General features: G+C 56.5%; 8 protein-coding genes across 20 annotated transcripts; 5 read left to right on the top strand and 3 right to left on the bottom strand.

The window, feature by feature from the left end:
* The first annotated feature begins 1,034 nt into the window (after positions 1-1,034).
* TNK2 (tyrosine kinase non receptor 2) lies at positions 1,035-20,590 on the top strand. Of its 7 annotated transcripts, none has more exons than XM_048954565.1 (17): positions 1,035-1,361; positions 3,604-3,766; positions 10,283-10,460; positions 10,610-10,680; positions 11,632-11,844; positions 11,960-12,112; positions 12,340-12,617; positions 12,699-12,825; positions 12,915-13,061; positions 13,169-13,263; positions 15,676-15,870; positions 17,084-17,175; positions 17,700-17,744; positions 18,205-19,556; positions 19,924-20,019; positions 20,104-20,231; positions 20,306-20,590. In XM_048954565.1, the coding sequence occupies exons 3-17, from the start codon at positions 10,298-10,300 to the stop codon at positions 20,310-20,312; spliced, it is 3,162 nt and encodes a 1,053-aa protein (XP_048810522.1). In that variant the 5' UTR covers positions 1,035-1,361; positions 3,604-3,766; positions 10,283-10,297; the 3' UTR covers positions 20,313-20,590. The 7 variants fall into 7 exon arrangements, with proteins under 7 accessions (XP_048810522.1, XP_048810523.1, XP_048810518.1 ...); XM_048954559.1 differs by lacking the exons at positions 1,035-1,361; positions 3,604-3,766 and adding exons at positions 5,718-6,485; positions 6,614-6,876; XM_048954566.1 differs by lacking the exons at positions 1,035-1,361; positions 3,604-3,766 and adding an exon at positions 3,787-4,910.
* A 1,372-nt stretch (positions 20,591-21,962) lies between these two features.
* On the top strand, positions 21,963-23,921 carry LOC125697715 (nascent polypeptide-associated complex subunit alpha, muscle-specific form-like). Its single transcript, XM_048955250.1, has 3 exons — positions 21,963-22,431; positions 22,544-23,814; positions 23,907-23,921. Exons 1-3 carry the CDS (start codon positions 22,008-22,010, stop codon positions 23,919-23,921), a joined length of 1,710 nt encoding a protein of 569 aa, XP_048811207.1. The 5' UTR covers positions 21,963-22,007.
* Positions 23,922-23,935: 14 nt separating this feature from the next.
* On the top strand, positions 23,936-42,866 carry MUC4 (mucin 4, cell surface associated). Its single transcript, XM_048955226.1, has 26 exons — positions 23,936-24,468; positions 25,645-34,330; positions 34,839-34,978; positions 35,152-35,316; positions 35,396-35,551; positions 35,629-35,772; positions 35,821-36,058; positions 36,196-36,561; positions 36,674-36,793; positions 36,977-37,179; positions 37,545-37,962; positions 38,093-38,194; positions 38,395-38,706; positions 38,753-39,074; positions 39,323-39,386; positions 39,474-39,633; positions 39,712-39,810; positions 39,920-40,102; positions 40,191-40,264; positions 40,462-40,526; positions 40,697-40,884; positions 41,047-41,215; positions 41,294-41,464; positions 42,130-42,167; positions 42,293-42,375; positions 42,545-42,866. The coding sequence occupies exons 1-26, from the start codon at positions 24,061-24,063 to the stop codon at positions 42,599-42,601; spliced, it is 13,131 nt and encodes a 4,376-aa protein (XP_048811183.1). The 5' UTR covers positions 23,936-24,060; the 3' UTR covers positions 42,602-42,866.
* A 107-nt stretch (positions 42,867-42,973) lies between these two features.
* On the bottom strand, positions 42,974-52,634 carry LOC125697405 (mucin-4-like). The gene is made up of 12 exons (XM_048954558.1): positions 52,484-52,634; positions 46,611-51,647; positions 45,904-46,043; positions 45,660-45,824; positions 45,153-45,308; positions 44,900-45,030; positions 44,733-44,821; positions 44,203-44,382; positions 43,949-44,101; positions 43,706-43,825; positions 43,423-43,461; positions 42,974-43,338 (listed from the first exon to the last, which is right to left on the bottom strand). The coding sequence occupies exons 1-12, from the start codon at positions 52,542-52,544 to the stop codon at positions 43,322-43,324; spliced, it is 6,288 nt and encodes a 2,095-aa protein (XP_048810515.1). The 5' UTR covers positions 52,545-52,634; the 3' UTR covers positions 42,974-43,321.
* Positions 52,635-54,703: 2,069 nt separating this feature from the next.
* LOC125697420 (mucin-5AC-like) lies at positions 54,704-60,638 on the bottom strand. Of its 2 annotated transcripts, XM_048954612.1 has the most exons (6): positions 60,538-60,638; positions 58,712-59,917; positions 56,674-57,042; positions 56,498-56,605; positions 56,190-56,275; positions 54,704-56,053 (listed from the first exon to the last, which is right to left on the bottom strand). In XM_048954612.1, the coding sequence occupies exons 1-6, from the start codon at positions 60,605-60,607 to the stop codon at positions 55,979-55,981; spliced, it is 1,914 nt and encodes a 637-aa protein (XP_048810569.1). In that variant the 5' UTR covers positions 60,608-60,638; the 3' UTR covers positions 54,704-55,978. The 2 variants fall into 2 exon arrangements, with proteins under 2 accessions (XP_048810569.1, XP_048810570.1); XM_048954613.1 differs by lacking the exon at positions 56,498-56,605 and having other exon boundaries at positions 54,705-56,053.
* LOC125697418 (deoxyribodipyrimidine photo-lyase-like) lies at positions 60,604-66,149 on the top strand. The gene is made up of 9 exons (XM_048954608.1): positions 60,604-61,434; positions 61,516-61,661; positions 61,736-61,918; positions 62,032-62,190; positions 62,479-62,677; positions 62,773-62,925; positions 63,189-63,310; positions 63,419-63,578; positions 63,937-66,149. The coding sequence occupies exons 1-9, from the start codon at positions 60,606-60,608 to the stop codon at positions 64,080-64,082; spliced, it is 2,097 nt and encodes a 698-aa protein (XP_048810565.1). The 5' UTR covers positions 60,604-60,605; the 3' UTR covers positions 64,083-66,149.
* A 1-nt stretch (position 66,150) lies between these two features.
* Positions 66,151-92,473, bottom strand: RUBCN (rubicon autophagy regulator). 6 transcript variants are annotated; one of them, XM_048954567.1, is made up of 23 exons: positions 92,109-92,473; positions 85,038-85,191; positions 83,129-83,212; positions 82,156-82,315; positions 81,045-81,151; positions 80,432-80,572; positions 80,072-80,228; positions 79,441-79,977; positions 78,810-78,854; positions 77,463-77,558; positions 76,431-76,546; positions 75,764-75,965; positions 75,372-75,473; positions 74,495-74,569; positions 71,789-71,849; positions 71,175-71,307; positions 69,522-69,667; positions 69,120-69,184; positions 68,391-68,629; positions 67,947-68,008; positions 67,698-67,851; positions 67,260-67,353; positions 66,151-66,817 (listed from the first exon to the last, which is right to left on the bottom strand). In XM_048954567.1, exons 1-23 carry the CDS (start codon positions 92,465-92,467, stop codon positions 66,651-66,653), a joined length of 3,456 nt encoding a protein of 1,151 aa, XP_048810524.1. In that variant the 5' UTR covers positions 92,468-92,473; the 3' UTR covers positions 66,151-66,650. The 6 variants fall into 6 exon arrangements, with proteins under 6 accessions (XP_048810524.1, XP_048810528.1, XP_048810529.1 ...); XM_048954571.1 differs by lacking the exon at positions 92,109-92,473 and adding an exon at positions 89,951-90,041; XM_048954572.1 differs by lacking the exon at positions 92,109-92,473 and adding an exon at positions 89,880-89,902.
* FYTTD1 (forty-two-three domain containing 1) lies at positions 92,466-102,860 on the top strand. The gene is made up of 7 exons (XM_048955225.1): positions 92,466-92,529; positions 94,889-95,020; positions 97,770-97,915; positions 100,960-101,021; positions 101,747-101,821; positions 102,575-102,701; positions 102,837-102,860. The coding sequence occupies exons 1-7, from the start codon at positions 92,466-92,468 to the stop codon at positions 102,858-102,860; spliced, it is 630 nt and encodes a 209-aa protein (XP_048811182.1).
* Positions 102,861-103,099: the final 239 nt, after the last annotated feature.

Here is a 103,099-nt window from a genome sequence, read left to right as displayed (position 1 = left end):
TCACTTAACCGTGTCTGTGAAGCAGGAAATACAATCACAGAACTGTTTGAGTTGGAAGGAACCCTTAAAGGCCATGTAGTCCAACTCCCCTGCACTGAACAGGGACACCTACAGCTCCATCGGGCGCTCAGAGCCCTGTCCAGCCTGACTAGAGAGGCAGTGCATCCTCCCATTAGCAGGCTCTGGGAGGAGGCAGCTCTGCAGGCACCCTGCCTGTTGTTTCCCCTATCAGCCTGGCAGCGCTCCTGTCCCTGCAGTGACTGCAGAGCCCCGGGGCCGCAGTGCTCGGGCTGCGCAGAGTGTGCCGCGGCAGGAGGGTGCGCCCCTCGACCCCCCCATCTGTCCGCGCCTGCACCTGTCCGTGCATCCATCCATCATTCCACCCTTCCACCCATCCGGCCGTGCCCATTCACCCTGTGCCTATTCCCGCCGCCCCGTGCACCCCCGCCTCCTCTCCCCCACCCTCCCCCCAGCCCCGCCGTTACGTAAGGCGGCGGCGCGGCGCCTTTAAGAGCGGGGCCGGGCGGACGGCGCGCCGCCCCGGGAGCTCCCGGCGGAGGGGAGGCCGGGACCGGGAGCGGGACCGGGAGCTGCCGAGCGGAGCCCCCAGCGCTGCGGGGCCGGCAGGGCACCATCCGGGGGCCGGGGGTAGCGGAGGGCGGGGGGCTGAGCCCAGGGGTGCAGGAAGGGGGCGGCGTGGCGCCGGGGGTGCAGGAAGCGGGGGGTTTGGCGGAGGGCGTGCAGGAAGCGGGGCTGGGAGCGCAGGGCCAGGAGCTGGTGGCCGGCGGGAGGGAGGCGGAGAGCGGCGGGGCCGGGGGCGGCGCGGGGCGGCCGGGGCAGTGGCAGCGGGTGGCGCTGGGGGTGCGGGTGGGGCTGCAGGAGCGGGGAGAGCGGGCGGCCCCCGCCGTGGGCGTTAAGGCGGCGCGGAGACCCCGCGAGCAGTGGGGGAACGGGGGGCGGAGGGCGGCGCGGGGCGCGGAAGGCGGCAGCCCCGGGGCGCGACGGGGGAGGGCGGGCGGGCGAGGGGTGCAGGAGCGCGGCCCCAAAGCGCGGCAGGAGCAGGGCCTGAGCCGCCGGGCGCAGCAGGAGCGCGGGCAGCGCGGGGAGGGGGGCAGCCCCCCGGGCAGAGCCCGCTGGTGGGCCAGGAGGGGGCGGCAGGAGGAGGGCGAGGCGCTGCGCGGGGTTCAGGAGGAGGGTGAGCGGTACCGCGGGGAGCAGGAGCAGCCCCCCGGCACGTGGCCGCCCCGGAGGCGCGAGGCCGGCGTGTGAGGGCGGAGACCCCCCCTCCGCCTCCCCTGCCGCCCGGCATGGTGCCTGCAGCTCCGGGACGCCGCGCGGGACCGGAGGCCGCGAGCCGAGAGGTGAGGGCGATGCGGGCCGGGGGCCGGGATGGCGCATAGAGATGTCGGGGTCGGGCACGGCACGTGGAGGCGGTGCTGCGGCGCTGGCACCGTGCCCTGCGGCACTGCGGGGATGCGGGCGCTCGGCCTCCTCCGGGGAGCTGTGCCCCGCGGAAGGTTGGCGTCGCGGGCGCAGCTCCGCTCCGCTCTCACTCCTCCCCGGCCCCTGGGAGCTGTGCGCGCTGAACAGAGGATCCTTGTGCTCGGGGCATGGCCCCCGGCTCGGGTGCGTCACGCGGCGCGGGGACCCTCCGTCCCCAGCACGGCCGCATCGGGGCAGGTTTGTCCCACTAAAGTGCTCGAGACGTGTTGGCTTGCTTTCAGCCTCTTTGTTTTTAAGTGCTGCAAAACTTAATCCCGACGGTGCCTCGCTGAGAGGACCCTGCCCGGCCTGCTGTCCCGAGGGGGCAGTCGGTTGCCCCACTCCCCTGGCCCAGACGCGGTGACCCCGGGCACGGGGTTCCCTGGGGCCGTGCAGCACCCAGGGCAGGCTGAGACACGGCCCGGCGCTGCGCTTCCCCACGCGCTCACCTTTGCGGAGCCGCCCCGGCGCAGCCCCTGTCCCTGCCTGCTGTCCGGGCACCGTGGGTCTCCTCCTGTGGGGTTCCCATAGGCGCACCCTTGCTGGGCTGGTTTAGTACGAAGCCAGTGGGAAACGGCATCCGCTTTGGTAAAACCCTGCTGAAGCTGCAGCCTGCATGAAGTGGCACCTTGGTGTGCAGGAGTGGGACTCTTTGTGGAGAGAGTCTGCGATGTAGCCCACCCCCCAGATGACACCGAGCAGCTGTGGCCCCACACGAACCCACCTCGGGGTGCACGCTGGGGGCTTGGGCTGCGCAGCCTGTTTGCAGCCCCTCGAGCAACCCGAGGCCTCGTTAGCTTGGTGTTCATTGGCCTGGTGCCGGTGGGACTGTATGGGAACAGCTTGGGGCCACTGGTGCCCCCGCTCCACTCCCTCTGCTGCCTGGAGCTGGGCATGGGGGTGGCGGCCGTGACTCAGTTTCCCCTGGGAGGCCCCTGGGGTATAGGCACGGTGGGAAGGAGTGGGCTCTCAGGTTCCCTGTGGCTGAGCTGTGTGGGGCTGATCCACCTGTGGAGCCTCACAGGGAGGGGGTCAGCTGGGTGCTTGTCCTTGGGGCATGAGGGTGGGGATGTCATGAACCCCATCCTGTCCAGGGCCACTGAGTTTGTCTCTGATTTGCAGGTGGATGTTCATGGAGAGCATCATCCGCTGATGTATTTCAGGGATGCTCTGAGAAACAGCACTCTCATTGCACTTTCCTCAAAGTGGAATGGGTTTGGGACTGGAGACGTCTTTGCCCCCAATGCACCCTCCCTCCCTAAAGCACAGGGAGGAGCTTTCCTTCTCTGCCTCCAGCCCCTGGCAGCACCCAGGCTGGAGCAGAGCCCTTACCCTGAGGCACTGGGATGGTGCAGCAGCTGCAGATGGAGGAGAGCTGGGGGGCAGCGGTGTTTGGGAGGCCATGCCTGCAGGGGATGGGGCTGTGCATGCAGGGGATGGGGCGGCTGCACCTCCTGCACCACCGGTTCCTGCAGGTGTGGTGCTGCTGGAGCGGGTGAGACCGTGCGGCTCCATCCCCTGCTGCAGCTGAGGGAAATGCTTCTTTGGAGTGGGGGCAGCCCTCGGTGTGGGTGTACAGGGTTTTGGGGCAGCGTGAAGGGCTGTCTCTGTCCCTCTGTCCCCAGTGTCCCTCTCAGTCCCAACCTAATGCAAGCAGAGGCTCCCCTAGGTGCCCTGTGCCCTGTGGGGTGCCCAGCCACCCCCCTCCAGCTGTACTCTGGGCTGACTGCGATCCCGCACTGACTGAGCAACACCAGGGGGCACTGCTCACTCTACTGCCTGGCCCATTAGGCTGCCGCCAATTAGTGCTAATGAGTAGCCAGCTGCTCCGTGGTCTGGCCAAGGTACCACTCTGCTTGGCACCGAGGCCCCTTCCCAGCTCTGGGCATGTGGGGGCAGATTTGGGGTTCCTGGACATGACTAGATGCTGTATTCATGCTGGGGATGGGAGGACCGTGGGTAGAGAACCCCTGTGCATGAGGTTGGTGCTCCATGGCCAATGTGCCCCCAAGTACAAGCACATCTCCGTGGCCAGCGTGCTGTGGGTGGGCATTTTGGTGCTGCCCCTGGGTTTGGTTCTGTGGGGTTGTCAGGGTCCCATCTTGACCTCTCCTTCCCCAGGGCACCCTATGGGCAGTGTGACCAGAGCTCTGCAACCCCCATGGCTGCGTGGGTGAAGCCGTGACACTGTGCCATCTCTGCATCAGTGCTGGGCTCGTGGGGACGCTGGGGCACAGAGTGGTGCTGCCAACGGACCTGAGCTGCACCGCCTGCCCCAGCACAGGTAAGAGGAGTGTGGGGGCTGCCAGGCACAGACTGGTGTTGCGTTGGGTTGCCCAATTGCAGGGGGGGTCTCTTGGTGGCTGAATCCCTGGGGCGGTGATGCTCAGTGATGCCAAGCCCAGTGCCATCATGTGGCAGTGCTGGATTGTGCCATGTGCTCTCTGACACTGCTCTGGACATGGGGCTCTGGATGGGTGCTGGAGGGCTGCTTTGCTGGAAGTGCCTACAGCTGATGCATGCGTCCTTGCCTCTTTGCCTGGCTGCTGTCCTGTGCCTCTCCTGCCTTTTTGTGCCAAAATGCAGCCAATTGGGCCCTGAAACCAACCAGAGGAAACAGAGCCAGGGATGAGATTGGGTCACAAATCCCCTTGTGCACCCAGTTCACCATATTCCCACCACCCTGGGGATGCATTCCAGACCGAGGCTGGGTCCTACTTGTGGGCGCAGAGATGGGGAACAGCTCCTGTGGGCGATGGGCTGCGACCTGACATACGGAGCGGATTTAGCAGTGGAAAGAGGCTTAGGGAGAGGATTGGGGTTGCACTGGGCTTTGTCGGGGCAGGGGGGGCACTGCTGGGCTGTGGACACGTCCACAGGCTGATGGCTGCGCAGAGAGCAGGAGATGCACTGGGGCAGAACCAAACCATGGTGCTGGGCTCCAGTGGCACCGAGCCCACAGCACGGGGGCACCCAGTGAGCCGGCCTCGCCGCCCACCCCCACCGCGGGTGTCAGCACTGCTCCGTGCCGGCCCTCCGAGATGTCCCAGCGAGCCATGCCAGCTGCCAGCAGCAAGGAAGGCAGAACACGCATCGGTATGGGGACACCGCGCTGGGATTCAGAGGGGGCAAGAGGCAGCACAACGGGGGAGTGGGACAACGACATCCTGCAGGTGTCCCTATGTGTGTGTGTATGCGTGCGTGGCTGCACTGGAGCAGCCAGCCTGCTGAGTGTTGTCACTGCCATTTGGGGCCACCCCTAGGGCCCCGCCAGGGCTGAGCAAACCAGCCTAGGGCACAGCCACTCGTGCCACTGCTGGAGTCGGTGACATCACTTCCAGGTGACACTGCTGTCAGGAAGGAGGCAGGCAGGGTGGTGAGCGTCAGCCCTGATGTGACAGTGAGCGGGGCAATGTGCTGCACTGGAGGTGAGTGGGGAACCCCTGCCTCAGAGCTCCATGGGGAGATGGAATGGGTGTGGGGGATGCTGCTGCCCTGCTCCTTGGGGACATCAAGAGGGATGTGGGGACAAGGATGATGCTGGCTTGCCTGGAGCAATGGGGAGGTCCGGTGTCCTGCGGTGGGGAGGATACTTTGTGGTCAGTGTGACTGTCACTGCCACAGTGGCCGTGGTTTTGGTGGGAACCCCCTGGGGTGATGCTGTGCACCTGCTCCAGACTGCTCTTGCTTTGGGGGTTTGGCTGAGCCGCAGGTCCATGGGTGCTGGGATTGGGTTTCGGTTCACAACCCACAAATGGGTTTAAGGCTTCGTGCCATGTGCATAGCTTGTCCTGGCTGTGTGGAGTGACCCTGGGACTCAGACCCTGCAGCACTGCTCCACTGGCACTGGGTGAAAGTTCTTTTGGGGGGGTTGTACGGGCAGTGTGGCCGGGGCCAGCAGGAAGGTGGCATAGCACGTGCATCAGTCACAGCGGTGACGCCGGCGGGGCTGCGCGCGGAGGTGGCTGTTGCTCCCACGCCCCGCGCCCGCGGGCTCAGCTTGATGCTGAGCTCACCTCTGTGGTATGGCAGGAGGGGCCGCCGAGAGGCCATTGCCCCGCTGGGTATGGGGTGTGCTGGGAGGTTGGGAGCAGGATGGGCTTGTGCCCCCTGCACTGGAACCGTGGGATCATCTTGCAGCTTCGCCGGAGTTGTGGGTGCAGGGGAGGGGAGGGGGCAAGGGGATGGGAAGGGAGAAGCTGTGGGGGGGTGTCGCTAGGGGCAGAGGTGGGGTGTATAGTGTTCCTAGGGGGCAGAATGGGATGTAGAATGGGGTGTCATACTCTGTGGCATTGGACCAGGAGATGGGGTGGGCGTCGTGCCGAGCAGTGGTGGCACCAGGACCCCTTTGGTCCTTGGGGCTGTATGATGCCTCCAAGCACAGGCAGGTGTAGCGGGGCCGCAGAGCTCTAGGCCCCGCCTCCTCCCCGTCTTGCGGCTCAGACTCAGCCCCCTGTAAGCCCCCCTGCACCTGGGGGCTCCGATGGGATAGTGACAGGTCCCCATCCGGGGGGGTGACACAGCGCCGCTGGCTCCTGCTGTGACTGCATGTGATGTTGGAGGGCTGCAGGCACGGGCAGCATCTCAGGACCACCCCCAGCTCTGTGCTAGAGGTGGGATATCACAGTGTGTCCTTGCCGCATGCTCCCCCATCACACCAGGGCCTGGCTACGCTCCCTGCCCTGCTGAGCTTTGCGCCAGTGCTGCGCAGCAGCCATCTTCCCCGCGCATCCCTGCCCCCTCCTCCCACACCAGGAGGGATGCTGGGGATGCTGCGGGCCCCCCCCTCCTCCGCGGCCCCTGGGATAGGCACGGGACCTCCATAGCCCCCACCCCGCCGGGTGGTGCTCCCCGCTGCTCCCCTCTGCCTGACGAGGGCTGCGCAATGCCAGCCGGGGGGAGACAGGCTGCGGTGATGCCACCGCCGATGCCCCCGCCTCCACGCTCGGGTACCGGGGGGGGCACGCAGGCTGCGGAGCTGGGAGGAGAACAGCAGTGCCACGGTGAGGATGGGTACCCGGGGGGCTCCTCGTTCTCTTTCCCCCTCCCCTACGCGTCCATCCTCCCCCCTCCCTCTTCCCCTCCATCACCGCGGTCACCTTCACCCTCTCGCTGTTTTCCGGAACTGCAGCAACTTTCTGCCATGTGATCCCGTGCCCGGCTCCAACCCTCGCCGCCCCCAGGCAGGCGCAGAGCCCCCCAACCGCCGCCGCTGCCATGGGCGAGAGATGTGACTACCAGCGCCTGAGCAGCGCCGAGGAGGAGGAGGAGATGCTGCCCGCCCTGCCCCACAGCCTGTCGGACAGCAGCGGGCTGCGAGCCCCACGGATGGGCAGCAGTCGCCCGGGGCTGCCTCCCCAGCAGGACGTCACTCTGGGCATGGCGTGCCGGCGGGTCAGTGCTGGGGGAGATGGGGGGAGCAGTGGCACGGCCCCCATGGCGTCCCCAGGGTGCTTGTGGATTTGAGGCTGGCATGGCGTAGGGAGCTCACGATGATGCTCCCTTGCATGGCATCTCCCCATAAATTGGCATGGGGACAGCAGCCGCCCTGCGTGGCTGCACTCCTTCCCTGATGCGTGGGGAAGCTGAGGCACAGGGCTTGTGAGTGGGGGAGGAATTGTGTTACTGAGGGACAGTGCTGGGATGTGGACCCAGGTGTTTTCACACAGGCGTGCACTGTCCCCTCTTGGTGGCACGGTGTGAGCCTTGCTCAGCTGGTGCTGGCACCGCGTTGGGCACAGAGGGGCTGCCGCAGGACGGGCACGGTGCCCAGCACAGGTGGCTGGCAGCCACGCAGATGGCCATCTGCAGCAGCATGGACCCGTGTCCCCTTTCTGGGGTCACCCTGTGCAAATCGGGTCTGTCCCTTCGCCCCTTCCCCCCCCTCAAGGAGTTGGCTGCATGTTGGTACCACTCGCGTAGCGCGCCTCAGTTTCCCCTTATGGGAGCGAGGGGTGCGGGGTGCAGGGACGCGGGGAAAGGGTCCGGAGGGGGGTCGGGATGTGTTTGTGCACCCCCGCTTGTCACCTCGGGAGGGCGCGCGTCACACCGGCGCTGCGTGTGCCGCCCGGGGCTGAGCCCGTGGGCAGAGTCGTGACGTTGCGCGGTGCCGTGGGTGTATGGCCGCGGTGCCCAGGAGCGGTGTGCGGGCGCACAGCCAGACGTGCGTCAGTCGGAGAGGGTGGTGGGCTGTTGGTGCTCGGGGTGTTGGTGCACGTGCGCCCGGGCACGGCGGTAGCTGCAGGGGAGTTGGGGAGGGGTGCGCGGAGGTGATGTGTTTGAACGCAAGGAAGGGGAGAAGGAGGTGTGGTTGCGGTCGTGCACGTGTCGGGGTGTGTGCGTGGTGCGTGTGGTTGCAAGATTGCGTGCGTGTGGTCCTGGGGCGCACGTGAGAGCCGTCACCGCCCGTGCAGGAGCGTGCGTGCACATAGGGTGCATCTCAGTGCTGCAGGTGTGTGCGTGGGTACCTGTGCCATCCATCCCCCTGTGCCGTGGTTCTTAGCTGTCTTCTTGTGTGGTGGGGGCTGTGGTTTGTGCCCCACAGTTTCTGGGGGCTTGCACCCTACTGGGGTGCTGGGGGCTCAGGTGGTGGTGTTGGCTCTTTGCTCTTAGACCTATTGCGAGGAGGGGAACTGAAGCAAGGTGTGCACAGCTGGAATACAGCTGTCCAGGGCTTGGAGGTACCAGAGGGTGCTGGGGGCTGCACAGTGGGACAGGGAACCCCCACACCCTCGGTGTCCCCAGGGCAGAGAGCTGGCGCGTGGCAGAGCTTGGTGCCGAGGGCACTGTGCCCGTCTGTCCCTCCTCAATGGGGCTGTTGTGCCGGGTGCCAGCCGGGATCCCAGCACTGGAAGCCACAGCGGAAGCTCTTTGGGCATGGCCACAATGCAGCAAGAGCTGCCTGTCCCGTGTCACCTTGGCACACCGATGGTTGTGGAGGGGTCCATCTCTATGTCCCCCAGCACCCCACAGGTTCTGGCAGCCGAGTAGGTTTATGGAGCTGGCAGCACACCCACTGTCCCTTGTGGCTTGTGGGGCAGCGGCACGGTGCCCGTCACTCTGGCCTCATGCCCACTGCCTCCCCTTTGGGAGCTCAGGGCCGGATGTCCCCCCTCCCGCCTTGCTTCCTGAGGGGGGAAACTGAGGCCTGGGAGCTTTTCCCAAGGCCGGAGCGAGTTTCCATGGCAATGGGAGCCGGGGTCCGCTCTCCCAGGCGGTGCAGCTGCCGAGCACCCGCCGAACAAGAGAGAAAGCAGCACATTGATCGGAGCCCGGCCCCCTGGGCGCACGGCCCAGAGCCGGGCCAACGCGCAGCTAAAATAAACCCTCCTGGGACAGGAGCTGGGCAGGGCGGCCGCTCAAAGCCCCAGGACCCACAGACAGCAACTGCCGGGGAGCGAACCCGTGGGCACCGATCGGGAAAGCGCCGACGCCGCAGCTCCAACCCCATTGCGTTTGGGAAGGGGAGGGCAGGACGGCCGGGAAGGAGGGCACGACGGAAGCAGGAGGAGGAGAAGCGCAGCGCTGCGTCCTGCTGCCGGCCCCTGTGCAGCAGGGATGCCCCGAGCCCTCTGCGCCTGCTGTGGGGTGTGTGGGGTGGCCGTACCCGGGTGGCATTCAGCAAGCCGTCGCCCAGCCGGGCTGACACCCCTGTAGGTCCCCTGGCTCTGCTGCGTTCGTCGTGCCCCAGGGACGCTGGCATCCGCAGGGGTACCCTGAGCACATTGGGCCGAGGCTGCAGCCAAACAGGATGCGACGCTTCGAGACTCTGCGCCGTTCCTTCCCCTTCCTCGCCCGCTTCCGCGTCTACCGAGTAAGTGGCCGTCACCCCCCCGGTGCCGCGGATGGCTCCGTGCTGTGAGCTGGCGGCTCCTTCGGCTGCAGTGCCCCCACGTGCCCCGTGCCCGCCGTATTTTTAGCCGAGGGCTGCGATGGCCGTGACGCAGCTGGGACACAGATGGTGAGGGGGCCGGGGGCCACGTCGTCTCCCCAGGGAAAGAGGAGGATGGACGGGGCTGCCCTGCTGTGGGGCCGGCATGGGGGCTTTCCCACGTCCCCTCTGGCTGCTGGAGGCAGGAAGCTGAGCTGGGTTTCTTCCTGGAAGGCTGCGGTTATGGTGGGGAGGGAGAGAGGGGACAGTGAGGTGCTGTGCGACAAGGGGGGTACTTGAGGGATGTGAGGATCCATGGTGTTGGGGATCCTGTGCCCCAGCACAGCTCCAGGGAGGTAATGATGACACCCTGGAGACCTTCATTCCCTGCACACTCGTGGCTCTGTGTCTCCATCTGTCTCCTCCTGTGCCACCGCCTTATGGCAGCAGGACAGCACTGAGGTGTCTGTCCCTGCAGGGGACAGCTGCCACCTCCGCCCTCAGCAGCTGGGTACAGGGAGCGTGCCCCATGTGCGTGTGTGGTGCCAGTTGCAACTGTCCCTTATGTCTGTAAGATGCCAGCATGCAGTGTGGAGGCAGTGTTATGGGCATCTGTGCCATGCCTTGGGGCTCTGCCTCTTCTCCATTCCTGGCACTGCTGTCTGGGTACATACAGCACAGGGTGTGTTTCATTAGGACTGTGGGCACTATGGGGTTCATGCCCTTCTCCATGGGTCCTGCTGATAGGGAAGAAAGCCCAGGATGGGCTCTGCAGGAGGTGAGTCCCATGAGTATCTCTAGCATCCCCACTGGGACAGGGAGCAGCCCCGGCTTCCAGCCCCTCTGGCACATGGGTGGGATAGTGCTGGGCTCCTGGGGACACTGGGGAGCAGTGCAGGGTCCCCACTAACCCAGCACCTTGTGTGGCAGAAGCTGAGCTGTAGCATGCAGGCGGAAGAGGGCACAGACTGGCTGCTGGAGCTGCTGACTGAGCTGCAGCTGCAACAATACTTCCTGCGCATCCGGGATGAACTCAACGTCACCCGCCTGTCCCACTTCGAGTACGTCAAAAATGAGGATCTGGAGAAGATTGGCATGGGGCGCCCCGGTGGGTACATCCTCCTCCCTCAACCTCCCCCTGTACCTCTCTGTGGCTGCTTCTTTTGAGGAGCCCGGAGGAACACGTGGTCCCAAGGGCTGAAGGGTGGTTCTTCTCAAGAAGGGCCCTGTGTCAGTGACAGTCCCTGTATCCCATAGGCCAGCGGCGGCTGTGGGAGGCAGTGAAGCGGAGGAAAGCCATGTGCAAGCGGAAATCTTGGATGAGCAAGGTATGGCTAACATGCCTCAGCCCTACGCAGCTCTTGGGTCACTTCTCAGCTGGGATCAGCACTCAGGAAATTCATTCCCCTCCTGTGATTTGCCTCTTTTTCCAAGAAACTTATTCACAGCTAATTAGTAGCAGAGCCTCAGCCAGCCCTGTGGGCTGCGCAGCCCTCTGCCTGCCTCGGCTCCCAGCAGCACTAGGGCGGGGGATCCAGGGACCCTTCCCTAATAACAGTGATGCTGCACCCCTGGGCACCTCACAGCCTCAGATGGCCTGTGTGCTCACCAGCTGGGCGCTGGGTCGTGGCCTCTCCCTTCTGTGACTCATCTGGGCTGAGCCAAGCTGTGCCTGGCTTTTAATAGAAGGCGACTCAGCCTTGTGCCGGGCAGAGAAATGCCACCTCCCACTGCAGCCACATGCCTGCCCCGGCCCCCGTGCGGGTGCCAGCTGCCCCAGCTGTGAGCCAGGACAGACCCCTTCCCGTGGGCGACGTGCCCAGTGCCAGCTGGTGGGGAGGAGAGCTGGTCCCCAACCCCTCTGGGCAGCTGGCAGCAGCAGCGCGTGTCGCAAGGCCCACGTTGCTGCAGGGATGTGTCACTGCGCTGGAGGTTTCTCTTGGAACGGTTCCCAGGCACATCGTGTGCCCACAGCCTGGCCGAGGAGAGCCCGGGACCTCTGGCTGCTGGAGGGCAGCCTCTTCCGTCCATCTAGAAGTGCTGCTCAGCACGCCGCCCGCTGGGGAAACACCGCGTGGGGTCATCAGTAGGTTTCAGAAGGAACGGCATGTGCAGAGCCAAAGAGGTGGACGGGGCGACCCATCTGCCTGGCACCAGCAAGGCACCAAGAGCTCTCACCGGTGGGAAGGGGAAACTGAGGCAGGCTCTGGCCACCACCGATGGGAGGGAGGACTTGTGGGTGTCTCCAAGCCCACATCTTGCCCTTCTGCACACTGCAGGTGTTCAGTGGGAAGCGCCCCGACTCGGAGCTGCCTCCTCAGCCCCACAGCACCTTCCGCAAGCCCCCAACGCCACCCCCCCCGGACACAGGGGGCCAGCACTCCCTCACCTGCCTCATCAGGGAGCGGGACCTCTCACTCTTCGAGAAGTTGGGTGATGGCTCCTTTGGTGTTGTGCGTCGTGGAGAGTGGTGCACGCCTGCTGGCAAGACGGTGAGGGGCACGAGCCTGTGCAAAACCTTAGGCCGGTGGTGGGGGTCTGGGCACAGGGACACCCCCAGAAAGGTGTTGTCCCCATTCCATGGCTCACCCCTTCTCTCGGCTGTAGCTCAACGTGGCTGTGAAGTGTCTGAAGACGGACGTGCTGAGCCAGCCGGAGGTGCTGGATGACTTCATCCGCGAGGTGAACGCCATGCACTCGCTGGACCACAAGAACCTCATCCGCCTCTACGGCGTGGTGCTCTCCCACCCCATGAAGATGGTGAGTCTCCAGCAGGACCAGCCTTGTCCTTTGGCTGCTGCTGTCAGCAAGCCCTGCAGGGCGGTGGTGCTGTGTGTGGGGCCAAGTGAGCCAGGTGGGCACGGGGTCCACCTCCAATGGACTCCACTGCAGTCTTTCCAGTGGTGCCAAGACTGGGGAACAGAAAGCAGCCCAAAATTGGGATGTTCTCAGTTTGACCACCTTGCTATCCCCTTCCTATTGCCCAGGTGACAGAACTGGCCCCTCTGGGCTCCCTCCTGGACCGTCTGCGGAAGAACCAGGGCCATTTTCTCATTTCCACGCTGTGCCAGTACGCCATCCAGGTGGCCAAGGGTATGGCCTACCTGGAGTCCAAGCGCTTCATCCACCGAGACCTGGCTGCCCGCAACATCCTGCTCGCCTCCAATGAGCAGGTCAAGATTGGGGACTTTGGGCTGATGAGGGCTCTGCCCAAAAACGATGACCACTACGTGATGCAGGAACATCGTAAGGTGCCCTTCGCCTGGTGAGCTTGGGCCGGGGGTCCATGTGGAGAGGGGGATCTGGGGGTCCACCCCTTGTGATGCTCACATCCTTCCCTATGCAGGTGTGCTCCTGAGAGCCTAAAGACACGCACTTTCTCCCACGCAAGTGATACTTGGATGTTTGGGGTGACACTATGGGAGATGTTCACCTATGGGCAGGAGCCATGGATTGGCCTCAATGGCAGCCAGGTGGGTGCAGCAAGCCCCTTATCTATGGCTCCCCACACCAAATGTCCCCAGCACACACTGTCCCGTGATGGCACTGCCTTGCCCCACAGATCCTACACAAGATTGACAAAGAGGGTGAGAGGCTGCCACGGCCCGAGGACTGTCCCCAGGATGTCTACAACGTCATGCTGCAGTGCTGGGCCCACAAGCCTGAGGACCGGCCCACTTTCGTGGCCCTGCGTGACTTCCTGGTGGAGGTAGGTGTGGGATGGAAGGTTTCAGGTGGTCCTCATTGCCCCTTTGCAGTGCAGAGTGAAGGGAGACATGGAGATGCTCCCATGCACTCACCCCACCATCCCTGCAGGCCCAGCCCACCGACATGAGGGCTCTGCAAGACTTTGAGGAACCCGACAAGCTGCACATCCAGATGAACGACATCATCACGGTCATCGAGGGCAGGTAGCGCATGGGGGGGGACCTCAAGTCAGTCCTGTAAAGCACAGCCCCTAAAAGCACAGCCCCCCTGGGTGAGGGCCGACAGCCAAGGATGGGGAGCGGTGGGCAGAGCAGTGGGGAGTTTGGGGCTCTGTGTCCCCATGACATGGGCAGCGTGGCTGCTCCACAGCGCCTGTCCCCGCTGACTCACCCCATGGCCTTGCCCTAGGACACAGCTGCCAGGCAGCCGCTCCCTGCTGATAGCAGCGGGGACGTGCCACTGTCACCAGGGCCTCAGTGCCACCTCTGCTTCTGCTCTGAGGCTTTGCTTAGTGGCTGCTCCATCCTGCCCCGCGCCCTCCTTCCCTACCCTGGAGGTCCCTGGCTCCAAGCTGGGAGGGTGGGTGACACCAGGTCCCTGGATGCCCATCCTCAGAGCATCCCCTCCAGGATCCCTATCCCCAAGGGACATGCTGGAGGCTCTCAGCGTCCCTTTCCCCGATGTTGCACAGGGTGCCAGCCCCCCTGCTGGCCCCACAGCAGGGTGGAGGCGAAGAGAAAGGCGCAGCCTCCCCTCTGCCCCCCTCCCCTGGGGCTGGCTCCCCGCATTCCGGCACGGTGAATCAGGCCGGATTTGTGTGGCTGCAGGGACCAGCTTTCTCCCCCGGCTGCTCCCCGATGACTCTTGCCCAGGGTCTGGCGGTGGTTTAATTGCAGGGAGGGGAGGGGAGGGGAAGGGAAGGGAAACGGCGTCGGCGGAGGGAGGGAAGGAGGGAAAGGAGCGGCGGAGGGCGGCGCGGCCGCGCCACTGCGCGCACATCGTCCCCGGTGCATCACGGGCGCACTGCGGGGCCGCTGCTGCCGCGCTCGCCCCGCTTGCCGGCCCCGGGTGAACTGCACAGCGGTGAGGGGCACGGGGGTGGGGGCAGGAGGGGGGGGATGCGGTCCTTCTGGGGGTGCCGTTGGGCTGGGGGGGCTGCGTGCAGCCTCTCATGCCTCAGTTTCCCCAGCAGGCGCGGCGTCGGGGTGGCTCTGCTGCTTTGGGGGTGTGGAGTAGGGCTGGTGGGGCTTCGCGGTGGTGCTGCTGTTGGGGGTGGGGGCACTCGCCCCGTGCCTCAGTTTCCCTTTGTGGAGTGCCAGGGCAGGGAGGAGGCGGGGGGCTCCTCCGGGGGCTGCATCCGGCCCCGTTGAGGCCGCCCTGGGGCACCGTCAACACCCCCCACCCCTTTTTCAAGCCCCTGCACGTCGTTTGAACCAGCGCCGGGTATGCGTACGTGTGTGTGGGCAGGGGAAGGGGCCCCCGGCTCCATGTGCACGGCGGCAGGACCTACCTGAAGGCCCGGGGAGGGGGCTTTCGGCAGGGATGCGGGGCACGGAGCAGGTTTGTACCGGGGGTTTGAGCGGTGGGGTTGGGGCAGCCTGGCCGCAGCATCGCTCGAGAAGCTGGGGAAGGAGCAGGAACCTCACGGGAGGGGACGCAGCAGCCCGCCCCGCTGCGCTGCGGGCGAGGGAGGGTGCCCGGTGCCCTCGCCAGGGGTCCCGGCGCTGAGTAATGCGGCTGGCTGGCGGCGAGCGGGGAAGGTAAACAGGAAAAGGGCTGAGCTAGTGGCCGCTGGTGACTCACAGGTGACTCCAGGAAACCGCGGGGCCCGTGCCAGCCTCGCCGGGTTGGCAGCGCCGGCAGCTGTGCCACCCCCTGCGCGGCTCCGCTGCCTGCCTGAGGAGAGCGGGGCTGCGGGCGTCCCCCAGTGCATGGGGTGCAGGAGGGGGTGTGTGTGCAGGATTGGGAAAGGCTGGGGGGTGCTGCTTGGGGGGGCCTCCCTGGAGTTTGCTTTCTGGGTTTGTCCCCACCTATGGCTGTGCCATCCCAGCGGTAGTTGTGTCCTGGGGCGGCGCTGGGCTCCACTGGGACCCCAGTATCCTCCAGATAGTCAGAGGGAGCTCACCCCTCATGGGGCTCCACTGATAGGGAGGAAGGAAGAAAGGGAGATCCTACAGCCTGATGTCCCCTCTTTGGTTTCCCACATGGGCAGTGGGATATCTGGGGATTCAGCATCAGCACCCAGACTCTTGGTCCCATGGCCATTGCTTCTTCCATCTTCAGTGACAGCCCCATGCCCAGGGCTCCTGAGCATCTCAGGGTGTGCATGGACGCACCCTACAAGGAGCTCTGCTCTTCACTCACCTCCATCCCCTATGTGCTGGTTTCTGCCCCCCTCTTGGCATTCTGGTGCCAGGGGGGGCCCAGGGCTCAAGATCAGGATCTGGGCACCCTCCCTAGCCGTGCCACTGCCTGCCTGCGTGTCACAGGCTGAGTCACTTTGCTCCTCCTGTGTCACTGGGGCAGGGCTCTGTCCCCCTCCCATCGCCACCCTCTGGGGTCTTGCCACCCTCCCCACGCCATCCTCAGTAACGAAGGTCCTTTTTATTCCTTAGGGCCGAGAATTACTGGTGGCGGGGTCAGAATAAGCGGACCCTAAAAGTGGGCCAGTTCCCCCGCAACACGGTGACCTCGGTGGCGGGGCTGTCGGCCCATGACATCAGCCAGCCGCTTAAAAACAGCTTCATCCACACAGGCCATGGAGACACCAACCCTCAGCAGTGCTGGGGGTTTCCCGATAAAATTGATGAGTAAGAAACTTTCTGTCTTCTCTGCAACCCCCTCACCCCCTGCCTCCCCCCTGCAAGGAGCGAGCTTGGCCTTCCTCCCTTACAACTCCTCTTCTTCCTTGCTGTGCTGGGGACAGCTCTGGGCAGGGTCCTCGCAGCTTGACTAACCCCCTCGCCTCTTCTCACTAATGGGGTCGGGTGCTGCATGGGATGGAGCGTGGGGACACGGGGCTGGACTGGGCATGGAGCCCTTCTCCCAGGCCCACAGACCCCTTGGTGTTTGGCAGCGCTGGGACAAGGGAAGTGTCACCCCAGAGGTGACAGTATCACAGCTGCTGGTACTTTATATAGACATAACTTATATTTTCTTCTCCCCGTGCTCTACCAAGAGTTGACCCTGTTTGGTTTGTAATGGGAGCAGGGCTGGAAGAGGACTGGGGCAGCGTTGAGGCTGGGCATGGTGCATTGGATCCTGAGGTGCAGCAGACCCCAGGAAGCTTTGGGCACGGTTATAGCTCTCTGTGGATTCTCCCCCAACTTCGGGGAGGGGGGGATGTGGGAGGGCTATTAGGGGAGGAACAAGATGCAGCTGCAAAGCCTGCACTGCTCCCACACCTCATGCAATGGTGGTACCCACGGCACCGCAGCTCCAATACAGCAGGGCTCCCAGCACCGGAGCTGTGCAGGCGGCCCCCGGAGTGCTTTGTCGAGGCGCCGGGCGCACGGACATGCCTCGTGCCCTGGCAGGCCTCCCCGCGCCCCGCTGCGTGGGCACGCGCCCTGGGTACGTGCCGTCCGGGCCGCAGAGAACGCACCGAGCTCGGCACACACCCAGGCCTTCGGGCTGCGCCGGCTCTCTGCCTCGCCATGCCTGGCTTGCGATGGCTCGCCCGGGCCTCCCGCCGTACTGCTCTGGGTTCGGTACCCCATGTGTGGGTGCCCTGTGCCGGAGGCAGAGAGGGGATGGGTGACACTGGGACGGCACCAGGGGCTGTGCTGTAGAGCCAGAAGCCTCATAAAATGCAGCATATGGGCACTTGGCATCACAGGGACGCAGCAGTTGGGATATAACCTCTCTCCATGGAGCTGTGGGGTCACCATCCTGCAGCAAGGGGCAGGGTGAGCCCCCTACTGTACGTTGCAGCGTACAGAATGTATAACCAGGCGTGTCCCGTGTGCCCAGAGAGGTGCAACATCCTGCTGATCCCCTGCTGCTCTCTTCTTTCTCCCCCAGGCTGTACCTGGGAAATCCCATGGACCCTCCTGATGTTTTAGGAGTGGACCTGAGCGCTGCCAGACCCACCCAGCTCCCAGGAAGGGCTAAAAGTAAGTGTCTTCACCCCTTCGCCCCCCACTTCTGACCTGTCAGCTGCACCAAGTCCCTTCTGAGCACCCTTTTGCCTGGGTGGCGGGCAGGGCTATCCCTCTGTCCCCTCTGCTCTGTCTCTCTGCTGCCGTTTGCTTGTTGCAGCCCTGGTGGTGGGGATCCAGCACACGCTGTCACCCTGCCCGGTGCCACTGCCAGCAGTGTGGGCGGCTCTGCCCGGCCCCTCTGGACTGGACTCTGCCCTGCTGGCCTTCGGCCGGGCCCCTCGTCCCCTCCCGGGGCAGGGCTCCCCATTACGGGGCAGAGCGGCTCACTGGTGCGGTTGCAGCCAACACAGTGCAAGTTCTGTACCCCCAACCCTGCGACCCACTGGGGCAGCCACCGGCACCTGCTGCTGTCCATAGCGGTGCAGGGGGACAAAGCATGCGCCATGCTCCTGCTAACAGCCGCCCCGGCTGCCGCCTGCTCCGCGCGCTCACCCTGCGTCCCGCCTGCTCTCGGGCTCTCTCTTCTCCTCCTGCAGGGCAGCCGCCTCCGCGCCCGCCTCAGCCTTCCATCCTGCTTACCAGTAAGTCGGGCTGTTCTGGGAGCCGCCAGTCCTGCTCCTGCCCCTTCTCTTCTCTCTTAGCTCCTTTCTTTCAAGGTACTCAGGGTGTGCTGTGTGCTCGGCTCCTGCTCTCACCGATGGTACATGTGGGTGCTGCTGGGCACCTGGGGGTGACAGCATGGCTCTGCTCCCTGTGGATTGTGTCCCCGGGCTCCAGAAATGGCATGCACTGGGGTGGCAGTGGAGCAGGGGGCGTCCTCACATCCTGGCTCACCATGGACCCTGCCCACAGAGCAGGGTGAGGGGTGGCTGAGGCTGCTGTGCCATGGGGCTGTGGGGAGCTTTCTGGAGTCATACTGTGGCTTTGGGAAGGAGTTGGGGTTTGGAGTCACCTCTAAGATTGGCAGCAGCTGGGGATGTGGGATGGGTATATTGGTGGGTAGCGCAGGGGATACTCACTGCTTTCTCCTTTGTTTCCTAGAGCCCTCCTACGACCCGGTCAGTGAGGAGGACGAGGGCCTGTCGGCAGGCCTCCGAAAGCTCTGCCTGAAGAAGCCAGGTCCAGGGAAGGGCCTGCGGCTTGCTAAGCCCTCTGCCCGCGTGCCGGGCACCAAGGTGGGCGAGCGGCAACCCAGCCGGTCACCCAGTGAGGGACCAACGAGCGGGGAGGTGACTCTCATTGACTTTGGGGAGGAGGTGCCCCCCACTACCCCTTCGCCCGTGGGGGAGCTGACAGCCCCCTCCCTCGCCAAACTGGCTATGGAAGCCTTCTCGCTGCTGGACAAAACCCCCCCGCAAAGCCCCACACGGGCCCTGCCCCGGCCCCTCCACCCCACGCCGGTGGTGGACTGGGACGCCCGGCCCTTGCCCCCACCGCCCGCCTACGATGACGTGGCACAGGACGAGGATGACTTCGAGGTGTGCTCCATCAACAGCCCCCTGGGGCGACGGGGCAGCCGTGCTGGCCTTACCAGGGCACGTGAGCGGGGTGAAACCAACTACGGCTTTGTGGATGAGGGTGAGCGGGCGGCGGGGCTGGAGGACAACCTCTTTCTGCCCCCCAAGGACACCAAGCAACCCAGCCTGATGCAGACTACTGAGATCTTCCAGGAGCTGCAGCAGGAGTGCATGAAGAGGTTCAACGTGCCCCGGGGGCAATCCGCGTGCCTGGCTGACGACAAACCCCAAATCCCACCCCGCGTTCCCATTCCTCCTCGGCCGCTGCGCCGCAATGAACCTGGGCGTTGGTCTGGGGAGCTGTCCCCAGCCTCAGGGGGCGAAGAGGACCGGCCACCCCAAATCCCCCCTCGGGACCCACTGTCACAGCCCACTTCACGGACGCCCAGCCCCATGGCCCTGCAGGTGGGCTCCCCACAGCAGCGGGCTGCCCTCTGCTCTTGCCTGTCCACATCGCCGGGGAAACCCATGCCCACCACGCAGAGCTTTGCCCTGGACCCCAAATACGCTACCCCCAAAGTGATCCAGGCACAGGGCAAGGACTGCTCCAAGGGGCCTTGCATCCTGCCCATTGTGAAGGATGGGCAGAAAGTCAGCAGCACGCACTATTATCTGCTGCCCGAGCGCCCTGCCTACCTGGACAAGTATGAGAAGTTTTTCAAGGAGGCCAAAAGCCCTGAAGAGGCACCAGCATCCCGCATGGTCACCACGGCCACCGTCCGGCCCATGGTGCAGCAGCAGCCTGACTACAAGGCCAACTTCTCGTCCAACAACAGCAATCTCGGGCCCAAGTGTTTGGTGAAAGCTTCCTGCAGCCTCCAGAAAATCGTATATGATGGGCCAGATGGTTATCGTCCCTCGGAGAAGATCCGGCTGGTAAGGAGGGACGTGGTGACTTTTGTCCAGGTGGCCGTTGGCAACAGGTATCCCCACCCCATGCATCTGTTCCCCAATGTTCAACCTGCAGAGGGTTGAAGACATGCAGGAGTGTAATTGCAGCTCCCACGTGGGGATTGAGGGCCCTTTTAACCCAAATTAGCCCTACCCGCAGCTAGACCCATGGGTCTAGGAGGAAGGTGGCTGTCACCCCAGCCCAGGAGGCAGAAACACCATGTTGACACCCCATTGCTGGTGCCCAACTCCTGATTGGCAATGGAGTCTTGGGGGTGGCAGCCATAGTGTCTCCCTGACCCCCCAGCTCTGCTGCCCAGAGTAACACACAGTGACCTCCATTCTTCCCCAGGTTCAGGACACAGTGCATGGCGTCACCACTGAGGAGTGCCAGGCAGCCCTGCAGAACCACGGCTGGAATGTTCAACGTGCCATCCAGTACTTGAAGGTACAGCATGCTGCAGCACCTGCTGCCAGCAGGGTGGGAACAATCCCTGGCACCCCGATCCTTATGCCCTGTGTCCCCTTGCAGGTGGAGCAGCTCTTCTGCCTGGGGCTGAAGTCCCGTGTGGAGTGCCACCGGGTGCTGGAGATGTTCGACTGGAACCTGGCGCAGGCCAGCTCCCACCTCCTCGACCCCTACAGCTCCTCCAGGCAGAAGTAGGTCCATGAATATTATTCTGGGGATGGGATCCAACTCTGTCACCCCCTGATCTCATATGCTCTCCTTGCAGGCGGTGACAGCAGGAACCAGGTGAGCGGTACCGGACCCAGAGCAGGCGTCTCACTGCGGGGTCACCACCCCGATCCCACCATCTGCTGCTGGACTCTGGACTGAGCCCCACCTGGGGGATGGGGGCAACCCCAAAAAGGATCCTGCCAACAGTTGAGACTATGCCACAGCCCCTGTGTCTGGGGGTCTGCTCCCTGGCTGAGGAGATGAGCTCCATCCCTTGGCCTGATGTCGAATTGTTTTTGTAAAGAGAAATGTAATTTTAATATATATATATTATATTATATATATATTATATATCTATATATATAAAAATAATCAATGGAAAGGAGGAGGGTGCTCGTGCCCAGCTCCTGGGTTGCTGCCAGCACGCACAGGCGTTCCTGATGCACGCAGGAAGGACGCACGCATGCTCCTGTGGCGCACACTGGGGTGACCCCATGGCACAGCCCCAGTGCCCCCTGTACCCTGCCGAGGCCGTGCCACCCCCCGCGCCCCGCAGCAGATGTGCCTGGAGCACTGTGTGACTCATGCCCAGGCAGGGAGCGGCGAGCCCTGCATCTCTTCCCCCACCCACACAACAAAGGGGTTGTGCAACCGCATGGCACCGCCGAGCCGCAGCCAGGTGCTGGGGAGCGGGGGTTGGGGGTGGCACTCGGTGCACCCAAAGCGTTGTTGGAATGCATTGCCTGGGTGTCCCGAGGTGCCACCTCACAGAGGGGAAGGGGGACCTCGGTGCCCAAACCTGGGTGTGTGAGCACGGGTGTGAGGTAGGGCGTTGGTGGTCCCCAGGGGGGAACGATGGGTGCAGGGGGGCTGTTGGGTGCATCTCACTGCATTTCCCTGGTTTAAGGTGACCTGCAAGCAAGGCACGGCCCAGCCTGCACGAAACCACCCCTCTCTTCTCCCCCCCCCCCCCCCCCTCCCAGCCCGGATCTGCGTGGGTGTTTGCAATGGATACACACCGATGGCGCAGATAACCCCCTGCACGCAACGGCCATGTTGAGGTCATGGGCCCTTAGCACAATGCCCCCCACTTCTGGGGGCATGGGGTCGGTGGGGTGGGCACTACTGGGGGCCAGGTGGGGGTGTGATGAGCGCTGCTCGGTCTCTGTGCATCCTGGGGGGCAGTGCAGTGCCCCAAGGGATGGGGAAGGGTTAAGCAGCGCAGGACCCCAAGGCAGGTGCTCCCTTCCTTGTTCCTTCTTGGCGGCAGGCCCATGGGTTCTGGGGGTTATTGTCTACCTGGCCAAGCGTGGCTGGGACCTGGCAGCAAACAAGGTGGGGTGGGCAATGGGATTTTGGCAAGCACCCCCTCCCTGCAGTCTTGGAGACCTGAGCCCCCTATGCCATCCTGTGGCCTTTCGCAGGCCATTGAGTGGTCTCAGGAGGTGATCAGCTCAAGTGTATCTTAACCTTGAGGTGTCAGCTGTGGGTTCACCCTATACATGGTCTTAAAACCTCATAGCTAATGCAACGACTAAAGAGATAACCCCAGCCACCAGCACACCCTCAGGGCTGGGGCATGGCTGTCTCTATGGGCTTGGGGAGTTTTTGGTGGCATGTGGCATCCCCATATGGCAGTGGCAGCTGGATGAGGGCTGGCACAGGGCAGTGCTCACCGGAGGAGCCGCCTCATTGCATCACTGGTCCTCAGACAGTGAGGAGGTGCCAGCGGTGCTGGGAGCCTTTGTGGCCACACCATGGTGCAGCTGCTGTGGAGCTGGGTGCTGTGGGGACTCTGGGTGCTGCCAGGTGAGTGCCGGGGTCGTCTGCGTCACCGGGGCAGCCGGACACACCACAAGGAGGCACGGGGATCTGTCCTGCAGCAGCCTGCATGGTGGGGAGGAGAGATGGGCACCCAATGGATTACAGTGGGAAGCAAAGGGCTTATTGCTCAGCCTGCCCTTGCTCACACCCAAGCCCCACTAGGGAATGCGGGAGCAGCAGGCATGGAGCCCCTTGTCCCAGCACAGGACCCAGCAGAGCCGGTTGGCAGCTCCCGCGTGCCTGACAGCATCAGTGCCGAGCAACTTCGGGATATGTCACCCACTGTGCCCGAGCTGGGCATGTGCCAGCTAACCCCTGGCCGAACAGAGCAGCCTTCTGTCCTCGGAGATGGTTCAGGTAATGCCAGGTTGGAGCTGATCCCTGCCCACCAGAGAGCTCAGTCCCGTGCTTGGGTGAGCAGCATACTCAGGGGTTGGTATGGGTGGAATTGCTTTCTGTCTCCTCACAGGCAGTGCAGTGCCACAGATGGTGCTGGCAGCACTGGACCCCATGAGCCCCAGCAAGGAGCAGGAGATGCCTTCTAGTGCAGCAGTCTCTGGAGGGGTGTCAGGATGGGACAGTCCCCAGGCAGGGCTTGCCTACCCAAAGCAAACTGACTGGATGACCAGTGTCCCCATGGCTCCTGGCACCACTCAGATCTCATCCCCTGTGCCTACAGGGCACAAAATGGCTGTTACCCATGGGAGCAGGCATACAGAGCTAGACACAACCACGCTGTCCCCAGCTCCACGTGTACCTATGGAGAACGAGACAGGCCCCCCAATGCCACTGGGCAGCAGCACCACTCCCATGAAGTCTGAGGGAGAATACAGTGCTCTGCAGAGCACCGCTGAGAAGCCCACACCAGGATCAGCTCTCCCTCTGCAACAGATAACAGTGACTAAGGAGCATATGCTTGCCACCAGATTGGTGACAGGTGACGTCCCAACACCCAGTGCAGATTTGTCTCCTGCAGTGATACATGCCCCTGCAACTCCTCTGGTGCTGGGAACAGAAGTACCTTCCTCAGCCACCAGCGCAGCGACTGGTAACGATGGGTTGGTGCAGCCTCACCATGGTGACACTGCAAAATGGACACTGGGGACAGAACCGACCGTGGTGCTGTCTGATGTCCAACGCAGCACAGGGACATCACCCCACTCCCTCACCTGGATCCCAGCTGAGCTGCACACAGCCGCTGTGCACCTTTCCCAGGAGGTGACAGCAGGGCTGGATGAGGCCACCTCTCCTCTTGTCACAGCAGCCAGCATCACTGCGGGGAACACCGAGCCTGCACCAACCACGCCTGACCGTGTCACATCTCCCACTGTGCCAGCAACCACAGGGTCTCTGCATCATGTTGGAATGCAGAAATCAGGGACCATGATCCCCCCAGGCACAGCCTCTGCAACAATCACTCCTCCTGCCATTGATGTTGTCAGTGAGGCCACAGCCCCTGGGCTGGCAGCCTCTGGAACATCTGGAGATGGGCTGCACAGAGACGCAGCCGTCACCCATCCCCGTGTCACCTCTCAGCTCCATGCCTCCACTGCAGCAGCTCCAGGCACATCAGGCACGGCCATGGATGTCAGCACTGCACCACGTGTACCCACCACCCCGTATGCAGCCCTGGGCAGTGCTGCGACAGAGTCCATCACTGCTGAAGCCACCACAGGTACTGCTGTCCTGCTGACTGAAGGTACCCTGATGGGGCTGGATGTGGGGACGGTCTCCAGTGTGGTAGCTGATGTGTTGCTGCCAGATGGTGTCCCTGGAGGAGGGTACAGCAGCAGGACCTCGGCAGTGACAGGTACCCCTGCTTCTCACCCCAGTGTCACCACTTTTGAAAAGGCAGCAGGAACAGTGACCGCAGGGTTTGGGAGCAACCCATATGGGCCAGGCACAGCCACGCTGTCTCCAGCTCCTCATGCCCCCACAGAGAAGGGGACAGGCAGCTCAGTGCCACTGGGCAGCAGCTCTGCTCCCATGAAGACTGTAGGGTCACCCAAAACCCTGCAGAGCACTGCTGGGAAGCCCACAGCAGGAAGAGCTGTGCCTCTGCAAGAGATAGCAGTGACTGAGGAGCATATGCGTGCCACCAGATTGGTGACAGGTGACGTCCCAACACCCAGTGCAGATATGTCTCCTGCACTGATACATGTCCCTGCAACTCCTCTGGTGCTGGGAACAGAAGCACCTTCCTCAGCCACCAGCGCAGCAATTGATAACGATGGGTTGGTGCAGCCTCACCATGTTGGCACCGCAGAGAGGACACCAGGGACAGAACCGACCGTGGTGCTGTCTGATGTCCAACGCAGCACAGGGACATCACCCCACTCCCTCACCTGGATCCCAGCTGAGCTGCACACAGCTGCTGTGCGCCAGTCCCAGGAGGTGGCAGCAGGGCTGGATGAGGCCACCTCTCCTCTTGTCACAGCAGCCAGCATCACTGCGGGGAACACCGAGCCTGCACCAACCACATCTGACCGTGTCACATCTCCCACTGTGCCAGCAACCACAGGGTCTCTGCATCATGTTAGAATACAGAAATCAGGGACCATGATCTCCCCAGGCACAGCCTCTGCAACAATCACTCCTCCTGCCATTGACGTTGTCAGTGAGGCCACAGCCCCTGGGCTGGCAGCCCCTGGAACATCTGGAGATGGGCTGCACAGAGACGCAGCCGTCACCCATCCCCGTGTCACCTCTCAGCTCCATGCCTCCACTGCAGCAGCTCCAGGCACATCAGGCACGGCCATGGATGTCAGCACTGCACCACATGTACCCACCACCCCGTATGCAGCCCTGGGCAGTGCTGAGACAGAGTCCATCACTGCTGAAGCCATCACAGGCACTGCTGTCCTGCCGACTGAGGGCACCCTGACGGGGCTGGATGTGGGGATGGTCTCCAGTGTGGTAGCTGATGTGTCGCTGCCAGATGGTGTCCCTGGAGGAGGGTACAGCAGCAGGACCTCGGCAGTGACAGGTACCCCTGCTTCTCACCCCAGTGTCACCACTTTTGAAAGGGCAGCAGGAACAGTGACCGCAGGGTTTGGGAGCAACCCATATGGACCAGGCACAGCCACGCTGTCTCCAGCTCCACGTGCCCCCACAGAGAAGGGGACAAGCACCTCAGTGCCACTCGGCAGCAGCACCACTTCCATGATGTCTGAGGGAGAACACAGTGCTCTGCAGAGCATTGCTGTGAAGCCCACACCAGGAAGAGCTGTGCCTCTGCAAGAGATAACAGTGACTAAGGAGCATATGCTTGCCACCAGATTAGTGACAGGTAATGTCCCAATGCCCAGTGCAGATTTGTCTCCTGCAGTGATACATGTCTCTGCAACTCCTCTGGTGCTGGGAACAGAAGCACCTTCCTCAGCTACCAGCACAGCAATTGATAACGATGGGTTGGTGCAGCCTCACCGTGTTGGCAACGCAGAGAGGACACCAGGGACAGAACCGACCGTGGTGCTGTCTGATGTCCAACGCAGCACAGGGACATCACCCCACTCCCTCACCTGGATCCCAGCTGAGCTGCACACAGCCGCTGTGCACCTTTCCCAGGAGGTGACAGCAGGGCTGGATGAGGCCACCTCTCCTCTTGTCACAGCAGCCAGCATCACTGCGGGGAACACCGAGCCTGCACCAACCACATCTGACCGTGTCACATCTCCCACTGTGCCAGCAACCACAGGGTCTCTCCATCATGTTGGAATACAGAAATCAGGGACCATGATCCCCCCAGGCACAGCCTCTGCAACAATCACTTCTCCTGCCGATGACGTTGTCAGTGAGGCCACAGCCCCTGGGCTGGCAGCCCCTGGAATATCTGGAGATGGGCTGCACAGAGACGCAGCCGTCACCCATCCCCGTGTCACCTCTCAGCTCCATGCCTCCACTGCATCAGCTCCAGGCACATCAGGCACGGCCATGGATGTCAGCACTGCACCACATGTACCCACCATCCCGTATGCAGCCCTGGGCAGTGCTGAGACAGAGTCCACCACTGCTGAAGCCACCACAGACACTGCTGTCCTGCCGACTGAGGGCACCCTAATGGGGCTGGATGTGGGGATGATCTCCAGTGTGGTAGCTGCTGTGTCACTGCCAGATGGTGTCCCTGGAGGAGGGTACAGCAGCAGAACCTCGGCAGTGACAGGTACCCCTGCTGCTCACCCCAGTGGCGCCACTTTTGGAGGGGCAGCAGGAACAGTGACCGCAGGGTTTGGGAGCGACCCATATGGGCCAGGCACAGCCACGCTGTCTCCAGCTCCACATGCCCCTGCAGGGGAAGGGACAGGCAGCTCAGTGCCACTGGGCAGCAGCACCACTCCCATGAAGTCTGAGGGAGAACACAGTGCTCTGCAGAGCACCACTGCTGGGAAGCCCACACCAGGAAGAGTTGTGCCTCTGCAAGAGATAACAGCAACTGAGGAGCATATGCTTGGCACCAGATTGGTGACAGGTAACGTCCCAAAGACCAGTGCAGATTTGTCTCCTGCAGTGATACATGCCCCTGCAACTCCTCTGGTGCTGCTAACAGAAGCACCTTCCTCAGCCACCAGCACAGCGACTGGTAACGATGGGTTGGTGCAGCCTCACCGTGTTGGCACCGCAGAGAGGACACTGGGGACAGAACCGACCGTGGTGCTGTCTGATGTCCAACGCAGCACAGGGACATCACCCCACTCCCTCACCTGGATCCCAGCTGAGCTGCACAAAGCTGCAGTGCACCTTTCCCAGGAGGTGACAGCAGGGCTGGATGAGGCCACCTCTCCTCTTGTCACAGCAGCCAGCATCACTGCGGGGAACACCGAGCCTGCACCAACCACGCCTGACCGTGTCACATCTCCCACTGTGCCAGCAACCACAGGGTCTCCACATCGTGTTGGAATACAGAAATCAGGGACCATGATCCCCCCAGGCACAGCCTCTGCAACAATCACTCCTCCTGCCATTGATGTTGTCAGTGAGGCCTCAGCCCCTGGAACATCTGGAGATGGGCTGCACAGAGACGCAGCCGTCACCCATCCCCGTGTCACCTCTCAACTCCATGCCTCCACTGCAGCAGCTCCAGGCACATCAGGCACGGCCATGGATGTCAGCACTGCACCACTTGTACCCACCATCCCGTATGCAGCCCTGGGCAGTGCTGAGACAGAGTCCACCACTGCTGAAGCCACCACAGACACTGCTGTCCTGCCGACTGAGGGCACCCTGATGGGGCTGGATGTGGGGATGATCTCCAGTGTGGTAGCTGATGTGTTGCTGCCAGATGGTGTCCCTGGAGGAGGGTACAGCAGCAGAACCTCGGCAGTGACAGGTACCCCTGCTGCTCACCCCAGTGGCACCACTTTTGGAGGGGCAGCAGGAACAGTGACCACAGGGTTTGGGAGCGACCCATATGGACCAGGCACAGCCACGCTGTCTCCAGCTCCACATGCCCCCACAGAGAAGGGGACAGGCAGCTCAGTGCCACTCGGCAGCAGCTCTGCTCCCATGAAGACTGTAGGGTCACCCAAAGCCCTGCAGAGCACTGCTGGGAAGCCCACACCAGGAAGAGCTGTGCCTCTGCAAGAGATAACAGCGACTGAGGAGCATATGCGTGCCACCAGATTGGTGACAGGTGACATCCCAATGCCCAGTGCAGATTTGTCTCCTGCAGTGATACATGTCCCTGCAACTCCTCTGGTGCTGGGAACAGAAGCACCTTCCTCAGCCACCAGCACAGCAATTGATAACGATGGGTTGGTGCAGCCTCACCGTGTTGGCACCGCAGAGAGGACACCAGGGACAGAACCGACCGTGGTGCTGTCTGATGTCCAACGCAGCACAGGGACATCACCCCACTCCCTCACCCGGACCCCAGCTGAGCTGCACACAGCCGCTGTGCGCCAGTCCCAGGAGGTGACAGCAGGGCTGGATGAGGCCACCTCTCCTCTTGTCACAGCAGCCAGCATCACTGCGGGGAACACCGAGCCTGCACCAACCACGCCTGACCGTGTCACATCTCCCACTGTGCAAGCAACCACAGGGTCTCCACATCGTGTTGGAATACAGAAATCAGGGACCGTGATCCCCCCAGGCACAGCCTCTGCAACAATCACTCCTCCTGCCGATGACGTTGTCAGTGAGGCCACAGCCCCTGGGCTGGCAGCCCCTGGAACATCTGGAGATGGGCTGCACAGAGACGCAGCCGTCACCCATCCCCGTGTCACCTCTCAGCTCCATGCCTCCACTGCAGCAGCTCCAGGCACATCAGGCACGGCCATGGATGTCAGCACTGCACCACATGTACCCACCATCCCGTATGCAGCCCTGGGCAGTGCTGAGACAGAGTCCACCACTGCTGAAGCCACCACAGACACTGCTGTCCTGCCGACTGAGGGCACCCTGACGGGGCTGGATGTGGGGACGGTCTCCAGTGTGGTAGCTGCTGTGTCACTGCCAGATGGTGTCCCTGGAGGAGGGTACAGCAGCAGGACCTCGGCAGTGACAGATGCCTCTGCTATCCACCCTGCCAGCAGCACCTCTGGATGGGTAGGTATTACTGTGACTCCAAGTTTTGGCTCTGACTCCTATGAACCAGCCATGGGCACACTGTCAGCATCTCCACTTGTACCCATGGAGAAGTGGACGAGCGCCTCAGTGTCACTGAGCAGCAGCACAGCTCCCACAATGTCTGTGGGGTCACCCGGAGCTCTGCAGAGCACCACTGGGCAGCCTGCACCAGGAACATCTGTGCCTCTACAAGAAGGGATCACAGACAAGGAACACGTGAGTGACAGCAGCATGCTGACAGGAGATGTCCCAGCACCCAGTGACAGTTTGTCACCACCTGCTACACTTGCCCCTGCAACTCCTCTGGTGCTGCTAACAGAAGCACCTTCCTCAGCTACCAGCACAGCAATTGATAACGATGGGTTGGTGCAGCCTCACCGTGTTGGCACCACAGAGAGGACACTGGGGACAGAACCGACCGTGGTGCTGTCTGATGTCCAACGCAGCACAGGGACATCACCCCACTCCCTCACCTGGATCCCAGCTGAGCTGCACACAGCCGCTGTGCACCAGTCCCAGGAGGTGACAACAGGGCTGGATGAGGCCACCTCTCCTCTTGTCACAGCAGCCAGCATCACTGCGGGGAACACCGAGCCTGCACCAACCACGCCTGACTGTGTCACATCTCCCACTGTGCCAGCAACCACAGCGTCTCTCCATCATGTTGGAACGCAGAAATCAGGGACCATGATCCCCCCAGGCACAGCCTCTGCAACAATCACTCCTCCTGCCATTGACGTTGTCATTGAGGCCACAGCCCCTGGAACATCTGGAGATGGGCTGCACAGAGACGCAGCCGTCACCCATCCCCGTGTCACCTCTCAGCTCCATGCCTCCACTGCAGCAGCTCCAGGCACATCAGGCACGGCCATGGATGTCAGCACTGCACCACGTGTACCCACCATCCCGTATGCAGCCCTGGGCAGTGCTGTGACACAGTCCACTACTGCTGAAGCCACCACAGACACTGCTGTCCTGCCGACTGAGGGTACCCTGACGGGGCTGGACGTGGGGATGGTCTCCAGTGTGGTAGCTGATGTGTTGCTGCCAGATGGTGTCCCTGGAGGAGGGTACAGCAGCAGGACCTCGGCAGTGACAGGTACCCCTGCTGCTCACCCCGGTGGCACCACTTTTGGAAGGGCAGCAGGAACAGTGACCACAGGGTTTGGGAGTAACCCATATGGACCAGGCACAGACACGCTGTCTCCAGTTCCACGTGCCCCCACAGAGAAGGGGACAAGCACCTCAGTGCCACTCGGCAGCAGCACCACTCCCATGATGTCTGAGGGAGAACACAGTGCTCTGCAGAGCACTGCTGGGAAGCCCACAGCAGGAAGAGCTGTGCCTCTGCAAGAGATAACAGTGACTAAGGAGCATATGCGTGCCACCAGATTAGTGACAGGTGACGTCCCAATGCCCAGTGCAGATTTGTCTCCTGCAGTGATACATGCCCCTGCAACTCCTCTGGTGCTGGGAACAGAAGCACCTTCCTCAGCCACCAGCACAGCGACTGGTAACGATGGGTTGGTGCAGCCTCACCATGGTGACACTGCAAAATGGACACTGGGGACAGAACAGACCGTGGTGCTGTCTGATGTCCAACGCAGCACAGGGACATCACCCCACTCCCTCACCTGGATCCCAGCTGAGCTGCACACAGCCGCTGTGCGCCAGTCCCAGGAGGTGACAGCAGGGCTGGATGAGGCCACCTCTCCTCTTGTCACAGCAGCCAGCATCACTGCGGGGAACACCGAGCCTGCACCAACCACGCCTGACCGTGTCACATCTCCCACTGTGCCAGCAACCACAGCGTCTCCGCATCATGTTGGAATACAGAAATCAGGGACCATGATCCCCTCAGGCACAGACTCTGCAACAATCACTCCTCCTGCCATTGACGTTGTCAGTGAGGCCACAGCTCCTGGGCTGGCAGCCCCTGGAACATCTGGAGATGGGCTGCACAGAGACGCAGCCGTCACCCATCCCCGTGTCACCTCTCAGCTCCATGCCTCCACTGCAGCAGCTCCAGGCACATCAGGCACGGCCATGGATGTCAGCACTGCACCACATGTACCCACCACCCCATATGCAGCCCTGGGCAGTGCTGAGACAGAGTCCATCACTGCTGAAGCCATCACAGGCACTGCTGTCCTGCCGACTGAGGGCACCCTGATGGGGCTGGATGTGGGGACGGTCTCCAGTGTGGTAGCTGATGTGTCGCTGCCAGATGGTGTCCCTGGAGGAGGGTACAGCAGCAGGACCTCGGCAGTGACAGATGCCTCTGCTATCCACCCTGCCAGCAGCACCTCTGGATGGGTAGCTGTTACTGTGACTCCAAGTTTTGGCTCTGACTCCTATGAACCAGCCATGGGCACACTGTCAGCATCTCCACTTGTACCCATGGAGAAGTGGACGAGCGCCTCAGTGCCACTGAGCAGCAGCACAGCTCCCACAATGTCTGTGGGGTCACCCGGAGCTCTGCAGAGCACCACTGGGCAGCCTGCACCAGGAACATCTGTGCCTCTACAAGAAGGGATCACAGACAAGGAACACGTGAGTGACAGCAGCATGCTGACAGGAGATGTCCCAGCACCCAGTGACAGTTTGTCACCACCTGTGACACTCGCCCCTGCAACTCCTCTGGTGCTGCTAACAGAAGCACCTTCCTCAGCTACCAGCACAGCAATTGATAACGATGGGTTGGTGCAGCCTCACCGTGTTGGCACCACAGAGAGGACACTGGGGACAGAACCGACCGTGGTGCTGTTTGATGTCCAACGCAGCACAGGGACATCACCCCACTCCCTCACCTGGATCCCAGCTGAGCTGCACACAGCCGCTGTGCACCAGTCCCAGGAGGTGACAGCAGGGCTGGATGAGGCCACCTCTCCTCTTGTCACAGCAGCCAGCATCACTGCGGGGAACACCGAGCCTGCACCAACCACGCCTGACCGTGTCACATCTCCCACTCTGCCAGCAACCACAGGGTCTCTCCATCATGTTGGAATACAGAAATCAGGGACCATGATCCCCCCAGGCACAGCCTCTGCAACAATCACTTCTCCTGCCGATGACGTTGTCAGTGAGGCCACAGCCCCTGGGCTGCCAGCCCCTGGAACATCTGGAGATGGGCTGCACAGAGACGCAGCCGTCACCCATCCCCGTGTCACCTCTCAGCTCCATGCCTCCACTGCAGCAGCTCCAGGCACATCAGGCACGGCCATGGATGTCAGCACTGCACCACGTGTACCCACCACCCCATATGCAGCCCTGGGCAGTGCTGAGACAGAGTCCACCACTGCTGAAGCCATCACAGGCACTGCTGTCCTGCCGACTGCGGGCACCCTGATGGGGCTGGATGTGGGGACGGTCTCCAGTGTGGTAGCTGATGTGTCGCTGCCAGATGGTGTCCCTGGAGGAGGGTACAGCAGCAGGACCTCGGCAGTGACAGGTACCCCTGCTATCCACCCTGCCAGCAGCACCTCTGGATGGGTAGCTGTTACTGTGACTCCAAGTTTTGGCTCTGACTCCTATGAACCAGCCATGGGCACACTGTCAGCATCTCCACTTGTACCCATGGAGAAGTGGACGAGCGCCTCAGTGTCACTGAGCAGCAGCACAGCTCCCACAATGTCTGTGGGGTCACCCGGAGCTCTGCAGAGCACCACTGGGCAGCCTGCACCAGGAACATCTGTGCCTCTACAAGAAGGGATCACAGACAAGGAACACGTGAGTGACAGCAGCATGCTGACAGGAGATGTCCCAGCACCCAGTGACAGTTTGTCACCACCTGCGACACTTGCCCCTGCAACTCCTCTGGTGCTGGGAACAGAAGCACCTTCCTCAGCCACCAGCACAGCGACTGGTAATGATTTGTTGGTGCAGCCTCACCGTGTTGGCACCACAGAGAAGACACTGGGGACAGAACAGACCGTGGTGCTGTCTGATGTCCAACGCAGCACAGGGACATCACCCCACTCCCTCACCTGGACCCCAGCTGAGCTGCACACAGCCGCTGTGCGCCAGTCCCAGGAGGTGACAGCAGGGCTGGATGAGGCCACCTCTCCTCTTGTCACAGCAGCCAGCATCACTGCGGGGAACACCGAGCCTGCACCAACCACGCCTGACCGTGTCACATCTCCCACTGTGCCAGCAACCACAGCGTCTCTGCATCATGTTGGAATACAGAAATCAGGGACCATGATCCCCCCAGGCACAGCCTCTGCAACAATCACTTCTCCTGCCGATGACGTTGTCAGTGAGGCCACAGCTCCTGGGCTGCCAGCCCCTGGAACATCTGGAGATGGGCTGCACAGAGACGCAGCCGTCACCCATCCCCGTGTCACCTCTCAGCTCCACGCCTCCACTGCAGCAGCTCCAGGCACATCAGGCACGGCCATGGATGTCAGCACTGCACCACATGTACCCACCATCCCGTATGCAGCCCTGGGCAGTGCTGAGACAGAGTCCACCACTGCTGAAGCCACCACAGGCACTGCTGTCCTGCCGACTGAGGGCACCTCGATGAGATTGAGCGTGGGCACGGTCCCCAGCACAGTTCCTGCTGTGGCATCCTCCAGTGGCAGCACAGTTGGGCAAATGGTGCGGTCAGTTGCCCTGGGATTGGGCAGCCACCCACAGGCATTAACAGGCTCAATCCCAGTTGAAAACCCCACAGTGGGTGTCCTCATCCCCACAGCCAACACTACGAGCACTTCTGCGGTGTCAGCACTACCAGCACCATATCCTTTCAGTGCCAGCACCACTACTCAGCTAGGCACGGCCAAGCCAAACCGCAGCCATAGTGCTGCTCAGGTGACAGGGGATATGAACACCTCCTCAGCCACTACCCCCATGGCCAGAGGTGCTGAGCCGGGTGTCAGAAGGGCCACCCCAGTGTCACCATCTGCAGTGGGCAGCCAACGTCCTCCCACATCCCTGGCATCGGTCACAGCACCGTCCCCTGCCCTCAGCCGCAGCACTGCTGAACCAGATGTGAGCGTGTCCCCTTTTGTGTTCCAGAACAGCAGTCTGGCAGTGGTGGCATCCTCTGCCACACCAACTGTGGTGGCATCCATCACACCCAGTGCCAGTCTCACTGGTCCAGCAGTGGTGGCACCCTCCGTCACACCCAGCGTCAGTGCCAGTGGTCCAGCAGTGGGAACAAGAGATACCTCTCTCGGTATGGTCACAACACCCTCCTCTGCTGTCTCTAGCAGCTCTCTGGGGCCACACAGCCCCCATGTCACCCCAGAGACACCCATCAAGGCCACCAGCAGTTCCCGTGACCCAGCCTTAGAGGATTCCAGCACAGACACATGGGAAGCCACAGGCATGTCCTGGAAGAACACCATCCCCGCCAGCAATGCCATTACACCAGCTGGCTCACCCAGCATTGACACCTCCATGGTGACCAGGCACACCACGGTGTCACCTCCTATGGCAACGGCCAACAGTGGTGCTCAGTCCCCCTCTGCTATGCATGATGTCCCCACTGCCCTAAGAGTGACAAACCACAAGGCCACCTCTGCATCTACTGCCATGTCCAGCCCTGCTAAGGGCATACCAGCAGCCAGCAGCCCCACCAGAGCAGCTCCAGGCTTAGGGGCACAGAGTGGACCAATCATAGCACCAGGGGCATCCACTTATGCCACCCCCCAGAATCCTGTGTCCAAGCCTGGCACTGAGCTCGGTAAGTTGATTTTCTTCCCCTTTCCCAACGTGAAGGAGAGAAGGGGGCCCTCAGCCTTATTTTCACAGCTTAAGGGAGAGAATTCAAGTTCTTGCCCAGCCCCTAGCCTTGCTCTTACCCCAGAGGCGATGAGCATCTGTAGGCACACCCCCCTCACCATACGTGCCAGGGTTCACATCAGGTTCATTATTCACAGCATTCCAGCCCAAAATCGGAAGAGTCACCGAGACTGAAGTGCCTCATTTCCTCCAGTTGCAATCCCTGCCTCCTGAGTCACCACAAAGAAAGCCAAATTGGGTTAAATATCATGATGGCATTTTGGGGGGGGGGGGGGGAGGAGGGAGAGGGCATCCTTGAGGGTGACTCTTGGGATTCCACCAGGGATGGGGGACCCACCACCAAAATCACACCCCAGGGCGAGGAGGCAGCTGAGCAGAATGAAAACTGGAGCAGAAGTTAATTGTTTAATTGTTTCTAACCTCCCCCATTAATGTCCTGCCTGTGTCAGTCCCAGCAGTGTCACTGTACCCATTTGGCGCAGCGGAAGGGGACACAGAGTGCATCCAGAGAACAGTGGACTTTAACTCCCCATTGCTGGAGCCCGAGATTGGGTTCCCCTTGGGGAAGGCACTGCGGGACACCCTCTACGTGAGTTCTTATGCCTATATAAGGGATGTGCAGCCTGTTCAGTAGGAAAAAAAAAATCAAACAGCCCACACAAATGGGACAGAAACCTGATTTAATGTTAATTTTTCACCACCTAAAATTGATTTTTTTCTTCTTGGATGTATGGATGCAACCTAACCTGTCATTCTGCTCAGTTTACAGACAACGGACAAATCATTTTTCCTCCCACGGACAACCACGTCCCCTCCAGCCCCCACCCCCCTTCCCAGGGCTTCAGTGGCCACGAGGCTTTACCCGTGGTGGCCGCCTTTTGGGACGATGCAGATTTCTCTCGTGGTGTTGGCACAACCTGGTACCAGGTCAGGGTCATTGGGCACCTACAGGCTGTGACCCTGCTGCCTCCAATCCTCACCCACTGAAACCCCCCTGCAACCACAGGAGTACCCCACCCTCGGCTCCATCCGAGATCCTATTATCCATGATGTGGAAGCAAAGATTCAGAAATACATGCGGGTGCCATACTCTGCTAAATGGACCCTGAAGGTGACGTGGGAGAAGGCTCCATCGTACCCGTCCCAGCTGGATGATGCACAGGTGACAAAGGGGAACTGCCACTAACAATGGATGGGGCACAGCAGTGGGGTGCTGATGGGGCTCTGTGGGTTCCCCAGACCAACACGTACCAGGCGGTGCTCTCCACTGATGGCAGCCGCTCCTTTGCCTTGCTGCTGTACCAGGATGGTGGCATGCAGTGGGACTACGCCGGGCTGGCAGCCAGGGACGCGCTCATCGGCTTCTCCAGGTGCTGTGTCCTTGTGTGTGTGTGTCCCCAGAGATAGCCCCAGCTCTCTCCTCTAGTGTAGCTGTGTCCCATTTCAAGCTTCACTCTCCAAGGAAAACCCACAAAGCTGCCCAGCCCCAACTGGAAACCCCTGCCCACAGTGTACTGGGTGCAGGAACATAACCCTAACCTAACTCTAACCCTAACCCCAGAGCTCCTCTCTTTACCTAGTGGTGATGGCTATGCCCAGAACAGTGAGCTGACTGAAGAGCCACCAGCTGTTAGGTACCGTCCAGACCAGCACCGCAGCTCCGGCACTGGTATGGCACCAGGAGAGATCTTCAATTCACTGCTGGGTGGGATGGAGGCTGTTGAGACCCTTTTTTTGCACAAGCCCCACTGCGGGGTTTCAGTGGTCGCTGCAGTCCTGCTGTTCTTTTTTCCTATTGCTCCCCAGATGTGCGTGGGCTGTGGCTGTTCCGGCTGGACAACCGCAGCCGGGTGAACTACAGGCTGCAGTGCCTGACGTGGCTGCAGGCACAGCCATCACCGTCCACCTGGAGCATGGAGCTGCCACCCTGCCCCTGCTCACGGCCCCAGGCAGAGCTGGACCCCCGATACCGCCGGAGCAGAAGCGCTGAGTCCCCTCCTGCACCTGGGGTGACCACTGTACCCCAAAATACTTCAGATCTCTCTGTGATGGTGCTGCGCACCACATCCCCCAGCCGGATGGGAGCTGGGGTGCGGTGTGTGTACCGCGGCGCAGGGTTTTTGGAAGGATGGCAGGAGAGATTCTGGAGCCCACCCAACAATCTTTCAGACAGTGAGTGGGCACCGCCTTGTCCCGGCCCTAAAACACCTGCAGTGTCTGCCTACACTCTGCAGGAACAGTGGGACCCCCATATCCCCAACACCCAACCACTGTATCCCCACAGACCAAGAGCTGGAGGCGTTTGAATGGTGCTGCCGGCAAGTGGGGAAGCCTCATTTCTGCACCAGGTACAGCGAGAAGAGACCAAGAGCTGGCTGTGAGGGATATGTGCCACCCACCCCTGGTAGGTCCCCTTCCTCTGTGGCAGGGCACTGAGCAGATAGCATGGCCATACCCATGTAGGCTGTGGTTTGCAGTATCCCAGTGGAGACTGTTGAGCACCGTGGTTTGCTTTCCTCCATGCAATGATACCAGCGCTTGCTTTCCTCTCCCTTCTCAAAACGACTCCATTTCCTTCGGACCCTAGCCAATGCCTTTGGGGACCCCCATGTCACTACCTTGGATGGCCTCACCTACACCTTCAATGCACTTGGGGACTTCATGCTGCTGCTGGCCAGTGATGCCCACACCAGCTTTGTGCTGCAAGGGCGCATGGCCCGCACCAGTACAGCCCGGGCCAGCAACTTCATGGCCTTCGTTGCCCAGTACACCTCCAGCACCACCACAACAGTGAGTAGAGCTACTCTCTGCACCCATTTTGGTAAGTGATATCTCCCATTGTCACCAAAGCAGCCCTTGAGAGGGCTCTGAGCCCGGAGCCAACATGTTGCAATGGTCAACCGTTGGTGATCAACCAAGCAGTGGTGGTAACCCAGATGTGCCCTGTGACAGTGGCAGTGGAGAGCACTCACCATCCTTACCCATGCAGCCATCAAAGCTGTGTCGTCATGTGTTTGCTGGGGCAAGGATTGTGCCAACACATCTTCCAGGATGAACACCTCTTCTGGGGGAGGACAGCATCCAGCAGTTTGTCCTCTGCAGGGGGTGGGGAGGGACAAGCAGGAGGGACATCCTGAGCAGTTGTCCATTTGCAGGTTGAGTGGACCTTGGGGAGCTCTAATGAGGTACAAGTTCTGCTGAACTATGAAACCATCCAGTTTTCCTACTCCCAAGGTAAGGGGGACATGCTGTTAAATGTTAATTGTATCCAAGGAGGATCAGAGGTGTACCCATCCCATAGGGACTTGGCCAGTGAGGTTGGGAATGCTCCCCTCTCTGAATTCAGAGACATCATTTCAGATCTCAGACTTGTGTGGGCTCCTTCTGTGTCTTCTTTCGCAGACATGGATGCTGAGGTGTACTACAGCCCCGGTGTCCTGCTGGTCAACACCTCCTCCATCACAGCCATCTTTGATGGGACCATCTCCATCTCCGTCTCAGCCAACTCTGGGATGCTCAATGCGGTATGCAGCCTGCTGGAGCAGTACCATAATGGCACCAGAGGCCTGCTGGGTGAGGACTCTGCCAGCATCCTCTCACCTGTCCTCCAGCACTGCTGCAGGGCCAGGGGCAAGGTCCCCTTCCCACCCCATCGCTGCTGGCAGACACTGGGGACTCCAATCCCACAGTGAATTTCTATCAGGTGTATGGAACCATAACCCAGCAGATGACTTCCAGATGCCAAATGGAACTAACATTCCTGTAAACAGCAGTGAGGAAGATATCTTCAGCTATGGGATGACCTGTAAGTCAGAGCTTGGGAACCAGCCTGGCCATCCCACGCTCCGGCATCTTCTGGCCATGCACTGGCTGGAGAGGCTTGGACACTGAACAAAACTAGTGCCAAGGGAGCCTTTCAAATTCTTTACCATCACATGGAATCCAGCCCTAAAAAGAGCTAGCTTTAAAAACACGAGGTCCTACTCATGATGTGCTCTTTTGCAGGGGCTGTTGGAGAGCACAGCCTGTTTGCCCAGCCCCTGGCTGCACCAGTAACAGCCTTCAACCCCATCTTCTTGTCTCAGCTGCGACAGGAGAACAAAACCCAATATCAGCTGGCAGCCTCGCAGTGCCACGGCTGCAGGGAGTGCATCTATGACATGCTGAGCACAGGGGATGTGGCCCTGGGCTTGGCCACCCAGAGCCTGGTGGAGGACTATCAGAAGAGAAAGGCAGCACTTGGTAAGTGGGGTGTGGGGAACTGGAAGAGCCCTGCTCCCTCCCTGGGGCTATATGAGGCAAGAGAGATGCCACCAAGTTCTTGAGTTGCAGTGCACAGCTGGCTCATCTCCAATCCTGGGAGATGCCACCAAAGTCTTGAATTGCATGGCACAGCTGGCTGGTACTCAGGCCTGGGAGATGCCACCCAGAAGGGATTTTGTTGGGTGGCCATGGCTACGTCTGCCCAGGGCCACCTCATCACTACGAGGTACATTGACCAAGAGATGCCAAGAACTCTTGGTGAGCACACAGGGCTGCTCTTCCCTCAGATTCCTTCCCTCCTGTCATCACTGGCAGCCCATTGCTCACAGCATTCAGGACAGAACAAGTCACCAGGCAGTACCGAGCTACGGGGCCGGGAGTACGCTTTGTCCCTCACATCTCATCAGAGCTCAACATATCGGGTAGGGATGGAGAGAGGGGACAGGATGGGGGCAGGACGGGCAGCGCACAGATGTTGGGTTCTGGATGGAACCCCTCCAGGAGGGCTGGGACGTGACCACTACCACGTGCCCCCTCCTCCTCTGCTTCCTGCAGAGAATGGCATGCTGACATGGGAGCCCCGTGGGACAGCCCCGCTCAGCATCACCCTGCAGGCTGTCAGCCCACACCTCCCCCCAGCCCTCCTGCAGCTCAGCTTCACCCTGTGCAGCTGCCGCAGCATCCAGCAGTGTGACTACAGCAGCACGACCACCATCGCCAGCTCCTCCTTGCAGGTAGCAAAGCTCTGGGATGTCTCCCTCCACCAACCCCATCCCATCTGTTCTCGTGTCCCCTAAGCTACTGTCACAATCCCTTGGCAGCTGGCAGCCTGCAGGTGTGACGATGGATACTGGGGCCCCTTCTGCCAGCATGCACCAGACCCCTGTGCTCAGGGCTGCTTCCCTGGGGTGGGCTGTGACCCGCACACAGGCTGTGGTCCCTGCCCACCTGGGCTGACTGGCGATGGGCAGCACTGTGCAGGTGATGTGGGCTCATTATGGGAATGAACACTGGGGCCTCAAGGTGTTTCGCCCGGTGCCATGCTGCATTGCACTGCAGATATCGATGAGTGTGTGCAGAAAACAGCGTGCCAGGGGAACCTCACCTGCACCAACACTGTGGGCAGCTATACCTGCTCCTGCCCTGCCGATGCAGCAGGTGAGTGCAGACATCCTGGGATGCACAGCTTTGTATGGGGTAACAAGCAGAACACCTTGGCTCCAAAAAGCAGTGTCTACCTCCTGCATCAAGTACTCCCATCCCACAGGGGAAGGTCTGGGATGTGGCACTGCCTGCAGGTCCCACTCCTGCCCTGAGGGATTCTGCAGCAACGGGGGACGCTGCCACCTGCACCCCCCTTCCTGTACACCCACCTGTGAGTGTCCCCCAGCATTTACCGACCGGCACTGCGTGGTGGCAGGAGGGGACTTTCCGCCCTTGGCCAGCGCAGGTGGGTGCTGTGTCCTACATGGGGCTGTCACCCATCCCAACTCACCCAGCCCTGAGACACAAAGGCACCAATGCAGTTTTGTCCCCAGATCTGCCCCAGAGGAGCGTGCTGCTGTGGGTCAGGGCAACGCAAAGTGCCACAGCTGAGGAAGTCAATGCCACTGTGCGTAGTGGTGGGGGAGGGGCTGTGGCTTGTGGATGGGTGGGACGCTGCAGGTTGGGGTGCTGTTGCATTACCACCCACCCCCCCACCCCCACCACCGGGGATCCAGCTCCACGTGCCCCATGCCTGAGAGGCAATTGGGGCTGGGGTGTAGGATCTCAGCCCACATAAATCTCCCACCCAATCCCTTGGCACAGGTCTCAGCCATCCTGGGCTCTCTGGAGGTGAAGGCATTTTGGAGCAACACCAACATCACCTGCATGTGAGTGCTGAGCAGACAGGACGGAGCTTAGAATACAAAGAGTTTTGCCCCTACGGATCTGCTTTTCCAGCCCCAGTACTGCTAAACCCTTACAGCAGTGAGCCCCCTCCCTTCTTTCCCCCATAAGTCATGGGGAAACTGAGGATAGCAGCCAGCTCCTCTCCCAGCAGGACAGCTGACGGCCTCACCTTTGCTGTGGTGGCCAAATTTACCTACAACAGCAGCAGCTTTGTCATCCAGTTCCTGAATGAGGAGCTGACAGTAGCCGTCACCAATGCTTTCAACGGGCAGAGGGCACGGCGGGAGTTGGCACACTTTGCACACTTACACCTGGACAACATCACGGACCTGGTGAAATGTGAGTGCCCCAGTACCAAGGGTGATGGGACTCCCGTGGCTGTCCCCTGCCCTGGGGTTGTGATGGAGATGGTTTGGTGCTGATCACCACCAAGGGGTCCTGGGGATGCAGCAGGCATTGATGCTGCCCCAAACCCCCATGCATGGACCCATCCCTCTGCAGTATCAGTGCCTGAGCTGCAGCATTACTTCTCCTGCTCGCTATATGGCTATGAGGGTTACCAGCTCGACTATGTGGGGACAAGCGGACTGATCTGCATCTCCCCCTGCAAGAAGGGCTACTGCCAGCACGGCGGCCACTGCCAACACCTGCCTGAGGGTCCCACGTGCAGGTAGCTGTGACACTGAGGTGGGCAACACCACCCACACAGCAACCCCTCCCTGTATCCAAATCTCCATCCCTTCCACAGCTGCGTGCCCTTCTCCATCTTCTCCCCGGGCGGTGCTCACTGTGAGCAGCTCGCTGTCAGCCTCGCTGCTTTCATCAGCATCATGGTGGGGGCCCTGGCACTGCTCTGCCTCCTGCTCTCCACTGCCTGTCTGGCTGCACAGCTCTGCCGTCGGCATCGGGAGCCCCGGAGGTGAGCGAGGGATTGGGGCTGGGCCCATAATGTGGGTGCTGTGGGGCAGGGTGTTAAGAATGGGTTTCAGGAGAGGCTTTGCCACGCTGAAAAAGTGGAAAATCCATCCCAGGTACGGGACAGGGGTGTTTTGGGGAAGGAGGCTGAGCTCAGCATCATCCACCCTATTTGCAGTTGTCTGCTGCAGTGAGGAGTGACAGCTTCCTTCTCCATGTCTGAGAGCGGTCATGTTTCTTCCCTGTCCCACCCTGTGTTTGGTTACAGAAGGGCTTTCTGTTGATTTTAATTTGAATGCCATCCAAATGATTTCCGCTGAAATTCATGTGTTGCTGGGAGGAGCAGGTCTGGAGCAAGAAATAAAGCACATTGCAGGGGCAGAGCTGGCTGGGGGAGTAGTACCAACCCATCCCCATCTGCACCCTATCCTTGGTATGGGATGTGTGGGGTGGGAAGCTCTGCATCTGAGCCCCCAGTGTGCCAGAGCATTTGTTTGCATTTGGGACAAGGCAAGAAATGCGGTGTATGCAGGAGCTGGGGCTTTTCCTCCTCAATCCCTGTCTACAGCCCCACATTCAGTCAGTGCTCCCCGCATGGGGGGTTGAGCACAAGACAGGGGCTCTCCTGCCCCACCGATATGTTGTCCCCATTCTGTCCTCCTCTCCTAGGACCAAGGGGACCTTCTGGAGAGAGCGGCCGTTCACCTGTGAGTACACTCCCAGCCTGCTTTGTAGCCCAGCTCTGAGCAACAGAACAGGCAGTGGAGTGTCCCTATGCCCCCCAGTTGTCCCCACAGTGCTCCCCCAGCTCTGATCTTTTTCCCCATCCCAGCTCTGATGAAGGCAGAAGAGGGGGCAGAGGCCTCAGGAAGGCTCTGGGAACCACAGCTCCAGGCCATCGATCCATCCATCCAGGTGTGCCAGGGGTCACTGTCCCTGTGTATGGGGCAGCACAGCAGTGTCCTTGTCCCAGGGCTCAAAGTCTGCTCGGGATGCTGGGGACAGCAGGATCTGCACTGCTGCTGGGTCTCAGTGCAGGGATTGTGCAACTAGAAGACCACTTGTCCTGTGCCCCTTTTTGCAGATGCGGTTCAAGAGACCCCACATCCTGCCTCCATGCCAAGGCACTGTGCAGCCCTAACATGCTCTGCTCCCAGCAGTGGGGCAGTGAGGTAGGGCTCCGGGCATAGGAAGGGGATGAAACATACAGGGCTGTGGGACATGGCTGTGCCACGAGGACATGGGTCACCAAACAATGGGATCTTCTGCAGAGGACCTGAAGAAGTGATTGGAGTCATCCATAGGAGTGTCTATCACGGAGTGTGCCCCAGCATGGTGCAACCAGACCCAGCAATCACACTGCATTATGAACAAATCAGAATAAAAATGAGATGAGGGCATTGTGCTGAGTGATGTGTGCACCCCCAGCTCTCAGCATCAGATCACACAAACCAGTCCCTGCTCCAAGCCCACTCCCATCCCCCCCACCAGAGAGGTAGCTGCACTTCACTGGTGATGCTCAGACCCTCTGATGCTTTATTGAAGGAATGCAACCTGACAAGAACTTTGGTGCTTTTGCAAGAATTCAGGTGTTCTCACGCACACAATATTATTTTTCTCTTATTATTTCCAATCACAGGGTTGAACCAATGCAAGGTGTGAAGGCCCAGATGCTGGGGGCCAAAATCCCGTGTAGTGCCAGCCTCAGGCAGGAGAGCAGGGGCAAGGAACATGGTGACAGTGCCTGTTCCATCATTGAGGGAGCAGAGGAATGCAGGGGACACATAGGCTACAAATGGAAGTGAAGGGTTTGGAGGATCATCCACGGCCCAGAGTGTGTTGTGTGTATGTGACCCGCAAGTTACTCCTCCTCCTCATCTGCAAAGAAATAATAAGTAGTGAAACCTCATCCCTAGCCTCTCCAGGGTATGGGGTGAACCCAGAACCCCCAGAGCCCCTCACCTCTCTGCTCCTTCGAGTCGCTGTCTTCTGAGGAATCCTCTGTGGATTGCAAGAAAGACCAAAGCTCAGCCCACACCCACAAGTGCTGCCTGATACTCCGCACATTTCCTCTCCTCTACTCCACACATTGCCCAGCTCCATAGTGCTGTGTGTTACACCAGCCCAGAGCACCATCCTCCTCCAAACCCAAACCCAAACTCGTCTCAGGGCTTTCACTGCATTCACCATGGAGGAACTGGGATGTCCCCCTCCAGCCCTGGGCACATGCAGGCAGGGAACCCACCTGCACTGTGTGCCCGGTACCCATCGCATCCAATCCGTGGTCTCTTCTCGTTGTAGCGGGCACAGAGGCGAGCGCTCCCTGCTTGGTTGCAGCACCAATCATACAGCTTCAGCTCCTGGTCTGGGGGGAAGGAAGCACAGCATCATGGCTGGGAAGGGGAGGAGAGCGTGGCCATCCACAGTGTGTCCAGAGATGGGCTGGCACAGGGATGCTTCCCCCCTGCACCCTGGTGTCTGTGCTTACCACGATACGGGGATGCCTGTCGGTACGCCCTCCAGTATCTCTCCTGCCGCCCCTCCACCAGCTGCCCCCGGCCATCGTACAGGCAGCGCACACCAGCACCGTGTGAGTTGGGCGAAGCAGAGTGCAGCATGGAGACACGAGCAGACCCCCAGCCTGGAGCAGGGATGCAATCAACTCATTTGGCACTCTGGGGACACCCATGGGGGATGCCATGGGCGTACAGGGGACACACTGGGAATGGCGGTGCCACTTGCCTCCATGGCCACTCCTGAAGCGCCGGTCCTGCTGGCCTTGCTGCAGGGAGCAGGGGCAGGCAGGCAGGTCGTGGCTCCATTCCTGCGGCTCCTGCTGCTGCCCCGTCCACGCCAGGCACTTCAGGCGGTAGTTGATGCCCACACGGCTCTCCAGCTTGTACAGCCACAGCCCACGAAGATCTGAATGGGGAATGGGAGATGGGACCGTGGGCTGCTCCAGCAGAGAGAACGGATGCTGATGCTGTTGGGTCCCCACCACGGGACCCCAACACCAGGGGGGAAATGGGAGAGAGGCTCTTGCTGAGAAGAGATCTCCAAGAAATTGTATTGCACAAAAAAGGTATGCATCATTATGGAAAACCCCAAAGATGTTCCCAAAGTTTAGCTCGTTGCCAGGGCATCACTCATATTCAGGGAACTCAGTTTATGTGTCTGGATGGGAATGGTGTTGATAGCAGATTCAGTGCCCCCCACCCGGCCTGGAGCTGTCCCCATGCCTGTGCAGAGCATCCCCCAGGCCATTTGTCTACCTGTATTGTAGCCTCTGTAGCGATCAGGGCGATATTTTGCAGCTGGAGATCCTTGGGTCAGGTCATCATTGCGGTAATGCCCATCCCCACTGCACAGGGGGAAGGGGAACAGTCAGACATTGTGGGGTCACACCACCCCAGCATTGAGTCCCTGTGACACCCTGTACCTGGTGTAGCCGATCAGCACATTGGTGGCCGGCAGCTGGGTGTAGTCCCACTGCATTCCTCCATCCTTGTACAGAATCAGGACATAGGACCTGAAGCCATCAGTGGTGAGGACAGCCTGGTATGTGTTTGTCTGGGGAGAAGCACCAAGGGCAGGTAAAGGACTGAGCAGAGCTGATGGATTTACCATGAGGTAAACCTAATGAGGCTTCCTGAGAAATGGTACTTGGACACCCCCACCTCGTAGGCCCATACCCTGCGGCTGTCACCACGTGCCCCATAGGCAGGTGCCTTCTCCCAGGTGATCTTCAGGGTCCAGGCTGCGGAGTAGGAGGACCTCAGGTAGTGCCGGACCTTCGCTTCCACGTCACGGATGAATGGTGGCTTCTCTGAGTTCAGGGTGAGGAACTCCTGTGGGTTTGGGACACAAAGGGATGAGACCCCAGTGGGACCATTCATGATGCTGCAACCAGGCGTGCGGTTCCCAAGAAGGGAAATGCCACCCATCACCTGTTCACTCTGCGTCTCAGGGGGAATCCATGAACAAAGCAATGAGTCAGAACCATTAGAGCTGGAAGGGAGCCTTAAAGGCTATCTGGCTGAACCCCTGCAGTGAACAGGGACACCTACAACTCCGTCAGAGCCCCGTCCAACCTGACCACAAGTGTCTCCAGGGTCAGGGCACCCACCCCCTCTCTGGGCAACCTGTGCCAGTGCCTCAATCACCTCAATGCAATCACACAGAAGGATGGCTTCACCGACCTGGTAGAAGGTGGTGCCAGTGCCCCTGGAGAAGTCAGCATTGTCCCAGAACACGGCGATCATAGGAACACTCTCGTGGCCGGTGAATCCACGGGCAGGCGGGTTGGGGAGTGTGAAGATGCTGCTGTCGGAGGCTGGGAAGATGATCTGCCCGTTGTCTGTGAACTGTGCACAAGGGGATGGGGTTGGAGCTTTTCTACATCAGGGACTGGAAAGACGTGCACTCAGGGCAGCATGGACTCACGTAGAGAGAATCACGCAGGGTTTTCCCAAACGGGAATCCGATCTCGGGCTTGAAAAGTGGGGAATTGAAGTCCACTCTCCTTTGCACATATTCGTGGTCATTCTCTCTCACTCCATACCTATAGAGGGGCACCGCTGGGACTAAAAGAGAACAATAAAATTCAGAAAAAACATTCTTATAGCAAAACCCCTTGGGCTGTGCCAACAGAAATAATTTTGCTTTCAAGGTGACACCGCCTGGGCAGCAGGAGGATGGGGGCACACCGGAACACCCCACTCCTGCTCCCATCCCTCTCCCTGCCCTAGCCCTGCATCACCCACCTGGGGGAAGTGGCGGTGGGGTCGGGGTAGCAGCCGGCTGTCCAGGAGCTGGGAGCATAGAGGATGATACATGGGAACCAACAGTGGACCTGCCGCTTGCCCCCAGCCCCATGAGCCCCATCTTGTCCCCAGGGCTGGAGGCTGGGCCGCAGGATACAGCGGAGAGTGGGGTGGCAGAGGTGGACCCTCTTTGGGCCCCCCTTGGGACCGGGATGTATGCAGGGGTGCTCACCCTACTGTCAGCCCCACGGGCTGGATTGGTGATGGTGGGGCCATCAGCATCCCCCCTGCCTTCAGCTGCTCCAGGGACCCCACGCTGGAGGGGAGGCAGCAGCAGGGCAGCCCCACCTGCAGAAGCAGCTCCCCATTTCCCTGCTGCCCACTCACTTGCTGAAATCAGAGAGGAGAGCTGGGGACTGGTGGCTGCTCCCTCCTTTAGGTTTTCTCTTTCGGATGCAGAAGGCAGAGCTGGGGCAGCATTAGGGGCAGGTTGGAGCTCTTCTCCCAGTGGAGCCAGCATCCCAGAAGCCATCTCGTCCACAGGGGGCCGTGGCACTGCTGGGGGTCTGCTCCCACTCTGGGCACTGGAGGCAGAGGCGGGGCCTGCGTTGGGAACTGAGATGCCCCCAACCCCCCTGGCAGAGGCAGACGCAGCCACCATCAATGGGCTGGAGGCAGCTGGAGCCACTGGGACCAGGGGCTGTGTCTCCTGGGGTGAGGTGGGGATGGAGGGGGATGACACTCCCGAGGTGATCTGGATGACAGTTCCCAGCGCGTTTCCCCCACTGGCAGGAGGTGACCCCTGGGCTGAGGCTTCCAGTTTGCCTCCAGCCAGCTCCACCACGTTGACTTGGCTGAGTTTGGCATCAGGAGGTCCGACATTGGCATTGCTTTGGATGGTGGGAGGAAGGATGGGTATTTCCTTGTTGCTCTGGAGAGCAGCAGCCCCAGAGCCTGAGCTTGAGCCAGCTCCACCAGCTCTGGGGATGCCTGCTCCTGTATCTGCTCCAGCAGCTGCTTGAGGTAATGAAGATCCATCAGCAGATGGGGAGGAAGATATAGAGATCAGTGTAGATCCCTGCCTTCCACTAGAGGCTACAGCTGCTCCTGTCCCAGTTTGGTCCTGAGACTGCCCTGGAGCTTCTCTATCTGCAGAGACAGCCTCAGCTCCATCACGCACTCCTCCTGCAGCAGAATGGAGCCCGGGTGCAGCAACCAGGGAGGGCTGCAGAGCACTGGGAGCACCACCTGCTCCTCCCAAGACACTTGGACCAGCTGTATCTGAAGCAGAGGGAGCTGTGAGCGCATCACTGGGGGAGGCAGGACCCGATGGGGACAGAGCAGCAGGCAGCAGGTCCGTTCCAGCCTTCAGCCCAGTGCCTGGTGAGGAGCTCGGAGATGGCTCAAATATAGCTGCACTGCTCACTCCTCCCAGCACCTGCCCCTCTGCTCCCAGCGCTGTCAGACCTGTGCCAGGCTGCGCTCCAATGCCAGGAGATGGTGGCCCTTCAGGTCCATATGATGCTGAGCTAGGGGCAGCCAGCACTGAACTAAATCCACTGCTTGGTCCCTCAGCCCCAGGGAGAGCTGTGTCCTCAGGAGCACCGACTGCTGTGTCCCATGGCTGTGATGCACTGAGGGATGGGGATACAGGTGCTTCAGGGGCAGCACCGAGGTCAGGACTCACTGCTGCCTCTGCTCCAGTACCAGGCAGAAGACCTGTTCCAGTTGCAAGTCCAGCTACTGGAGAGGAGCTTAGGGATGGCTCAAATGCAGCTGCACTGCTCACTCCTCCCAGCGCTGTCGGACCTGTGCCAGGCTGCGCTCCAATGTCAGGTGATGGTGGGCCCACAGGTCCAGATGATGCTGAGCTGGGGGTATTCAATGCTGAATTGGTGCCAGTGTCTGGTCCCTCAGCCCCAGGGAGAGTTGTGTCTACAGGAGCACCAGCTGCTGTGTCCCATGGCTGTAATACATCAAGGGATGAGGATGCAGGTTCTCCTGGGGCAGCACCGAGGTCGGGACTCACTGCTGCCTCTGCTCCATTGTTGGCCTCAAACACAGCACCATCCACAGCAGCTGCAGGTGGGAGAGCAGCACCAGGGGCACCAAGGGCCTCAATGGGCAGGGGTCCTGATCCTCCAGCTCCAGAGAGGTCGTGGCCAGGAGCTGTAGGACCACTTGGGGACAGTGCTGGTGCCAGGGCTCCTTCCCCAGCAGCAGGGGCAGGAGACAGCTCGGTGTGTGGCACAGCTCCTGGTGTGTTGTCAGTGGGGCCCTGCTGGATGCTGGTGGCTGCAGGACTCGTGTCACTCTGGATGTTCGCATAGGGGCTGCCATCTCCTGCATCTTCTGCCTGTGTTGTACCCCCTGCTCCTGTGCTCCCCTCTGCCTGTTGCCCTGCAGCAGGCAATGTTGTGCCATCAGGTGCAGAAGATGATGGGTTGGTGGCACCCAAAGCTGAACTCAAGCTGGTGTCAGGTCCATCAACTGCTGGCATCCCCAGACCTGTGCCAGGCTGTATGCCAAAGCTGGGAGATGGTGGGCCCACAGGTCCAGATGATGCTGAGCTGGGGGTATTCAATGCTGAATTGATGCCAGTGTCTGGTCCCTCAGCCCCAGGGAGAGCTGTGTCTTCGGGAGCACCAGCTGCTGTGTCCCATGGCTGTGATGCACTGAGGGATGGGGATACAGGTGCTTCGGGGGCAGCACCAAGGTCGGGACTCACTGCTGCCTCTGCTCCATTGTTGGCCTCAAACACAGCACCATCCACAGCAGCTGCAGGTGGGAGAGCAGCACCAGGGGCACCAAGGGCCTCAATGGGCAGGGGTCCTGATCCTCCATCCCCAAACAGGTCGTGGCTGGGAGCTGCAGGACTATTTGGGGACAGTGCTGGTTCCAGCTCTCCTTCCCCAGGAGCTGGGGCAGGAGACAGTTCAGTATGGAGCACAGCTCCTGGTGTGTTGTCAGTGGGACCCTGCTGGATGCTGCTGGCTGCAGGGCTTGTGTCTGTGTAAGGATTTTGGCTCTCTGGGATTTCTGCCTGTGCCATACCACCTGCGCTGTTGATCCCTTGTGCCACTGTGAGCTCTGGGCCATATGCAGAGACCTGGGATGGGACGGCAGAGCCAGGAGCTGCTGCTGGGATGGGTGCAGCTGCTCCATCACTGTCTGAGATAGAGGGAATTGCAAGGATGCCACTGTGGGAGGCAGAGTTGGGTGAGGACTCAGTACCAGGCAGAAGACCTGTTCCAGTTGCAAGTCCAGCTACTGGAGAGGAGCTTAGGGATGGCTCAAATGCAGCTGCACTGCTCACTCCTCCCAGCGCTGTCAGACCTGTGCCAGGCTGCGCTCCAATGTCAGGTGATGGTGGGCCCACAGGTCCAGATGATGCTGAGCTGGGGGTATTCAATGCTGAATCGATGCCAGTGTCTGGTCCTTCAGCCCCAGGGAGAGCTGTGTCCACAGGAGCACCAGCTGCTGTGTCCCATGGCTGTAATACATCAAGGGATGAGGACACAGGTTCTCCTGGGGCAACACCGAGGTCGGGACTCACTGCTGCCTCTGCTCCATTGTTGGCCTCAAACACAGCACCATCCACAGCAGCTGCAGGTGGGAGAGCAGCACCAGGGGCACCAAGGGCCTCAATGGGCAGGGGTCCTGATCCTCCAGCTCCAGAGAGGTCATGGCCAGGAGCTGTAGGACCACTTGGGGACAGTGCTGGTGCCAGGGCTCCTTCCCCAGCAGCAGGGGCAGGAGACAGCTCGGTGTGTGGCACAGCTCCTGGTGTGTTGTCAGTGGGGCCCTGCTGGATGCTGCTGGCTGCAGGACTCGTGTCACTCTGGATGTTCGCATAGGGGCTGCCATCTCCTGCATCTTCTGCCTGTGTTGTACCCCCTGCTCCTGTGCTCCCCTCTGCCTGTTGCCCTGCAGCAGGCAATGTTGTGCCATCAGGTGCAGAAGATGATGGGTTGGTGGCACCCAAAGCTGAGTTCAGACTGGTGCTGGGTCTGTCAGTTGCTGTCCCCCATGGTTGTGACTCCTCTAGGAATGGAGATAGAGATACTCCTAGATCAGCACCGTAGTCAGGGCTCACCATTGCCTCTGTGCCATCATTAGTTTGCAGAAGGGATCCAGCTGCAACCCCTGGGGGTGGGAAAGCAGTGCTGGGTGCACCAGAAGTGCCTGTAGGGGCTGATGGATCAGCACCAAGCAGTGATTGGGCTTCTCTGGTGGGGCTCAGCCATGGGGCTGGCTGCTGGGAGCTTTTGGCTAGATTTACAGCCTCTGTGGACAGGGGCACGCCAGTGCCTGCATCTGGGACGTCTGCATCTCTCTGCACCTCGGTGCCTGGCAGCAGAGTGGCTGTGTCCCCTCTCACCCCAGGTGCTGCAGGTGCCTCACTGTCTGACAGGGCTGAGCCAGGGCCAGATAGCAACAGTGTTGGGGCCCCCTGCTTGTCCCCATCACCAGGTCCTAGCAAATTAGCAGGGCTCGGTCCTGCCTGATCGGTGAGAAGGGAGCTCTGTCCTGGGTTTTCTGCTGTTTCCAATGCTGCCACACTCTCTGGAGGCAGTTGTGATGTATCAGCTGTGCTGAAGACACCATTTGCTGCGTCTCCCAAATCTCCGGACTCCAAAGCTGCCCACCCTGGGGTGTCACCCACGGTTCCACTCACAACCTTGGTCCACGGTGTTGGGAGAAACCCAGTGGCACCAGGGCTGGGGATTGATGAGAGAGCACGTCCATCCCCTATGCTATCCCCAGGCAGGGTGACACCTTCTACCTCTGCTCCCGCAGCTGGGGGCAGAGCAGTGACACCGGGGTGCAGGGGGGTGGTGGTCAGCGCCTGTGTCCCTGCAGCTGTAGGAATGGTGACACTGGGGAGGAACATGGCATCAGTTGTGGACTCCAAGCCACCTCCTGCCCTTGTTGTGGATGCTGGGACATCTGCAAAGATAGGGGTGCTCCCCGAGGGTGCAGCAGTGGTGGTCCCCGTTACGTTGTGCTTGGTGCTGGGGGTAAAGTTGGGCTGTGGGGTGACAACAATGGCAGCAGCTGTGGCAGCTGCCAAACCACTCTGATTTTTCTGTGTTGCATCAAGAGATGTGGCCACATCCGTTCCAACCTGAGGGACTTCAGTAGGCGCCTGTGTCACTTCCCCAGTGCTCAGCTCTGCATCTCTCTCTGCACCCAGAGAGGAGTTGTAACCAGTGGTCTCGGTCACCGAATCTGGCTCAGCCCAGGAGGGGAAGGATGGGCTCACGCTGGCACTCACGAGGATGCTCTCAGCCGTCACGGTGTCACTGACAGTTCTTGTCCCCACAGTGCCCAGCAGCAGGGCAGTGGGTGCCTCGCTCTGCGATGGAGTGGCAGCAAATGGTCCCTCTGTGGTAACAGGGACAGCAGCGGTGGTCCCCAGCCCTGCATGGAGCACAGAGCAGAGCATTACAGTGAGGACAGGACCAGTGGTCCCTTGGCTTGGGGACAGCAAGAGGGAGCACACAGGGTGAGTGGGAGGGTTACACTGGGGATGACAGCAGTGGGACAGGTGGGTCACCCCTTCCCCGGAGCTCCCCAGGGCCAGAGCTGCAGGAGCTGAGTGTGTACAACCACAACAGCCATCAGGGCAGACAGCAGCACCTGGTGAAATCCCACCAAGGCTTATTTTTAGCACGGCGGTGCAACCACTGGAGGGACTGAGCTGGAGGATCTGCTGACTGCTGGCTCTGGGTGGCTGTAATTAGGGGAGCCCTAATTAGCACCCAGCAAGTGAGACTGGGCGCTCAGCCCTGGTGCTCCGGTCCATCAGGTTCCCTGCGGGCAGCCAGCCCCCAGCACCCGGCATGCTGCATGCCAGCAACCACGTGCCAGCATGGTTCATGGATCTCAGTGTCTCCTGCCCATGTTTCGGGGGTTCCCAATTTCCCTTTCAACCCCCTGGTTCCTCCCCTTCCTCTTTTCTTTCTTCTTCCCCTTCCCTTTCTTGCCTTTCTCTCCTCTTCCAGTGAATAAAGGAATTTGCAGCGGCATCAGCATCAAGGCTGAAGGATGAGATGAGGAAGCTCTGCTGCACTTCAGTACAGCCTTCAGTGTCCTTGTGCAGGGCAATGCCATGCCCCCTACAACACTTTCTTAGCTCTTTGGCTGCAAAGGACCTCAAGCATTGGACTAAGAAAGGTTTCTGACATATCCAGAAGGAAAAAAGCATCTCCCAGCCATACCTAATAGGTAGAATAGCAGGAAAATATGGGACATACCATGCAGAATCCATAGGCAGCATCCCATGAAGGTCGAAAGCATCCATTCCCTGGTCCCCATGCCTCAGGCAGAACTTTGAGGCGCTGGAAGGGAAGGGAGAGCAGCACGGAGCAGCTCCTGCAGCCAGAGTCCCACAGGTGTGGTCCTGCTCCAAGTCCCTCCTATTTATGGGGCTGGTGAAGGAGGCAGGTCCCCTCCCTCCCCTGCCGCTCTCCCTCCACGTCCCCATCCCCAGTCCCATCCCACACAGCTTTCCCCTGCCGAGGGCCACACGGGCTCAGCACCCACCTCCTTTCATCCTCTCCTGGGGGCTGTGGGTGCCCCATGGAGGAGCAGCCCCTTACAGACAGGTATGTGTGGCATCACCCTATAGCCATCAATTAGAACTGCTGGGCCTTCTGTGCCCAGGGCAAGGATGCAAAACCCTGCCCAGCTCGTGGCTTCCACAGGAAGGTCTGAAAGTAGGGGAGGTAGGATTGGGACAGCCATGAGGTGACCTCAGAGGAGCACTGGGAACCCCCCAAATCTGGCTATGCCAGGTGTGGTAGCAGATGATGGGCAGCCCTTCTCCCATTCCTCCCTCCTTTCCCCCACAGTCCCCATTCCCACCCCCCCACCCGGGGCTTCCCAGCGAACGGCATTGCACAACGCCCACCAGCGCACGCTCTGGGAATCGATTAAACGCTCCTTAAGCAGCGATGCCCGCGGGCAGCTCTCGCAAAGCGTCATTAGAGGTGTTGTCAGGCAGCAGCCGGGTACACGCTGTGCCGCCGGAGCCTCCATTCAGCAGGATGCGGTGGCACGGCCAGCGACACCCGGAGCACCAACCCACGCATTGCCCCCTGCCCGCACACCGCGTGTAAATCACACCGCTCCACTCACCCGCAACGAACGCCGACAGCGGGAGTGCTGTGTGAGGCGGGGAGAGGGGCAGGGCGGGCGATGGGTCCTGCTAAGAGGTGACCCAGCTGATGCTCTGCTCTCTCTCGGCACACATACTATGCCCAGGGATTGGAACCATTCAGAGCCCCCCTAAAAGACCTCTCTGCGCTTTGCTCTCCAGCCTGGGGGAATGGCACAGATTAGGGTGAGGATAAGAGCGCATCCTGTGCTGCAGCATCCACAGCATGCAGCAACTGGGGTAGTCATCCCTATCCTCATCCCTATCCTCACCCTCATCCTCAGTCCCATGCCAATCCATGTCCTCATCCCCAACCTTATCCCCAACCTCATATCCCCCATCCTCATCCCTTAACCACCCCCATTCCTATCCCCATCCTCATCTCCATCCCCATCCCCATCCCCATCCCCATCCCCATCCCCATCCCCATCCCCTCTCCATCCTCATTCCCATTCCCATCCTCGCTCTGAGGATGGTGCTGCTCCCACCCGACGAAGGATCTTTGCACTGGTCCTCGTGCTGTGTCCAAAGCTCAGATCCCAGCCGGCCACTGGCCCCCACAAGGATATCCCTCATCCCCAGTTATGGAAGCACAGGATGGACACAAGAGACAAGGACTGGGGCAGAGAGCACAGACAGCAGAAACGTATAGAAAGAACCTCATTTCTGTTGGGTGTCTTGCACACACCGAGGAGATGCTGGCTCCATATATGGGACTTATTGGGATGTGAGTATGGGATCAGCACTGCTGGGAACCCCATTGCCCGGGGGCTCAGCACCATCCGGCACAGCCCAGCACAGTGGCCCTTATCGGCCTTCCTGGAATTAATGGGCTGCTTGTTCCAGCCCTGCAGAGATTACGGCATCTCCTGCCGGCAAGGGCAGAGGGAGAGCGCTGGAGGGCCGGGTTATCCATCAACCCTGCGGGTTCTGGATCATTTGGTGTGCCGGGCACTCTGCAGCAGCACTGCCACAGGAAGGGTGAAGGGGGGGGGGGGGTTGGAGAGGACACCAAGGTCAGCGGGGGCTGGTGGTGTGTCCCAAAGGTGGGGGTCCAGCTGGGTGTCCAGAGTGGGGTCTGCTCCCAGGGATGATGCTGATGAGTGGGAATGGGTGGCAGCACAGAGGCTGAGAAATGCTTTCATGGTTGGAGGAGCCCCGCGCTGTGAGGGACATCTCCAACTCACACCCCATCACATCCGTGTCTCCATCCCAGGATGGGGGGAGAGGGATGTGGCCAGCCCACAGCATCTCCTCCCCCAGCCACTATGCCAGCCGGGGACTGTGAGCGCCCCCATCCCCTTTTCGTCCTACTTCAGGACCTTTTCCTCCTTTTGTGACGCACTTTGGCTGCAGTGTCTCAGCCTTGGCCTCGTGCCACGTCCCGGGGTCTGAATTTATGGATTCAACAGGCGGTGGAATCGGCCCGGTGGGACTGAACGTGGGAGGGCTCCTGGCCCCATGCCACGGCGTGGGCAGAGCACAAGGATGAGTTCCCATTGCCCCACAAAGCAAAGGGGCTGGGGACCCTTCCAGCAAGTAATATCCCGCTCCCCAACTCTGCACCCTGGTGCACCTTTGTGTCAACTGCCCAAGACCTGCACAGGGCTCCGTAGCCCCAAAAAGACCCCCCTAGAATCCTACAGATATACCCCATAGCCATGCTAGGGCCTCACAGAGCCCCATAGTCACCTATAGGACCCTCATATCCCTCTCCAGAATCCCCAGAGACCACAATAATTCTTCCATATGACCTCCATATCCACCTCCAGGATCCCCTTAGGACCTGACAGACCCCTATGTCCCCCGATAGGACCCCTAAAACCTCCCATCACACCAGACAGGCAGCACCCTACAGCACATGGGAGCAATCCTGGGATGTGTAGGAGATGTGCACTGCCTTTCCCAGTGGACAAATGGATGCATGTGACACCAAGGTGTCTTTGCCCATTGTCCCTGGCTGCAGGGTGACCAGTGTCTGGGAATGGTCCCCAGATTGGGTCCCACAGACCCAGATGTCCCTTTCCCAGGTGGGATATGGTGCCAGCAGGACAGGGCTGCAGGAAGGGATTGTTCCCCCATGAACAACACAAACATTTTTGCTCATTATTCCACTTTTTAATCTCCCTGCGAGGTGACTTGCTTAGAGTAATAATTGCTTCGCTCTCATTTTATCTGGCTAATTAATCAGTTAATAAATGACTTTGCTGCAGGGGAGGCAGACGGTGTGGCCGTCTCCTCAACCAGGGACTGGAAAAAAACAGGGAAGGAGCTCAGCCCACAGGATTTTCATGGCCCCATGGCATGCACAGCTTGTTGGGGGTTGGGGGCTGATGGAGCCTCCTGCTTTACCCTGAATTCCAGCAGGGCCACTGCTGCATGGTGATAATGGGGCAGGGTGGGGGGCTGTAGAGCTACTTCTTTATCATCAGTGTTATGGGGCTGCAGTGTGGCTGTGGGAAGGGGTGGAAAACGGGGCACAGAGGGGTACTGGGGTGCAGGGAAGCAGATGGGACTGTGTGGGTTACCCAGAGAGACAAGGACAGGAGGTGCAGGATGGCTCAGTCCTGCCCAGCATCCCCCGGTGATGGGCTCAGATCAGCTTCTCCCCTCTCCACTGCAGCAGGACCCTGGCATGTGGGAAGGCAGTCTGCAGGTCCTTGTGGATCTGGGGCAGAGCACAGCATCAGCACACAGCAAGCACAGACATCATGGGACAGGGGGCTCCTGTCCCCCCCTCCCACCAAGGAAGGGACCCCAGGAGGGTCCTCCATTCATTTGAGGGGGCTGAGGGCACAGCTCACCTTGGCCAGGAGCTGCTCCTGCACCGTGGTGTTCCCCATGTCCAGAGGAGTGATGAGATGCATGGAGAGGAAGAGCTGAGATGCACCTGGGAGCAAGAGACACAGCTCTGGTTGTGCCCCATCCATCCTGCACTGCAGCAGGAGCACACCCCACAAACCCCCCATGCCTCCACAGAGAAATCAGTGGGGATGCAGGCCCCCCTGCACTGGCCATCAGGAAGCCCAGTGGCCACCACAACAACAAGGAGGTGATGATGCCCATCGGGCACGTGTGGCCCTGCCACCTGTCCCCAGGAGATAGCACTTACTGGCATTGCTCGGGGCATTGGGGCAGGCTGGTGACAGCTCTGCAGAGGGACTGGTGGTGCCATTCAGGCTCTGTGCTGAGGTGGTGGTAGGGGGGGAGAGCTCCGTGCCTGGGCACAGCAATGCTTTGTTAGTGCTGCTGCCACGGAGTGCTGCTACAGGTGGGGGTGGCACTCACCTGGGGTGGCATTGGGGCTCTGTGGTGCCGTCGAGGTGTCTGGAGGTGTTCCTGTGGTCAGTGTGGAGACATCAGGGCTGGTGCTAGCGGTACTCCCCAAGGGTGGGCTGGGACTGGGGGTGCTCCTGGGGACCACTGTGCTGATGATGGAGATGGTGGTGGTGTCTACCACAGTTGTAGAGGGCTCAGGTGGTGCAGCTGTGTGTGCTGAAGTGGAGGCAGCACTGCTGGTCGCCTGGGTGGTGCTGGGCATTGCTGGGGTGGGGGCTTCTGTGTCCGGGCTGGAGGGAGGAGTGGTGGCTGCGGTGCTGAGCAGCAACACGGGGGGCTCTGTGGATTTTGGCACTGTCACACCCACTGCTGTGGTCCCTGCAGAGAGGTGGCAGAGGCATCAGCCAGTGTGCTGGCACTGAGGCACCGAGGCACCCCACACTGTGCATCGGCCATGGGCAGCCAACAGCGGGGATCACCGTCCTGAGCAGATCCAGATCCGTGGGGATCAGCGGTGTGGGAGGACAGCACATCCCCAGGCCGACAAGCGGGCACAGCTCCGGGCAGGACCCCCTCCTGGCGCCAGCCATGGCCCCGTCCCACCGCCTCCATCCAGCCCTGCGGCACTCAGAGCCGCCCGTCGGACGGGAAGAGCCGCAGGAACCGGTTACCCTGGGTCGGCTTGGGAGCTCCTCTGCAGCGTACACAAAGCTGCGTGCAGATGTTCAGGAACCGATAACGCGGGGCACAAAGAATGGGAGCGGGGCCCAGGGGGGGAGAGGGAGAGAGAAGTGAATCCTGGCTCGTGCGTCAGGATTAGGTTTAGCAGAGATGACAGCAGGGGGCTGCTGCTCCGGGCAGCCCCAAAGAGGAGCGGAGCAGAAGGTCTGCATGCAAGCAACAGAAATAAAGCCAAGCTCATTGCTCCTGCGGTGCGTGGCACAGCAGCCACAGTGTTCTACATCCCTGGGCCGCGACGCTTCCCCCCCGTGCATCCCGCTCAGCCCTTACCCAGTGCCAGCTTTGACCCAGCGAGGCTCAGCAGCAGGAACAGGGGCAGCCCTCCCCTACGTGCAGCCATGTCCAGGGAGGCAGGAGCCGATGCCTCCTGGTGGGCACCGCTCCGAGCGCTCCCCGCGGCCCCGGCACTGTGGTTTCCGCTTTGCCTTCTCCCGGCAGAGGATGAGCATCCAGAGGCGTCCCTTTATTGCCCAGGTGCTGGCACTGCCAGAAGGGCTCTCACCCAGCACGGGTGCTCCCAGGGATGGGCACAATGCCCGGCAGCCATCAGCTGCACGGTGGCCCCAGAACAGCCACAAGCAAAGTCCCTGAAGCCAGAGACTTGTGCTGAGCAAGGGCAGTTCCAATGGGAAAAGCCCTGGAAGAGCCTGGGACCCCCTAGTACTCCGAGAAAAGGGTGATATGTGGTGGCTGCCGACCCTGAGGCCCTCAGAGACAGCAGTCCACCGTATGTGCAAAGAGGCAGAGCCAGGAAGGGCGTGCTCTGGGCTGAGGACTCATCTCCTGGGCTGTCCGTGCAGCATCACTTCCACAGCACGTGTCACAGCCCAGCATTGCCTGCAATCAGAGCTGCTTCCTTGTTGCTGGGGTCAGGGATGAGGCCCCTCAAAGGCGCTGGGCCAGGACACAACGTCCTGCGGGTGTGCTGGGACACGGCCAGAGCACGGTGCTCTGCCGGGGCTGTCACACTGCAGGCACACGGCTGGCTGCCAGCATAACGAAGGCACCACCAGTGGCGTGGGCAGGATGCAGGCACCCAGGGGTGCTGGGCTCTCACCGTCGGGCTGTCACCAGGCTGTAGGTGGTAGGACAGGTGGGACGGCTGCTTGGATGGCGCACAGGCATGTGGATGGGTTGTCCTTGGGGTGCTGCTGACATGCCCACCCGAAGCCATGCCCCCAGACCACTCCCACTGCGGCCACACCTCTCAGCTGCACCTTATATAGGGCACATGGGGGCAGGAGGTGGGTGCCCTTTAGGGGCAGGGTGTTGTTACTTTGTGTCCCTGTCCTACAGCTGCACTCACCTGGGGTGGCACTGGGGCTCGTTGGGGATGTCTCTGCAATCAGGGTGGACAAAGCAGGGCTGCTCTCAGTTGCGTTCTCCAGTGGTGGGCTGGGAGTGAAGGTGCTCCTGGGGACCACTGTGCTGCTGCTGCTGCTGCTGGTGTTCACCAGGGCTGTGGAGGGCTCAGCTGTGTGTGCTGGTGTGGTGGGAGCTGGGACTGTGCTGGTCCCTGCTGATGTGATCTCAGCCCAGGTGGATGCTGTGATTGTAGAGAGGGGGCTTGGGGTGGTGGTGGTCATCTGGGTTGTTGCAGTGCTGTGTGTGAAGGCATCTGTCTGTGGACTTATAGCGGAGATATCAGAGCTGGTCCTAGCTGTGCTCCCCAGTGTCTGGCTGGGAGTGAGAGTGCTCCTGGGAGGCACCGTGCTGCTGATGGAGGTGGTTGTGATGCCCACCAGGGCTGTGGAGGACTCAGTTGAAGAATCTGACTGTTCTGGGGCACTGCTGGTCCATAGGGGTGTGCTGATGGCACTTGTGCCAAGAGTGGTGTCCACTGAGGTGTGGGGCAGAGGGCTGGGGGTGGAGGAAGGCAGTGTAGTTGCTTCAGCTGCTGCCAAATTAATGGTTGAAGCTGGGGCTGTGCTAGTCCCTGCTGATGTGCCAGACCTGGTCTCAGCCCATGTGGTTGCTATGGCTGTGGAGGTTGAGCTTGGGGTGGTGGAGACAAGTTCTGGGCTTGGAGTGGTGGCAGTCATCTGAGTTGTTGCAGTGCTGTGTGTGAAGGCACCTGTGTGTAGAGTTATGGTGGAGATATCAGAGCTGGTCCTAGCTGTGCTCCCAAGTATCTGGCTGGGAGTGAGAGTGCTCCTGGGAGGCACTGTGCTGCTGATGGAGGTGGTTGTGATGCCCACTAGGGCTGTGGAGGACTCAGCTGAAGAATCTGACTGTTCTGGCATGGTGGGAGCTGTTGCTGCGCTGGTCTCTACTGATGCACCAGTGGTGGTGTCAGCCCAGGTCTGTGTCATGGCTGTGGAGGTTGAGCTTGAGGTGGTGGTCGCCTGGATTGTCACAGTGCTGAGCATGGAGGCATCTGTCTGTGTGCTGGGCGTCACTGAGGTGGGGGCTTCTGTGTCCAGGCTGGAGGGAGGAGTGGTGGCTGCGGTGCTGAGCAGCGACACGGGGGGCTCTGTGGATTTTGGCACTGTCACACCCACTGCCGTGGTCCCTGCAGAGAGGTGGCAGAGGCATCAGCCAGTGTGCTGGCACTGAGGCACCGAGGCACCCCACACTGTGCATCGGCCGTGGGCAGCCAACAGCAGGGATCACCGTCCTGAGCAGATCCAGATCCGTGGGGATCAGCGGTGTGGGAGGACAGCACATCCCCAGGCCGACAAGCGGGCACAGCTCCGGGCAGGACCCCCTCCTGGCGCCAGCCATGGCCCCGTCCCACCGCCTCCATCCAGCCCTGCGGCACTCAGAGCCGCCCGTCGGACGGGAAGAGCCGCAGGAACCGGTTACCCTGGGTCGGCTTGGGAGCTCCTCTGCAGCGTACACAAAGCTGCGTGCAGATGTTCAGGAACCGATAACGCGGGGCACAAAGAATGGGAGCGGGGCCCAGGGGAAGGGGGGGGGAGTGAGGAACGAATCTCAGCTTGTGTGTCAGGGGTGAGCAGCAGGATGCACCTGCAAGTCACAGAAGCTCCGTGACAGCTGAGGGCCGGTAGCTGCCTCAGGCTCGCGGGAGACAGCATGGATGACGACGACCCCGAGGTTCCCACCCTATAGGTGGCTCAGTGACCCCAGCCCTGCGCTGCGATGCCCCCACGCGTTTCCCACATCCCTTACCCAGCACCAGCTCGAACGCGGCGATGCTCAGCAGCAGGGACAGGAACAGCCCTGCTCTGTGTGCGGCCATGTCCCGACAGGACCCAATACCCGGGCAGGATTCAGTGATTCAGTACCCTCCAGCCAGCACCGCTCCAAGCGCTCCCCACAACCCCAGCGCTGCGCGGTTTCCGTGTTGCCTTTGCCCAGCAGCACCCAGGTGGGTCCTTTTGTTTCCTCAGGTGTTGGCATCGAAGGGGTTTTCCACCCAACGCGGCACTCCCAGCGATGGGCACAACGCCCGGCAGCCACCTGCCCCGCGGCCGGGCCGCGAGCGGAGGGGAACTTTGGGTGTGCGCGCAGCCGACGGCCGCGGGATGGAGCGGAGCGTGGTTTCCTCATTCCCTAGGCTGGGGGCAAAGCCTGCGCTGGGCGGTTGTGTCGTGCGCGGGGTTGGTGCTGGAGGGGGTAGCGCGATGCTGAGAGCACAGCTCCACCCGGGCCGAGCCGAGGAGCGGAACCGCTTCCCCGGGCCTGCGGGGCGGGGAAGGGGTGGGGGGCCGGGTGGAGAGATCACGCCCATTTCTCTGCCCTGGTCCCGCCCCGCGTTGTGTAACGCCCGCTCCGCCGCCGCCACGTGGGTTCGAGCCGGGGTTCGGGGGCTCTGTTTGGGGCCGAGGATGCCGCGGAGCGGTGGGAAGGGGAGAAAGGAGCGGGATGTGGGGAGGGAGGAGGAGGATGCAGGGGCCGTGGGCTCGCTGGAGGCCGCGGTGCGGGAAGCCAGGCGCAGGGCAGCCCCGTCGGTGCGGGATTTCCGCTACAACAAGCAGCGGGCCCGGCTCGTGTCCCGGGGCTCCGAGCTGAAGGAAGGTGCCGAGTGCATCCTCTATTGGATGTGCAGGGACCAGCGGGTGCAAGGTAGGAGCCGGCCCCGTGCCCTGCAATGCTGGGTGCTCTGGGGGGCTTCTATTAAGCGTTCCCCGTTTGCTTGCCCTGCAGATAACTGGGCTTTCCTCTACGCCCAGCGCCTGGCCCTCAAGCAAGAGCTGCCTCTGCGCGTCTGCTTCTGCCTAGTGCCCAAGTTCCTGGATGCCACCATCCGCCACTACGGCTTCATGCTGAGGGGGCTGCGGGAGGTGGCCGAGGTACAGCTGCTGCAGTGGGCAGGTGGGATGGAGCTGGCTGGGAGCAGCCCTTAAGCCTTGTCCTCTCATTGCAGGAGTGTGCGGAGCTGGACATCCCCTTCCACCTGCTGCTGGGCTGCCCCAAGGATGTGCTACCCAGCTTTGTGGTGGAGCACGGTGTGGGAGGGCTGGTGACAGACTTCTGTCCCCTTCGTGTCCCCCAGCAATGGGTGCAGGAGGTCAAGGAGCGATTGCCTGAAGATGTGCCCTTTGCACAGGTGGGTGCCTCTGGAGGATGCACATCCTGGGTCTTTTGGAGAACACAGTGTGCACTGTGCCATTAGGAACGTTGGCTTCTGCACACATCACCATATCCAGCTTCCTTTCCCAGGTGGATGGCCACAACATCGTGCCCTGCTGGGTCACATCCCCCAAGCAGGAGTACAGTGCCAGGACCATCCGGGCCAAGATCCACAGCCAGCTCCCAGAGTTCCTCACCGAGTTCCCTCCTGTTATTCGGCACCCACATCCACCACCCAACCCCCCAGAGGTACCTGCAGAGATGCACTTGGTCCTGGGTAGCCTCATGGCTTTGTGGCCCTAGAATGGGGACACCACCCACAAGTGGTGTGGAGATGGAGAGACCCTGGGGGTGTGAGGTTCCATCTCCATTTTCACAGTGGATCTTTGCTGTGCTGGGCTGCTTAATAGACAGCTGGTGAGAGCTGGGGGCTTGCAGGCTGGGGACAGCCCTTAGCTGGCACGTGGGGGACGTGTGTTAAGGCTGGGCAGCATCTGCTGCTGCGGCTCAGCTCTCATGCTGCTGGTTTGCTTGCAGCCCATTGCGTGGGATGCCTGCTACTCCAGCCTGCAGGTGGACCGCACGGTGCCAGAGGTGGCATGGGCGACCCCTGGCACTGCTGCTGGGCTGGCCATGCTGCAGTCCTTCATCACCAAGCGGCTCAAATCCTTTGGCTCACAGCGGAATGACCCGAACAAGGCAGCTCTCAGCAACCTTTCTCCATGGTTCCACTTTGGTGAGTGTCCCGGGCCGTCCCCATCCCATTAATTAAGGGCCAAGTGCTGGTGGCTCAGGCTGGAGGCCCAACTCATGTCATACCCATGCCCACAGGCCAGGTGTCCACCCAGCGAGCCATCCTGGAGGTGCAGAAGCACCGACGTGCCTACAAGGAGTCGGTGGATGCTTTTGTGGAGGAGGCCGTGGTACGGCGGGAGCTGGCAGAGAACTTTTGCTACTACAACGAGAACTACGACAGTGTGCAAGGTAGCATCCCTGGGGCTGATGGACAAGGCTGAGGTTGGGCTAATACTCTATTGTGGTTACCTCAATGCCCTGTTCCTGCTAGAGGATGGGCCATAGAACCCTTAAGGTTGGAAAAGACCTCTAAGATCATTGTATCAACCATCAGCCCATCACCACCATGCCCACTAACCCACGTCCCTCTGTGACCCATCTCTGTTTCTTGAGCCCCCCCAGGACCTGGAGGGGAGCAGTTTGCTCAGCATTGCTCCTCACCTCTCCCACAGGCGCCTATGACTGGGCACAAACCACACTGAAGCTCCACGCCAAAGACAAGCGGCCTTTTCTCTACGAGTTGCCCCAACTGGAGCAGGCTGCCACACATGACCCGCTCTGGAACGCTGCTCAGGTTAGTGACCCCCATCTCCTTGTTTTGAGGTCTCTCCTCTGAGACCTGCGTCTGTGCTGGAGCCAAGCCGGCATGGGCTGACTGCTGTGGTTGTGTCCTGCCCTGCAGCTACAAATGGTGCAGGAGGGCAAGATGCATGGCTTCCTGCGCATGTACTGGGCCAAGAAGATCCTGGAATGGACCCGCAGCCCGGAGGAAGCCCTACAGTTTGCCATCTACCTCAACGACCGCTATGAGCTGGATGGGATGGACCCCAACGGCTATGTAGGTAAGCTGGGGAGGGGGCATGGGCAGGTACAGCGTGGGGATGAGAGATTGCATGTAAGGAAAAACCTTTTTATGATAAGGATAGTGAAGAACTGACAGGTTGCCCAGAGAGGTGGTGGGTGCCCCTTCCTGGAGACACCCAAGGTCAGGTTGGAGGGGGCTCTGAGCACCCAATGGAGCTGTAGGTGTCCCCATTCAGTGCAGGGAGTTGGACAAGATGACCTTTAAAGGTCCCTTCTGACTCAAATGATGCTATGATGGAGAGGGGTCTGCAAAGAATCCCTCTCTGGCCTGCTCTCTGGCCCTCAGATGCCTGTGGGCGCAGGGCAGAGCTGATGCTCCATCCCCATGTTTGGCAGGCTGCCTTTGGTCCATCTGTGGCATCCACGACCAGGGCTGGAAGGAGCGGGATGTCTTCGGGAAGATCCGCTACATGAACTATGCTGGCTGCAAGCGCAAGTTTGACGTGGATCAGTTTGAGAGCCGCTACACCCGCTGCAAGTGACTGTGATGCGGAGGGGTGAGGGACCCTGACTGGTTAGCACTGCTCCCTGCACGGGTGGATGTGCTTTTTTCATGGTGCTGGCTTGCACTGACACAGATTTGCTATGGGTGGTGGTGGAGGGCTGGCTGCAACAGCAGCGAGCCTCAGAGCTTTGTTGTAAAGCTTATGGTTTGTAGCTTCTATGTTGGCAGCTGCACGGTGAGGGATGCAGCTGCCTTGTCCCTGCTCACACTGAAGCTGAGCTCCCTGCCAGAAGAAAAAAAAGAAAAGAGAAGTTCAGGACACAGCCCCACCTCATATTAACTTAGTTTATTAGGGACGGCATTTTCATTGCTACACTGTGCAGCAGTCCCATTGGGAGGGCTCCAGTGAAATGCTGGGGCAGCTTGTGGTTCTCCCTTAGAAACATTTGGGGCCTTGGCAAGCTCCAGCATCACGTCAGGATGTTAGTGTTGGACATCATCTTGCTCCAGAGCCCTCAGCCAGGTTTCAAGTCCCCATTGTTTTCAGATGGAGGGAAGAAAATACAAATAAACCAAAATCCATTTGCTTTTCTCTAAATACACTCAGTGCTTCTAGAACGGGATGTGGGCAACCTCGCAGCCAGTGCCCCACAGCATTAAAGTGCTTCAAACAAAATGGTGTGGATGAAGTTGTGCTGCTCAGAGCCAGATCTCAGGAGGACGGAGGCCAGCTTGTCCTGCTGAGCTGGATGGCAGCGCATGGACCAGAGGCAAGAACAGCAGCAATGCTTTCTGCTGGCAAGGTAGACCAAGTTGTGGTAGCTCCAGAGCTTCCAGCTGCAGGGCAGGTAGGAGAGCAGCTGCTCTCCTGGGGAAAATGAGGATAGATGGGAGGAGGCAAGAACTCAGGAACAGGTGGGGAATGGAACTGCTCCAGGCTGGGACCCCTAGAGCTGGTTGTAGCAGGATGCTGCAGCACAGGGAGGAGATGCTGTCCTATCAGCAAGGCTTGGAGTCACCCTGTGGCCACCTCTCCCAGTCCCATCCTTGCCCTTCCAACTCTTCCATTACCCCATACTTTGACACATCTTGAAAGCCTTCTCACAGCATATTGCCCCCTGCCCTTCACCACCCTTGCACGTACACAGGTCCCCCCATCTTTCCTAATATCCACCCTAATGCTGGGTGCGTGTGTCCCTCCTGTGATGACTTGATGCAGGACACGTGCCATGGGATAAAGCATCCCTGGCTACAGCATTTCCAGGGCCAGGCCTCTCTCAGGTGCTCTCTTCCTGGGAGCAGCCTGTTCCCTACAGGGATTTGGTGACCCCTCTCCCAAGGGCAGCAGAGCTGATGGGAGAGGGAACCCCTGGCACTCCCCAGCCCCTGTCAGGGGGTGATGGAACCAGGAGCAGGAAAGCTCTGGAGTTTTTAAACCGGTAAGTCCCAAACAAATTGTATGCTCCCTAAAATGAGCATCTCCTCAGGGTGGGGAGCAAACAGTTAAAAATACATACAACCACATCTAAAAAACAAAAATAAAACCAATTCCAGCCAATTAAAAAAAAAAAAAAAAAAAAAAAAAAAAAAAAAAGAAAACCAGGACATAGAGGTTGGGGGGAGGTGATCAGAGGACTGAGCCAAGAGGCTTTACACATCCCGACTGGTACAGGCAGAAGACAGCTGCATGCAAGGCAGGCCCTGGTGCTGCTGCCATGGGGAGGTCCCATGTCCCTTTTACAGGAAGAGGCAGCCCTCAGGGAGGACAGAGCAGCAGCATGAAGGGGTTACGAAGTTTGAAGCCTTGAAGTTAACTGTCTGTCCTGCCATGCAGAGCTGCCTCCAGCTTCATGCCCAGCAGTAGCAGTCCCCTCACACAGCCGTGCATCCCAGCTGCCCCCGTTGCAATGCCTTTAGGGTGGAGGGAGATGGAGCAGCTCAGCATGGATGGTGTGGGGGGAGGCAGGGCTGACATACAGTGTTTACATCATTGCTACTTCCTCTGTACCGATTCTGGAGGGAGAGCAATGGTTTACTGGCAATGGTTCCAACTCAGATGTTAAAAAAGGGAACTGCTAAATGTTCCATCAACCCCCCTTCCCCCCCCCCCCCCCCCAAGCCCTCCCATATTTCCATGTACACACAAACTAGCAGCAAGAAGCAGAATGGGAGGACTTGGAGAGCTGACTTCCCTCTCCCAGGAGCAGATGGCCAGAGCTTCCAGTGTCCAGCTGATGAGCAGAAAGTGCTGACCCCACCGAGGACTCCTCCAGGAAGAAGGGGATGGAGATGGACAAGGAGGAGGCTGCAGACAGGCTCACAAGTGATTGCCTGGTAAAGACTCACTTTCTGCCTATGGGGCAGACAGGACTGGCCACCACCTTTCCCCTCATCAAGGCATCCCAGGGCGTCCATTACCTGGAACAGACTGGATGACAGAAGGTAATCCTTCCCTAACGCTGTACAGGGGAAAGCAGATCCCTTTGACACTGCTCCAGGTATGATGAGTATCCTGCCAGTCCTCCTCACCGTAAGTATGCTTGGTTCAGTCTCTGGTGATGAAGGTGTAAATAAACCCGGTGCCTGCTCCTCTGCTGCACCGTGCTTAGGTGGCTGTTGCTGCCTCCTGCTGCTCTAGCTCATCATCTTCATAGTCTGAGATGTAGGATTCCATGCTCTGCTTGGCCAGCAGCTCTCTTCGGGCTTGGAGTCGCTCGCAGCGAGGGCAGCGTGTGGACTTGAAGCAGGACTTGTGGTAGCAGGCTTTGCATTCTGGGGGAAGAAAAGGAGAGCAGCTGAAGGCTGGCACATGCTGCCTGGCTCTCCACACCTGCAGAGAAATGCTCCAGATTTGTCCAGGAGGACAAACACCAGAAGCAGGCATTTGGCACTGCTGAAAGCAGCAAGAACTCATGCTGTAAAGTACCTAACTTGAAACTGCTCCAGTCTTAACTTTGACCCTGCAGCACATGCTTCACTGCAGGGCAGGGCTGCTGCCCTGGATGAGCAAATACCATTGTAATATTATTTTAAACACTGTTGTAAACAACAACTGATCTGCTGCTGATATCATGTGGTGCAGACATAGCTGTTCATAGAAGCACTGTGGTCTGGCTGCCTGTGTTTGGCTCCATGCTTCTTACTGGCACAAAGCCACTCAAAAATGAAGAAGCAGACATTGCTGACCCCCTTCCTCTTTCTCCCCATACCTCACCTTCACATGTCTTGCACTTGTTGAGCTCAAAGGGGAAGATGATGTCGCCTTCATTCTGGCAGAACTCGCAGATGAAGCCTTTGGCTTGGCACAGCTAGGAGAAAAGGCCAGGAAAAAAGTAAGCTCAACGCTCCTCATCTCTCTGGAGCTGGATAGTAGGACACGGTGTCTTGCTCTACCTATGTGGGACAGTCCATCCCCAGCATGAAGCATAGCTAAGGCAGAATCAACGTGTTAAGGATAAAGTCAAAATAGGGTAAGAAATATCCCACATGTGCTGGGTAGCAGTTCTGTGGAACAGGTGAGAGCAGCAAGCTTGTAATCAGTTAATTCTGTGATTGCTCTGCATGTCAAATGCCTTCCCACTGGCTATTTACACAGAAAGCCTACCCAAAGGGTGTTTCAGAGCTGTGCAGTAGGTGGCTATAGAGGCCTTACCATGCATTTCTCAACGTGCAGGCTGCCTGCCTTCAGGAGCTCTGTCAGGCGAGGCACCAGGTCCCCCCTTTTGGTGGCACTGAGGTCACTCAGAGAGTAGAGATGCAAATCCTCTGTCAAGTGGCCAGGCACTGCATCGAAGGAGTCCAGGAGACTGCAAGGACAGCAAAACTGGAGCTCAGAGCAGAGGAACTCAACTGAGTCAGATACAGGACAGCAAACAGCTTAACATCGCACCCCAGGACTCACTCTTTAGCTAGCCGGCAGGTCTTAAACATGTTCTTCATGTGGAAGAGCTGGATTCGCAGCAGCTGGAGAGGAAGGAGGGACACAAGGGATCAGTAAACAGATCACAGACCTTAACCAAACACGTCTGCCCCGTTTCCTGCATTGGTGAAACGGCTGCTGTTCCCCTGGTACAGGAGTGTTTACACCACGCTGGATACAGCGAGCACAACAGTCACCACACGCTCCAGGAAATAAACCAAGGCCCAGCTGGACACCAAGCAGAAATACCTTCCCATTCTGTGCTGCTGCACAGGAAACAAGATATGAACGGAAACCCACAGCGCTGAGGTTTTAAGCTTCAGAAACTGAAATATCCGCTTCTCAGCTTCTCCAATGCACGATTTACAACTGGCAGCCACCCTCCCCCTGCAAGCCCCACCCAGGAAGGTGAGGGAAGGGGCTTACCCACACTTGGTTGAGAGACTTCACCTTCCGGTACAGGGCAGGATTGATATCTTGCACGTTGAAGAGCGGGTCGCTCCAGATCTTGCTCAGCAGGTCTTTGGAGAAGTTGCTCACGTAGTACTTGCTGAAGTCCCACTTGCGCAGGATGCGGCTGGGGATGACTGTCTGGGCGTTCTCGTGGCAGCACTGGCAGAAATACTTCCCCAGGTACTCACAGTACCGCAGTCGCTTGATGTAATCTAGCCAAGCCCAGGGGAAGGGGGAAGTCAGGTGAGGTGCAGGCTCTGCCCATCCGTGTATCAACATTTCCAGCGAGGAAGGCGTTCTGCCTTGCCAGCTCCTCCTCCGGCCCCAGACTGCTCAACAGTGGAGCTTGAAAGCATGCTGCAGGCTGCAAAATTCTTTGAGGACCACAACCCACCTATCAATCCATGCTGTTAGAGGAGTGCGCAAAAGCTGTGACCCAAATTTGTGGATACAGACACTGCAGACCCACCAGGCTACCAAAGGATAGGAAGGTAAGTGTTGCAAAGACTGTCCATTTACAGGTCCTCAACACATGTATGCTGACATGTGAGCAGAGCTGGCAAAGGCCTTAGAAATGACACCATGAAAAAGCATACCATCTTCCCAATGACCTCATGCTGAGCTCTGCTGCAATCCACCCCCTCTGCATCTTCCCACTCTCACAGGTTATTCCCTGCTTTCCAGCTATTGCTCAGCACTCACCAGGATCGGTCCGGATGCCACAGCCTGCACACCGGTAATTCTGCTTGGCCACAGCTACCTTCCTCCTGTCCAGAGTCAAAAGATGACATAAGTGAATCCAGGCCTGATGGCACCCAGCACCTGACAACAGGCGCTGACACAACTCTGGACATGCACATCCACATTCCTTGTGATGAAAGTGTGGATGACAGGTGAGTGGAAGAAGAAAGCCTTGTTGCACACCAAAGATAGGAAGCACAGGCACCACATGGAGATGGCCAATGTGGATTTAGCAGGCTGAGAGCAGAGAAGCCCTGCTAGCCAAGTAGGAAAGGAAAGACAATCAACCATGGAAAAACCTAAAACAAACAATGGGGGGAAAGGGCAGGTACCCAGAGAGCCCTCTACTGTATGAATTCTTACGTTGGGGCTGGGTGAACGTTGAAGATGATCTGTGGTCGTGGGGGGGCCCACTCCAGGTTTCCACGCACCCGAATCCTCAGCTTGTAGATGTCGGCGTGTTCTCCGTCATCAGGAGAGACGGGCAGAGAGTCGGGGATGGGCAGGAGCTGGGAGAGGCAGGTAAAAGGATCAGACCCCTGCCTAGAACTATACAGGCAATGCACCTGGCTGGTGCCTGGCACCTACTGCCTAGCCCTGTCCCAACAACAGGCTGTTGTGGCTGAATAGAGGAGCTGGAAAAAGGGATTTCCCCAGGGGTTTGAGCACTCTGCTGTATGAGGCTGCAGGAGCAGAGCCCGGCACTGCTGCACCCTATTTACACATGGGCTCTTCAGGAACTTTCACTATTTCCAAGCAGCCCAGTTTCCTGGGCAGGTCTCCTCATGCTTCCCAAGCACAGCCTAACTCCAAGCTCACTGGGGCGTGTGATGCTTCAGCCCTTCAGGGCGTGGGCAAGCTGAAGAGCCTGGCAGAGTTGGGCACCATGCAAGATGAAGATCCTGGTACTGAATGTGATGCCTTCAAGGAGTCTGATCGTATGTCACCCAGATCCCCAGAACAACTGCATATCAAAGAGCAACCTGCACTTCAAGGAGACCAAACAGCAGCCTCTGTGAAGAACCCCGTGGAGAAGGGCTGAGCACAAGACAGGTAAACCCAATGCCAAGTTTGTTCTCTGCAGACATTAGTAGGAAAAGGCCAAGGCACCGCTGCCCAGGAAGATGTGGTAGCAACACCCTATGAGAACATGCTGCAGGGGGAAAGGAAGAAGCCACACAGCTGGGCTGAGTGCCTTCCAGGGAGCTGTCAGCACCACTAGGGATACCTTCTGTTCTTTGTGAGGTTTTTCACTTCTTTCTGGTTCCTCCACAAGACCCAGACCCCATGGCCCCACGACAGCTCATTTCCAACACTGGTGCCTCAACAAAGGAACCATTTGGCATGTTGACAGTCGAGCAGTTAGTGCACACTGTGGCCCATGCATGTTCCCTCCAGGCACATCATCCACTCCCAGCATCATCCGCTCCCAGCGTACCAGCAGGAGTTTTTTGGAAAGCTGCCTTTTCTTATACCAGCCAGGATGCTTAAACAGCTTTTTTAAAGACCATCTCAGGCCCTGAAAACCAACAGCAAACAAGCAATCAAGGTGCCTAGCAAGAGCAGTGGGTGAGCAGCCATGCAGGCCTTGCTTATGCCCCAGCTCTAGGGGATTTTGCCCCAGTTGTGCCCAAGCACAACTTTTGCTTGGGAGCCACTGCTGTTCCCAAACTGCTGCCTCTGTCCTCTCAGCCCTCTCGGCTGTTAGCCAAGGCACTGCACAGCAAGCGGCAGGGCCTGGACAAAACCCATCCTTCTCTCCTCCAGTTTCATCAGAACTAGCAAAGGCCCTGGGCAGTGGGCATGAAGCCAGGGAATGTGTGAAAAGGATCAAATAATCGGTGAGTTGGGATTTCCAAAGAGCAGTGAGAGCTCTGCACTGTATGCTTTTCTAATCACCGTGCCTCAGTACTGCCCTGCTCCTGTGCTGGCACCTCCAAGCAGTGCCCATGTACCTTGGTGGTGCCACCTCAGTCACTGTCACCCTCCTGTACACAGACATACTCACACCCCTACCTTCTGCGGGGCGTCATGTTCAGGGACCAGCCATTCCAATTCGGAGGCAGCTGGCAGCTGCATGCCCTCAAACTGCTTCAGCAAACCCATGGCCACAGCTTCTGCAGAGTTTGAATTGCCGAATGAATGGGATCTAGCCAAGAAAGGAAGCAGTTAGTACTAGGGGTCTCAAAGCTGTGCTGCTTCACGTTCCCCCATTCTCTGATGCTAATTCTCAGCTCAAGCAGGGACACAGCTTTACACCTGTCCCAGATGAGAGAGAAAGGCAAGGGAAGCTCAGAGCCAGCAGAAACCAGAAGCCAGGCAGGCCATATACTCCAAGTCATGCCAGCTCCTCTTCCCAGCCTCCTACCACTAGAAATTGTGGGGATCTCCCCAGACACAGCCACATCATATCTCATGTCTATATAGCATGTGAATGATCTTTATCATCCCAGGTGCTGCTTTCCAAATTCAAAAATAGGACCCAGCTGTGCCTCACTGGTAAGAAAATGTAGGGATGGAGGGAGGGATGTGCAATCCAGTGCAAATCAGCAGCTGAAGCACCTGGAAGTAGAGCTGGGCAGGAAAGGGAACTGGGTACCAAGATGTCTCAGTGCAAGCTGAATACGTACATGGACTCTGAGGAGAGAAAGGACTTCCTGCTGGAGTCAGGGTTCCTCTTGATGTCTGCATCTGAATCAGAAACAAACATGATGGAGCAAACTGGACAGGGCTGAAGAATACATTCACTCCAAACGGAAGCTTCATTTTAAAAACTCGTCAAGCTGTTTAAAAGCACAGAAACTACAACATCAGCTTCTACCAGTGATACAGAGCAGCAAGGAGAGGTGCAGTCAAATTAATCACCTGTTGGGAGTTACAAGGTAAGGCACAGTGGGATGCTGCAAAAACACAGCCAGGATTTGGTGTGGAAGGTGGTGCAGGTCACACACCAAGTCCTAGTGTTTACACAGCCTGTAACAGTGCACACAGCTGGAGCTAGGAGGGCACAACAGCAAGGTTAGCTAGAAAGTTTAGTAGCTCTTTATACACTACAGGTGCTGCAGGGCATTAGCAATGGGATGCAAAACCCTCCTCTCTATTGAATCATACAACTCAAGATAAGTGGCTGTGCCACAGCTTGTCAGCTGTTGCACCACAGCACTGGCAGCCTGAGTCCTGCGCTCGAGAGATGAGTCAGCATCCATGTGGCTGCAGGGGTCAGTCCTATGCAGAGGCACAGAGCCATGAGGCTCTCTCTGGGAAGCAGAGATCCAGGATCTCTGGAATAGACCTGGGCTTTACCACATCCCTCCTCAGGGCCAGGATGTGGGCACCACAGCAGTATCCCAGTGGTACCTGCCCCCCATGCGTGGCTCTGGAGTCACTCTGCTCTGCTACCCATGCAGGTCAGTGACACAGACCACTCAGATTGTGTCCAGGCACCAGCTCATGCTTGCTCTGCAGCAGAAAGCTAACACCCCGAGCCATCAGCTTTGCTAGGAAGAACAGGGTTGCTCCAGCAGAACAGGGAGCAAGAAGTTCTGAAGAAGTGCTCTCCTGGAGCAAATGACTCTTCAGCTGCTCCTGGCTTCAGAAAGGGAAGGGTATGCAAAGAGCCCAGGTTGAGCCTCGATAGACCTTCACTAAGTTTACAAACTCATGCTAGCAGAGGTCAACATGGACACATAACACTGTGTTTGACATCCATTGCTAGTAACTGACACACGAAAGCATCCTGATGCTAAGGAATCCACCCATCTACATCATGCAAACAGACTTCTTGTTGCAGAAAAGAGGGAACTCAGCCAAAATGAGCCTCCTAATCATATACCGCACTGCAGATGTATCTACCATGCTCTGAGGCCTTTGGTTCTGTGCAAGAAGACTTTGCATGATCCTAGAGTACGACGAACTCAAGCAAACAGTGCAGCACACACAGTATAGGACAGGCCAAGCACTATGAGGAGATCTTGGGCAGAGCACTGCTATCATCTCAGGGAGGGCAGAGGGATCCAGACCTGGCCCTAGGCTCCCCTGGGTGCTGGGATCCTGTCATCACTCCCTCCCCACTCTTAATTGCAGACACTCCTCAAAAGTCTCCACTTAGCTGCCCCAAATGTCTCCGCTGCTAACGCTTTCACCATGTGGGACAGTCCCCAGGGGGTTGGTGAAATGCACACAAAGTCAGGGAAGTCACCTAGCCCTGAGCTGCCAGCTTCAGGCCAGGATGAGCCAACTCTGCATTGAATTCATAGGATACAGCAGGATTGACGGGAAGCTCTGAGCACTAGCATCTCCAGCAGGAGCAGCACACTGATGTCAAATGCTGACAGCAGAGATCAGCAGCTAAGCAATACCAGGCTGCACATGATCACAGCATCCAGGGCCTCCAATGGGTAAGAAACACCTCTTTCCAGCTTTTCTCACTACTTTTCCCTCAAAGACCTCTTTCTAGAAGGATTCTTCCCCAAGTCAGGTCTTGTCAGGAAGGGAAGGGCTGGCCACAGTTTGAATCAGAGTCATTGCACGCCAGCTCTGTGGAATCAAGCAGGATGACTCTTCCCCAAGGCACCAACTGCTTCAGAGTGCTTCGGGCCTGTGCTTGCTCTGCCTTGTGCCCAAAAGCTGGCAGTAGAGTCATTCAAAGAGCAAGATTCCTTTCTTTTTGGTTCCCTCCTTGGCTTGCGTGTGATCAGAGAGGCAACTGTTTTCAGCAGGGCAGCTCCATTCAGAGCCATCGTGTTAGAGGGCAGCACCTCTGAGATGGACCTCTGGTGCTGCAGCAGAGGACTGCTGTCACAGAGCCCAGCAGCTACAGAATTACAGCGCTATGCTTTTGCCTTCCTGAGTCCCACCCCAGGCTAGACAGGTTTTCCAAGCAGCAGGCATGTTTTGTGTATTCAAAATGCTGCATGGAAAAATCCCCTGGGGGGTGGTGACCAGGCAGAGCTCCTCTGCTTCCTCTTTGCTCCCAGCAAAGCACCGTCCTTCCACAGCTCTTCTTGCTGACACTTGGATGACACTGTGTCACTGTTCCCAAATCAGAAAGCATGAGGAGCTGGTTTACATGGACTAAGCTGTGAGGAAGGACAGTTGAAATACCCACACCGGAGACTTAGGCCAGGGCCTGACAGTAAATTTCAGTGATTTGTTGCCTGATCTGAAGCTGATCTGCTGATGAACTCGATACCTGATGAGCCTGTACAGATTGAGGCCTCTGCACTCCCTGCAACACCCTGAGGGGGCACGCTGAGAACTGTGCACGTGCGAGGCACACACACGCACACACCTTGCACACACACGCACGCGTGCCAAGGGAGCACTGCAGGTACTACCTGAGAACAAGGAAGCCATTGACACTGAGAGGCCGTCCTTGGACATTTGAATCAGGTTAGATCCATCGTTACCATCTGTATAACACGGTGATGACAAAACAGTTCACTTCAGTGCTTTGGCCAGACCAATGGGAAAGGGCATAACACAAAAGCAACACTCGCATGGGAGAAGCCAGAACTAAATTCACACACCCCTAAAGGGACTTCAAAACCAAGTCCAAAATCTAGCTCTCAGGAACTGAAATGGGGGCTTTGCTGTCAAGTCACAGACAAGAAGACTGAGAACTTTATAAACTGAGACCAGATTGCTCCATCTTCTCTCATCTCACCTCTAAAGTCTAAAGCATGACCGAGGTACTGCTGAGATATGAGCCATCCATCCCGGAGGACAAAGGAGGCTTCGAAGGAAGGGGATGACCAGGGACCTAAGGCAGGTCTCCTGCATGCAACAGGCTCAGCCGCACTAGCAGCCAGGAGCAGAGACCAGGCGCAGTACAGGTCAGGGGCTGACCAGCACCCACTGCTCCCACCCAACACACAAGTCTGCTCCTACTGCTTGGGGAGGAAGAAAGCAGGGTGGCAGCCCTCCCATCTCTCCCTGGCTGTGACAGCTGCTCTGTGACCTGGCAAGTGAAATGGAAACCATGTGCCAGTTCTGAATGCTAAAGAATTATAGAGGATTTTGAAGGAAAGTCATGCCACCACATGAGAGAAACTGGTTGATCTGTTCATGCTCAGCATTCAGCCATTTGTTTGGGAAAAGCCATCCTGAAGGCCGAAAGGACATGCTCTCCTTTAGTGTGACTGAGCTCAATGCAACCAGGCCCAGGAGAAGTCTCTCTCTGTGCAAGAAGCTAATGCAGCCATTGCCTCTTACCTCGGATCTCGTACTCCTCCACATCCTCCGCAGAGCCCGAATCAGACAGGCGCGTGGAGCCATGGGAGCTGAACTGGGACTCACTGTCTGTCGCCACAAGGCCTGGGAGATAAAGGGAAGGCAACACAGCCAGGCCATCAGTGCGAGCAGCTGAACGGGGCACGGACAGCAAAGGGGTAAAGTGATAGCCAGCTGTGACCAGGGAAGGGTGGATGGCAAGGATGGAAAACAGGTTCTGTGGCTTCAAAATGAAACCACATTCCTTAACTCAGTGTCACCAGGGCACGAGTGTTACGCATATATGGTATCGGCCCCACTACACTGTAATATGGCAGGGTTTCACAGATCTCTGCACCACCCTGTTAGAAATGAGCACAAAAAACATCACCCACTGTCTGAGCCCATCTCCTGGCAGCTAGAGAACATGTGCTTGGTGCGGATCTGCTGGCGCCTAATGCGAATCTTTTGTTTGAGCTCCTGGATCTCCTTGTCGCTGTCTTCCTCTTCCTCCTCCAGCTGCCGGCTCATCATGTTGCATTTCATCAGCTCGATAGCAGCAATTAGTGACTCTGAGATGCTAAAGTGAGCATTCTCCTGCAAGGCAAAAGCAAAAGTATTTGAGGCTGTAGCACAGGGAAAATTGGGAAGCCTTGGTAACATATGGTTTAATATTTTCATCCAGAAAGGTGGCAGAAAGACCTTATACCTTTCTGGCCCTATGAAATCTCACTCTTCTATGAGAACCTAGAAATCAAAGCCTTTTGAGGCAACAGAATTGTTGCAAAACATAGGGCAAGTCTTACAAAGTGGATGTGCAACATCTCCATGCTGGGGAGTCAACACATGCCCGTAAGGAGCCACAACAGGCAGCCAAGCTGCTGCATGTAACACTAGATGGGCAAATCTTTGAAGCCAGCCATAAATGAGCAACTCAACTTGAAAGTTCTATGCCCAGCTCTATAGCAGGAAGTAGCATGTGATTATCTCCCCCACAGAGGAAGGTAGCACTGAATCTGCAGTAAAATTTCTCCAGAGAACACAGGCTGCTGCCTCCCTCACCTTTTCCAGATCTGCACAGCTGCCAAAGTCCTGCTCAGAGAGGTAACTGATGAGGGACTGCCCTTCTGAGGGTCTTCTGAACATTCCTTCCCCCGAGCTCAGGTACTGGCCAGAGTCTGGAAAAACAAGACAGCAACATTATGAAGGAAGGACCAGGAAATCCACTGCTCCAAGCACTGGGTAACAGCCCATGCTCTGTGTTAGTTCACACAGCCAACAGCTGTTTATCCCACTCTACAGACAGAACTAGATCCAGCTTCATCCACTGTAATGGAGAACAGCGACCAACACAGGGCCATTACAATGACAGCAGGCATTCTGAAAACATTCAGCCCTCCTGAACATCCCACCCTAAGCAGGAAGGAGCAGGAGATCACTTGACTGTTCTGGCTGCTATCAGATGTTCTCCTGCTTCTCTGTGGCTCTTGGACAGGAGGCAGCAGTAATTTTGGAACAATGACTAGGGCCAGCTCTGCCCTGGAGCACAAGGAGACCTTGACCTCAGGCAGCCCTAGGGCACCACCACAGCACATCATTAATAATCATCATCCCCACACATCCTGGGCAGAGCTGCTAAGACAGCAACCACGAAAGTACTCCTGGCAGGCCCTCATAACAGCCTTCAGGTAGCCAATGTTTGTTATTCGGGATAAAAAGAAAGAGAAGGCAAATGCCAAATAACAAAACAATATGAATAACAGACATGCTCTAGCATACTGTAGGTAGCAGAGTGGATACACACCCATGCCAAGAGGAAAAACTTTTAATGAGTTGCTCAGCATTGATGCTGCTGGACCCACAGAGGCTCCTGCAGAGCCCACATCTGAGCACTGCAGCGAGTCCTCATTCACCCAGAAGGCCAGACAGACCTTCAGGGTGCAATCTCCAAGCTAACAAGCCTTTCCAGTTCCCAACCAGCTCACTACAAGCCAGCTCCTGCATGCCTGCATCCCACAAGCAGGTGCCAGAAGCTGAGGCTGCTACAGTGCATGCCCAGGAGCAAACATCCCCGCTGATGCTCACTGTACTTACCATACTCCATGTAGAGGGAGCTGGGCGTGCTCAGTTCACTGCTCTGAGTGGAACCAGAGACCATCCCTCTTCCTCCACCTGTATCTGAATGGGATTCTGCAAGGGAACAAGACAACACCAGGCACATGTCAGCAATCCAGAAGTGCCCAGCCCAGAGCATGGTGTGAAATGAAAGGAGATCATCATCATATGGGTGGGCACAAATGGATGGGAATCAACACGGGAAATCCTCCACTTGGCTCACCTGCTCTGTGCCATGCCTGAAGTCAAGCCCAAGAGGGAAGACAACTAGAGGGGCATTTCAGGCAGCAGGGGATGGGTGAAAGGGAAAGAAAAAAAGGCCATGACAATTATGGATCAGTCAGGTCCTGAGCCTTTGTCTCTTTATGCCGTGCAAATCTGGAAAATGCAATAGTTCCTGCAAGCACCTCTGACAGCCCCATCTTCCCCCTGGAGCAGTTCCAAGGAAGAATCACCCCATAAGGCTGGGACACGAGATATGGGGACATCTAAGCAGCCAAGGGATCTGCGAGGCTTGTGGCCTGGACAAGGGTGCAAGAAGGCATCTGAAGGATACACTCTTGCTCAGCTGGGAAAACCCAGGTTCCCTGCACACCAGAGCCAGGATCACAGTGATCAAGGTCACCTCCCCACACATGATGCAGGGCTGCACACTGCCAGGCTGAGCTGGTGGGGACCGCCAGGAGCTGGCCTCATTGGGGACAAACAACCGCCACTATTTTGCAGACAGCAAGGCTCCAGAGAGCAGCTGACTTGGCTGGGAATGCCCAAAAACAGCCTACTGCTGGAAAGCAGCACCCTGCAGCTCCTGCTGAAGCCGGAGTCAGAGCAAGGAACAGGGCTAGGCACATCTGTCCCTGCTTTTGCCAACTCTAGGAGGAGCCTTCCCAGCCATGGACTGCTCAGCACCCAGTGCCATCAGCATCAAACTGCCCCTTGCTGCAGATCTGCCCCATGAAAAATATCACATTGAAGCCCACGCCTTCAGGGCTACCAGCCCTTGGCCACCAGGGGCAACCTCTTCTGGCTCCCAGAGTAATGGGGGGAGGAGACAGCGGGGGAAGAAGCTCAGGGACTTGCTGGTCAGCACTTCCTAACGCCATGCAGAAGAGCTGGGTGCCAGCCTTGGTCTGGACCACTACTGCCAAAATCCAGGCTGGGATCTTCAGTCAGGCCACATGCATAAACCTGAGGCACTTCAAAGCACCTGGGACTCCTGGGAGAAAAAAAATTTTGTTTGCTTTCTAAATGGATATTAATGGGTTGATGGAAATTCTGAACTGAATGCAGTGATCACTAATGAGGCTGTTTTGCTGGCTCCCAAACCTGCCACTGGATCTTCTATTATAATGGTGATATCCCTGAGGCCTCCTGGACAGACAGAGGAGGAAGAGGGCAGCATTAAGGGAAAGAAAACAGAGACAGACTGGTTACTACGCAGCAAGAACTTTTGTTTCTCCCATGTAGGCAGCACCAGCGGGACTGACTCCCACAAAATGGTTGTCCCTTCACTCCCAAATCCTCCCACCATGCATTCACACACTCAAGAGCACAGGAGAGCCCAGCAGGTTACCAGTACCATGACAAGAGGCTCCAAAGTCTGCCACAGCTCTATCCCCCAAGCGGACAGGACCAGAGGGAAAGGAGAACAGCTAATTCTGCAGCATCTCTGCTATTTGCTAAGCTTCCAGTGAAGGCCACAGCAGAGCTGCTAACACCAAAACTAGACTGGCCCACAGCATCCTGATGTCAGCCCATCACTCCAGTGTGGAGCAGAAAGATGGAGGGTAACAATCAAACCTCCAAATGCTTGCCCACTGCTCCCGTTGCTCATCTGACATGCGGAGTTGAAGGGAAAGCCAACATCCCAATAGTGGTGACTCCCACCTGGCCATGGTTCCTCATTGTGCCCACACCCCACAGCCACCCCACGCACCAAGCAAAGCAACCCCATTACCGTGCAATTTCCCCGAAGCCACATTGGTGTCAGAGTGTGAGCGCAGGTGGCTCTTCTTGAGGACGCCCTGCGACACCGATGACTGTCCCTCTGAAAAGCTGGACCGGCGCAACAGGCCCAGGCCCCTGCTGCCACATCCGTTTGCCCCCCGATCCCCTGAGTCCAGCTTCTGGGAGCTGCTAGAGGAGAACATGTTGGAGCTGCTGCTCTTACTGCTGCTGGTGCTGCTGGTGCTGCAGGCCCGGCCACGGCGCCCCAAGTTCCCGATGGCCAGGTACTCCGGCCCATCGTTAGCATCGCTTTGTGATTCATCCTGACTCCCTGTCCAAGTGTCCTCACTCTGGCTGGTGGTGCTGGAACTCATCTCGTTGGCTGGAGAGAAGGGGTCTTTGGGTGAGGGGATGTGGGATGGAGGGACAGCGCTGGGCTGCTCCAGAGGAGACCTGCCCTCGCTGAAGGAGGAGGACTGCGAGGCCAGGCAGTGTTCCTGGGGTTGGCTGGAGCTTGAGCTGATGGAGGAGCTTGCTGGTCTCCTGTCTGGACAGAGAGAAGAAGAGGATGTCACATATCCTCTGTGTGACCCCCTAAGCCAGCAAGGAGCCCAGCCTGAGCTTCCAGCACCTCTGGTTACCTGAGAGCCCAGAGGAGGCCGGGTGAGGCAGGCTGGAGAAGGACCCACAGTGGTGCTGCTGCATGCAGCCTGGAGACAGGGTATAGAAAGACCCAGGGAGCGCAGTCAGGCTCTGACTCTTCGTCACCGAAGACAGACCTTCACCCTTCCTGGTCAGCTGAAGAGAGGAAGCATCAATAAAACAGCATCTCAAAGGAGCAGCTTAAGAGACAGAAAAAACTGGACCTGCAGGGCCTGCACAAGCACCTGGTTACCAGCCAGCACAGCCCTGGGGCTGCAGGATGGGAGAAACACGCTGCAGCAAAGAAGGGAAGCAGCTCTTTATGCACAGCGAAGCAGCAAGCTCCATCTGGAAATTACCAGGCTCTCAGCGAGATGATCTAGGCAGCCCAGTGCCCCAGGCAGGCGGCTCTGTTGTCCTACAGCATCGTGGTCACACATCTCTCCTGTCCCAGCAGAGGGACCTGAGGAGCACACGGAGGGCAGTGATGTGCCAGCCAGCTGAAAGAACACAGACCCTATTTAATGAAGCATCATTAATTGCTCTCCTCTGGGGAGCTCTCTGCAAAGAAAGCAGCTGCTGTTCTCCTATGAGGAGAGGGCAGCTGGCACTGGGAGGCACTGGGATGGTGGCGTCACCAGCAGGAGGGGGAATCTGGCTGTCCTGGGTGCTGCCCAGCCCTCTGAGTGTGGCTGACCCCGAAGCCTGGGTCTTTTGGAGATGGCTTTAGAGGTGTCTCTTAAAAGGATACGGTTCCTGAGCCTCATATTCAGATTCTTGATGACAGCCAGAACCGAGGTGCCTCACTACAGACATTTCCTCCCATCCCCCCAACCCCTTCCTTTTGCTATTTCCCAAGTCTAGGCCCTTGTCCAAGGGTTCTGTGTGCTGTGAATGCAATATTGTATGAGCAGCCACAGCCGTACAGCATTTAGGGAGGGCCAGATGCAGAAGCCAGGGGTCTCAGCTCACCATGGATGTGTCGATCTGAGCCAGCAGCCTGGGGTTGTTCTGCTCGACAGCCTCCAGGCACTGCAACATGGCTGTGACGTGGGCGTCACTGAGAAGGAAGGCTGTGTCTGCAGAGAGAGAATTACTGTCAGAGGGCTTTCTCCCCACTGCCACCAGCATGAGGGTAGCAGAAGGTATATGATGCTCTTCCTGCAGCAGTCCGCAAGGAAAAAATTGCGAGAAAAGCCACCAAAGTGCTGGATATAAAACTTGGCAATTTTAGGAAAAACCTACATGAAGAGGAGGAGATGAGAGCCTTCCTCACCCAGCTAAAACCTGAGCCAAAAGATTTGCATTCCTAATTATTGTATTTGGTTCAAGGTTTTGTCTTAATTTGGGGGCTATCGAAAAACTTCTCTCTTCAGTACTCTAAAATACAAGATTAAAGAAAGATCCTGTCCCAGATCAGTTTAGATATCTTTGTCCTTGCTATTTATCTTTACTTTCTGACAAATTCTCAAGTTTTCACAAAAGTTCCTAATGTGCACGAATGGACTACAATTTTCACCTACAAAGGAGAAACACAGCTGTATTTCCACACATCAGCAGAGGTCAGACCTTCATCCTTTTGTTTAGAAATATTCCGGGGGAAGGGAAAAAAAAACAGCATTGTTTGAAACAGATTCAAAATTGACTTTCTTTGCACATTTTATTTCTTTGTAATGGGAAATGCATTTCTCCAAGTTTGCAGACCAGGACATGGACTTGAAACCAGACTGCTTGACTACCTGCAGCGGAAACCTTTGAGTCCACGCAAAGAAGCTGCTACAGCCCGATCTCCTAAGAGAAAGAAAATGAGAATATCCAACGCATTCAGACTTGCTCAAGCTCCTGTTAAGACAGCAAGGAGGACACAGACAAGCAGGACAAAGCATGTTGCAGACAAGCTCACTGCAGAAAACTAAAGCTCAGCTCTTCTGACCTGCATCCATGCATATACAGTATGACACAGCATGCTTTGTCTGACAGCACAGATTGCACAGATGCAAACTACCTTTTCTGCTGCTCCCCTCAAGCATGAGTTGGAAAATCTGCTTTCATACAAGGATGAAAAAGACTCATTTCTACTTGCCTGTGTAGAACTTCCTTATGTACTGCCTGTTCTCCAGGAGAGGTCTGAGCTGTGCCGAGAGGCAGTGGAACTGCAGGCTGTGCTGCAGCCACAGCTGTGCAATAGCTTGGTCACTGTGGCTGTCTGGGCTGGGCTGGCTGTTCTCATGCAGGCTGATGAACTGGAAATGAACCATGAAGGCGCAAGTTAGGGCAAGAAGAAGTAAGCAGAGGAGCAGGGGTCGTTCCTCCTCACAGCTCTGCAGCACCAGGCACTGTTGGTGAGAATGCAGTCACATCCAAGCAGCCACCAAGGCAGCACAGGGAGACAAAAGCACCGGAGAGGAATAACACTTCAAAGGTCAGCCAGCACCGGTGACCAAAGTCCTACCCACAGCCACCAGCAATATGAATTTCAATGGCATGTTCTCCTACCCCTGACCTGGAGGGACCCCACACTCCCAAATCTAATTGCTTTCCTGCAGTGACGGTCATGTTCTTGCTGACACATTAACTGATGTGAACATTCTTGCTGCTCTACAGCAGACTGCAATGGAAAGCATGAAATCTGCTCACATGTGACAAAGAGCAGCGTGGTGCCTTCAGGTCTCAGAGCACTGAGGGCTGAGAGCATCTCTGTGCATCAGCAAACAGCAAAAGCTAGGCAAAGAAGAGCCAATGAATGGTCAAGGCCAATATACAACCCAGAAATGGAACAGATGAAACCTCTGGAGATTTGTACAACACCATGAATCCCCACTGTGTGCACAGAAGCATTGCTTGTGCCAACTCCCTTGGTGATGCCTGCTGTACCCAACCAAGGAGGCCAGCCTGTAGGAAATTAGCAGCTGACTGTCTAACCCTAAACCACACCAAGTTCCTGGGATGTAGCTCACACACAACCACAGTGCTAGTTCATCCCTCACCAGTGGGTTCGCAGCCCAGCTGCCTTCCTCCCCCAGGCTGGGCACACCAAGGCACCCACCAGAACTCACCTTCTCCAGGTGATGAGCAGAGCTGGGACTCAGCCGGCGGATGTCCTTCACGAACTGCCAGTAATCCTTCTGCCTGCAGTACACCTGCTGGGACAGGCTTGGTTAGGGCCCACCATACACACGAGCCTCGAGTGACACAACAACGACAGTACAGCTGGCTCAGAGAACAAGGAGACGGCGTTCAACCCAGAACCTGTCAGGAGTTCCCACATCACTGGTCCCTTCCTGCCAGAGATGGACCTGGAGCAGCAGGCAGCACAAAACACATCCCAGCAGAACCTACAGCAACCACTGTCCTCCCATGCCAGTCACCAAGAAGGACACACCAGCATGGCTGAGCACCACAGATAAGAAATGTGATGCAGCACGTTCTTGGCATTGCATTCCTATCAGCTCCTTACTGCTGTTTGCCTTGGCTCTGTTCAGACAGTAAGTTATTTCTTCTTAGTTATTCTTCCAGTCAAAGAGGAACTGCAGAAGAATTGTTTTCCTCAACACTTTATCATGTTTAAGCACAGCCCCAACTGTTTCTATTTCAAAAAAAAGCTGATTTTTTTTCCTCCATCTCTGCTTCCTCTTTCACAAGTGTCAGAGGAAGGGGTTTCGTTTTGTGGTTTACTTGTTTGGGGGGGTATTTTTTCTGTTGTTTCTATTTTTAAGACCAAAGCACCAACACAGACATTTTGTCCCTTTATATTCAATTGGGGTTTTCTGGATAAAATAATAAAATTCATACAATAGTTAACAAATCTCTTACAGTGTACATACAGATTTTTTATTGTTTTAATTTATTTCTAGTCATAGCAAAAAAAGCTGATACAAAAATACATAACTAAAAGGAAGTTTCTCTGGAGTAAATATAATAAAAATCCTGCTAGGAAGCTGTACTTCCATGGGCCTCCCTTTGTAGCTAGTACAGATGGAGTACATAGCACTATATAAATACATAGACATACATATACAGAGAGAGAGGGTATGTATAGGCAAAGCACTTGTAAGAAAGAACTGCCTTTGCACACAGCATCGGGAACAGCACTGTGCTGCCCTATTTTGCAGGTGTCTATTTCCTCAAGCTGTGGCATGAACTGTTACTAACACAGAGACAAGCAGAAATCATTCCAATCTCACTTCCAAAGCCTCCGAATAGCACGTCTATCAGAAAAGAGCACTGTACTCCTCCTATTTAAAGGGTAACTTCTCTCTCTGCTCAAAGGAGATCGTTGGCCCACACCACTGCAGACTGACAGCACAGGGCATGACTTGACCAAGTGCAACGTGCAGCTCTCAGATCCAAGTAGCAAAGCTGAGATGGACTCTTCCATCGCATACATTGCATACAGCTCCTGGGCTCCAGCTGTGCAGCTCGTCGGGCTCCTCTGCACCTGGAGATGCTTGCAGTGTTGGAGCTGGTGGGAACGCTGCCCAAGGCATGCCCTGCAGGCTTGATGTAATTCTTACTGAGAAACAACTGCTGTAATTGCAAGCTGAGGGGAGATCTTCAGCATCTGCGGAGACTCCCCAGAGCAGGAAAGAAAAATTCTTCCCAGCAGTCATGGAGATGGGGACAGCTGGATGAGAATGGTGGAAGCTGGATACAGGCCCCTTTCACACAGAGCACAGATCCGGCTGCCAGCCCCACTATTCACACAGCTAACCAGAACCAGCCAAGGCCTGAGGCTTCTCTTGCCAGGCCTCGCTGGGGCATTGTCCAAGGACACACAACGGGAGGTTGGCTCGTGGCACATACAGCACTGCTGCTTTGCTGCAGGATGCAGTGCGGCCAAGGGAGGAGCAGGCCTCCCCTCAGCAAAAACACCTAAAAGCACACGTGATGGAAGGAACACAGGCACTTCTGAGGCGAGCTCAGCTCCTGCCACAGGACCGTGGTGTGGGTGGGACTGAGGCCTACCTTGTCGTGGATGAGCCCATGGTACAGGATGCTGTGCATGTCCCTGCAGAGCCGCTCCAGGCCGCCATACTTGGACCAGACGTTGGGGTTGCTGGTGGACACCAACCCTTCCACTGTGGTCTTCAGGTTGCCCAGCAGCTTCCAGTGCTCTTTCCTGCAGAGGAACACAGAGGGTTGCCTAATGAGCACCAGATTCAGGGCACAAGGAGCTTCACAGCAGGCCAAGCTCACTCCATAGGCTCTGGTCAGAGCGAAACCTTTGGTGGCTCCAATGTACGTTTCATAGATTCATAAACCACAGAATCACAGAATGGCTTGGGCCAAAAGGAACATATAAGCCCAGCCAGTCCCAAGCCCTGCCATGGGCTGGGTGCCCCTACCAGCTCAGGCTGCCCAGGTCCCATCCAACCAGGCCTTAAATGCCAAAATGTGCATTCCTGCAGGGTTTTAACAAAAGCTTTGGAGATAATGGTTTAGAACGAAAGTTTAACCTTTACATTGGCATGAGAAAACTCCGGTGTTTTAGACACCCAAAATCAACCAGATTGCCAAAATAAACAAAACAAGCAAATTTAAAAAAAAAAAAAAAAAAAGAAATAAGAAAAAAGGAAAAATTGCTTTTTTGTCCTCGTGGATTACAGTGTGGGCTGTAAACTTCTTGCAGTGCAAAGAAGCATGCTATCAAGCAGTATAATCCCACTACTCAAAAATAAGCTTTTCTTGAAAATGTTCCCATTTTGAGAGTGCTTTATTATTTCAGAACTGATTAAGTGAACGAGCTGATAATAAAATACTGGCTCTGCCTCAAGCTCCCCTATAGCAGGTCTCTGTAGGGAAACCTCACTGGCTTTAGCATTTACCCAAGCTTAGCTCACCAGGCAGCCCAGCCAGCCAGCAAAGCTTGTCACTTGTCACAGCAGCTCCGCAGCCAGGCTGCAATTCATCAGCAAGCCTGAACACACTGTGAACACACATCAGCAGGAATGTGCTCACGCACAGCTCGATAACACCACCACTGCCCAGAAGAGAGGAAGCCCTGTGCAGGGCTGTGAAAGCTGCACTGCAGGAATTCCTAGAGCCGTACACTGCAATTGATGCCACATCATCCTCTGCTGTTTGTAGCCCCATCCTCTCTGGCACTCCAATGGTAGAGAGAATGAAGCATGAGGAAATGCCGCTATGGGGAATGAGGCAGAAGGAAATTCCCAGCAAATCAGCCAGCCTGTGAAAGGCTGGAGAACTGCAAAATTGAGATGTTTCTATATTGCATGAGACCGAGCAGCTAAATGTTAGTAGATCCAGAGAAAAACTCAACAATGGAGATGTGTTTGCCCCAAGCCCCCCAGGTTTATGCTGGTTCGTGCCTGGACAATGGCAGCTGTTTTCAGACCAGCCTAAAGATCAGAGTTTAATCATAGATTCCCAGCAAGCAGGTTTATCTCAGGAGAGAATGAACTAAACCAAAGGCAGCGTCCTGGAGCAGATGTGACCTGAAGAGACAGAGCAAACCTCATTCATCTGAACCAAGAGGCTTCTCCAGCCCTGCCCCCCTGCACCAAGCTCTGAGCAGTGGCACTGTCCCTGGCCAGAGAGCAGCTGCCAGACACAGAGCTCCACCAGCTCCTCCCCAAGGTCTTTCCAACACTCAAGAGTGTGGAAATGCAAGTGAAAGCTCAGCCACGCTGCTCACTTTCCAGGTCTGTGAGTCAGGGAAACTCCCACCTCGTTATTTTGTGCTATAAAAAGCATGCAACGAGCACAGAGATGCAGGGTAGCAGAGCCTTGTGCTCAAAGACCCATCTCACTGCAGGGGCAGCTGTGCCCCCCCAGAGGTTGGGAAATGGGGACTCCAACACAAAGGAACCCTCACACAAAATATCATAACAGTGCCTCTGCCACTGCACTCAGCATGCAGGAAACAGTGAGCAAAATTAGAGCACCGTGGCAGAGATGATTCAGAACCTCCCAAAAGTCAATTAAATCCCTCAGTCAACAGAAAGACTCCCACTGGATGGGAATCATTGGCTCAAATGATTCAAAAGCATTTCACAAGTCGGATGCTTAGGACTCTACCCATTCCCATAGGACTGTATCCATGCAGCTGCCTCTGGGCTGGAACACGGTGCGTGCAGGAAAGCATGCAGTGATACAAGCCCAAATAAAAGAAGAGCCATACACCTGGCTGCAGGTGACAGTGAGGCAACACATAGCTAACTGCCCTCAGCTCAGCCTGGACTCACAGGTTAACCCTTAATTTGTGGCAGGATCTGCTCCTTTCTCATTCACAGAGATGCCAGGAGGGATAGAAAAAGACAGGGTGCCAGCTGCCCTCCAGTTCCCCATTTCAGCAGGTGTTCAGAGCAGTACTGAGAAATCTGCTCGGTTTTGCACCAAATAAGGAGAATTATTTGCAAGCTGTTGTTAAAAAAGCCTCATTCATCCTGACCTGACACAGGGGTAAGGCAAATTCAAATCACAGCACAAAAATACTTCTTCTTCCAGGAAGTACAAAGCAAGCAACATGCCCAGGAGAGGTCACAGTACATGAGCAGACGCTTGCCTGCAAGGGACGTGTGTGCAGCTTTCCCTGTGCCCTAGAACAGCCTGCTTTCCCTATCCAGATCAGCTGAGTGTGTTTGCATAGCTCCTCGCTGTACCCCAAATGCTGGGCTGGGAAGAAAGGAAGAGAGCTGGCAGGACAGGGGTCAGCCTGCTCAATACATGGGGCACCACCCAAAGCACTTCAGCTGGAGTCAGGGATGTGCTTGAATGCACTGATTTATATTTTCCAGGCGAGAATCAGGACGTGATCAGACTGCAAAGGAGATGCTGAGAAAAAACAGCTCGAGCTCAACAGGAGCAGCAGCATTTCCTCGGGGAAACCACGGCTGGGGTGTGGCTGCAGTAAATGGGGTTATAGTCTGAAGGGTGTGCTGGTGCACCGCTTCATACAGGAAAAAAGATAATTCTGCCCTGGACATGCCGAAAAATGAATTGGTCATTATATGAGAGCCTGATAACACCGGATATCAGTGAGACCGCAGGCACATCTCTCTCCCTCCCTACATACACCCTCTGACTCAGCCCCCACTTCCAACCTCCAGCTCCATGGGTCTGGGCACTCCCTCTCCTTACTACACCACACCAGCTCTGTTCCAGATACAGTCAGACCAATCTGTGGTCAGGAATTGTTCCAAACAAAACCGAAACTTTTGCTTTGCAGTAAGAAAAGAAGGAATAGAGCCTTGCAGCTGGAAATCACTTAATGGCACTGCTGATGAAAATGATGGGGAAATTCTGCAGGAAATTCTGCTTGTGCTCCCTGGGCTTTCTCAGTCCTTCCACACTAGCTAGGGCAGGAACAGCTCCTGGCCCAAATCAGCAGGGGTGACTCAGGGCAGGTGCAGGGAACAACGCTACTGAGTCAGGTAAGTTTCATTTAAAAGACAAGAAACAACAAACCAGAATCATGGAGGTAGATGACATCCCCAAACCTGAATCCTTCTTACCAACCATGTGTGCTGTGTGCACCCCAGTGCTCTGCAGGATGCACCAAGCAATGGCTGCTCTCTACCTGGAGGCATCGCCTGATCCTTCTTAGCACACTAAGGAGCTTGGATTGAGGGTGCTGGGGTCATTTGTGGGCAACAGCAGGTGACTTCTGCTACATTTCCCAGGGACACAGCCTGCAGCTCCCAGGGCAGCAGGTACCCGTGGCTGTGTGCATGCTGCTATATGCACGGGTTCCCCTGACAACAAGCAGCAAATTTCCTTCTGCTCTGCTGCCTGCTTGGTGCTTCTGGGAAAAGAAATTAAAGAAATGCTGGCTTCGTGAGATTCATCTACAGCAATGGCAAGGGGCTCACAAGGCAAAGGGAGTCCCAGAGCTCCCCTTGCCCCACAGCTCCCTCCCTGCCTGGGAAACCCATGGACCACAATCTAGGGCACCTCACTGGGAACTAGGATGCTACATCATTTGCACACAGGACAACAAAGCTACACCAGGCCCCTGCCAGAACCTTCCCCTAAAACCTAAACCCAGCACACACAGCTCTGTGTGCAGGCAGTAGAGGGGATGGATGGTGCCACCTCTTCTCCAGAGCAGTGGCACCACACCGGCCCCGTACGATGCACAGCGATGCAGACTGGCAGTGCAGGACCAGTGCCTGCGGAGGTGAGAATAGCACTGAGATGGTTCTGGAAAGAAGTGAAGCAGACACAGCCGCTCCATGCTTTTACCACCCAGCCTTTCTGCACCTGAGGGTCTGAAACACCGGCTCAGTAAGGGTTAGCAAACCACGCTGCCCAAGCAGGCAGCCCGAACCTGCGTTATGGCTCTAAATGCACCGGCTGCACTCCTGCAGATCCCGCCGGCAGAGCAGCCCGGGCGCAGAGGCTGTCAGATAAGGAACGCCGCTCTCTCGGATCAGGTTTCAGCGAACCTCTCGGCTGACATCCGTGCTGCGCTCCCGACTCGAGCACAAACCACAGACCTGCAAAAGCCTGGAGCGAATGGGAATTACATCGGAACGCCCCCGGGCGCGGGATTTGTTACCCGCACAGAGCCGTGCCCCAGCCCGACCCGGGGGACTCGGGGCGCTCCGCAGCGCCGCTCCCACCTGTCACGGCCACGTGCGCTCAGCGGGAGCCCGACGTTTGGATTCGTATAGGGGCTGAAGCGATGCCCGCAGCCCGATCGAGGGCGGCACGGCAATCCGAGCCCGGCGAACTGCGTGGGCATCGGCACGGCGGAAGCCTGGCGGCTGCCGCCAGCCCGTATCCCCGTCCCCACGCGTGTCCTCGTCCAGCTACAATCGCACACCGCCGCCGACCCCCGCGCACCGATCCCCCAACGCGTCCCGTCCGCGCTGCGATCGCCGCGTGTCGCCGCTCCCTTCCACGCGCGCCCCCACCTGCTCTCCGCGCGCCCCCCGCGGGGCTCGACCTCCATCCCCGGCGCGCGCGGCCCCGCCGCCGCCACCGCCCCGCCGCCGTCACGTGGAGGGGGAGCGCCCGCCCCGCCCCCCGGCTTCAGTCATGGCCTCCACGGAACTACAACTCCCGGCATGCCCCGCGGCCCCCAGCCACTCTGCGCTTCCCAGCGCGCCCCGCGCGGAGCAATAACTACAGCTCCCGGCGGGCGGTGCGCGCAGTCTGGCGTTTCGCGCGGTGCTCGAGCTTTGCTTCCGCGGGATTGGCGCTCCGCTCTCCCCGGTACGCGGGCACGGTGCTCGGCTGCGCCCCGCGGGGGTGAGCCGTGAGCCGCCTCTAATGAGCTGTTAGCGCTGGGGATGAGCCGCACGGCAGCGTTAAACCGCGGTAATTCCTCACCGGGATAACCGCTCACCGCATCGTGGGGAGGCACAGAACCCGCAGCACCGGCCAGCAGGGCGCTCGTGTGCTGAGCACTGAGAGCAGGGTGCCAAGGGACTCTGCAGTGCAGTGCAGGGGGTGTGGAAAAGGCGGCTCGGCTGCGGGACTTTCTGCCAGTGAAATGAAACTTAAAAGGGGAAGAACTGCTGCCATCGGGCTGAGAGCCACCGGTGCCAGGTTACAGGGGTGATAACAGCTCCGTGTGTCTGCAGAGCTGTTTGATGCCTTCGAGACGGAAGGTTTCTGCCGTCTTTTGCGTTGTGAGAGCTTCCTGTGGCCGAGCTCTGAATTGCACGAGCTGCTCACTGCTGTGTGTGTGCTGTATGGAGCCACCATCACTTGACCACGTACAGACACAATCCCGACAGAAAACCAGGAGCTGATGCTTCTTTGATCACTTCTACCAGCTTTGTGTTATTGCAGCCATTTAGAACACAACAAAAGTATTCTTCAGCATTGTAACGTTTGTTTGAATTTCTGTTGGCCTCGACAGATGGCAGCTGGTCTCCTGTTTGGGTAATAAATGCCACGGATGGATGTGGTACAATCTGGATTTTGTCTGATTTCCACCTGCCGCGAGGGCAGACAGCATCTGCCACCTTTGAGGTTAGCATATTTGTTTTGGGTAAACGGCGTTTGTTTGTCAGTGTGGCACCAGATGGAGCTGCACCCTACAGCATCACAGGAACTTGGTATAAGGGTTTTTTGTTTCTTTAAAAACGCACATTTTATTTAAGAATTCTGTTATTAGCGCTTATCAGTGATCTGCTGATGTCATCTTTCCTTTAGTTATGTAACCTTTAAAAACCTGAAGTCCTGCTTGTCGTTAAGAGGAAGATGCATCTATTATCAAATATGCAGCTCCAAGACCCCTTTTCTGAACTCATGCAGCACGTAGGGGCTGACAGAAGAAAATGGGGATAGTACTCACAGCATTCTGCACTGTGGTCCTGAGCTCCTGCTTGGATGAAGGAAAAAATCTCTCACCAGCTGAAGGTATCCTATGGCATTAACTGAGCCATTCCTTGCTACCAGTGTAATTCAGCAAGTGGAATATCCAGAATTACTTTATTGGCCATATGTTAAAAAGAAGAGATGCATACACTGATGGAACGAGGCCCTGATAGTAACCTATAGCATTTTGGATACTGCATTGCTCTGATCTCTAAGGTCACACAGGAGGCTCGGGCTGTGACATGGGATGACTGCTATGAGCAGAGGAAGCTGATAAGGATTTTCCTTTCAGCATTTATCGGCAGGTTCTGAGGGAAGCCCAGCCTGCGCGATTGTTTTTGCCTATCTGCTCCTTCCTTTGTAGCTCTGGAACTCGCTGACTGGTTTCAACCAGCAAGACGTAGGAATTTCAATGGTAACTGCAGTCCTAAATAGAGAGCTCCACCAGATGAAGGAAAGAAACAGCACTGAGTGACAAAAGAAGCAGATCCCTGCCTCACGGAGCGACTGCTGACCCCTCAGCAATGCATTTCGAAGGGATGGAAATACACAAGCTTTGCTTATATTTTGCTTGTATACTTGCTTATACACAAGGCCTTGCTATCATCACCAACTGGCCTCGCCATCACCGCCTTCCCCACAGCAGCAGGCCCCGTGGCAGAGGACGGACCCTGTGGCAGAGGACAGGCCCGGGACGTCGCAGCGCACCCACAACCGCCTCCCGCGCCCCCCGCCCCGCTGTACCTGCTCCTCCCGGCCGCCAGGGGGCGCCGTGCCAATTCCCGCGCGGGAGGGGTGGAAGAGGCAGCACCTTTCCTCGGCGCAGGCGTTCGCTCTCGCGGCTGAGGAGCCGTTGCTGCGCATGCGTCGTGGGCGTGCCTGAGATGACGGTGTTCGGAGGGGGGTTGCGGCGCACGCGCCGTTCGCGCTCCGCGCATGCGCACTTGCCGCTCGCGGTCCGTTGGGGGCGGTCGCTGGGAGGCGGCGGCGGTGGTCCTGAGGGCGGCCATGAGCGCGTTCGGGGCCGCGGCGTTGCCGTCCGGATCCTCGGCCGCTGCTGGGACCCGGAGCGGCAGCAGCGACAGTCTGGAGAAGATCGACATGTCCTTGGGTGAGCTGGGCGACGCGGGGGAGCGCGAGGGGCTGCGGCTGATCCGAGCGCCGGGTGAGGGCGGGGCGGGGGTCGGCAGGTCGGCCGCGCTTCCAGCAGCGTTTGAAGCTGGGAACCCGCCGGGTTTCCTTGGAGCTCGGCTGAGCGACTCGATCGGGCAAATAAAGCGTGCGGCCCGGCAGTGCCACCGAAAGCTGCAGTCGTGTGCTCCGGGGCTGCTCTGTTATCGAAGGGTGCTGCGATGGAACTGAGAGATCTGCTTCGGAAAGTGAAACCGGGCGGCCTGGCCCTTGTGGGCCTTCATGTTCGTCCTCTTACCGGGTGTGTGCGCTCTGCGGGTAATCCGTTGTTGCTCTTTGTTCCCGTGGTGGAGAAGATTTGTGACATGAGGGTTGGGGTTCTGAATGTGAAGCACCACGCAGCATTTCTCTTTATGGAGTAGCACGCCGTGCTACTTTACCCAAGCGAGGTTTTTAGAAATAACTCCATCAGCTCTCGCTGGTCAGCTATTTTTATGAAGTCGAACATTTTCTTCTTTTTCTTTTGAATTTACAACTGCTCTGTGTTCCGGATGTTGACTGACAACAGGTGGCAGAGAATTGTGCTGTTGTGGTGACGTTGTGTTTACCAAACTCTCCTGTGTGGCAGTGACCCTTGGCTTTCTCAGTTGCAAGGCATGAGAACAGTTTTATCTGCACCTCCTGCCTCTGAGTTGCAGTTTTATGGCCTGCTGGAGGCAAAGATGCAGTCCCTCATCTGGCACAGTGTAAAAAGTTGACATAATGCTATTCTGGGGAACTTTGAGATCTTCGTGTTGAGGGTTTTCTCATATACTAACCAATATTAAACTTTTCATTGCTAGCGTGTTATGTTCTTTGAGGCTGAGCTTCCAGTATGACAATGTTCCTACGTTATTCTGTGTAATTTTAAATCTCTGACCTCAGACAAAATAGGAGAATACTTCAGTCGGTCTTAGCTAACAAATGCATAACATCCCAGATATCCTTCATTTCCCCAAAGAAGAAGATAGCTGAAAAGTAAGTTCTTTTATTTAAAAAGCTTTCAAGCATACGTGCACCAACAACTAACTGTCTCCCAAAAAATGGGAGTTAAGTTGGAGCAGATGAGCTGTGAAGCAAGGGCTGGTGCTCACTGAGCGTGGTGGTGATGGCTGATGGGGGTGGAGTTAAATGATATGAAGAAGCACACGTTCTGCTTGGAAATGCTGGGAGGTTTTATGTTTGACTCAGCACCGTGTTATTACTGGAGCGAAGTTCAAGCAGTGCTCCTGCTTGAGTAGTGCTGTTGGCAGTGAGTTTTAGCTATTTTGAGCTGTATAAAACTTGAGTGGCTTTAGTTTGCTTTGTCATATAGACAGGATCACAGAATGGCCAGGGTTGGAAGGGACCTCAAGGATCTTGAATCTCCAATTCCCCTGCCACAGTCAGGGCCACCAACCTCCCATTCAATACTAGTCCAGGCTGCCCAGGGCCCCGTCCAGTCTGGCCTTGAACACCTCTAGGGACAGGGCATCTGATCCTTCCTCTAGGTTTAATCTCTTTGGTAAAGAAGATTCTATGGAAATCCAACTCTAAATGAGCTGTACCAGCATCCCTTTTCCTAACAAATTGTTTTTTGTTTTCCAAATTTTAATTCATTTTTGTAGCAAAATAACCTGTTTTTCTCTTACCTTTCCTTCAATGGGATACGAAGCACCTGGTTGCTTGACTGCTGTCTTCTGAGCCAGCGAACCTGATCAGCAGATGAAATCATGCTGCTGTGCTGTGGTTTGCTGTAGACAAACCTGCCAGGTTTTCATGAGTTTACCCTGAACGTTTTCATAAACCTATTAATAAATTGTTTAATGTTGTTTCCTAAGTAATAAATAAGGTGACTGTTTGGATTGCAGATATTTTTTCCCATCATCTGAACCTGAGTGAATGTTTGAAGATAGCCTCAATTTTCTTGGTATGGTTTTATGAAGTAACATGAGGTGAGAGTGCTGTGTCTTGAACAGGAATTTGGGCTGAAATCTAGGAAGTGTGAGAATGAGGCAGGTTGATCTTTTCTTTAATTGTATCCAAAAACTAACAGGGTCATTTGATTAAAATGTGCTGTTTGAGTAAATACCACAATTTTAAAAGTACCTTGGATGTTCTGAATGTATGCAACTGCTTGTTTCGTAAGGTAATAGGGGAAAGAGAGAGTTAGTAAGACTGACAGGGGCTGGATGTTTTATAGAGATAATATTTCTGGAACCTTAACTTGTACGTGCTGGCTTTGCAAGATTAACCAGTTTGTTTCACATGCCTTTAATCTGCTCAAGTTTTTTCTTCAGATATTAAATGTGTCTGAAATGCATCACATCTTTCTTTTCTTTTTTTCTTCTACTTTTTTTTTTTTTTTTTAACAGATGATATAATTAAACTGAACAAGAAAGAAGAGAGGAAGCAGTATTCCCCCAAAATGAAGAGAGGACTCCAGCAGAATCGAACTCAGCAATTCAGGACACCAGGCTCCAAGTGGGGGATCCAACAACAGAAAGGTGGGTGGAACCAGTATGCTGTGACTTGCCAGGCCAATACCGAACTGAGGCACCTGATGGATGCTCTCGGTTAAAGGAAGGATCTGCTTGCCTTCTGATGTATGGATGTAGCTTCAGAAATTGTGTTGATATTTTGTCCCCCTTCAGAAATGGATAGAAAGAGTGCTCATGCTGAAGCCCTTGTATTAGGAAATGCAGAGGCCTTGCCAAACCTTAGAGCTTTGTGAGAAAGAGCCAGCATGTTTATGTACGCTGGGTAGAATTGTGCTGCTCTAAGTCACAAAAATAGCTGTACTGCAGTCTGCAGCACTGCCTCTGGGGTTTACAAATGGATAGTGAAGAGTGTGCGAGTCCATTTTTCTTGTTAAGACTATGGGTTGCAAAGGAAGTACCGTGTCAGCCTTCTTCAGCCTGTGTTTTTACAGTGGATTACAACAGCAGGGAAAGAATCACATAGGCAGGGAGTAAGGAGGGGAAAAGTGCACAACAACAGCTTTACTGGAGATTTCCTGAATAACTTGCAGTTTTTTCAATAAACAGGAGTCGTTCTGAAGATGATTCCCATGTGTCCAATACATGACTGTCATCTGCTAGAAATAAAGTCTGTTTTTAATTCTGTTGAGTTTTGCAAAATACCTTTTTAACACTGCGTGATGCTGTATGCAGAAAGTTACCTCCTCAGCTAATCACATGTTTAAGTTAGGACGTGCAGTTTCTTGCTTAGTAGCATTGATCTAAACCACATACACATCAGACTGGTGCATGCACAGTAATCCCCATGTTTTCATTGTCACTGCTTAATGTTTGTTGTAGCAGCAGCTCGTATTCAACAACTTAGACCCATATGTCTTCAGAGCCTATGGAATGTCATGCAGCTCAAGGCTCCAGAGTTTTTCTCTTTAGACAGGGCAGCATAGCAGTGTTACTTAACCTGTGCATCTTTGATAAATTCTTGGAAGTACAGGAAAGTGTTTTACATCATTTAGGCCAAGAATAACAATATTTGTGGGGTGACAGTGAGTTTAAATGGTGGACTTTCAAACGTAGGCTTGTTTACAACCACAGCTGCCAAATGCGATTGTTCACGATCTGAAGGGCACAAAAGAAGCAAATATCACAGTTCAGAGTTTTAGGAAGAACGTGAGCTTCAAATACAAAAGTCAGAATACAGCTGCCTTGGCAGTTACTTTAATCTCTTGGAACTTGCCCTCCTTTTCTGCTTTCGTTCTAGGAAAATGGCAAACTTACTCCAAAATTGCTACTTTCATGTGTTGAAGCATTGTGAATAAGTTACTGTTCCATTCTACCCATTTCCTTCCATTGAAGCAAATCTCTCCTATATTGTTTTTGAGCAGAAGGTCTCATTAAGCAGTTCTTCCGAGCATTTAAGTTATTACTTGTAACCAGTAAGCAGATTTACTGCTGCTCCGTTGCCATTGAAGCTGCTCTGAGAAGCTACAGAGACCACAAAAGTTCAATGGCATTCTATTCCCTCTGGTTTTCAAAGTGGCTGCCAAACTCTCTGGAAGGAGGCAAAGAACTTGAGCTGGGACTCTTTTCAGCTCTTGTGGGAAGAAACAGAGAGAAGAACATTGTTCGTGTGACTGAAAGTTGTCCTTGGTGATATACAGAATGCAACCACACAAAACCCTGTGCAGCATGAGCTGACTTTGAAGTTGTCATTTCAGTGAGCAGAGCTTGGTCCAGAGAGCTTGTGAGGTCCCTTGCAGCTTAAATATCTGTTTTTCAGCTCTTCTGTTCATAGAGAAGCATTTGCTAACTGTACTCGGTGTGCCCACATAGAATTTTCTCAAGACCAAATTTATCCAAGCTACATTCTGATCAGTGACTTTGCTTCCCATGGTGGCTCCTGTCTAGTGAAGAAGCACAGATGTGTTGCCAATGCCATAACATCACATATATCAAGTTTAGCTGCGTCTCTTGCTGTAGAGCTATCTTCTTAATCCTAAATTTATCTTACAGTCTGGGGTTCTAGAGGAGGGGATGACTTCAGGGTAAAACTGAGGCACTGTCTGTTTACACAGCATGAAGCTAAATGGCTCCAGACAGGGTTAACCAAACCCTTGTAACTGGAGACTTGAGATGTTTACACTACAGACCTCAGACTCACAAGCCTTTTATATCTAAAGGCTGCTGTCGTTTCTCAGTCTTTTCCAGACTGCCATGCAGACTTCTAATTGAAAACACTTTAAACATGATGTAATTTGTATACTGTTTAATATGGCTCTGTGGTCTTTTATTCTTAAGACGTGACTAGGGAGCAACTAATCTACATAAATAAATTGGAAGCTGTTCCTTACCCATCCCCCTTATTTTCTTTATTAAACTGTTCATTTAAAATTTGCTGAGTGGCTGGGGAGCTGAATTACTTGCTTTGGTTTTGTGTTGCTCAGCATTTGATGAAGGTCTGTTTTAGAGTTTTTGGTAGTATCCTATGCCAGAAAGACTCCTTAATTATTCCTGCAGATGTGTCATGTAACAGATTTTGAACGTAAATAATGCAGAGGGAGAGAAAAATGAAGATCTATACAAAAGGCTGGTTAATGCTGTCTAGGTTTAGATCCCAGCTTACTGAAGTAGCTGTCTGACCAAACTGTCTCCAGGCGTAGTGGCAGCTTCTGCTCCAAAGCTTGAAGCCAAATAGCTTGCATCACCTGCTGTCATTTTTAACACAGTAAAATTGTTATTGCAGTGGGAATTTTTGAACTCCTCACTTCTTTTTTTGCAGGTTATGGTAAAAATCATTTGGGCCACAGAAAGAAGATTGTAGGGAAGAAGCGTCCTTATGGAGTTATAACTGGCTTGGCAGCCAAGAAAGCAATGGGTTCACACAAAGGAATTAGTCCTCTGAACAGGCAGCCACTTAGTGAGAAGGTAATTAATGCATTTCCAATGGTCTGTGTAACTGCATTTCGTGTAACCCTGGCTCCACAGGAAGTAAGAACAGTTTAGAAATGGAATGCATGGGCTATTGAAATATATTCCAGTATGCTTGTTCTACACCGTGCAGGCATCTGATGCAGTGTTTTGTGAAATGGGGGCTGTCTTGGCCAAGTGGTGTTTGCTTTGGAGGAGATGGGTGATGACAAAGCTTGAAAGCTTCTGAACGCTTAATTAGATTGCAAGGCATGGAAATTCAAGTGCAGAAAGGTGTTCTGTGCAGGTGTAGTGGTTGTTGCTGTGCTTTCACAAGGAAGGCTCCTTTGTTAGGATTTCTTGTCGTTTATGTCACTGCTAGAAACCAGTGAACCCACAGATGTGCAGGTGCTAAGTGTATGCCTGTTACAAAAACGAATGTTGCAAAATACTTCCCTCTGTGTGCTTCCTGTTCTCCATTCCTCCAGTGCTTTGTTGCTTACTTCACAGAGTCTGGATTTGTGGAACAGGGATTGCTTTTGGATTTGTGCAGAATAACAATTGTAAAGGTGCACGGAGGATGTGTTTTGTTGGTTATATGGGGAGATAAGAGTAACTGATAAGCTGTGCTTTTTTGTTTTGCATGGTAATGAGGGGAATGTATGACTCTTGAAATGTAGATGGTATTTCAAAAGTTACAGTGTGTTTTGAAAGACAGACGTAGCCGAGTGTGTTGTGTGTGTGGCTTGTAAAGAAAAGTTGAAGAAGTCTCAGTTATGACATCTGACAGTTGGGAAGAGCAGAGATTTTAGACTTTGTAGATGTCTGATATCTTCAGTAGTACACAACAGAACTCAGTCTTCTGATTTTCTGTGACCCTGAACAGATGGTTTAAGCACGTGCAGTTAGCTATCCATGTCCCAGTTTATTAACTGATGGTTAGGGTATGCATTACAAATACCCCCTGTGTTCTGTTTTCTTGTTTTTAAGAACACACAGCGGAATTATCCCGTCCTGAAAAAGAAACCAAACTTGCGAAGGCAAACTGAAATGCAGAGAAAACAAATTCCAACCCTCAGGAGACCTGCCCCGCTAAGCAGGAGGTAAAATACCATGTTTGCTTCCCAAATTCTTCTTGACAGCTTTCCATAAAGAATCTCATTTGTGACTGCGCTGAGGCCAAGAGAAGATGGTCAAAACTGGGAGTAGAAATGCAGTCAAGACTGTTGAAATGTGTCTGAACTTTGGCAGAGCTGGAAGCTGAGTGTGAGATGGTCTTAGTACAAAGACAGATATTTACTGCTGGGCAGAATACTTGGAAAGTACCTGCGTTTGTGAGGACCTGGTATTTCCTTTCGTTTACATCACAGGCAGCCTGTGTGAAAACGGCTCTGTTGCTTAAAGGTACAACCACAGTTGAGTGAACTTTGTAAATATCTGTGTCTTTTTTGGGAGGTGGTGCCACCTTCAGTTTCATGGACGCTACTGCAGATTTATTTGAGCCAGAATTCATTTATGTCTGCTACAAACTGCAACTGAACTGGTTTCTGCAGTGGGAATTTTCACTGTGTGACTGTTGTGGAAACTGTAAACACAGCTTCGTTTGCAGTTATCAACACAGCTTTTCTTCTTTTTTTTCCATCTAAAAAGCAACATTTAAAGTGCTGGAGAATAAAGCAGATAAAGCAGAATTAATAACCAGGGCAGTAGGATTCCTGATGACGGGTGCTGCACTTCATAGAATCACCAGTGTTGGTAAAGACCTCCAAGATCATCCATTCAAACCGTCCACCTACCATCAACATATCTCTAATATATCACTAAACCATGGCCTTCAGTACAGGCTAAGAGATGTGTGGCTGTGGTGCTTGCATAAATGGTTTGGTGGTGGAGACTTGGTGATCCTAAAGGTTTTTCCAACCTAAATGGTTCTGTGAGTCTGTAATGTCCAGTCCCAGAAATGTCTATGTTTTTAAGTGTGTTTTCTTCCTAGGAAGTGAGAAACTTATTACAATTGAAATGTTCTATCTGAAAGAGGCAGCTCTGCAGATGTACTTCACAGTTGTCTCTCTGAAATGTTGTCTGTCTATGAAACCTTCAATAACCTTTCTATATATTGCAGGAATAACATGCCATCTGCTTTGGCCAGAATTGGAAACAAACTAAATCAGCAGAAAGACACTCGTCAAGCAACTTTCCTGTTTCGAAGAGGATTGAAGGTAACAACACATCACTGGAAATGACAGTATTGTGCCACAACATTCTAAGCTAACCTGTAGCACTGATATTAATAAATCAAGTTTAAGCATCAAATCTGAGTAGAAACTTCAGGAACAGCAGAAACTGTTAAGGAGGCACATGTTCCTCTGCGGAAAGGTACTTCTCCCCTTCAGTTGGTGTAGCCTATTGAGTCTTACTTCCTGTGTTGATGTTGCTGAACTGTTTGAAGGGTGTGGAACTTCTCCATTTCAGGACTGTTGCAAGCTATTACCTTTTCATCCTACAAGTGTTGGAATGCAATGACAGCTTTCAACAGTTACCTTCAGCAAAATGATAGAGCGGTGTTTTGGAACCTGATTAAGAGATCCTGTGCATACAGATAAGCTAGTCATAGTTATTTTGAATACAAGCAAGTAAATAGTGCAGCAAATGATAGCAGTGTTCTTATTTTTCATTTGTGTCCTCATCCTGTATCTGCTGTGGGTTTGACTATAGGTAGTTCCATTGCAGAATTATGGGCAGGATCAGGAGAAAAACAAAACCAAACTCATTTAAAATAGCAGTGGGACTTAAGAGGTGTTTTGGATATTATGTAACATGTAATCAGGTGATACCAGGACAGCAAGAGAAACATGGCTAACATTTTAACTTGATGAAGTGTTTCCTGAGGGACTTCTCAAAGATGTTTCCATCATGACAGATATTTTTGTGTCCCTCTGAAAGTAAGGCCCTGTTTGTACAAACAGCTTTCAACTTCTGTTTTTTGACTGCTCTATCTCCAGCTGCTGCAACGATGGTTGGAACAGTATGCAAATGCAGTGTCTGTATTGATGTGATTTCAGGTGCAGGCCCAAGTGCAGCCAACAGAAGATCTTGATACTCAGACAGCAAAGAGAACTCGTCAGTAAGTATTCCAGTTGGAAAACTTCAGTATGGTTACTTGTTTGTACTGTTGTTCTCCATTGAGTTCCAATTTCTGCTCCTGGTTTTTGTAATGTATTTTTTTTCTGGTTGTTTTTTTTGTTGTTTTTTCACCTGTATGCATCTCAACTGAGTGACAGTGAGCCTCCTCCTACTTTTCTCAGTTGTTTCCTCAATTGTCTCCCAATTTAACCAGGAGGAGTTTGTTTGCATAAGGTGCTTGCAGGATCGAGGGGGAAGGGTGGTAGCTTCTGAGGAACAGATTAGTATCTGCCACTCATGCATACTGCTTATCATTCACAGCCTGAGATGCTCTCTGCAGTTTGTGTTGGTAACAGTGCAGGCTGAGTAAGCAGCATATGCCACCGAGCTGCAGTATGTCATCTCTTGGATTTTCTACTAACTAGTAGAAACTAACTTGGCTTCACCTGTGGCAAGGAGCATGAATGTCTTCAAGTGAACATTTCAGTCAGTACTGCAGCTTTGGTACACCTTGCCAGCATGGGATCTGGAGTTCACCTGATAAGTTTAGATAACATGGATACAAGGATCAATAACCAAGATTGTAGGCTGCATGTGGTCGTCTTACTGACTGACGTTTTTAAAGCTTGCACATTCTTTTTTACCAGGAGTTTTAGAGCTCTTGGAGATAACCTGGCTGAAATTTCTCTGATTTTTTTGTAAGTGATTTCTGTGTTTTCAAACTAGATGGCGAACTTCTACCACAAGTGGAGGGATTCTGACTGTGTCCATTGAGAACCCAGGAGCAATCATAACCCCAATGTGAGTTTTAAAAATAGTTCTCAGACATTCTCAGTGTAACTGAAATTGCTGTTCCTGAGCCATTTAGCCAGTTCCTTACAGATAGTCTTTCCTCAAGGTAACCACAGCTTATTGTGAAGACTTCTGAGTGTCCCTTTCTTATTTCTGAGCTGTGTTTGAGTAATATCACAGCTGGCTTTCACAAGGCAACTCCCAGTCAGGGGTTTGGAGTGGTGTATGGAGTTGAAAAGTGGTGAACTGGTAGATTTTTCACCTTGTCTGCCTCTTCCATTTCAGGCTGTTTGTGGCTATTTTGCTCCTTTGACTGAATGAAAATGAATGTGCATCTAGATGATGAGTGATGGTAATTGTTTCTGCCTGATCAATAACGATACTGGGAGAACTGTGTTTGAAGAAAGCATTGCTGTATTTGTCTTTGTGGAATTGAAGTTCCTGTTGATTCACAAGGTGTTCGTAGCGTTTTGTCTGTAAGGAAGACTGTACCAGTTTTTATTTTATAAATTTATGACAATAATTAACCATGAATAATGGGTTTGTCATTGAAAGATAAAATTGCTTCCTTTTGAGATGCTTGCTTTCTAATAGCAGTAACAAATGGTTCACTTTCATAGTTCTGCTTGACTTCTTGAATATGAGCTCTCCAGCTATTTAGCCAGCCTAATCAAGTGGCTTGATGAAAAATAGTTCCATCTGCAGTCAGGCTTCATTGCATAAAACATGTGTTTGTTGTGTCCTAATCTTCTCCTCTCACAGTTCCCAGAAATTGCGATTAACTCGTACTCCTGTGCCCCCGTTTCTGATGAAGAGGGACCAATCTGAAGAGAAGAAGATTCCCAAAGGGGTTCCGTTGCAGTTTGATATTAATAGTGTTGGAAAGCAGGTAAATGCAGTTTCATTCCTTAAGTGTGGATGTAGTTTCAATGCAGATCAAATCTGGTGAGCCAAGCACTTTCTTCCTAGACTCACTGGTGATAAAAAGTGGGAACTAGTGACTGCTTCTTGTTTCCACTTCCAGTTCTTCCACTACCTTGCAGTGTAACTTCAAGCAAGTACCTGAACTCACTGTTCCTGTTCCTCTGGTTTATATCTTACATGCCCACGTGCTTTAAATGGGATGTAAATTGCTAAATGTTTCTAAAAGCCTTCTGGTGTTCCTGCTGTTCTTAAATCAACTACTGTGTGTAATTCAGGGATGAGCTTCATTTGGTGGCATAGCCTGTGTGGAATCCTGAAGTTAATTTATAGAGCAACTTTTGCTGTGTGCCTAGGGGTATTTAA

The sequence above is a fragment of the Lagopus muta genome, chromosome 9, assembly GCF_023343835.1.
Source record: "Lagopus muta isolate bLagMut1 chromosome 9, bLagMut1 primary, whole genome shotgun sequence".
NCBI lineage: Eukaryota > Metazoa > Chordata > Aves > Galliformes > Phasianidae > Lagopus > Lagopus muta.
The sequence above is the reverse complement of the archived record's forward strand: the minus strand, read 5'-3'. Positions and strand labels throughout refer to the sequence as shown.

Excerpts from the sequence above, each read along its gene's own strand:
- TNK2 (XM_048954559.1), top strand. The coding sequence starts at position 6,368 with ATGCCAGCCGGGGGGAGACAGGCTGCGGTGATGCCACCGCCGATGCCC. Across the intron at positions 6,877-10,282 it reads TGGGCATGGCGTGCCGGCGG|AAGCTGAGCTGTAGCATGCA; the intron begins GTCAGTGCTGGG and ends CTTGTGTGGCAG. Across the intron at positions 20,020-20,103 it reads GTGCCATCCAGTACTTGAAG|GTGGAGCAGCTCTTCTGCCT; the intron begins GTACAGCATGCT and ends GTCCCCTTGCAG.
- LOC125697715 (XM_048955250.1), top strand. The coding sequence starts at position 22,008 with ATGGTGCAGCTGCTGTGGAGCTGGGTGCTGTGGGGACTCTGGGTGCTG. Across the intron at positions 22,432-22,543 it reads TGTCCTCGGAGATGGTTCAG|GCAGTGCAGTGCCACAGATG; the intron begins GTAATGCCAGGT and ends GTCTCCTCACAG.
- MUC4 (XM_048955226.1), top strand. The coding sequence starts at position 24,061 with ATGAAGACTGTAGGGTCACCCAAAACCCTGCAGAGCACTGCTGGGAAG. Across the intron at positions 35,773-35,820 it reads TCTCCAGGTGCTGTGTCCTT|CTGTGTCCCATTTCAAGCTT; the intron begins GTGTGTGTGTGT and ends CCTCTAGTGTAG. Across the intron at positions 39,811-39,919 it reads CTGCCCTGCCGATGCAGCAG|GGGAAGGTCTGGGATGTGGC; the intron begins GTGAGTGCAGAC and ends CCCATCCCACAG.
- LOC125697405 (XM_048954558.1), bottom strand. The coding sequence starts at position 52,544 with ATGGGGACCAGGGAATGGATGCTTTCGACCTTCATGGGATGCTGCCTA. Across the intron at positions 51,648-52,483 it reads CTGCCTATGGATTCTGCATG|GGCTGGGGACCACCGCTGCT; the intron begins GTATGTCCCATA and ends TGCTCCATGCAG. Across the intron at positions 46,044-46,610 it reads CTCCTCTCTGATTTCAGCAA|TCCCAGCGGTGCCCCTCTAT; the intron begins GTGAGTGGGCAG and ends GTTCTCTTTTAG.
- LOC125697418 (XM_048954608.1), top strand. The coding sequence starts at position 60,606 with ATGTCCCGACAGGACCCAATACCCGGGCAGGATTCAGTGATTCAGTAC. Across the intron at positions 62,926-63,188 it reads GAACTACGACAGTGTGCAAG|GCGCCTATGACTGGGCACAA; the intron begins GTAGCATCCCTG and ends CCTCTCCCACAG. Across the intron at positions 63,311-63,418 it reads CGCTCTGGAACGCTGCTCAG|CTACAAATGGTGCAGGAGGG; the intron begins GTTAGTGACCCC and ends CCTGCCCTGCAG.
- LOC125697420 (XM_048954612.1), bottom strand. The coding sequence starts at position 60,607 with ATGGCCGCACACAGAGCAGGGCTGTTCCTGTCCCTGCTGCTGAGCATC. Across the intron at positions 57,043-58,711 it reads GAGCCCCAGTGCCACCCCAG|GGACCACAGCAGTGGGTGTG; the intron begins GTGAGTGCAGCT and ends ACCTCTCTGCAG. Across the intron at positions 56,054-56,189 it reads AGGAGCAGCTCCTGGCCAAG|ATCCACAAGGACCTGCAGAC; the intron begins GTGAGCTGTGCC and ends GCTCTGCCCCAG.
- FYTTD1 (XM_048955225.1), top strand. The coding sequence starts at position 92,466 with ATGTCCTTGGGTGAGCTGGGCGACGCGGGGGAGCGCGAGGGGCTGCGG. Across the intron at positions 92,530-94,888 it reads GCGGCTGATCCGAGCGCCGG|ATGATATAATTAAACTGAAC; the intron begins GTGAGGGCGGGG and ends TTTTTTTAACAG. Across the intron at positions 101,022-101,746 it reads ACAGCAAAGAGAACTCGTCA|ATGGCGAACTTCTACCACAA; the intron begins GTAAGTATTCCA and ends TTTTCAAACTAG.
- RUBCN (XM_048954567.1), bottom strand. The coding sequence starts at position 92,467 with ATGTCGATCTTCTCCAGACTGTCGCTGCTGCCGCTCCGGGTCCCAGCA. Across the intron at positions 78,855-79,440 it reads GGCTTCGGGGAAATTGCACG|GAGGCCTCAGGGATATCACC; the intron begins GTAATGGGGTTG and ends CTGTCTGTCCAG. Across the intron at positions 68,630-69,119 it reads TGGCATCCGGACCGATCCTG|ATTACATCAAGCGACTGCGG; the intron begins GTGAGTGCTGAG and ends GGGCTTGGCTAG.